Source organism: Mauremys mutica, chromosome 7, assembly GCF_020497125.1.
Source record: "Mauremys mutica isolate MM-2020 ecotype Southern chromosome 7, ASM2049712v1, whole genome shotgun sequence".
NCBI classification, from domain to species: Eukaryota; Metazoa; Chordata; order Testudines; family Geoemydidae; genus Mauremys; species Mauremys mutica.
Genome location: NC_059078.1, coordinates 52,709,974 through 52,849,297, shown reverse-complemented (window position 1 = coordinate 52,849,297; position 139,324 = coordinate 52,709,974). Strand labels below are relative to the sequence as shown.

The following is a 139,324-nucleotide window of genomic DNA, read 5'->3' as shown; positions in this document are numbered from 1 at the left end:
TTTGGAATTTTGTCTTCTGTCACCGAGCTCTGATAGAACAGATTTGTCTGCCCATACAGCGATCACATCCGTACGGTCCATGCTGGAGCTCTTTTTGGATTTGGGACTGATCAGAGCTCCACGCTGGGCAAACAGGAAATGATATTCAAAAGTTCGCGGGGCTTTTCCTGTCTACCTGGCCAGTGCATCCGAGTTCAGATTGCTGTCCAGAGTGGTCACAGTGGTGCACTGTGGGATACCGCCCGGAGGCCAATACCGTCGATTTGCAGCCACACTCACCCTAATCCGATATGGTAATACCGATATTAGCGCTACTCCTCTCGTTGGGGAGGAGTACAGAAACTGGTTTAAAGAGCCCTTCTCATATGGAGAAGTTCCAGAGCATCGCCCCAGTGACTCTGACACCAGCACTATGGCCCGAGCTTTGGAACAGTCTTTGGGAGGAACTTTTCAGTGTGTCAGACTCCTTAGTGGTCTCACTCTTACTCCTTGTTAGCCATGCAGCTTCACTGCCTTCTTAAACTGGACCTCTGGGCCTGCAGCCCCTCTGCTTCATCCTCTTAGCTCCAGTCAGCGAGTCTCCCTGAGACAGACTCTGATGGAGACTTGTCCACTTTGCAGGGATTGATGTACTGTGTTGTCCAAACAGTTAGCTTTATTAGTCACTGGATGCACAGCAGAGGCCAGCCCTCAGTTAGCACAGAGAACTGAAGGGTAAAACACAGTCTAGTCTGGGTAGCCAGAGCCCAGCCAAGCTGTAGTGAACCCCACTGTGCAAATTCTGTCTCCCCATCCTTCTGACTCCTTGATCAGATGCCAGCTGAGAGCCCTTTCTTCAGCTTCAGCCCCCTGTCACAGTGATATGTGCGATGCTCTGGAAAAAACAGTTACTTACCTCTCATAACGGTTGTTCTTCAAGATGTGTTGCTCATGTCCATTCCAATAGGTGTGTGCGGGATCGCTGGAAAGCTGGTGTGTGCGGGATCCATGATCGCTGGAAAGCTTTTCCCCTAGCAGTACCCGTCAGGTCGGCTGTGGAGACCCCTGGAGTGGCGCCTTTAGGGAGAGGTCTGTGCCACTCTCACACTTCATGTACTCACCACGCTGCTGGAGCCTCCTCGCGCGATTTCTCAGCATCTGACTGTGGAAGAGGTGGACGATAAGGTGCGAGGAGTTGACAACGGCCATAAGTGCAGCGATGATCGCAGTGGGCTCCATGCTCGCAGTGGAGTGCTGTGGCGTCCGCGCTATCACTCACCAGAAAAGTGCATGAACTGATTGCCCGCCGGCGGGAGTGACGGTTGAATGACGACAGTTACCCAAGACCACCCTCGACACATTTTTTTCCCCCAGCAGGCATTGGGGGCTCGCCCCAGAATTCCAATGGGCAGTGGGGACTGCGGGAACTGTGGGATAGCTGCCCACAGTGCACCGCTTCCAAAGTCGATGCTTGCCCCGTTAGTGTGGACTCACAAAGTCGAATTACTGTCCTTAGTGTGGATACACACATTCGACTTTTGTAAGGTCGATTCCACAAATTCGACTTAAGTTAAATCGAACTACTCTGGTAGTGTAGACATACCCTATGAGGCCTGGTCTACACTACGCGTTTAAACCGATTTTAGGAGCGTTAAACCGATTTAACGCTGCACCTGTCCACACTAAGAGGCCCATTATATCAATATAAAGGGCTCTTTAAACCAGTTTCTGTACTCCTCCCCAACGAGAGGAGTAGCGCTAATATCGGTATTACCATATCGGATTAGGGTGAGTGTGGCTGCAAATCGACGGTATTGGCCTCTGGGCGGTATCCCACAGTGCACCACTGTGACCACTCTGGACAGCAATCTGAACTCGGATGCACTGGCCAGGTAGACAGGAAAAGCCCCGCGAACTTTTGAATATCATTTCCTGTTTGCCCAGCGTGGAGCTCTGATCAGTCCCAAATCCAAAAAGAGCTCCAGCATGGACCGTACGGATGTGATCGCTGTATGGGCAGACAAATCTGTTCTATCAGAGCTCGGTGACAGAAGACAAAATTCCAAAGCATTTTTAAAAAATCTCCAGACAGAGGCCACAGCAGGGACTCAGCACATTGCTGCGTGACAAGTGTAACGGAAAGCCAAAGAATCAAATGGATGCTCATGGAGGGAGGGAGGGGGGACTGAGGACTCAAGCTATCCCACAGTTCCTGCAGTCTCCGAAAAGCATTTGCATTCTTGGCTGAGCTCCCAATGCCTGTAGGGTCAAACACATTGTCCGGGGTGGTTCAGGACTTAGCTCGTCAATTTACTCCCCACCGCCACCCCCCAGAACGAAAAGGGGAAAAAATTGTCTCTTGACTCTTTTAAATATCACCCTATGTGTACTGAATGCTGCTGGTAGATGCAATGCTGCGGCAGAGAACTGTAGCATCCTTGACCCCCCTCCTTGGTGGCTGATGGTACAATATGACTGATATCCATTGTCATCATCAGCCTTGTGGCAGATGTTGCAGTACAGAAGGACTGGTATCCGTCCTCATCATCAGCCCATGAGTGCTACTACTTCCCAGTAGATGGTACAGAATGGCTGGTAACCATCTTCATCATAGCAACAGGGGGCTGAGCTCCACCAGCCCCCAATCTTCATGTGTAAAGAAAAGATTCTGTTCTGCCTGGACTATAGTGCTGGTGCACCCCAACTCTGCAATCAGATGTGATTTTCAGCCAGCTGGTAAAACAGAAGCTTTATTAGTCTACAGGAACACAGCATAGAACAGAGCTTGCTAGCACAGAAATCAGTGACTTTCAGCCAAATCCATCTTGGAGGAGGGGAGCCCAGAGCCAGGGCTCTAACCCTCCCCCTGCACCCCAAGCCAGCCGAGACTGTTGCTCCTCCTCCAGCCTTTGTTTTGTTTCCTGGGCCAAGAGTCACCTGGTCTCATCCCCATGAAAATCCACATATCATTACACCCCCACCCAATGCTTCCCCAGGCTTTTGTCTCCTTTGCTGGTGAGAGGCAGGGAAGTCCATCTCCCTCTGGGGCAATGCTTGCTAAGTGTCAATGTCTGGGCAATTGGATCTGCCCTTGTATTCTCAAAATTGGCATTGATATGGGACCTAAGACCTAGATAGTCAAGTGACACCCAGATCTAGGTCTCTCCATCTGCCCTGAGAGCAAACAGCCCCTTTCCAGGCAGTAGGCGGTAATGCCACATAGAGGGGAAACTGAGGCACAACCAGGACTCAAAAAATATTACAGAAAATTCCCACTTCATCACAACCATCTCCTGGCCCTAAGCCTCTGGACTGAGGCCTTCCTGCTTCGCCCCATGACCTCTGCCCAACGAGTGCAGCTGAGACAAATGCCTGGGAGAGACTTGTCCCCTCTGCCGGGACTAAAGCAGCCAAGGAACCCCAGGAAGTGGTTTCAAACAGAGATGGGTTCTTAGTCAGATGCAGAGTACCTGGGCCATCCTTCAGCCAGCACCGAGCCAGCAGGCTTCAGCATCGCCCACGCTGGTCATGCCAGGGCAGCCCACCAGCCTCGTCTTGGGCTCTGCTGCTCTGATCCCTCCTTAGTCCAAAGAGAGAGCAACCAGCCTCTTCCAGAAGCCAGATCTTTCTCCTCTCCTGGGCACAGCTCAGCCTGTTGTGCTTGTGGCAGGGCTACGGTCCAGCCTGGCTCTGGAGCCCCACAGGGCCCTGCCTCACCCCAGCAGGGTGCTTGCTGCAGCTGATGGGGAAGAAGCCAAAGAACCAAGCATGAGCTGAACTGATCCAAAGGCCTAGCCTGGGGGAAGCTCCTTCTGGGCTGAGTGGAGTGGGCATGGTACTCCAAGCCCGCTATGGACCTCCCCACACGTGCAGGTGGGCACTGGTGCAGCCTAGCTAGGGGAGCAATGGGCCCCATAAGAGGGCTGCTTGGGATGGGCAGTCCCACAAAGGAGGCTTGCTTCGGGGCGAGGGCTGGGCAGAGCTTTCCTAGAGCTCTGGGCGTCAAAGATCAGTATGGGCCTGCCCCGCCCAAGCTTCCCCATCAACCTGCCACCCAGCAGTCTCTGCAGGGAGCTGGGTGGGCCTGGGGCACAGGCAGGGGGAGGAGAAGAAGGGCTCCTCACCCCAGTCTCAACCTGTGCTCATGGGCGAAGAGTCCTTGTTGTGGGGAGACAGACCCCAGGGCTGGGCTGGGGCAGGTCCCTGGGGTGGGTGGTGCAGACCTCAGGGCTGAGGAAAGCCCCTCGGGTGGGAGGCACAGACCCCAGGGCTCGGCTGGGCTGGGGGAGCCCCTGGGGAAGGTAGCACAGACCACTGAGCTTGGCTGGGTGTGGGGAGGCCCCTGGAGTGGGAGGTGCAGACCTCAGGGCTGTGCTGTGGGATCCCCTGGGGCAGGAGACACAGACCCAAGGGCTCAGCTAGCCTGGAGCGGACTCCTGGGGTGGGAGATGCAGACACCAGAGCTCGGCTGGGCTGGGGGAGGTCCCTGAGGTGGGGGCACAGACACCAGAGCTCAGCTGGGCTGGGGGAGGCTCATGGGGTGGGAGGTGCAGACCCCAGGTTGAGGGCGGGTGCCCTGGCTGGGGCTGTCTCTGTGTGGGCGGGCGGTGTGTTCCTGAGCGCAGCTAGGGCCCGGGTATATGGGTGCTGCACTGGGCGCTGCCCAGCATCCATAGCAACAGCCTGGCAACCTGCTCTGGCTTCCCAAACAAGGGCAGGCAGAGCTGAGCTGAGCTGCATCCAGTCTCTCAGAACTGCCTCTTGGGGATTCATGGGGCCGCATGGGCACCAGTCCTTCCTGCTGCTCCTGGCCCTCTGTGCCACAGGTAGGCAGCTTGGTACTGAGCGATGGGCCACCCACTTGGTAACAGGGGGAATCCACCTTCCAGCCTCCCTTACCCGGGTGCTGAGGGCAGGTGGAGGGCATGGCTCTGCCCCAGGGAGCCAGCACAGCCAAAACCCTGTGTCACCGGCATCCCTCCCACCCCAAGAAGCCAGCACTGCCTGAGCCCCATGGCAGCGGCAGTCCCGCGCCCCAGGGACCCAGCACCACATGAGCCCAATGGCACTGGCAGCCCTCACCCCATGAAGCCAACGCAGCCAATGTCCCATTGCACCGATAGGGTCCCCACAGGGTGCAGTCAGTGTTGAGGAGCTATCCATCCAGGGAGGGGTGCCAGAAGCTGGGAGAAGTTGCAAGTCTTGGCTGGACAGCAATGGGCATGAGCCATCCTGGATAACACTGTCTCCTTCTGCTTCCAGGGGCCTTCGTCAGCGCCACAGGTAAGAACTGAGTGGCCAGGAACTGCAACCAGCAGCCCTAGTGGCCCGCATGCCCGGATGTTTGCCCAGGTGTGTGTGGGGTGTGTGTGTGAACCCACCCAGGTGTGTGTGTGTGTGTGTGTGTGTGTGTGCGTGTGGGTGTGCCCATGCGTACGTGTGCCAGGTGTATGCTCCCCCTCCCTTGTCCACCCACTCGGACAGCACTCCCCTTCCGTCTCCACCCCCACAGTGGACAGCGTGTCCCCTCTCCCTCCTTCCCCCAGACAGTGCTCCCCATCTACCTCTATCCCCTGGGACAGTGCTCCCCTTCCACCTCTGCCCCCTCAGACATCTGCCCCCTCAGACAGCGCTCCCCCTCCCTCTGCCCCCTTGGACAGTGCTACCCCTCCCTGTCTGCCCCCTAGGACAGCATTCCCCACCCCCTCCATTCCCTTGGCCTACACTCCCCCATTCCCTCAGCCCCCGGGACAGAGCACCTTCTCCCTGTTCGCCCCCTCAGACAGCGCTCCCCCTCTCTCTCCCCCAACCTCAGACAGCCCTCCCCGTCTGTCACAGAGTCCTCGGGCGATGCTCTGGAACTACTCCATACGAAGCCAGTCAGGACTCTGGGGGAGCCTTCTCTCTCTGAGCATACTGTCTCCAGGGCAAGAAGCTCACACAGCTTCCACCTTCCTGGATCTGACCTCAGAGCATTCAGCATCCCCTTCCACACCGTGCGCTTCCTGCAGTGAGTCCGCCTGGGTGAGGCTCCTGGGGAAGCCAGAGGGCTCTGCACCCCACTCCACTGTCAGACGTGACTCTCAGCCAGCTGGTAAAACAGAAAGTTTATTAGTCAACAGGAACACAGCATAGAAGAGAACTTGTTAGCACAGAAATCAGTGACTTTCAGCCAAGTCCATCTTGTGAGGAGGGGAGCCCAGAGCCAGGGCTCTGGTCCTCCCCCTGTGCCCCAAGCCATCAGAGACTGACTTGCTGGAAGCTGCCTGGCCCCAGCTCTGCCCGTTGCTCCGCCTTTGTCTCGCTTCCCGGGCTAAGAGTCACCTGGTCGGATCCCCACCCTGGGTCTCAGGTTACGAAGGGCCTGACATAGCATTAGTGCAAGCAGCTGGAAAATCCCCTGCAAAAGTCATACCCCCCTTAGTCCCACCACCTAGACATTGACGCAATACACAGGGAAACTGAGGCACGCACAGCATTCATGAAAAACAGTAAGACTCACATAGGCTCACATACAACATAATAAGGGAGAATCCCCACTTCGTCACACCCTCTCCCTCCGCCACCTGGACTGTGCTCCCCCTACCCTCCGCCCGCTCAGACAGTGCTTCCTGTCTCCCTCCGCCCTGCTAGACAGCTCTCCCGCCCCCTCCGCCAGCCTAGACAGAGCTCTCCGTCCCTGCCTCTGGATAGCGCTCCCCTTCTCCATCCGCTCCCTTGGACAGCGGTCCCCCTCTCCCTCTGCCCCTCTGATACATAAATTCACAGCCCCTCTTAAATTCACAGCACCTCTTAAAATCATAGAGAAGGGACCTTACACCTATCGACTTTCTGATGGGCGGGTATGGAATGCTTCTTATCTTGCACCTGCCTATGCACCAAGAGGGGATTGTGCCAACACCCAGTCTGCATTGGATGACTTCACCATAGAACCAATACAACAAGACATTGGACTGGAACCGGGGCTTGAGAGACGGCCTGTCAGATCCAGACGACCACCTGCCTGGGCTAGAGACTATGTTATGTAGTATCTACAGTGTTTTCAGTGTAATATTTTTGCCAATAGTATAATGTCTTGTTTCCTATTTGAAATGTTTATTTTATTTGGGAAAGTTTCAAGCGAGGAGGGAATGTGGTATTTAGATGCTGCTTGTATTATTAAAACTGGGAGCACTGGCTGCTGGGAGTCTGAAAGGACAGGAAACAGGAAGGAATGGGGAGGCGCTGAGGAGGCTGAGTGAGAATTACAGAGGGTGCAGCAGTAGCATGGTAAAGAGGTTTTCACTGTAAAAATAAAGTCCTGTTGAAGTTTGTTAGTAACTTGCCTGGTTGATACAGCTGGCAGACATGGGAGGGAGCACGGGTTGGGGGCCAGGAGGGACCAGGGGCCAGAGGCTGGGAGGGAGCAGGGGATCAGAGGGAGCACGGATTGGGGCTGGGAGGGAGCAGGGGTTGGGGCCTGCGAGCTGTGAGTGAGTAGGGGTTGGGGGCCAGGGGATGGGAGGGAAGAGAGGTCAGGGGCCACGGGCTGGGTGGGAGCAGGGGTTGGGCGCCAGCAGCAGGGAGGGAGCAGAGGTTTGGGGCCAAGGGTTGGGAGGGAGCAGGGGGCCAGGCACTGGAAGGGAGCAGGGGTTGGGGGGAAAAGGCTTGGGGGGGATAAGTGGTTGCGGGGGGCCAGGGGCTGAGAGGGGCCAGGGGTTGGGAGGCAGCACAGGATGGGAGGTAACAGGGATTGGGAGTCAGGCACTGTGAGGGATCAGGGATGTGAGGGGCAGGGGCTGCGAGGGAGCAGGGTTTGGGGGAGCGGGGGCTGGGAAGGAACAGGGGTCAGGGGTGTGATGTTCCCCTCTGGTGTTATCTGGACCGGTGATCTGCTAGGTCACCCAAATCCTTGACTCTGGGAACCAGCCTTACCCTGCTCTGCTGTAAGAACCCCCCACTCCTGGGCTGTTCACGCACAGCCTCTGGCATATAAAGCTGCTCCTTGGATTGTGCAACCGAATGACACTAGCCAATAGCTCCGGTCCCAGACACAACCTTAGGAACCTCCGTCTTGCAGTGTCCAGTTATGTCTGCTGATACTGCAAGATTATATGAGTTCATTAATTTAAACAACTAAATTGATATTTACCAGGCTTGTTGTCCCAAGGGGAGTCTCTGGCACACTTCAAACTAAATGCACTGCTTCAGATAGAATCATAGAAGGTTAGGGTTGGGAAGTAGAAGTGGGTGGCAACCTTGGCAGCAGTGACTATGAGATAGTTGAGTTCAGGATCCTCACAAAAGGAGGAAATGAGAGTAGCAAAATACAGACCCTGGACTTCACAAAGCAGACACCTGGAGTATTGCATCCTGTTTTGGTCCCCCCCCCCACTACAGAAAAGGATGTGGATAAACTGGAGAGAGTCCAGCGGAGGGCAACGAAAACTATTGGGGGCTGCGGCACATGACTTACGAGGAGATGCTGAGGGAACTGGGGTTATTTAGTCTGCAGAAGAGAAGAGTGAGGGGATTTGATAGCAGCCTTGAACTACCTGAAGGGAGGTTCCAAAGAGGATGGAGCTCAGCTGTTCTCAGTGGTGACAGATGACAGAATAAGAAGCAATGGTCTCAAGTTGCAGTGGGGGAGGTTTAGGTTGGATATTAGGAAACACTGTTTCACTAGGAAGGTGGTGAAGCACTGGCATGGATTACCTAGGGAGGTGGTGGAATCTCCATCCTTAGAGGTTTTTTAAGTCCCGGCTTGACAAAGCCCTGGCTAGGATGATATAGTTGGTGTTGGTCCTGCTTTGAGCAAGGGATTGGACTAGATGACCTCCTGAGGTCTCTTCCAACCCTAATATTGTATGATTCTATGACTTTGTCCCCTTAGGGAACTGATGGGCAGAATCCTGGGAGGCTAATAGGAGGGGGAAAGGAGTCCAGGAGGGCTGGCTGTATTTTAAAGAAGCCTTATTGAGGGCGCAGGAACAAATCATCCTGATGTGCAGAAAGAATAGCAAATATGGCAAGCAACCAGCTTGGCTTAACAGTGAAATCTTTGGTGAGCTGAAACTCAAAAAGAAGCTTACAAAAAGTGGAAATTTGGACAGATGACTAGGGAGGAGTATAAAAATACTCCGCAATCATGCAGGAGTGTAATCAGGAAGGTCAAAACACAACTGGAGTTGCCTCTAGCAAGGGATGTGAAGAGCAACAAGAAGGATTTCTACAGGTATGTTAGCAACAAGAAAAAGGTCAGGGAAAGTATGGGACCCTTAATGAATGGGGGAGGCAACCTAGTGACAGATGATGTGGAAAAAGCTGAAGTACTCAATGCTTTTTTTGCCTTGGTCTTCACAGACAAGGGCAGCTCCCACACTGCTGTCCTGGGGAACACAGTATGGGGATGAGGTGAGCAGCCGTCAGTGGTAAAAGAACAGGTTAAGGACTATTAAGAAAAGCTGAACATGCACAAGTCCATGGGTCCAGATCTAATGCATCCAAGGGTGCTGAGGGAGTTGGCTGATGTGATTGCAAAGCCATTGGCCATTATCTTTGAAAATTTGTGGCAATCGGGGTGTGGGATAAGTAATGAGAAACGCTGAGGTTGTTTTGCTTCTGAGATAAATTAATTACGCTGGATCTGCGTGTGAAGACTTGGCTCTGGGTTTGTTTTCATTAGTTAATTAACTGTAATTAGGATAATGAGCTAGACAGGTGTGTCGGATGTTAATTATCCCAACTAGTTACAGTTGTTTCTGTTATCTTAATTAACCAATTGGTCATTACCTGATTGCTGAATGAAACTATGTATAAATGCATGCTGGGATAGAATAAACGGAAGCTCTGCTTACGATCGCATTTTGGCTGTCAGACTCCGTTCCTGCTCTGCGGTCCAACAAATGGTGACCCCGATGTGATTATTGAAGATAGTGTTGGTGGCCTGAGTTGATAAAAAAAAAAGCCGCAGGACGTCCGAAAAAGAGAAGCGCGCCTGAGTGTCAAGCGGCGGCTGCAGGGCGTCCAAAGAAGAAGGACGCATCTGAACAGAGTTGTACGGCTCGGAACCATAGAGCGTCCAAACGGAGAGAAGCACCTGAAGCCCAGTGCCGAGCGGTAAGCTGCAGGGCGTTTAAAAAAAAAAAAAAAAAAAAAGGCACACCTGAACCTAGAGGTGAGCAGTAAATATGGGAGCCGCTGCGTCTGCAGAGGAGAAAATGGTGCATGAAATTCTGACACGCATCGCGGAGCGACGGGGAGAAAAGTTCCCCTCTGATGCATTATCCCGCTTACTACAGTGGGGACGTTCAAGGGGACTTTCTGTTTCACCCAATACAATATTTGATAAAACTGTGTGGGAGCGGATGGGCTGTGAACTTTGGAAATCAGTGGCTCAGGGTGACAAGGAAGCCTTCTCCCTGAGTCCAATATGGAAGAAGACAACAGAGATAGTGGAAGCCTTTGCAGCCGAGGCAGGAGTACAGGCGGCTCTCTCTGACCTTTGTCACCCAACGCCCGGAATACCCTCCGTTTTGCCGGTTGGAGCCAGGGATTTTTTTGGTGGTGAGGACACAGTGATACCCTTGGCTTCCGACCCCTTCCCTATGGATGATGTTGCCTCTGCTACGATGCCATTACCCTCCAACATAGCTATTGGCCCTGATATAACTGATCCTGCTTCGGTCCCGCTACCGCCCGATACACCCGAGCCTATGGAGACAACTTTGCCATATGCACCCCTTTCAAAGCCGTGCCGTATCCACGGGACCCGGGGGTGTCATGAATGCGGGGAAGCAGAGGAGGCTCGGGTGGAACATGTGCCATCACAGCCATGTTCTGATTTTACTCAGTTTACCCGGTCTGATGCTCTTTATGAGGAACTGCAGCGCCAGGGTCGACAACTGCAGGCCATTTTTAACAAATTGGATCAAAAACAAGGTTTTCCAGCTGGATCATCACGGTCACGTCTTCACGAGTGTTTTCGTCCGACTTGCCCTTCTGCCCCACCTGACCCCGGGGACCCTCCGGACCCAGTACAGCGTTGGCACGGGGTCATAAAGGAAGCCATCCTTGAAGGGCTGACACCTGAGGCCTTTCCAGTAATTACGCCAGACCCTCAACATCCTAATCACCGACAATGGGCCCCTTTGGATTGGAAATTGATCCGTGAGGCACAGAAATCAATTATGGCTTATGGACTAGATAATCTATATGTACAGTCTCTTATCGAACAGGTATTTACGGGCCAGGCGATGTGTCCGTATGATGCAATTAAACTAGCTGATCTGCTTCTTACATCTACGCAAAAACTGTTGTGGAAAGATGATTGGGCCAAGAGAATCGACTTGGCCCTTGTCCACAATCTGGATCTGCCGGACGGTGATCCCCGGCACGTGGCCACTACTGAGATGCTTTTGGGAGCCGGCCGTTTTGCTGACCCGCATTTGCAAGCCCGTCTTGAACCCCGGATCCTGCAGCAATCACAAGAACTAGCTTTGGCTGCTTTTAAGGCAGTACCCCAGATGGGGAAGCCGAACCCTCCCTATGCTAAAATCACACAAGGCCTATCAGAACCATATTCCACCTTTCTGGATCGCCTCCGAGAGGCTATTGATAGATCACCTAACCTGACGCCAGAAGCCAGGACTGCAGTTGGACTTGATCTTGCCACCCAGAATGCAAATTCCACTTGCCGCCGTATCTTAGCCACCTTGCCCAAGACTGCGTCCCTGATGGAAATGATTGAAGCATGTAATAAGGCCACTATGTTTGAGGAGACGGATAAGGCAGCAATTCATGCTGAGGCACAGGCCTCTGCACTAGCCGTGGCGTTACGACCTCTGCTCGGGCGACGATGGGGGGCTAAAAGATCGACCCGGCCGGCCGGCCCTTGTTTTAGTTGTGGAAAACCCGGGCACCTCTGGCGGGACTGCCCAATGCAAAATGGGCAGCGAACCTTTGATATGTCATCTAGAGCTGCAACAGGCGCTTGTACACGACGTAATAGGTTTGGGCAGCGAACCTCTGATATGTCTCCTAACTCTGCAACTGGTGCTTGTGCACGATGTAATAAGTTTGGACATCATGCCAATGATTGCTGGGCGCGTTACAAGAAAGATGGAACACCGCTGCCGGGAAACGGATCACGGAGCGCCCCTCGGAGGAGCGCGACGATACAAGTACCTCCACCTACCAACCCGGCTGCCTGGAACACCTCACCGGAGCAACCCGTGGCAGTGCCGGAGTGGACCTGGCCACAGCATCAGATGTAGTTCTAGAGACTGATAAAGTTCACGTTCTTCCTTCTAACACTGATGGCCCATTAGGATTCGGACTAAGTGCTCTTTTGATTGGCCGTTCGTCAACATCAAAACAGGGTATTTTTGTTTTACCTGGCCTTATTGACGCCGATTATACCGGGAACATTGGGATAATGGTACGTGCCCTCTGCCCCCCTGTAACTATAATTGCTGGCACGCGCATTGCTCAACTAATACCCTTCAAGGGATGTGTACCCCGATCGACCCCGATTGATCGTGGGTCCCGAGGATTTGGATCCACTAGCCCTCCCCAAATCGCTTTTGCTATGGACATTAATTCGCGCAAGCCCACCCGTACTGTTCGGCTTCAAGGGTCCGATGGGCGGCAGATTATTCATGAAGCCTTGCTGGATACAGGGGCCGATGTGACTATAGTGCCCGCTCGGTTTTGGCCGGAATCTTGGCCCTTGCGGGATGCCGCCACACCGGTGACCGGCATTGGTGGGACTCAATTGACTCGCATTAGTGTGAATTTTATTACCATTTCTGATGTGGAAGATCCGGCCACAAGCGCAAAAGTTCGCCCCTATGTAATGCCGGCTCCGATATGGCTTTTAGGTCGGGACTGTTTAAGTCAATGGGGCGTTGTGTTGCAAAATTCACCTTTTGCTTAGCGGCCACTGAGGGGCGACCGATCCTACAGCTGGAATGGACAACCACCACGCCGGTCTGGGTCGCTCAGTGGCCGCTGCCCAAAGATAAGCTCGCCCGGGTGCATGAACTTGTGCAGGAACAATTGGCTATGGGCCACCTTGAACCTTCTGTTAGCCCTTGGAATACCCCTATTTTTACCATTCCCAAAAAGTCTGGGCATTGGCGTTTGTTACAAGATCTACGCGCTGTCAATGCAGTAATGAAGGATATGGGCGCCCTCCAGCCTGGGCTGCCCACACCTACTATGCTTCCGCACGGATGGCCTCTGCTTGTTGTTGATCTAAAGGACTGCTTTTTTACCATTGCCTTGCATCCCGCGGACCGCGAGAAATTTGCCTTTTCTGTGCCTTCTATAAATAAGGCTGCACCTGCCCGGCGGTATCAATGGACTGTTCTGCCACAAGGTATGAAAAATTCTCCTACCATTTGTCAATCTTATGTTGCTTGGGCTATAGCACCCCTGCGATTGGCGCACCCTGATTGGATTATTTATCATTATATGGATGATCTTTTGTTTACTGGCGCCCATTTTGCTGTGGATGCGGCGATTGCTGAAATTGACTCAGTTTTGCGAAAGGCTGGGCTGGTGATTGCTCCAGAAAAACTTCAGCGGCAAGCCCCATATCGGTATCTTGGTATGGAAATTACGGATTCGATTGTACGCCCACAGAATTTAACCTTTCGGATGGACATTCATAATTTACATGACGTTCAGCGCTTGGTGGGCGATTTGCAGTGGGTTCGCGGTCTTTGTGGTATAACTAATGAGGATCTTGCGCCCTTGGTTCAACTGCTTCAAGGCGGACATGCTCCGGATGAACCTCGCTCTCTGCAGAGTCAGCACCAGGTTGCCTTACAAAATATTGCAGATAAACTTGCAACACGTTATTCGGGGCGTATTTATCCGGACTTGCCCATTTTTTTGGCAATTTTTTCTAAAGATGCCTCTTTGGAAGCTTTACTTTTTCAATGGCATGAGGTCCTTTCCGATCCACTGGTGGGCATTGAATGGCTTTTTCCACCTTCGCACTATACCACGACTGTGACTACGCGGCTTGATGCGATTGCTCATCTCATTTACATGGCCCGATGCCGTTTGCTGGCCATTGCAGGTATTGACCCTCATACCATTTATTTGCCCTTTGATGATGTTACTGTGACTCAGTTGCTTGCTACTCACCTTTCTTTTGTACTTGCCACCATGGATTACGCCGGTTACTTCAGTAGCCATTTTCCCTCGCACCGAATTTTTGCTACCACGCTTCCTCTGGAAAAAGCCCTAATGTTGCAGTCTAGTCCAGTTGCTGGTCTCACCGTTTTCACCGATGCCAGCGGCAGTGCCCAGCGTGCAGGACTTCTTTGGTTTATTGACGGCCATTGGCATCACGAGTTTGTTCTTGCTGAAGGCTCCCTGCAGGTTCTAGAGCTTCGTGCTATTGTTCGCACCTTTGAAAAATGGCCCGATACCCCTTTGAATATTGTCAGTGACTCTCTGTATGCTGTAGGTGTGCTTCAACGTTTAGAACGCTCCCTGTTGGGCCGTGTTACGAATTCTGTTTTATGGACTGCTCTTCTTCAGTTATGGCATCTTTTAAATGCTCGACGGTGCCCTTATTTTGTTATGCATATTAGGAGCCACTCTGGATTACAAGATGGTCTTGCCGAGGGCAATGCACTGATTGATCAGTTAGTTGGCGTTGCCCATGTTCCGAATTCATTTGCCCAGGCACGGGTTTCCCATGAATTTTTTCATCAGTCTGCCCGTGCTTTAGCACGTCAGTTTGCGATTTCTATTACTGACGCTCGTGCTATCGTGGCCTCCTGCCCTGATTGTCAACAGCATGTGTTGCCCCTTGTCTCTGGTGTTAATCCCCGTGGCCTATTGTCACTTCAAGTTTGGCAGTCTGATGTTACCACGTTTGCTGAGTTTGGCACCTTGCGCAATATTCATGTTACCATTGATACCTTTTCTGGCTTTACTTGGGCGACAGCTATGGCCTCTACTAGCTCTCGTGATGTGATTAAGCATTGGCAAGCATGCTTTGCCGTGATGGGGGTTCCTGCCCTCATTAAGACTGATAATGGCGGGGGTTATGTTTCTCATCGCACTGCCCAGTTTCTTTCCCACTGGGGTGTGCAGCATTCTACGGGTGTACCTGGCAATTCTACTGGGCAAGCTATTATTGAGCGTGCTCACGCCTCTTTGAAGGCGCTCCTCTTAAGACAAAAAGGGGGGATTCGCAGTGAGCGGGCAGACGCTTTGGACAAGACGCCTGCCGTTCGTTTACTAAAATCTCTTTACGTACTTAACTGGTTACATGTTGGTAAAAACAACCAGGTGCCCCCTGCAATTAAACATATCAGCGGGATGACTGGGGAAGAACAGGGTACGGCCCCCCGACCCTTGGTCAAGTGGTTCGATTATCAGCAGCAAATATGGAAAGGACCAGTTGACTTGCTAACATGGGGCAGGGGTTATGCGTGTGTTGCCACTGATGCAGGTCCTAGGTGGATACCAGCAAAGTGGGTCCGGCCTTGGCTGCATCCTCCGGAGCGACGGCAGGCAGATGCGGAGGAGCCTCACGAGACGCGCTCAGACGTCGCGGACCCAGAGCCCCCGGAGGAGAGCTGTTTGTTAGCTCTGCCAGGACTTTTTCAGTCTGATCCTCCGTAAATGAGTTACTCGCTTGAAATGATTTTTGTGTCTGAAAGAAAATTTGTGTGGCTATATAGGTATTTAGTGTACCATGATGTTTTGTGTTCTCTGTTATGTTTTGTGTTGTCTGTTTTCTGGCCAGAATCGTTGTTGTGTTGTCATGTGGCTTGATGTGTCTTTCTTAAAGACCCCCCACCCTCAGTGTCAGCTTGATCACCTGACAACTGAGGGATATTTCAAAAAAAAAAAAAAAAAAAAAGGGGGGGGGGGTTGCAGAATTTTCCTCATCTTATGTTTATTGTGTTTTTGTTTTGTTCGTTTGATGTTTTTTGGAATTATGTTCAAGGATTGTATGGTCATACAGGTTGATTTTATTAATCCTTAATTTTTTGTTTGTGATAGGTTATAGCGTTATGTTATTATGAGTTGGGAATGTTTTCTCTCTCTCTTTCCCCTTTTTTGATTTTGAATATAGGGGGGAGGTGTGGGATAAATAATGAGAAACGCTGAGGTTGTTTTGCTTCTGAGATAAATTAATTACGCTGGATCTGCGTGTGAAGACTTGGCTCTGGGTTTGTTTTCATTAGTTAATTAACTGTAATTAGGATAATGAGCTAGACAGGTGTGTCGGATGTTAATTATCCCAACTAGTTACAGTTGTTTCTGTTATCTTAATTAACCAATTGGTCATTACCTGATTGCTGAATGAAACTATGTATAAATGCATGCTGGGATAGAATAAACGGAAGCTTTGCTTACGATCGCATTTTGGCTGTCAGACTCCGTTCCTGCTCTGCGGTCCAACATCGGGGGAGGTCCCAGACGATTGGAAAAAGGCAAATATAGTGCCCATCCTTAAAAACGGGAAGAAGGAGAACTCAGGGAACTACAGACCAATCAGCCTCACCTCAGTCCCTGGAAAAATCATGGAGCAGGTTCTCAAGGAAACCATTTTGAAGCACTTGGATCGGGTGATTCACCAAGGGCAAGTCATGCCTGACCAACCTGATTGCCTTCTATGATGAGATAACTGGTTCTGTTTATATGGGGAAAGCAGTGGACATGATACATCTTGACTTTAGCAAAGCTTTTCACACAGTCTCCCACAGTATTCTTGCCAGCAAGTTAAAGAAGTATGGATTGGATGAATGGACTATAACTTGGGTCTCAAACAGTCTCTTCTGTGATTCTGTGGAACAGACCTCATGAGTTCATCTAGTCCAACCCCCTGCTCAAAGCAGGACCACCCGCCAACTAAATCATCTCAGACTCCTGTCTTTGTCAAGTCTAGCCTTAAAAACCTCTAAGGATGGAGATTCCACCACCTCCCTAGGTAACCCATTCCAGTGCTTCACCACCCTCCTAGGTAGAATAAACAAACAGATTTATTAACTGTGTAACCCTTCTGCCCCTCTGAGTTGGCAGCAACAAGGGCTGGGTTCAGTATCCAGGGGTTCCGTTTCAATAACACAATGCTCGAGCCTCCACCCAGTGACCTGGGACAATTACATACCACCCCACCGGGCGCCTTTAGGAGGCAATACTTCCCCACTCGCAAGCACGGAGTCCGAGTGTAGCAAAATCCTTTTAATAAAGGAGAGAACCAATGCGGCATCACCATTGGAGAAACACCACAAACCAGATTATAACACAAACCATAAGCAAAAAAACAAAAACAAAAACAATCCACCTCCAAGTACGTTTGGCAATGTCCTTTCACCCTTAGGGTCTTAAGTCCAGTCACCCCAAAGTCCAACAACACAAAAGTCTCTGTCTCTGGTCAGTGCCACCCCAGAGTTCAACAGTTTAACTGCAGAGTTTTACTCCCCAGCCCGGGTGGAAATGGTGGGGGGCGCACACATGGTGTTAAGGGGCACCTTACGTGGGCCGGGGCCAACTGCTCCACCTCTCCGTGGAGTTCTGCTGCAGCCTTCACCATGACTGACTCCACTCCGCCAGCTGTGCCGCTCCTCCAGCCAACCCGTGAACCGCTTCAGCCATCCCCGCAAACCGCTCCACTCTGCTCACTGTTCCATGGGCTGCTCCAACATGCTGCAAACTGCTCCACTCTGCCAGCCGCTTAGCGATAGATCTTCAGGCTCCCCCACTAGTTAACACAGCACTCAGTGATCTCAGCTCAGTAAGCTTAGCTCTTTTAGTGATTTCAGCTTGTAGTAGGGGAGCCCCGGTACTGGTGCACCATTGGCCCAAAATGAATTCAGGTCAGCAGCCTCTAGATGGACTCCTAAAGGATTCAAAATTAGCTCTGCTCTTCAATAGTGGAGAGAGGAGGAAGTGCAATTGGTGTTCCAGGCCCATACCATCAGGTACACACACCAGTCCCCCAACCTCTCACAATTCACTGGGTTTTGGCACCAATGTCCCTTGTCTAGCAAGTGCTACTTAATGGATAGTGAGACATTTGTCCTAACGCAGTCTCATAGCTCCTCATTCACATAATCAGGGCGACAACACTTTATTCCTCCTGCCCCAATAACAAAGAAATTGGGGATCCCAGAGCTGCCAAAGTAACCATCCCAGGCTGCCGTGGTATATTCTAGGTGGAGTGGGTGCGCCAATGCAAATACCTGAAATTCCTTTCCACACTCCCCATACTTCCCCACCAGATTTCAGGTTAGAGCTCATCCTGACTGCTTACAACTGCAAAGATAAAATTCAAGTGATTATAAGTCAAAGCATAACAAGTCAGATTTGGTCAAATTAAATAAAAGCAAAACACATTCTAAGTTGATCTTAACACTTTTAATGCCCTTATAAACTTAGATGCTTCTCACCACAGGTTGGCTGGTTGCTCTTCAGCCAGGTTCTCCCCTTTGATCGGTGCTTCAGATGCTTGGTGTGGTACCTGTAGGTGTAGGTGGAAGAGGTAGGAAGACCATGGCAAACGTCTCTCCCTTTTATCATGTTCTTTCTTCCCTCTTGGCTTCCCCCCCCCAGCCCTCCCCGACTTCAGAGTCAGGTGAGCACTACCTCATTGCAGTTCCAAACTGACCAAAGGAAGGGGGGGGGGTGACTCACTTGAAAATCCAACAGATCCTTGTTCCTGCCTAGGCCAGCATCCTTTGTTCCTGTGAGGCTGGGCTGGCTTTGGCCCATACATGCCTTGATGAGGTGTGAACTGCCTCTCTGCTCTTAGAGAGTTTTTGCCTGGGCTTATTTTAAGCCATGAGGATACATTTTCAGCCTCATAACTATATACATGAAATTATAACATAACATTACTACTACAACAATTACTATAACATCACTATAACAACAATGCTCAGTGCATCATGAGCCTTCTGAAGACACCCAACATGACAAACTTTGCACTGGATACCACACAATCATTTTACAAGGATGAACATGGGGGTTCTGGGAGTTCTCCCGACGTACAGAGCGTCACACCTCCTCCCTTAGTTTACTGCAAGAGGGTTAGTCACTGAGTGGCTCAGGGGTGGGCAAACTATGGCCCGCAGGCCAGATCCAGCCCGCGAGCCATTTTAAGCCAGCCCACGATCTCCAGCCGGGGCACCAGATTCTGAGCTGCACCATGTGGCTCCCGGAAGCAGCCGCATGGCCCCACTCCGAGGGTCGGGGGCCGCTCCACACGTAGGAGCCAGAGAAGGGATGTGCTTCTGTGTCTGGGATCCTCTTGAGGTAAACACTGCTTGCAGCCTGCACTCCTGAGCTACACTCTCCCCATGCCCTAAACCTCTGCCCCAGCCCTGATCCCCCTCCCACTCTCCAAACCTCTCGATCCCAGTCTGAAGCACCCTTCTGCACTCCAAACCTGTCATCCCCTGCCACAACCCCAACCCCAATTTTGTGAGCATTTTGTCCGCATACAATTTCTATTCCCTAATGTGGCCCTCAGGCCAAAAAGTTTGCCCACCCTTGGACTAGCTCAAAGACAGTTTGTGTTATAGTTCTCTTGGCATCCAGCCATTAAGGCCATGAGACAGCATGCCTTAGTTTCCCCATTCACACACACACAGCAAACTAGGTTTTTTTATGGTTTCTCTGCTGTGATAAGCTTTAAACCTGTTTACAGGTATTAATTGAAAAGTAGCACTATCATAAGGTTTAACATCCATGTCAAAATTCTTATCCCCAAAACTTAACATTAGTACCAAAATTTGTCTCAGATGTGTTTACAAGTATCTTTATGATACCACTCCCTCTGTTCAGATATTCTAGTTTGAGGTTATGGTAGTTTGTTCTTTACCCTTAGAGTCCTTTGACTTTCTCCTGTGTAATCAGTCACTGGCTTTTCCTTCCCTCCAGTGTTCCCCTCTCTGTGGGCTCTTAATTTAATCATGTTTCTTGAATTTTGGTGCCCCGAGGTCTGGCAAGATCAGTGTTCAGGGGGCTCCTGCACATTGACTGGCCCTTTGGGGAGCGGTGTAGCCCTGAGGATTAATCTGTTGGTCTGTATAAAATGTCTTTTTGATAAAAGTGTGTAGGCTGCATAGATTAATAGAATTTGCAATAGTTGAAATGCAAGATACCTAGAAGCTTCTAGGCCAGACATCCTGGCCTATTTCCTCTGTGTTGCTGAAAGCAACCTTTAAGACCCTTACTCAGAAAAGTAATAATAGGATACAAACCTACGCAAATTGTCTAGGGACTTTTTGAATGTCTGCTAACCTTTCACCTAGATAGGGTGAAAAGTGGGGTTTTTCTGCCCACAAATTTCACACATACACCCGCAGATGCGTACATAATGTCATTAGTACGCACATAAAAGGTCAACCTATGAAAACAGGTACCCTCACCTTTCCATGGGGGAAAGACAAATTTGGGCATAGGAGGAAGGATTTCTCCCTATAAAAAGGGTGACAATCCTCCATTAGGTAGGCGATACCATCTTTCTACTCTCCATCGTCTCAACTTGCTTCGAAGCCTCTTTCTCCTATGAAAGCTGTCAATACTAAGTCGTAGTATTATTTCTTTTCAAAGTTGTAAGTATGAACTCTAGTACTACTATTGCAGAATGCATTAAGAACTGTGATATTTTGTAACTTTGTAATCTCAAACTGCTTTTAACATTTTACATTTACTTCTTGTTTCATTGATTTTAAATAAAAGGTCTTGTTTGACTAATTCTGTCTCAGTGTAGTTTTCTGTCATATATATACCCCAATCTCCTTGTATAAATTCTGTGAAGCCTGATTCAAGACGAACTTTATCTTCTGATCACACATATTGGAGAGCCATACCCATACTAATAATATCTATCAATTATTATTAACATTACTAATTAATTAGAAAATTAATTATTAAATAAATCTAAATTAAGTGGATAAATTCCACTGTCCCTACTAACCCTCCCCAGCCAGCCAGGAAGAGATTTAAGGAGTGTGTGACAGGAATTTCAGGTATCCAGATATTCCTGGACCCTTTAGAGAATTTTTCTTTGAAACGTAGGTACTTAAGTAACTAATTTTAAGTGCTCTGAAAACGCTGAAATCTTTCTCTTAAAGCTAGTCAGAGTCAACTTCTTGTGGTTATTGCTGCTGGCAGCACGCCCAGTATTTCCGTTTTGTATTGTGGTTAAACATCCTAAGGTTTTTACTTTCACTTTTGCCTAATGGTTTTAACTGTATTGATAACTGAATATTAAAGTGATATTGTTTAAAAGTAATACGCGCGCAGAAAGGGGTTTTTATAAGTTGAAGAAATAAATGAATGGTACCGAATAAAATAATAGCAGCCGCACCTGGATCTGGTGACCCACACTAGTTGTGGCGGGGAGTTAATAAAGCAAGGTATTCATAGCCGCCAGAAAGGCCGCAATCAGTCAGAACTTGAACAGTTCAAAGATACCTTATCTTAGTCCCATTAACTCTTCCGGACTGCACCTCTGATCCGTCTGCCTCAGTATTCCCCCAATATTTGGCAGGTCCCGACAGAGGGAAAAGACCTCTCGATCTGCTATAAGCCATAGAGAGAAGAGAGTATCCCCACTCCCTCTATTTACTTGGGACTTTTATGATATAGTGTTAAAACCGGTGTACAAGTGGTATTATTCCTGTTGTTTTCTGTAAAAGGGACGCCTTTTTGGATCAGAAATAAAGCGACAGAGGCTTGAGTCTAGTGAATATACTAGACTATACTAGATTCTAGTGAATATACTAGAAAAAGAAAGAGATTAATTCTCTATTTCGTATTAAGAGTGTTAAAAGTGAAGATAGAACAGGAATGGAGTCTATCGGAGTTGCTAGCAGTTTGGCTTTGGAAAACTTTGCTAGGAAATATATTCAGGAACATGGTGGTGGTTTGGAGCAGCTGAGAAATAGTGGAATGATTTCTGAGCAGAGAAACCCGTGGGGTTTTGAGAGTAATGTATTTGAGGAAGAAACAGAGCAGAAAAAGAAAAGAGCTAAGGTAGTGAAGGGAATAGCTGTTGAATGCTTGCTTGTAGCTTGTAGTTCATTGGGTAAGAAATTGGATAAAAAGATGGAGTTACTCAGGGAAGTTCAGCAGATGCTGGTAACCTACAGAGTAGACCGTGGTCGGTTGTTGGAAAAGATTAAAGAACTAGAAAAGGAAGAAAATATAGCAGAGGAGGTTGAAGAACCGATTCCCATCCCTATTGGTATGGTGGAACCGACAGAGGTAGAAAAATCTATTGGACCAGTGACTAGAAGTAAAACAAGAGAATTAGCTCAAGCAGACACAGTACCTTCAGAAGCGGAGTTGCAGATTGAATCTGTAGAGTCAGAAAAGGAAATTGGCAGTGCAGAAGACACTGAGAGTCTGCTCATAGAAGTCGGAAGTTCTGATCTGGCAGTTCAGGAGGCGGAGACAAGTGTCACAGTCAGTGAAGCAGTTAGTGACACAGAGAAGCAGGAAAAGAGAAAAAAATCTCTACTTCTGTAGAGACTGTTTCTGTGAGTGAAGAAACAGTGCCTTTAGAATCGGTTATTATTCAGGGATTAGAAGAGGCCGTATCACAGGTAACACTTGTAGCTAATGCATGTGATGTAGTGATCTCTAAGTTACAAAGAGAGCTACAACAACAAGCAGGGAATAGAATTCCTACTCCTCCACCCAATTTTACATTAGCACCATATAGAGTAGAAGATCCAGTCCCTTTGGGTGGACATTTATTGGCATTCGGGCAACTAACATTGCCTAGACCCCAGGAATTTCGTGGGTCCTCTACAACCCCGTGGTATATGCTGGTATCACCTAGTGTATCGGGAGAACGCCCTACCACATCAGATTTTAGTGGACTAAGGGATGTCCTGCGTCAGTGTGGAGACGCTTTGAATGTAAGCCATAGACATTTCATGGAAAGTTATCCTAGATACCCAGGATTATCTCTAGTGCAAAGTTTTGATGGTTCAGATGAGGAAAATGTGAATCCAGGTAGAAGGAGTCAAGGAATAGAAATTGTAGATTTAAGTTCAGATGAAAGCTCAGATTCAGATCCAGAAGAAGGAACTGCAGGTTCCAATTATGATTGTCCAGTAGCAGTTGTTACAGATATTAAAACCTTAGACCTGGTAGCTAAGCAAGTAGGAATGATGGCGGATTCTTCAGTTGCTATGCATGCACAACGTGTGCAGGAGACCTCAAAAGTGTTTGGCTTACCAAGGGAAGATTGGGTTAAGATCTTACAACTCACAGTGAATCGAGCATTGTGGAGTACTTTGCAACTTAAGTTCAGGGTAGGAGAAAAAACTTTTGAAGAGACAGTAGCCCTATTGAAAATAACCAGCAGCTAGGGCAAGCTGGAGTAGCAATTCTGTCTAACTTAAAGCAGAAACCTAATGAAACTCCACATCAGTTTCATTTGCGGTTAAGTGCAGCTTGGCGGAGTCATATCAAAGAAGAAACAGATGAACTGCCATATATTAGTCTGTTAGTTAATAATTCTCTTCCTCAGTTAAGAGAAATGGTTAATATGCATATCACTGATGATATTTCTTTAAAAAGAACATTAGCCTTATTGGCTAAAGCATATGCTCAGGGAGGCTCTAAATTAGGTCGGCGTGGAGCCCCGGTTGCAGTACTTCAGGAACCACAAACTAATCCTACGGTGAGGATTGAGGGACCTCGACCTCAGCCAGGATTAGGACGAGGAGTTCCTAAATTCCCTAAGTATCAACGTTGGCAAAAAGACCCTAACCCACGTAATAACCCTGGACCTTCGAGTGGCCAGGCCCCTCGACAGGGTTATGCGTTTGGATCCTATGCAGGAGCCCGGGATCGTGTTCCTTTCTTTTCAGATGCTGCACAGAACAGTTCACGTCTGCAGAGACCTAAATCACCGCCTTTGCACAAAACTGAGGACTCAGTTGTGAAAATGTTTAGAACAGTGCAACAGACGCTTGAAGCTCAACGACGGGCTATCCGAGAACTTCATGCCCGTGTGAATGAGCTGATGATGATGGAAGGCCAAGGCTCAGCAACCTTGAACCGTCCAGTGGCCTCCGTCGATCCATCCCCTTTTCCCCAGTGGACAGCCACTCCTCCAGAATTGGCTGCCTCTGAGGAGATAGAGGAGGAACCCCTTGATTATCTGACAGCATATGCTGCATGACTACAAACAACCCCGAGTGTAGTCATAACCCCTTTAGGCAGAGATTCAAGTGGAAGACCCACAATATCTGCAGTGATAGAAGGACTAGACAGAAATCTCATTATAGATACTGGAGCAGCAATCAGTATTCTCCATGTCGAGGATCCTAGATCCTCTCCTCTATCATCAGGATGTACCAAGACACTTGCAACTTTTGCAAGTAATCAGGTTACTACCACACTTTCTACACCCCTTGAAGTACAAATAGGTCACCTAAGAAAGAATCATACTTTTGCATTAATGAAGTTAGCAGAACCAAAGAATTCCTTATTGGGAACTGATTTCTTATACAAACAGGGATGTGTTCTTGATTTGTGTAACCAATTATTGTGTCTTTCAGTAGAACAGGAAAAGGATGACTCTCCAGTAGTCATACCTGAGTGTGGCATGGTATCTCCAGTGGAGGACTTTGAACCTGAAGGGTATGATTTGGACAAAATAGTGGCTAAACATGCAGACCAACCTGAGTTACAGGCATTACTGTACAAACATGCAGATGCCTTTGCTAAACACAAACATGACTGTGGATGCATGGCCGTCACTATTGTTGTGGAAGGAGGAGAAATTTCAGCCCAAAAACAGTATCCTTACCCAGAACAAGCAAATCCATACATAGAAAAGACTAAGTCTTTGCTGACACAGGGAGTACTACGAAAATGTACTTCCACTGCAAATTCACCTATTTGGCCTGTTAAGAAACCGGATGGTTCCTGGCGTCTCACAATAGACTACAGACGCCTAAACCAGGTCACACCAACTTGTGCCCCCACAGTGGCCAAAATGCCAGATTTAATCAAATCCTTTGATCCAGAGGCTGTATGGTTTACTGTATTAGACATCAGTAACAGCTTTTGGACATTGCCATTGGCACACATTTCACAGTACCGTTTTGCATTTAGTTTTCAGGGAGTGCAATATTCTTGGACACGTTTGCCCCAGGGATATAAAAACTCTCCAGCTTTATTCCATGCACAAATGAGACGGATACTGTCACCATTTTCTAAACCAAATGTTCTATTTCAATATGTAGATGATCTGTGTTTAGCAACACAGACGAAAAAGGAGCATTTAGAAAGACTTGACGAGCTCCTGCAAATTCTAAAAGAAGCAGGGTTAAAGTGCAATCCAGCCAAGGCTCAGCTAATGGCTAATTGTGTCTCTTTCTTGGGCCTCACCCTGACAAAATGGGGTAGAACCCCAGCGCAACAGAAGGTGGATGCAATCCAAACATTGCCTTTACCACAGGAACCTACGGCTTTAAGAGCTTTCCTAGGTCCCACAGGGATTTCATCCCTAATTTTGCTTCTATTGCAGGTCCTTTGTACCAACTACTAAAGAAAGGTGTACAGTGGGAATGGTCTGAGCTACACACGGAGGCAGTATCCCAACTATAACAGGCCATTATCAAGGCTCCAGCGTTGATCACACCAAATCCTGAAATACCCTATCATCTGGAGGTAGCGGTGAGTGTTAATGCGTTGGCGGCTGTGGCCTCACAAGAAAGGCATGGGAAAATCAGACCTGTGGCCTATGCCTCACGTTTAATGTCATCAATTGAACTCAAATATGACAATTGTGAAAAGTATCTATTGGCAACCAGTTGGGCCATACAACACTTTTCTTTTCTAATTGGCCTCAGCCCGATCATATTACACTCATCGCACACTGCTCTTCAGTTTTTACTGTCCAACAGGGTAAAAGATGGGCAAGTTTCAAATGCTCGCCTTGCTCACTGGGCATTATTACTGCAAGGGAAAGATATCGCAGTCAAACCTATTAGAACACCATCCTTGTGACCAACAGCTCTATTGTATCAGGGAGAGCCACACAAGTGTCCCAACTTTGCTCAATTGGATCTAAGGGGGGGAGGAAAAACAAAAGCTCTTTCAACCTTTAATCCAGGAGACAGATTCCATTAATAGGTATAAATTCTTTGTTGATGGTTCTAGTTATTACCATCAAGGCAAACCCCATACTGGGTTCGGAATCTATGCAGTTCCCCCTGAGGGGAAAGGAGAGCCTTGGGAAAAGGCATATTCATGCACTCCACATTCGGCTCAATATGCAGAATTAGCTGCAGTGGCTTGTGTGTTGGAGTACTGTGTACAGTTCTCCATCACCACCACATACCAAGATATCTGACTGTTTTCAGACTCTGCATGGGTATGCAATTCTCTCACAGAGTTCCTACCATATTGGGAAGCAAATGGTTTTACATCTTCTGATAGCACACCTATTAGGTATGCAGCACTGATGAGATATATCCATTGGTTAACAGTAATAGTTACTGTTTCAGAGCGGCCAATCAAAATTAAAAAAGTAAAAGCTCACTGGAAATTAGACCCTTATGCTATGGAAAATGAGAAAGCTGATAAATTGGCCCGTGAAGGAGCCCGATCAGGAGAATTTTGTGAAGGTAAGGATAAGGAGTATTCTGTTATTACCCCTAATCCTAAATGTCCTATAGCTGCAACTAAATTGGTACACCCCAATATACCAGATCTAAAAGATATGCAAAAATTGGATAAGGACATAATAAAAGTAATTCTAGAGCTTTCCAAAATAGACAAAGAGGGATCACTAACAATAGACCCTTTGTACAAACGACATGAACAGCAGTTACAAGTCATGGATGGAGTTCTCATGTATACAGGAGGTCCTTTCCCTGTGTGGGTAGTTCCAGCTCACCTACGGAGGGAAATGATGTATATGGTCCATGACATTCCTACAGGAGGACATCAGGGAGTGGACAAAACTGTCCAACGTCTTGCATCTGTAGGATGGTGGCCACTTCTTAGGATGGATGTGCAACAATATTGTGAAAATTTTCTGGCATGTTCCCAAGCTAATCCTACTCCATCCAAAAGAAATGCGCCACTAAGATCCCAGGTGTATGCAGGTCCGTGGATGGTTTTGCAGATTGACTTTGTAGGTCCTTTGCCAAGGACCCAAAGAGGTAACCAATATTTATTGGTGATTATCGATCCTTTCTCAAAGTGGATAGATGCATTCCCTCTTAAAGCCAGTACTGCAAAAGCTACTGCCAAGGTCTTGGTAGAACAAGTCTTCTCTCGCTGGGGGATCCCTGCAAAGGTAGAATCAGACCAGGGATCACATTTTACAGAACAGTTCTTTAGGGATTGTCTTAAATTGATGGGAGTCCCGCAGAGACTACACATCCCATACAGACCACAGTCATCTGGGATGGTGGAACGAACCAATCGGACTATAAAAGTGACGTTGAGGAAACTGGTTGATGCCAATGGACGTAACTGGGACACACTCATGCCTTTAATTTTAATGGCATTGAGGGCGACACCGGCTGCATCTACTGATAAAACACCTTTTGACGTGATGACAGGCCGAACAATGAGATTACCAGAACATTTAATTTGGCAAGCTAGTGGCATTCAATTAGAGGGAATAAAAATGGATACCTACCTGCAAAATCTGCAAAAACATTTAAATCACATTCACTTGCAGGTAGCTGCTAAATTGGGAAAATCCAGACGTAAGGCAAAGGCTTACTTTAACAAAAACCAGAGAGAGAATACTTGGGAGGTAGGAGATCAAGGATTGTTATTGTCATATAAGTCACCAGAACATGGGTTGTGTAATCGATGGATTGGACCTTTCCAAATCATTGATAAACTCAGTTCAGCAGTATATAAGATCAGAATAACAGGAGGAAAGCATAATAGAGACAAGATTTATCATGCTAACCAGTTAAAGCTGTATCGATCGTCCAGGTCGCAGGAGCAACTTCCTCCTCAGGACTTAAGTGATCAAACGAAATCGCAACAACTGGAGCCCAGCAGTTTGCAACCATGAAATTGACATTGACATTTTTGACTTATTACACCCTTATTGTTGCTCTAAGGGTAGGACTATGCCAAAATCTTAAGTCTGAAACTGAACTATTGCAACCCCAGGAAACCAGACGACCGGATCATATTCAGTTGTCTGAGCCCAAGCAACAGAACATACCAACAAAGAAGGAACGGACTATTATACTTAATCCAGAACTGGTCAACAACCCGATTCAACAGGTTAAGGGAATTCGGGGGGAGGATGTTACTTTTGAATATCAATTGGTGGAAGTAACTGCACTACGCTCTAGTGGTTGGAAAAAGATGTGGCCCTTCTGCATATGGGGAATATGTTGTAAGCACAATTACTGATGCATTACGATCCTTAAAACTAGGAGGTCCCTGACTTAATTAAGGATGAACAACTAATGAGTTGGTATTGTCCTAAATGTTTTCAAAAGCTGGAAAAGGAAAGATCCACTTGTTTGGATGCATGCCAGCATTTGTCAGTGGGTGCTATGAGAGAGATAGGATCTGTGACACCTCACCCCAACTGAGACAGTTGTTCTCTTACAAAAGATTGTATAATGGCACGATCTTTGTATGTTTCATTCACGGTCTCGTTACCAGTGTTTGACCCAGACAGAGATGTGTACAAGCAATTGGCTGCTATCCATTCTATAGGTCACCTCGAAGATGACATCTACAAGGAACGCGTTAATGCACCTCCCCTGGTAGTCTATCACACTCCAACTCAGACTTGGAAGGTACCACAGATGGCCTGTTGTTCTGAAAAAGGACCCCAGTATATCTGTAGGTGTAATGTGTTTGAAATAGACACTGTTTTGTGTGGACTACAGGGAGAGAAAGCACAGAATTCATCATCGTCATGCCTGGTGAGGCTGACCACATGGAAGACTCCGATGGAGAGGGTGACCTATGCTGGAAGGAACCAATTTTGTGTGATTACCAACCAAAAGAGGTACCAGTATGGTCCCTTGGAGTGTCCTGTCACAGAGCCAAATTTCTGTTTTACCCCAAAGCAACCCACGGTAATAGGAAATCAAGTTATTTCCCCTATTCCTATTTTTGAGAACATTACCATTATTCAGTCTAACCCTGATTACCAGAATTTAACTATTCAAAGCACACCTACTTTTCTGGCTTTTATTCCACCATTAGGATTGCAATTGAAATCCTTAATGACTCGTAAGGAGACTCACCTCATTCAAATTACTAATAATATGGATGAAGCCCAACAAGTTATTACCCAATTAATGAGCCTGTAACAACTTCTAGAGAAAATTTCAGATTAGAAGTATGGATGATTATCCAAGGAATTGGGATTGGGATTAATTTCCTTATTTTAAGTTATATGCTGTATAAACGCAACAAACCCAAGCCAAAAACTAGGCAGAGACCTAGACAGACACCCAGACAATCACCTAAACAAATGCACAGACGAGCACCATCTGGGGATAAAGATGAATATATATACATGGTGCCCATTCCTGATACATACCAAAATTTGCCCAGGTATGAAACTAAGGAGGGCCCCACAGATAAGTCCTAGGTGACGGGGTTTCTTTAGGTAAACCACCCCGTCAAAGGGGGGGCGTGTAGCCCTGAGGATTAATCTGTTGGTCTGTATAAAATGTCTTTTTGATAAAAGTGTGTAGGCTGCATAGATTAATAGAATTTACAATAGTTGTAATGCAAGATACCTAGAAGCTTCTAGGCCAGACATCCTGGCCTATTTCCTCTGTGTTGCTGAAAGCAACCTTTAAGACCCTTACTCAGAAAAGTAATAATAGGATACAAACCTACGCAAATTGTCTAGGGACTTTTTGAATGTCTGCTAACCTTTCACCTAGATAGGGTGAAAAGTGGGGTTTTTCTGCCCACAAATTTCACACATACACCCGCAGATGCGTACATAATGTAATTAGTACGCACATAAAAGGTCAACCTATGAAAACAGGTACCCTCACCTTTCCATGGGGGAAAGACAAATTTGGGCATAGGAGGAAGGATTTCTCCCTATAAAAAGGGTGACAATCCTCCATTAGGTAGGCGATACCATCTTTCTACTCTCCATCGTCTCAACTTGCTTCGAAGCCTCTTTCTCCTATGAAAGCTGTCAATACTAAGTCGTAGTATTATTTCTTTTCAAAGTTGTAAGTATGAACTCTAGTACTACTATTGCAGAATGCATTAAGAACTGTGATATTTTGTAACTTTGTAATCTCAAACTGCTTTTAACATTTTACATTTACTTCTTGTTTCATTGATTTTAAATAAAAGGTCTTGTTTGACTAATTCTGTCTCAGTGTAGTTTTCTGTCATATATATACCCCAATCTCCTTGTATAGATTCTGTGAAGCCTGATTCAAGACGAACTTTATCTTCTGATCACACATATTGGCGAGCCATACCCATATTATTAATATCTATCAATTATTATTAACATTACTAATTAATTAGAAAATTAATTATTAAATAAATCTAAATTAAGCGGATAAATTCCACTGTCCCTACTAACCCTCCCCAAATCAGGCTACAGCGGTCTCCCAACCCCAGGACTGTACATATACAAAAAAATCCAGCTCCCCTTTTCAGGTTACCCAGTGTTTCCCCTCCCAGCACTGAGTCCTTCCCTATCCCCTTGAGGGCTGTGATATGTGCTCTCTGGGCTAGGTGTGTTTACCCTTTGATCAGATTCACCTTTTCACAGCAGCTTTCCCATAACTGCTCCATGTTTCACCAGCCTGGGGGAAAACACCCCCTTTTCTGTCAGTTGGGTCATTTGTATTTTGGCAAACTACCACCTAGCAATTTCCTGGTGTCACGGAGTGTAGGGGAGTCAGGCCCTGCACCCCCGGGCTCCCTGCCGATTCACCAGGACTCTTAGCCAGCCAGTCAAGCAGAAGGTTTAGTTAGACGACAGGAATACAGTCCAACACAGGTCTTGCAGGCACAGATAACAGGATCCCCCCTGTTAGGTCCATCTTGGGGCCCCATAACCCCCATCGGGGATCAGAGCCCTCTCTCTCTGCTTCCCCTCTTTTCCCAGCCAGCTCCAGTCTGCCCAACCCCCTCCGGCCCCTCCTCTCTGCCCAGCTTCTTTCCCGGGCCAGGAGGTCACCTGACCCCTTTGTCTCCAACACCTTTAGATGCACCTTTGCAGGGAGGTGCCCGGCCATCAGTTGCTAGGAGACAGAGTGTCAGGCATTCGGCCTAGCATTCCCAGCCCCCAGTACGAACAGTCCCACTTCGTCACACCTGGTCCCAACTCCTCTATTATCATAGGCATTGGAGCTGCATCTTGATTTAAAAAGAGACACAGTTACTTTCCAAAAACTTATCAGAAATAGCATCCTGAAAAATTGTGACCTGGATTGGGGTACCCTCCACCACCCCTTTGTCTGTCCCTGAGAAGTCAGCTGTGCAACTGCTCCCCTCTAGGTCACCTGACACAGCTTCTTCTCAAAACCTGGGTCACAGGCTGAGTGCCTGGGTGCACAGATGCTGCCCCAGACATCCTCCTGGGCATTCTGCTCTAAGTGACTAGTGAGGAGACATCCCTGTACCCCCACTATTCCTTCCCTAGTTTCCTCCTCTGGGCTCTGTCACAGAGTCACTGGGACGATGCACTGGAACTACTCCATACCAAGCCAGCCAGGACTCTGGGGGAGCCTTCTCTCTCTGAGCATACTATCTCCAGGGCAAGAAGCTCACACAGCTTCTACCTTCCTGGGTCTGACCTCAAAGCATTCAGCATCCCCTTCCACACCATGCACTTTACATCTTTGTCCCATAGACACTGCTTTACATCAGCCTTACATATGCTTAGGAAATGTTCTTAAGCAACAAGATCCAACATTCCCTCAAAACTTGCCACCTCTTTACCCCTCACCCATTTTCCCAACAAATCTTTCATTTTGTTTACCTATTCCCCATTACTCATACCAATATCCCTCTTAAGGTTCCTAAATTTAACTCTATATGTTTCAGGGGTGTAGACAGGCCGAACTCACCCCTGCAGCGTCTCCTGCTGGTGACTCCGGGGAATTAGCTCAGTTTCCAGCCCGGAGCGCCCTCTGCAGGCCAGTGATCCACCTGTTCTCTGGCCCCAAGTCCCTCCCTGGACCCTAGTGCCCTTTTACATGGGCGCTGCCCCCCAGCAGTAACCCCTTTCTCTCAGGGTCTCCCCTCTCAGGCAACCCCCACCCTCTATCCCCACCTTGCCTCAATGTATGGCCACTGCCAGCCATTGTCTAGCCCCACATCCTGGGGCAGACTGCAGTATCAGCCTATTCATCACTGGCAAGGAGGGTTTGGACCTGCTGCTTTGGCCTACCCCTGGGCTGCCTCTGCAACCCCCAGTACCTGTTAGCCCTCTGCTAGGCCGCAGCCTGGGGCTTTCCAGGCTGGAGCTCCCCAGCTCCTCTGCCTTTCCCCAGCCCTGCTCCACTCAGGTACACAGTCTAGCTCCCTGCAGACAGGCCCTTCTCCCTCAACAGACAGAGAGAGACTGTCTTTCTTCTGGCTTCCCTGGCCTTCTTATAAGGCCCTGTGGCTCAGGTTGGTGCGTGGCCCCAGCTGCAGCCACTTCCCCAATCAGTCCAGCCTAAAGGCTGCTTTCTCCAGCCCCAGCCCCTTCCCAGGGCTGTTTCAAGTCCTTCAGGGCAGGAGCAGGGTAAGCACCCCGCTACCGGGAGCACTCTGTCGGCTTGGGCTGCCCTGCTGGCTGGAGTGCTCCCCCTTCTCTGGCTGCCTTGCTGGCTGGAGCTCCTTCTCCCTTCCTGGACTGCTGCTGCTGGCTGGAGTGCTCCTTCCCTGGACTGCTGCTGCCACTGCTGCTGAGTGAGTGAGCGAGAGGTGGGGGGGGGGCCTTGCTGGCCAGCCCCCACTCCCCCGCCCCCCTGGAGGGAGAAGCCAGGACCCTACCACCACCACTACAGCTACCACCTGTGGGGGGGTCCTTGCTGCCTGGCCACCAGGGCTGCTGGAGGAGGAGCTGCTGCTGCTGGAGCTGTGTTTGTCCTGGGGAGCTGCTGGAGCCTGGAGAAGGAAGAGGAGGACTAAGGGTATGTCTACACTACCAGAGTAGTTCGATTCTACTTAAATCAAATTTGTGGAACCGATATTACAAAGTCGAACGTGTGTATCCACACTAAGGACAGTAATTCGACTTTGTGAGTCCACACTAACGGGGCAAGCGTCGACATTGGAAGTGGTGCACTGTGGGCAGCGATCCCACAGTTCTCGCAGTCCCCGCTGCCCATTGGAATTCTGGGTCGAGCCCCCAATGCCTGCTGGGGGAAAAATGTGTCGAGGGTGGTTTTGGGTAACTGTCGTCATTCAACCGTCACTCCCGCCCTCCCTCCCTGAAAGTGCCAGCAGGCAATCAGTTCGCGCACTTTTCTGGTGGGTGACAGCGCGGACGCCACAGCACTGCGAGCATGGAGCCCGCTGCGATCATCGCTGCAGTTATGGCCGTTGTCAACTCCTCGCACCTTATTGTCCACCTTTTTCACAGTCAGATGCTGAGAAATCAGGCGAGGAGGCTATGGCAGCGCGGTGAGGACATGAAGTCTGAGAGTGGCACAGACATCTCACAAAGCACGGGGCCCCGCGCCGTGGAGATCATGGTGGCAATGGGTCATGTTCATGCTGTGGAACGGTGATTCTGGGCCTGGGAAACAAGCACGGACTGGTGGGACTGCATAGTGTTGCAGGTCTGGGATGAATCACAGTGGCTGTGAAACTTTAGGATGCGTAAGGGAACTTTCCTTGAACTGTGTGAGTTGCTGTCCCCTGCCCTGAAGCGCAAGGACACCTGGATGCGAGCAGCCCTGAGTGTGCAGAAGCGAGTGGCCATAGCCCTCTGGAAACTTGCAACGCCAGACAGCTACCGGTCAGTAGCGAACCACTTTGGCGTGGGCAAATCTATCGTGGGGGTTGCTGTGATGCAAGTAGCCAATGCAATCGTTGAGCTCCTGCTCTCAAAGGTAGTGACCCTGGGAAACGTTCAGGTCATCATAGATGGCTTCGCCGCGATGGGATTCCCAAACTGCGGTGGGGCTATAGATGGAACTCACATCCCTATCCTGGGACCGGACCACCAGGCCAGCCAGTATATTAACCGAAAGGGCTACTTTTCAATGGTGCTGCAAGCACTGGTGGACCATAGGGGACGTTTTACCAACATCAACGTCGGATGGCCGGGCAAGGTTCATGACGCGCGTGTTTTCAGGAACTCTGGTCTGTTTAGACGCCTGCAGGAAGGTATTTTCTTCCTGGACCACAAAATAACTGTTGGGGATGTGGAGATGCCTATAGTGATCCTCGGGGACCCAGCCTACCTGCTAATGCCCTGGCTCATGAAGCCCTATACAGGCGCCATGGACAGTGACAAAGAACTCTTCAACTACCGGCTGAGCAAGTGCAGAATGGTGGTGGAGTGTGCTTTTGGACGTCTCAAGGGGAGATGGAGAAGCTTACTGACTCGCTCGGATCTCAGCGAAACCAATATCCCCATTGTTATTGCAGCTTGCTGTGTGCTCCACAATCTCTGTGAGAGCAAGGGGGAGACCTTTATGGCGGGATGGGAGGTTGAGGCAAATAGCCTGGCTGCTGATTACGCCCAGCCAGACAGCCGTGCGATTAGAAGAGCCCAGCGGGAAGCGCTGTGCATCCGGGAGGCTTCGAAAGCTAGGTTCCTCAGGGAGCAGGGTAACCTGTGACTATTAAGTTTGTTTACAGAGAAGCTGAACCTGCCCCCGTTTCTTTACCCAGTTACTGTTGACTATCCTCTGCAGTTACATACCCCGTTCACCCCGTTCCCCCCCTTCCAACGCACGTTTAAAAATAAAATACATGGAACTTTGTTAATTAACACCGTTTTCTTTATTACTGATTTTGCGGTAAAGGGTTGAAACTGGGACGCAGACTGTAGTGGATAGGGTGTGTAGTGATGGAAAGACCGCTTCTAAACTCGAGGAATGACAGGCTCCTGCTCCTAGAGCGGTCCGCAGTGGTGGACTGGTTGTTTCAACGGAGCCTGCCACCCCTCCTTTTCGGGACTCTGTGTGTGGGGGCTATGTGACTTTGTGGCGGGGGAGGACGGTTACAGATCCCCTGCTGCGTGGCTCTGTGATCCAGGATAAGGACCGCTGCATAAGATCTCTAATCGCCCTCCCCCGCCACAAAGTCACATAGCCCCCCCCCCACACAGAACATGAAAACCACCTCCCAGACTGACCAGGGTGCCTAGTGACTGCACTGTGTGTGTGACCTGCTGCTGAACCTGCCCCCGTGTCTGTACCCTGGTAAAGGTTACTGTCCTGTCCAATTACCAACCCCCTTCCCCCCCTTCAAACACAGTCCCCTCTAAAAACATGACAGAAACAGTAATTAACAGAAAAGTATTTTTTATTATCAACTAGACAGTTAGGGGATGAAATTGGGACGGGGGCTTGGGTGAGGCGGGAAGGAAAGGACTTATCAAAATTTTGGGAATGAGAACCTTCTTGTAATGGAGCACTCTGCAGGGGTGGAGTGACAGTTTTCACGGTCAAAGCAATGCTCCTAGCGTTGGCCAGTTCCTGCTGCCGGCAATCCGGAAAGCTTGATAAGTTTATGGAGGGAATGGTTTGATAGGATAACGTGATTTAGTCAATAGGTCAATAACGTGCGACCACTGGTAATTAGTACCGAGGGTCAATGTTGGGATATTGAAAGTCTTTTTCCTGAGTGTCTGGCTGGAGAGTCTTGCCTGCATGCTCGGGGTTCAGCTGATCACCATATTTGGGGTCGGGAAGGAATTTTCCTCCAGGGTAGATTGGCAGTGGCCCTGGAGGTTTTTCGCCTTCCTCTGCAGCATGGGGCAGGGGTCGCTTGCTGGAGGATTATCTGCTACTTGAAGTCTTTAAATCAGGATTTGGGGACTTCAACAGCTGAGTCAAGGGAGAGAATTATTTCAGGAGTGGGTGGGTCAGCTTTTGTGGCCTGCATCTTGCGGGAGGTTAGACTAGATGATCATAATGGTCCCTTCTGATCTTAAGTTCTATGATTCTATGATTCTATGAACTCTGCCCCTGTCCCACCCCCTCGCGGCTGTCCCCGGGAAAGATCCCTGTATGCTGCCCCTATCCCGCCTCCACTGCGTGGCTGTAAACCGCCGGTTACAGTTATGTAAAGGAACAGGCAAACAGTCCCAATACTAACATTCCCCTAATTCAAAGAAGGTCACCATGAGCGACATCACCCTGATGCGGATCAGTGACACAGATAAAGACCGCATGCTGCGTGAAAGCCAGCAAAAACCAGGGCCCTATGCCGCCATGCTCTGCGAGGCAATGATACCCGAGTACCTGATGATAGCCTGGCACGGAAAAGTGTGCTACCACGGAGGACGCAATAAGGCCGCTCTCCCCAGGAACCTCATGCAGAGGCTTTCCAATTACCTCCAGGAGAGCTTCGTGGAGATCTCCCATGAGGATTTCTGTTCTATCCCCGCACATATTGACCTTCTTTTCCCATTGTTAATATTCCTGTTCTGTTAAAAATAAATGTTTACAAGTTTAAAGCACTTACCGACTGATCCTTCCCCTGATTCAGGGTCCGGGTTAACAGCTGGGGAGGGTGGGTAGGGGATCTCCGTGAGGGTGATGAAGAGATCCTGGCTGTCGGGGAAATCAGCGTTGTAAGCGCTGTCAACTGCCTCGTCCTCCTCATCTCCTTCCTCATCTTCCCCGTCCGCGAACATCTCCGAGGAACCGGCCGTCGACACTATCCCATCCTCAGAGTCCACGATCAGTGGTGGGGTAGTGGTGGCGGACACACCTAGAGTGGAATGCAGTGCCTCATAGAAACGGCATGTCTGGGGCTGGGATCCGGAGCGTCCATTTGCTGCTTTGGTCTTCTGGTAGCCTTGTCTTAGGTCCTTGATTTTCACGCGGCACTGCGTTGCATCCCGGCTGTATCCTCTCTCTGTCATGGCTTTGGAGATCTTCTCGGAGATCTTCGCATTCCATTTTTTGGAGCGCAGCTCCGAAAGCACAGACTCATCGCCCCACACAGCGATCAGATCCAAGACTTCCCGATCAGTCCATGCTGGGGTCCTCTTTCTATTCTGAGATTGCATGGACACCTCTGCTGGAGAGCTCTGCATCGTTGCCAGTGCTGCTGAGCTCGCCACGATGTCCAAATAGGAAATGAGATTCAAACTGGCCAGACAGGAAAAGGAATTCAAATTTTCCCGGGGCTTTTCCTGTGTGGCTGGTCAGAGCATCCGAGCTCGGACTGCTGTCCAGAGCGTCAACAGAGTGGTGCACTGTGGGATAGCTCCCGGAGCTATTGGCGTCGAATTCCATCCACACCTACCCTAATTCGACATGGCCATGTCGAATTTAGCGCTACTCCCCTCGTCAGGGAGGAGTACAGAAATCGAACTAAAGAGACCTGTATGTCGAACTAAATAGTTTCGTTGTGTGGACGGGTGCAGGGTTAATTCAATTTAACGCTGCTAAATTCGACATAACCTCCTAGTGTAGACCAGGCCTGAGAAAACCACTGGCTGCTGGGGAGCGCACAGGACTCTAGAGACCACCGTGGAGGGGGCCATCAAAAACTGAGTAACTCTCTAACTGTGCTCTAGTGGTGGGGGTTTAGACTGTGTTTGTGGGGACACGGGGGGTGTGGCGTCGAGCCTGCCCCCTGGTCCATCTGTGTCCCCCCCCCAACCCCCACCACCACCGCTGCCCCCTCCACCACCCCCGCGGGCCACTTACCATCTGCCTCAGTTCCTGCCTCTGGGACTCAGCTGCTCGCCTGGCCTGCCACGCACCTATTGCCACTGTTTGGGCCTCCAGCGGCAGCCAGCCCCATATTGACTTTGCACAAGTGCTCGTGGGTGCAGGCGCCCTTCCCCCTTCCTCGGACTGACCCCTTCCCCTCTGCAAAAGGCCCCCTAGCTTTGCCCCTTGTTGCCTGCCCCGTTCGTCCCTCGTAGCCTTCCCCCACCACCACCTGCCCAGCTTCAGTTTGTTTGCCTGCCCAGCCCGTCTCCCTTTGCAGCTTGGTTTGTCCCGCCCCAGCCCTGAAGCCAGCCCCTTGGTCCCTCTGCCCCACTCCCAGCCTGGTTGCTCCCCTCCCTCCGCGGCCCCTCACCCTGCTTAGCCCCTCCCCTCATACGCCCATGCGCTTGTGCTTCTCCCCTGTTTAAGTTTGCCCCTATTGCACTGCACCCCCCCCATTGCTCTTGTTTCCCCTCCCCTCCCCTAGTGCAGCTAGAGGTGCCGGATTTCAATCCTGTGTCGGTGACTGACCCCCCCCCCAAGTCCTTGATAGTCCCCTTACCTGCCCCCCCCATCTTGGCACCCTCCTCCCCTGCCCACAGCCTAGCAAGGAGGAGTGGTTGACCTGCTTCCCCCCTCCTCCCTTTCTCTGGTGTTTTCCCTCCCTCCCTCACTACCCATCATGGCGGGAGTCGCAGTGGGTGGGACCCCTGGGACAACGCCTGTCCCCCCTCCCCCACCTGCTCCCCCCCAAAACCTCCTAGTCTCGACCTCAACCGCCGCTGCCGGACCACCTGCCACCGCTCCCACTGAGGCGCCGGCAGCGGCGGGCGATGGGGTGCCCTCTGCTGCTGCCACGTCCCTCGCCCCCTCCGACTCTGGGGGAGCCCCCCCAGCCGACAGAAAGGGCCAGGGCAAAAAGAAGGGAAAGGGCCCCGCTAGGAAGACTAAGCCCTCCATGGCAGAGCCTGCCACCGCTGCCGCGGCCCCGCCACTGGCCACGGAGCCCCTCCCCACTGTTCCCTCCACCAGCTCTGCCGGTGCCCCTCCTCCAGCCCCCAGAGCGTATCCCCAGGTGGCGGCGGCCCCCTCGCCTGCCGCTACGTCATCTCCCCCGACCGCCGCCTCCGCTACCATCTACAGCGGCCGGGGCCCCTTCCCCACCTTGACCAGGAAGCACGGCGTCCGTTGCCTCCTGGTGCCCGCCTCGCCCCACGTGGAGACCTACGTGTGGGTGTTGGCGAGGGTGGTGGGGCCCACGGCCATCATGGCGGCCTCCAAAATGTATGGCAAGGTGGTCTTCTTCCTTGCCTTGGAGGCCGCCGCCCAGGAGGCGGTGGAGAAGGGCCTGGCGGTGGGGGGCGTGTTCGTCCCCCTGGAGCCGCTGGAGGACCTGGGAGTCCGTGTGGTTCTGACCTCCGTCCCTCCCTTCCTGCCCAATGTTGCCCTGTTACCCGCCCTCTCTACTCTGGGGAAGCCCATTTCCGTGGTGAGCCCTCTCCCCTTGGGCTGCAAAGACCCCGCCCTCCGTCACGTCCTCCCATTCCGCCGGTAGGTGCAGCTTCAACTGCCGCCGGCGGTGCGTGGCGGAGAGGCACTCGAGGGGTCTTTCCTGGTCCCCTATCAGGGGGCCCATTACCGGGTGCATTACACCATAGGGGAGGCCCGGTGCTACCTCTGCCAGGCGACGGGGCATGTTCAGAGGGACTGCCCCTTGGCCCGGCACAGAGGAGCGCCTGGGACCCCCGAGCCCCGGCAGGGCGCCGGCCCTGTCATCGCCGGCGCCCCTGGCTGCCCGGTACCCAGAGCCACCCCTCCTCCTCCTCAGCCCATCACTGCTCCCGCTCGGGCCTCAGGGGTACGTCCTCCTGTGCGCCCAGACGAGCGGGAGAGCCCTGCCTCTGCTGCCTGCACTCTGGCAGGGCCTGTGGCGGAGGGTGTGGCAGGGGTACTGCTGGGCATGGGAGGGGGCTCTCCCCAGGGGGACTCTTCCCTCCCTCCTGCTGTCCCACCTGTGCCTCTCCAAGCCCCCAAACTGTCTTCCCTTCCCCAACCCCTGTCGACCAGCCCGAGGGCAATGCCATGGAGGGCTGGACCCGGGTACAGGGTAAGCGGGGCAAGCGGAAGGCTCGGGCTCCGCTCGTGCCACCTGAGGCGGAAGCCCCCTGTAAGACCAGAGAGGGGGCCGCAGACACCGAGCCTTCTGCCATGCCCATGGGGTCAGCCCATCTGCCAGTGCCGGCTAGGGAAGACGTGGCAGCACCGGAAGGTACCACCATCCCTCCTCCACAGACCCTCCCTGCGGAGGCCTCCGATGAGGCCCCTCCTGTTCCCTTGCTGCCTGTGGCCCCTGCAATATCCGAGGTGAACGTCGCTTCGGGTGCAAGTGGGGAGGACCCTGGGGTGGTGGGAGGTGAGCTCCCTTCTATCTTTGTGGAGATCGAGGCCCTGGGTCTGACCCCGGTCACCCCGGGGGAGGACGACCTCCTGCCAGCGGGCCTCGACCTAGCCGACCTCACCCCAGCTTCCCCTTACCTGTGTTCCATCATCCCGACTGCCGTGTCCGCTCCTGCCTCTGAGGGTTCCCTGGACCCCTCGAACTGCCCGGCTGCGGACGGCACCCTGCTGCTGGCCGCCGAGCCTGTTGTGGCGACGGCCGGTGCCTCGTGGCCGGGAGATGGGCCACCAGGGGTGCCCCTCGGTGGTGCGGGGCAACTGAGTACCTTCCCGGGTGGGGGGCCCCCCTGAGGGTTCTGCATTTCTCCACGCCGAGGCTGATCTACCTGCCGTTGAGCCCGAGCCCGGTGTCACTGGGGACCCCCTCCCTACCCCGTGCCTGGCTGCGAGGAGCCACCTACTGCTGGTCCAGCTCCTGCGGCCCAGGGTCCCATCTCTGTCTCTCCCCCCACCCCTGCTCCTGACCCCAGCCCTGCCCTTACTCCTGGCCCTGTCCCTACCCGCTCCACCTCCCATGATGTTATTGCCGCCCCTGGGGCTGTCTCCTTCCCTTTCCCAGAGGATGACTCCCAGGGAGCGGCCTTTGAGTTTCACAGTCCCAACCCACTAGGGGCTGCACTCTTCCCTCCGCCGCCCCCCACTGAGCCAGGGTCCGGGGCGGACCAGGTGGCGCCAGCCCATCGGGTGCCACGTCGCGGGTCCGCCCCTTGCTTGCCCGTCCCAGTAGGCCACGGGGCTGCGCCAGAGGCCCCACCGGTGGATCACCGGAGGCCAGTGACCCCACCCCCCCATACGCTGAGAGAGGAGTTGCAGGAGTTCCTAGAGGACGTCCAGGGCTCCCGCAACAAGGTCCTGCTTGCTCTCCAGCGCTGGGGGGACTTCCACCAGATCCTCTGGGCCGCGAGGGCCCTCATGGGGGAGGGCAAGTGGACCGGGAAGCAGGGTGCCGCGGCTTACCATTGGGTCCGCAGCTTCCGTGACTCCTTGCTCACCTTCAGGGTGGGCCTCGGTTTGCTGCACGGCCCACCGGGGGCCGTGAGCGCCCCTGCCGGCGAGGATCCCCCTCAGCCCTCCTCATGGCACTCATCACCTTTGCCACACTGAACACCTGGAGCTGTAGGGTGGGTTTCCGCAGGAGCCAGGTGCTCTCCTTCCTTCGGGAGGGGGGGTACTCTGTGGTTTTCCTGCAGGAGACCCACACGGATCCAGCCACCGAAGCTAGCTGGCGGCTGGAGTGGGGGGACGGGGTCTACTTCAGCCATCTCACAACCCGTCGGGCTGGAGTGGCTACCCTATTCTCCCCTGACCTACGGCCCGAGGTGCTGGGGGTCGCCGAGGCTGTGCCGGGCCGCCTGCTGCACTCCGGGTCCGCATGGAGGGGCTCATGGTCAACCTCGTGAACGTCTATGCACCGACATCGGCCCCGGAGCGGCTGCGGTTCTATCAGCAGGCATCCGCCTTCCTCGGATCCTTGGATCCTCGTGAGTGCCTGGTCCTGGGCGGGGACTTTAACACCATCCTAGAGGAGTGGGACCGCTCGGGAACCGAGCAGAGCCCGGCCGCCGTGGACGTCCTCCGGGAGATTGTCACCCATCACTCCCTGGTGGACGTCTGGCGCGACCACCACCCGGACGATGTCTCCACGTTCACCTATGTCCAGGTGGAAGCCCATCTGTCGTGCCACTCTCGGTTGGACCGCATCTATTTGTCACGTTTCCATCTCTCATGGGCCCAGTCCTCCAGCATCCGGCTGGCCCCTTTTTCGGACCACCTCGTCACCGTGACGGCCTCTCTCTGTGCGGAGAGGCCAGGGCCAGCCTATTGGCACTTTAACAACAGCTTGCTGGAGGATGGGGGCTTCGTGGTGTCCTTCCGGGAGTTCTGGCTGGCCTGGCAAGGGCAGCAGCGTGCCTTTCCCTTGGCGCGGCGGTGGTGGGATGTGGGGAAGGTGCGCGCCCGGCTCTTCTGCCGTGACTACACCCGGGGCACCAGCCGACGGAGGGATGCGGCGATAGGGCAGTTGGAGCGGGAGGTCTTAGAGCTGGAGGCATCTGGCCGCCAGCCCCGAGGATCCATCCCTTTGCGGAGCGTGCCGGGAGAAGCGGGAGGAGCTCTCGAAGACCATCGGGCCCGGGGCGCCTTTGTCCATCCGCCTCCTTCGGGAGATGGATCGCGGCTCCCGCTTCTTCTACGCCCTGGAGAAATGGAGTGGGGCCAAGAAGCACGTCACCTGCCTTCTGGCAGAGGACGGCACCCCCCTCACGGATCCGGCAGATGCGTGCCTTTTCTCCCCAGATCCGACCAATCCAGCCGCTTGCAGAGCGCTCTGGGATGGGCTCCCGACGGTCAGCGAGGGCGACCGGGACCGGCTAGAGCTGCCTCTCTCTCTGGCCGAGTTCTCAGAAGCCCTCCGCCGCATGCCCACCAACAAGTCTCCAGGCATGGACGGGCTGACCGTGGAGTTCTACCGTGTGTTCTGGGACATCCTCGGCCCAGACCTGGTCGCCGTCTGGGCCGAGTCCCTGCAGAGTGGGGTCCTCCCTCTCTCGTGCAGGCGAGCCGTGCTCACCTAACTGCCGAAGAAGGGGGACCTCCGTGACTTACGGAATTGGCGTCCCGTCTCGCTCCTCAGCACGGACTACAAGATCATAGCCAAGGCCATCTCGCTGCGGCTGGGGGGCCGTGCTGGAGGACGTGATCCACCCAGACCAGACCTACACCGTCCCGGGCCGTAGCATCTTCGATAACCTGTATCTGGTCCAGGATCTCTTGGAGCTTGGGTGCAGGGATGGTCTGTCTTTCGCCCTCCTGTCCCTGGATCAGGAGAAGGCATTCGACAGGGTGGACCACGGGTATCTCCTGGGCACTCTGCGAGCGTTAGGCTTCGGGTCCCAGTTTGTGGGTTTTCTCCAGGTGCTGTACGCTTCCGCAGAGTGTCTGGTCAGGCTCAACTGGACCCTGACCGAGCCGGTCAGCTTCAGGCGGGGAGTGCGGCAGGGGTGCCCCCTCTTGGGCCAGCTGTACACCCTGGCGATCGAGCCCTTCCTCTGTCTCCTCTGCAGGAGGTTGACGGGGTTGGTGCTTCGGGAGCCGGAGATGCGGCTGGTCCTGTTGGCGTACGCCGACGATGTGCTCCTCGTGGTCCAGGACCCGGGCGACTTGGTGCGGGTGGAGGCCTGCCAGGCTGTGTACTCAGCGGCCTCCTCCGCCCGGGTCAACTGGGTCAAGAGCTCTGGCCTCGTGGTCGGGGACGGGTGGCAGGTGAGCTCCCTCCCACCTGCACTTCAGGCCATCCGGTGGAGTGCGGGTCCGCTGCTCTATCTTGGCGTTTACCTTTCTGCCATGCATCTGTCTCCACCGGAGAACTGGCAAGGTTTGCAGGGCAGGGTGGCGGAGCGGCTCCGGAAATGGACAGGACTCCTCCGGTGCCTTTCCCTCCAAGGGAGGGCCCTGGTGCTCAATCAACTGGTCCTGTCCATGCTCTGGTACCGGCTCAACACCCTGGTCCTGGCCCCGGTGTTCCTGGCCGACCTCCGGAAGGTGGTTCTGGAGTTCTTTTGGCCAGGACTGCACTGGGTCCCTGCAGGGGTGCTCCACCTGCCCCTGGAGGAGGGAGGGCCTCCGCACTCAGGTCCACGTCTTCCGCCTCCAGGCACTGCAGAGGCTCCTTTATGGTGCGGGTAGTCTGGCGTGGAGAGCCCTGGCGCATGCCTTCCTGCGCTGCTTCCGAGGGCTCCGGTACGACCGGCAGCTCCTTTATCTCGATCCGAGGGGTCTTCCGCGAGACCTCTCCGGGCTGCCGGTCTTCTACCAGGACCTCCTCCGGACCTGGAAGCTGTTTTCCGCGACCAGGTCCGTGGCAGCCACCGAGGGGGCTGATCTCCTCGCGGAGCCCCTGCTACACAACCCCCCAGCTCCGTGTGCAGGTGGCAGAGTCCCCCGCGGTGCGCCAGAGGCTGGTCCTGGAGGAAGCCACCAGGGTCGGAGACCTCCTGGACTACGACCGGGGAGACTGGCTGGATCCCCTGACGCTCGCTTGGCGTATGGGGCTCTCCAGACCTTGTACTCCCCGGTGCGTACTACAGGAGGTGAAGGCCGCTTTGCCGCCCGCTGCTCGGGCCTACCTCGACCGGGTCCTGCGTGAGGGCACGCCCCGCCCCCCCCGAGTCCTCCAGACCTTTTCATTGGGCCCCTGCCCTGTGGACCCGACCGACCCCCCCGCCCCTCATCCACAAGCCAGCTGCACGATCTGCAGCCGGTCCGTTTCCAAACCGCGCCAGGGAAGCATCGCTACACGCTCGTGCTCCACACCCTTCATTTCCTCACCCTCGTGTCCCGCCCCGACACCAAGTGGCGGGACCTCCTGCCCCCTCTGGAGGGTGAGGAGCCCCGGTGGACCAGCCTGTACTCCACCCTGGTCCCGAGGCCCGCTGGGGATATCAGTTGGCGGCTCCTCCATGGGGCCGTGAGCACGGGTGTGTACTTGGCGCGGTTTACCCGTGTCCCAGACACCTGCCCCTTCTGCGGCGTGAGAGAGACCCTGGCGCACGTTTACTTAGAGTGCGCCGGGTTGCAGCCCCTAAGCTCCTCACCAATATCCTATTGCGTTTCTGGCTGCACTTTTCCCCCCACCTCCTTCTCCATGCACTCCCTATCCGTGGCCCCATGAAGTCACGGGACCTCCTGGTCAACCTCCTCCTCGCCCTGGCTAAAATGGCCATCAACGCGACCAGGGAGAGGCGGTTGGCCAACGGGGACTCCTGCGACTGTGGGGCTTGTTTCCGATCCTTAGTCCGTTCACGTCTCCGGGCGGAGTTCCTCTGGGCGGCGTCTGCTGGTTCCCTTGACGCCTTCGAGGAGCAGTGGGCGCTGTCCGGGGTCCTCTGCTCGGTGTCCCCATCAGGATCCCTTCTTATGACCCTTTGACTGCACTCCTGTCCCTGTTCTTTTATTAGTTGTCCCCTGCAATTAGTGGGTTTCTGAGGCCCTGTGGATCCTCCCCTTAGGCTGAGGGGGGGATCCGTTAGCATGGGGCGGGCTTCCGCCCGCCCGGTTTCCCAGAAACCCAATAGATACAAGGGGTAATCTGAAAACTTCACAAAACAGTATCTTTAAATTTACAATAGTCTAAAGCATCTCCAATAGGCTTTCCATTGAATACATTTCAAGCTTTACCAGTTAATCTTGCAATCAGGGTAGGAACCCTCTTATCATCGGGGATTTCATGTATTACACACAGCCTTTCGAAAGTAGTCAGATATTCTGCAATATCATAATCTTCTCTGTATGCAGGACATAAGTGTTCCCATTTGTGGATTTTTGGATTGATGGGAGTTTTTGTGGTTGGGTGTGTGGGGGGTGGTTCTGGTTCTGCTTCTCTAGCAGGTCCAGTTGGTGTTTTTTCTCTCTTTCTTTTTCTTTTTTCTCTCGCTCTCTTTTTCTTCCATGGCCCTTCTGTATGCAGCCTCCTCTCTGGCTGCCTCTTTTCCTTTTCCTTTTATCTCCAGTTCTTTCAGTTGCAATAATGTCTGGTGCTCCCTCTTCTTTTCTGCAGACTTCAGTCCAAAAAGCTCCAACTTTGCAATTGCTTCACTGCTTTCACTCATTTTCCTGCTTTTCTGTTCCTACTTCCCTTTCTCGAAATAGGCAAACAGAAAATAACAAAACTGTGACCTCCTCCTGACTGTTCTTAGCCACTGCACTTAAGACTCACTTAAAATCACAAATGTCAGTGCTTAAAATGTAAACTCTACTTGGAGTAACAAGCTGCACATATACCCTGCTCACTGCATCACTGTGATGTTCCCCTCTGGTGTTATCCAGATGGGTGATCTGCTAGGTCACTCCAATCCTTGACTCTGGGAGCCAGCCTTACCCTGCTATGCTGTGAGAACCCCCACTCCTGGGCTGTTCACGCACAGCCTCTGGCATATAAAACTGCTCCTTGGATTGTGCAACTGAATGACACTAGCCAATATCTCTGGTCCCAGGCACAACCCTAGGAACCTCCATCTTGCAGTGTCCAGTTATGCCCACTGGACACTGCAAGCTTATATGAGTTTGTCAATTTAACAAAGAAATTGGTATGTATCAGACTTGTCATCCTAAGGGGAGTCTCTGACACGCTTCAAACCAAACACACTGCTTCAGGTAGAATAAACAAACAGATTTATTAACTGCAAAGATAAATTTTAAGTGATTATAAGTCAAAGCATAACAAGTCAGATTTGGTCAAATGAAATAAAAGCAAAACGCATTCTAAGCTGATCTTAACACTTTCAGTGCCCTTATAAACTTAGATGCTTCTCACCGCAGGCTGGCTGGTTGCTCTTCAGCCAGGTTCTCCCCTTTGATCGGTGCTTCAGATGCTTGGTGTGGTACCTGTAGGTGTAGGTGGAAGAGGTAGGAAGACCATGGCAAATGTCTCTCCCTTTTATCATGTTCTTTCTTCCCTCTTGGTTCCCCCCCCCACTTCAGAGTCAGGTGAGCACTACCTCATCGCAGTCCCAAACTGACCAAAAGAAGGGGGATGACTCACTTAACAGTCCAACAGATCCTTTGTTGCTGCCTAGGCCAGCATCCTTTGTTCCTGTGAGGCCAGGCTGGGTTTGTCCCATACATGCCTTGATGAGGTGTGAACTGCCCCTCTGCTCTTAGAGAGTTTATGCCTGGGCTTATTTTAAGCCATGAGGATACATTTTCAGCCTCATAACTATATATATGAAATTATAACCTATAACATCACTATAACAATGCTCAGTGCATCATGAGCTTTCCGAAGACACCCGATATGACAAACTTTGCATTGGATAGCACACAATCATTTTACAAGAATGAACATGGGGGTTCTGGGGGTTCCCCTGAGGTACAGAGCATCACAGGGGGGCCAGGAGCTGAGTGGGAACAGGGGTCAGGGGCCAGGGATTGGGAGGAAGCAGGGGTCGGGGGCCAGGGGTTGGGAGGGAGCATGGGTCAGGGGCCACAGGCTGGGAAGGAGCAGCAGTCGGGGGCTGGGAGGGAGAAGGGTTTGGCATTCACACAATGGGAGGGAGCTGGAACTGAGGGCTGAGCCAGGGACCCCTAAGCCAGGGAATTGTTGCAGGCAGAAGGCCACTGGCACCTTAGGCCAGAAGGACTGGACGCAGGAAACACATCAGGAAAATGCCTCGCCCCCAACCAATGCCCCCGCTTCGGCTTCCGTCCCTGACCTCGACCCCCAACTGTGGCTGGGCTCCTGGCTCCCAGCCCCTGGGGGGGGCAGAGACAGATTACAGTACAACTAAAGGGAGGGGGATTTGCAACAAATTAAGTTTGGGGGCCACTGCTTTAAATCTTGCTGTGTAAACATCTATCGGGGGAGGGGGCAGTAGCTCCATGGGGCTGCCCCAGAGCAGCACGGGGCCTGGGCTCTAAGCAGGGGCCTCTGGCTGATGGGCTGTAACACGTGCTGCTGCCATGCCAGGGCACCCCAGGACATAGGCATGGCGAGCTCAGGGAGTGGCATGGAGCAGGACAGCCCAGTGTGAGCCTGCAAACAGCCCTCCAGGGCAGGGTCAGCCCCAACCAGCTCCACAGCTCTGCCCTGTGGCCTTGCTGCCTTGCCGATGAGGGTGCCACGTCTACGGGCTATGCTATGCTGCTTGAACCACTGTTCTGGTCACAAGATCCCCACTCCCTGCCCAAAGCCAGAGATGAACCCAGGAATCCTGGCTCCCAACCACCCCCCCAACCCACTAGAACACCCTCCCTCCACTCCCATCCCAGGGCAGGGACAGAACCCAGGAGTCCTGGTTCCAACATTCTAGCAAACATTTGTGTTTGCAGAAGGCAGGTTGTGCACTCTCCTGCTCGGCACACAGGACAACAGTCTACTGCTGCCGCAGGTGTGGGGAGCTCTGTGCTGTGTCTGTGAAGGGCCTTGCAGTCCCCTCAGCTCAGGGATCCCAGGCTGGCAACCAGATGGCAGGAGGGGCTTGTCAGAACTAAACCAACAGATTTTAAACGGAATTTAGGGTTATATACAAATATGCAAATTATTTGCCAAAATGCAAACTAGTTTATTGAGCGATTTGCATACACAGTGCCCCTCTTTTCCCCCAAAGGGGGCAGCCTGGTCCTCTGCCACCAGCTGGCCCTGCAATCTCAGCACACCCAGAGTGGGCATCCTCTGTGGGGACTGCCCAGAGATTCCATCCGAGCACAGACCACCACCCATCAACTGCCTGTCCCCTCCGCATAGGGTGACCAGATGTCCTGATTTTATAGGGACAGTCCTGATTTCTGGGTCTTTTTCTTATATAGGCTCCTATTACCCCCACCCCGTCCCAATTTTTCACACTTGCTGTCTGGTCACCCTACCTCCGCACCCCCGCCCCGCATCCACACCCAGCCTCCACAGCCCCTGCCCACCCAGAGCTCTGCAAATGCCTTTCCCCTCGCACACGCAGCACCCCCACGTGCCCACCCTAGCCCACACCCACAGCTCTGCAACTGTCTGTCCCCCCAGGCTCCTCCCCCACACCCCATGCTCACCCCAAGCCCCCACCCACCCAGAGCTCTGTAACTGACTGTCCCCCACGTGCCCACCCACGCAAAGCTCTGCAACTACCTGTCCCCCCGCACACACCCCCGCACACACACACAGCCTCCGCCCACTCAGAATTCTGCAACTGCCTGCCCCCTTGGGCCCTCCTGCACCCCCCCACCCAAACCTCTGCAACTGCCTGTCCCCTGTGCCCACCCCCCCAGTGCTCTGCAACGGGGCTGGGGGGGCTGGTGCCCATGGTGCTCTGGCTTGGGGGAGTCGATGCCCGTGGTGCCTGGGTTGCCCAGAGATGGAAGGACCGGCCCCCCGCCGGGGCCCCTCGCGCCGTCTGGCCCCGGCCAGTCCCGGGGATGCCCCTAGCGGGCTCAGGCCCCCGCCGCCCCGGGAGTCACGTTACTCCGGCCTCTCATTGGCCCGGCCCGGCCCCTGGGTCGGGGGGGGGAGACCGGGGCTCATTGGCTGCTCCGGGGCGGGGGCCGGGCCTGGGACAGCGAGCGCCTGGGATCCAGCTCGCAGCTCCGGGCCAGCGCCGAGCGCCGGGCTGGCGGGGCGCCCTGGGCTTCCTGCGCGCACCAGGGCTGCCCGCCTAGCGCCCCCCCCGCCCGACATGCGCCGCGCCCGGCTGGACGCCTCCCTCGGCCGCCTCCGGGCAGAAGTGGTGAGTGGCCAGACTCGGGGCGCGCTGGGCCCGGGAGGGCAGCGGGTCCGGCCGGGCAGCCTGGCTCCCCCTGGCAGCGGCGGGGCAGGGTGGGGCTAGCCCGGGGAAGGGCGCTGAGGATGCAGGGCAGAGGCCAGGGACGTGCCTGGAGTACTGGGGCTCAGCTCTGCCCGGACCACGTGTGGCACCGCTGGGCTCGGTCGCCTGCCCGCGCTGGGCACATGCCAGCCCTGCCCGCTCCTGTGCCCAGAGCGGCACGCGGGGCCGAGCAACCCCAAGCGGGGCGTCACCAGGGTCAGGCCACAGTGTCGAGCCAGCCTCTGTGCTGGCCCAGAGCTACCCCCAGCCCCTGCGATTGGGTCTGCCCGGCTCTGGGACCTCCGGGACCCTAGCAGGGCCCAGATTGCCCCAGCCCCCCTTATGCTCTGCTGGCTTCAGGAGCTCCATGCCCGGGGACTCAGCCCGGCTCCAACCTTGCCCTCTCTGCATGGGGTGAGGAAGGGGCTGGCTGCCCACAGGGAGGTGGGCGCTGGGCTGCCCTGCCATGGGGTGGGGGGGCTGGGGACGTTGGCGGAGGGCAAAGTGTGACCCGGTCGCAGTTACTGGCGGCTGGAGGAATCTCCGGCCATAACTTCAAAACGTGACCAGGGACTTGGGGACTGACATGAGAAGCCACAGGGGCCTGATTGCCCCCCACCCCCCGCCTGCCTCAGGGACCTGATCTCCTGTGTGACCCGGGCACAGGCCCCCTCCCCTCCCCCGCTGGCCTCAGGGGCCTGATCCCATGTGGCCTGGGCACTGCCCGCTGCTGGTCTCAGCCAGTGCTCTTCTGAAAATCTGGTTTTTGGCCCCAGGGTGGGTGGGCGGTGCTGGTTCAGGGCAGGGTCCCTGGGCAGGGTTGTGCACACACACATCTCCGGGCACCCACATGCACTTTTACCCGCGCAGGGCAGCAGGCACGTGTGTTTTGTGTCCAGGGTTGGGTGGTCCCTGCAGGCAGGGGAGGAGCAGCAGGATTCCTCCTCTCACAGGCGGCTGACACAGGAAGCCATTTTTGTTGGTTTACATCTGATGTCAAGAAAGTGCTGATTGCCGAACAACTGGTTGCTGGGTGACAGGATAGTGATGTCAGAGCTGGGGGAGCCAATCCGCTCAAGGGGATAGTGACATCAAAGCTGGGGGAGCCAATCCGCCCGAGGGGATAGTGACGTCAGAGCTGGGGGAGCCATTCCGCCCAAGGGAATAGTGACATCAGAGCTGGGGGAGCCAATCCGCCCAAGGGGAAAGTGACATCAGAGCTGGGGGAGCCAATCCGCCCAAGCTGGCCTCAGTTCAGCCCTGACTAGCAGTGGCAGAGGTGCTGTTGGGCCCTGTCACTTGGGCCCATGTCTCCCTCCTGTAGGGACTGCCCTGGGCTGGGGCTGGGGCTGGGGCTAGGGCTGAACAGGCAGATCCTGTGGCTGTTCTGGAGCCCTGGGCATGGCCTCTGCTATGGGCGTGGGCCCGTGGCACTAGCCCTGCTGTCTCGGCCCGTGTGGGTCTGCACACTTGGCAGGGCAATTTCCCTGGCCCCTGGGGAGCATGTGGCCCTGATGCCCTCAATGCCACAGTTCAGGTTGGAGCTTTGACAGAGCCAGATGATAGATGGTTTCCATGGCATGTTGGATGCCAGGCTGCCAGGACCAGCTGCCCAAGCAACCCCCTGCAGGGCTGCGCTTGTCCGGGGCCTTAGCTGGTGTGGCCCAGAAGAGCTGGGAGCAAATGAGAAAGGACCCGGCACTGCCTGCAGGGATCCTGGAGCTGGACATGCCCTGGGTCCATCCAGCCCCCCAGGACCCAGGGCAGTCTGCACACCCCATGCCTTGCAGCCCAGCTGCCCTCAGCCAGCAAGTGGGAGTCACCGACTCATTTCTAGGACAAAGGGACTGAGCCCGAGCCGTGGTGCTGTCGCTCACAGTCGGGGACACAAGGGAGGAGCCGTGGGGCGACTGGGTGAGCAGCCCCTTGTGGTGCAGTAGTGCAGGAGGTTTCCAGGGCTTGGGGCTGCAGCAGGCAGAGTGGCCGGGCTGCAAAATCCTGGAATTGCCAGTGTTTCCCTGCAGGAAGTGCAGCAACGCCCTCAGTCGGGGCGCGGAGGGGGAGGCGTGGTGGCTGGCAGGCACGGTGGGATGTGGGGGTGGCTGGAAGCAGGAGAAGCCCCACCCCAAAGCACAGAGCTGGCAGCACTAGGGAGCCTCTCAGGCTGGGCTCGCCTTGTTAAGGCCCCAAATGCTTCTGCTCCCATGGCCTCCCCTTGGCAAGGCTCCTGGCACTCCAGCCCTGACATGTCCCTGCTGGTCACCTGCCACACAGTGCACTACTCTGTGTACCTGGCGGGGCTGGGAGTCAGGACTCCAGGGTTTGCTTCCCTGTTGTGGGCGGGAGTGGGGGCCAGTGGTTAGAGTCAGGCCAGGGAGTCCAGACTCGTGGGTTCAGTTCCCAGCTCTGGCACACTTGTGTGCGTCCGTGGGGCAACCCCAGCCCGATGTTTGCCCAGCCGTCTGGGTGTGACTGCAGGGGTTGGTACTGACAAGGGGACCTGAGCAGGTCTCATCAGAGGGTGCCTGTTGGCGTGGCTGGTGCCCCATGTGTGCCTGGCCCTGGTGAGCAGTTCAGCTCCCTCCTCCCCGGGCCTGATGCCTGCCCTGGCTGTGTGGGAGAGCTCCGATGGGCCCCAGAGCACACGTCGCCCCGTGCTGTTGGCACGTCCCGGTGGAGTGTGGCCCACGGCTGCCCAGGCCCTGGCTCATGGCCCTTCGCCAGTGGTACATGCCTGCCCCGAGGAATTCCCAGGGGTCGGTGGGAGCCAGGGTCCTTCCACACCACTCCGGGCCAGGCCCATGTGGTGCCCCTTCCCTCTGTCCCCCAGTGCTGGGCTCTCCTGGGCACCCAGCATCTCTGCCCAGGCCCAGCTTGTGTAACTCCAGCTGCTGTCTCTATTTGTCATGTCCCAGCGGCTGGGCTGGGGCTGGAGCTGGAGCTGCAGCTGCCGATGCGGCGGGGCGGCTGCTTGCTCACCCCGACATGCCGCAGCACGCGGAAGGGATGGGCCCACTCGGTGCAGGAGCAGCAGGAAAGTGGTGCCCTGGGGCTGGGTGCACGTCCGGGCAGCGGGGCCCTGCGTGTGCGGCTCCCCCTTGCAGCTCCACACCTAACCTGGGCAGACACTGCTGCAACCGCAGAGACCACTGCTTGAGTGCCCAGCCGGACCCCAGCATCTCCCAGGGCAGCTCCTGTAGCTACCCAGAGAGAGGACAAGGACTCAGCCCCAGCTCTGGGGGCCCTGGGCCCAGCTGGGCTTGCTGCCCAGGAGCCCAGAGCCTGGTGAGTCGTCTGAGGGCTCCCCTGGGGGCTGAGTGACATGGGGATCAGAGGGGGGCTCCTTGCAGTCGGTGCTTGGTGAGCACGGGTGGTGGGGGACAGCATTTGTGTGGAGGTAGGGTGTTTCTGGGGGAGGGTGTGGGGATGGGGGAGGGTGTGGGGTAGGGTATATAGGTGGTGGTGGGGTGTTTATGGGAGGTGTGGAGAAAGGCCAGAGGCTGGTGTATGGGGGAAGGACATGGAGAGGGTGTATACAGGAAGGGGATGTGGGGCATGGTGTATATGAGGTTGTGGTTGCATATGGGGTATGTGGGGACAGTAAGGGGGGTGGATGGGCGTGTGTGGATGGAGGGTGTGGGGTGGCAGGGGGTGTATAGGGGCGTGTGGATGGGGGGCATGGGGTGGCAGGGAGTCAATGGGGGTGTGTGGAGATGGAGCGGGGATGGATGGGGAGCAGAGGGTGGATGGGGGCATGGGGATGGGGTGAGGGATGGATGGGGGCATGGGGTGGATGGGGAGTGTGAGGACAGGGCATGGGATGGATGGGGGCATGGGGGACGAGGGGATTGGGCAGAAGGTGAATGGGGGAAGGGGACAGGATGGGGTGGATGGGGGTGTGGGGTGGTAAAGGGTGGATGGGGGCATGAGTATGGGGCAGGGAGGTGGATGGTGGGCGTGGGGACAGGGCAGGGGGTATGTGGGGTGGCATGTGGTGGATGGGGTGGGCACTCTGGTGTTCCATAGCCGGTCACTGGGGACAGGGTTGCTGCCATGGAACGACCTGGCCCGTGGGGCTGGGCCCTGCCCTTGTGCCCAGCTGATAAACCCTGAATGTCCATCCCATCCTGGCTCCTGCGGGGCTTGTTGCCATTGGGCCGGCAACAAGCCCCGCAGGAGCCAGGATGGGATGGACATTCAGGGACAGGGCTGTTGGGACGGTGACGGGGCTGAGGGGATGGGGGAGACAGTGATGGGGCTGTTTGAGGCAGGGAATGGTAATGGGGCTTTTTGAGGGGACAGGGCTGTTGGAGGTGTTGGGATGGTCAAGGAGCTGATGGAGGCAGGGGACGGGGCTGTTGGAGCTGTTGGGACAGGTGATGGGGGACGTCGCTGCTGGAGGCGGGGTTGGGGCTGTTGGAGGTGTCAGGCCCAGTGATAGGGTTGTTGGAGGCGGGGGACAAGGCAGTTGGAGGTGTTGGGAGAAGTGATGGGAGACAGGGCTGATGGAGGTGGGGGATGGGGCTGTCGGGATGGGGGACAGGGCTGTTGGGAGGTGTTGGGATTGGTGATGGGTGACAGGGCTGTTGGGACATTGATGGGGCTGATGGAGGTGGGGGACGGGGCTGTCAGGATGGGACGGGGCTGATGGAGGTGGGGGATGGGGCTGTTGGAGGTGTCAGAACGTGATGGGTGGCAGGGCTGTTGGGAGGACAGGGCTGTTGGAGATGAGGGATGGAGCTGTTAGGGGGATGGGGCTGATGGAGGTGTCGGGATGGCTGGGGGGGTGGGGCTGTTGGAACGTTGATGGGGCTGTTGGAGTTGGGAGAAGGGGTTGTTGGAGGTGTTGGGATGGGTGACAGGGCTGATGGAGCTGTTGGGATGAGTGATGGGTAATAGGGCTGTTGGGACGACAGGGCTTTTGAGATGGGGCCGGGGCTAATGGATGTGGCGGATGGGGCTGTTGAAGGTGTTGGGACGGGTGATGGGTGACAGGGGTGTTGGGACATTGATGGGGCTGTTGGAGGGGTTGATGGAGGTGGGGGATGGGGCTGTTGGAGGGGTTGGGACGAGTGATGGGGTTGTTAGGGAGATGGGGCTGTTGGGACGGTGACAGGGCTAATGGAGGTGGGGGACTGGGCTGTTGGAGGTGTCGGGATAGGTGACGGGACACAAGGCTCCTGGGGAGACGGGGTTGTTGGAGGTGTCAGGATGGATGATGGGTGAAAGGGCTGTTGGGGGGATGGGACTGTTGGAGGTGTTGAGATGGGTGATGGGGACAGGGCTGTTGGGTGGACAGGGGTGTTGGGACGGTGATGGGGCTGATGGAGGTGGGGGATGGGGCTGTTAGGGGGATGGGCCGGCCATGCTGCCCGGGGGCTGTTAGGGGGATGGGCCGGCCATGCTGTGTGGGAGGGCAGCGATGACGTCACCATGTTCCTCTCCCCACAGTTGTGCCTGCGGGCAGCGGGGGACACGCTGCGGGACCAGATGCAGGGCATGATGCGGACTGTGCATGAGCTGAAGCGGGTGCCAGGCCCAGCTCCACAGCTGGGCCTCCCCAAGCCGGTGCCAGCTCTCCCCGGGCCCTGCTGGGAGAGGCCTGCAGAGAACCGGGCATCGGCTGTCTCAGAGGCAGACTCTGCCTGCTGCCTGGAGCTGGCGGAGGAGGAGGAGTGCGCGCCGCCTGCTAGCGAGAGGAGCCTGGAGTTTGACTCGGGCTACTCAGAGGTGTCAGGGGGCACGTGGCGGGAGGAGGGGCCAGTGCTGCGCAGGAACCCCCCGCCCTCCTGCCAGCGGGCACACAGGCTCTCCACAGGGGGCTTCCTCCGCAGCAGCCCTAACCAGGTCCCTGGCCGGCGGGTCCGGCCCAAGTCCACCTCAGATGCCTGCCTGGAGCAGTGGCGGATGCTGGAGCCGACGGAGACGCAGGACTGGACTGTGGCACTGCTCTCACAGAGCCGCAACCGGCAGCCACTCGTGCTGGGTGATAACTGCTTTGCTGACCTGGTGGAGAACTGGATGGACCTGCCTGAGGAGAGTACGCTGCCCCGCCGGCTGGCCAAGCCCCACAGCTTCTTGCTCAACCTCTCGGGCAATGTGCGGCGCAAGCTGGCCAGCCTGGCGCGCCCCAAGGGCCCAACCGCCCCCCAGCCTAGCCCCAAGCACCTTGGTGGGCGGGCGCAGGGACCCCTCTTCCACCAGTCACATGGCGACATTGCCAAGCTCACCATGGACTGCACCCGCTTCGCTGCCCTCCTGAACAGCCGCAGCCGGCAGCCAATCATCTGCAACGATATAATCGGCTACATTTAGCCCAGCCCTCAGCACATTCCTGTCCCAGCTCTGCATTTTTACCCAGCTATGTAAATAAACAAACAGCTTTTGTATGGAATGTGCGACCAGAGCCCATCGCTTGGGGGAGAGGGGGCAGCACTGGGCACGGCCGGAGCCCGTCACTGGCCCAGTGTGCTCTTGTCCTCACCAGGGACTTTGTGCCAGCTTCACCTGGGTGGCTGCAGCCTGCACTGGGGCAGGGGAGGGAGCCTGGCTCACCTAGATGGTGCACACGCAGTGCACGCACCCACACACAGAGAATGATCAATGCACGCACACGTACTCCCCCACAGTGCACATGCATGCACTGCGTGCTGCACAATCATGCTGTACGCACAGGGCACACCCATTTAAATGCTGATTTTTCCCCCCTTTTCCCTCGCCAGCTGCCAGGGAGCCGCCAGTGCGGGGGTGCCAAGCTGTCCTGCCCCTGCCCACCTGAGGCTGCCATGCCCAGCTCCCATGGTTGAGGTGGCACCAGGCTGGGCCCCGATCTATGGCACAGAGTTGGTGCTGGTGCCAGACTGTCCTGAGACTAGGGGGTCCTTGAAACACCTCCAGCCAGGCCCCTCGCTGTCCCAGAGGCTGCCCAGGGAGTGGGGCTATTGAACCTGTTATGCCCCTCCCTATTTCAGCAGGATAATTGCAGCAGGTGAGTTAACGGATGGAGGTACTGCCCAACCCCCCCAGAATGAGCAGTCCTCTGGTCCTACTGACAGGGGCAGGAGTTTATTAGCTGTAGGGGGGGGCGGGGGCAGGCCTCACTCCTAGGGCGCCCATCTACATCCTGGGCTCTCCACTGCAAGGCTGGTGAGAAGGGGGCCAGCGTCCCGCTGAGTATCTCAGGGGCCCTATAGCGTACAGCCGAACTCTCGCTGCCTGTCTGTGCCCAGGGAGGCACCCGGCAGCAGGCTTCACTCAGCCACAGGGCAGCCAAACATGCACGGGCGGTAAGACGTCATCGTCCTGTTGGTCCTCACAGACCAGGTCCAGCACCAGGATCCGGGGGGGCGGCCAGGCTGCTCCAGGGGGGCCGCCCACCAGCTGCGTCAGTCTAGGGAAGGGGAAGGATGAATAAGCCATGGGACATTCAGCGGGAGCCAGGCCCAGTGTATGTGCCCAGAGGCTGTGCCAGTCAAACCCCCGGTGACCCTGCATCAGTGGAGACCTGGCAGTGCCACTGGGCACAGCCCTGGCTGGGGAGGGGGCTGGGGTCCAAGCACCCAAAGCCAGGTTTGAAGAGCCCCTCTGTGTGGGTGTCCAGCTGGCCTGCCCAGGGCAGCAGCCCAACCTCTGAGTGACTCCCCATGCCAGGCCTGCGGGGGTCGGTCCCTGCCCCTCGCCAGGCTCCCCTAGCCCCATCCACCCCGTGCTGAGCCTGGCCCCAGTCCTGCTCCTCACCGAGCCCGGGGCGCTGGCAGGGGTCTTTGGCTGGAGGAGCTCCCATGGCCAGGCCTGAGGGCAATGCCACCTGGCCCTCGGGGCCTCCCTGCTGAGCACAGCCAGCAAGGGGCCAGGCGGGGGTCCCGATGCAGGAAGCAGGATGTTTACCCAGTGGTCAGACTGGCTGGGAGCCAGTGATGCAGCTGTAGGAGGAGGGGGGAGCTGGAGTCCTGGTGAGTGGGGGAGGGGCAGTAGGGGGGAGAGCTGGAACCCTGGATGGGGGGAGGGGTAGGGGGGAGCTGGAGTCCTGGCGACTGGCAGGGGAGGGGCAGTGGGTTATGCAGGAGCTGGTAGCAGGGGGGAACTGGTGCTGGTCCCCAGGACCTCACTGGGGATGGGGGCTCATGGGAGGCCCATCAGTCCCCTGCAGAGGGAGGGCAGCCAGCCCAGGGCCAGAGGGGAGCTGGCTGCCAGCCCAGATGCCCAGGACAATGCCTACCTGCGGGCGAGCTGTGCCTCACGTTTCTGCTTGGTCCAGAAGCTGGCATAGAGAATGGTCACCCCACACAGCACTGTGCGCACTGGCAGGCCGTGCACCCCCTGTAAGGTAGGAGGGGCGACAGGAATGGAGCAGGTCAGTGCCAGGCCCAGCACTGGGCGCTGCCTTCCCATAGGATTTTGTGGAATAGGAAAAAAGGTGTAAGTGGGGGGTCTCCCCACCCCCACCCCCGGGTCTCTCCCAAGCCCCAGATGAGGCTGTTTCCCCAGCCATTGGGTAGCAGCAGTGGCTCCCCCCAGCACAAGTCCCGGACTGGATGTGCCTGGACTAGGCCAGCACGCAGGGGGCTGTCTGGAGAAAGTGGGCCAGCCAAGACCTTCCCAAGCAGCCATGTCTGGCAGTGGCCACCCCAGAGAGACCTGGGTAAGGGGTGGGTGAGAGCTGCGGGGGAGGTGAGTGCCTGCCCGGGGTGGGGGCAGACTGCCCAAGGCCCAGCCACTGCCTTTAGGCAGTGGGGACAGGGCTCAGGTCCCAGAGGGAAAGGGGGGGTCCAGCAGGATCTGGGGGGACACAGGCCTGTTCCCACAGCCCCACCCAGCCCAGGCTCTGGTGAGGGGGAGGAGGGGAGGGTCACCTGCAGCTGGTCCAGGAGCTCCTGCAGGGTCAACTCCTCCCCGTGGGCACCAATCCCGGGCACCTCGACCCGATGCCAGCAGCTCCATGTCTCCTGGCCATACTGATAGGGACACAAGGGCAGGCTGATGTCAGCATGTGGTGGCACCCCCCTCCCCCACCTCTCTGTAGCCACCACAGGGCCAGGGAGCCAGATCTCCCCATCTTCTTTTCCACCCCCTGAGCACCAGCTCTGTGCATGGCCATGTACACTGGCACTGCCCCTCAACAATGACACACAGATCTCTCCCTGCTCTGCCCATTAATACAGGGCCCCCATCCATCGTGAGGGGCATTGCCAGAGCTGGCAGGAGCTCGGGGCTGGGCTAGCAGGGGCTGTGGGTCGGGAGTGAGGGGCATTGCCAGAGCTGTGGGGGGAGCCTAGGGCTGGGCCAACAGGGGCTGCGGGTCGGAGATGAGGGGCACCCAGGGGGGTGGGTTGCCTGGCCGGTCTCTTTTGCAATTCCCTCCTTTTCAGAATAATCAAAATCACCCCAGAACGTGAATTAGAAAATCCACATCCTGACAGTGGGGCCCAGAGCCTCCCTGGCCGATCCAGCACCCAGCCCACTTCCCCAATGCCTGTCCCAGTCCTGGCCTCTGGCTGGTGAGGGCGAGTGCAAATAGGACCCTGCATCCGAGGGGAAGCAGTGTTAGGGCATGGGGGCCATGCCCAGCCCTTCTACCCCCTCACATGGGGACGGGCAGGATGCAGAGGTCAGGGCAGGACATACGGCCTGGGGGTGGGAGTGGGGACACTGGAGGGGGAGGCACTGGAGCCCCTGGCTGGCCGGGCTGGGACAGGGGACAACCCCCATCCCCTGTGAGCATTGCCAAGGTGGGGGACTGGCGGCCCCTGCTGCCATCTGTGCCGCCAGCACTGCCAGCGCCAGGGGGGTCTGGGCTGCTGAGCTCTGGAGAGGCTGGGCTGGGCAGCCCTGCACAAAGCCCCATTGAGGCAGTGCTTCCCCCGCACACACACCATCAGTCATTTCTTCTGCCAAGCCCTGCGGATCTCTGCCCTGCACAGGACCCAGACAGCTGGGGCTGGGGGCAGCTTTGACTGCCAAGAAGCCAGGCCTTTCTGGGCAGCCCGGATGTGAGGAGAGCACACATGGCACACAAGGTCATCAAAAGGGAGATATGTGGAGTGCCTGGGGGGTGGGGTCAGGAGTTCTCACTGGCTCGGCCCTGGCATGGCTCATCCCCCCAAACCAGGGCCAGCATCGCCCCAGCTGGCCCCACCCTGGGCTGCAGAGATCTAGGGGGGCAGCATGGTCACCCCAGCCACCTCCTGCACCACAACTGGCCAGCCCACAGCACTTCCCCCAGCCTCACAGCTTCGCTCCCAGGCCTAGTGCCCATGCTGCTCAGCGCCAGCCCCAGGGCAAGCCAGACCTCTGCCCCTCCCCTGCTGGTCTCTCTGCTCAGCCTTCCAGCAGGGCCCCACTGTGCCAAGTCCCAGCGCCCTGCTCCTGGCCACTCTGCTGCCCTTCAGGCAGTGAGCTCATGGTAAGGAAACTGAGGCGCAGAGGCTGCAGGACCTGAGAAAACCCTTGCAGCAAGCCTGGCAGAGCTGAGCATGGCCCCTGGCTGGGCAGCTGGGGCTGGGGTGGGTGTGCTGGGAGCAGAACAGCCTGGCCATTTGCTGCAGCTGGCCCTGACCATTTGCTCTTGCCAAGTGCTGCGGTGGCTCCATGGGGCAGCGGGACTCCACCCCTTCTCACCTGGGTGGGACAAGGCATTAGCACCTGGCCACTCCCCCCGTCCATCCCCTTCGCCACCTGCAGCCTGAGAGCATGGCAGAGTTAACACTGTGCCTGCCATGGCACAGCTCCTCCTCTGGCCCCCACACGGAGCTGGGGGCCCTGCCTATGTGGGCACTGCCCCACATCCCCTCAGCCCAGCCTGAGAGATGCCAGCTGTGCCCCAGGAGCTCAGAGCACAGGCCTGGTCCCAGGACTCCTGGGTTCAAGTCCTGCCTGATGCTGCCCCGTTGGATGAACCTGGAGCAGCCCATCCGCTCCCAGCACCTCAGGTCCCCTCTGGGAAAGGGGCTGATGATCCCATTGGGGCTGGCAGGAGACTGTTCTACTCTTGCCAGCCTGCGCCCCCCCTTCCTGCCCCCAAGGGCAGCAGGGCGCTGACCCGGACGTCTCCGCCTCCTCCGCACATTGAGCCAGAGCTGGAAGCCAGCCTCTGCCCCTGCTGCCCTTGGCCTGCTCTCCTGCCAGCCCCTGTGTGCTGGAGCCGTGGCCCCACTGGTCTCCCAGCCAGGGAAGGGCTTCCCCAAGGCATCCAGGCCTTAAGAGGGGCTCTGGACCGCCTTGGGCTGCAGCTTGGAGTGCTCAGCAGGGGGTGAGTGTCAGGGATTGGGCCAGCATGGGCGGGGTGCTCTGCAGCAGGGTGTGGGGAAGGGGGTTCTCCCTGGCCCACAGGGCCAGCCCCCTTGCCCCTGTAGGGGGTGCTCTCCTTGCCCACGCTGGGACCAGCCCACAACCCCATTGCACCCCAGGCCCAGGAGCTGCGGTGTTGCTGTTGCCAGGGTCCTGGCCAGGCTGTGGGGTGCCCTGCTCCTTGCGGGGGGGGGGGGGTGAGGGCTGTGGGGTGCACTGCTAGGGGAGGGCTGCAGGAGGGCAAGTGCAGGCCGGGAGCTGAGCTAGCTGCGTTAGTGGAGATACATTGAGAGACACATGCCTGGCGCCTCCTCTTCCCTGTCGCCCCAGCCAGCCTGGCTCCCCTTCCCCCGCCCCCACAGGCAGCCTGGCTCCGTCCACGCTTCCTGTGCAGCAGGAAACTTGCCTCCTCCCCCTGACACATGGTCCCAATTTAGGGCCCTGCCTTCCCCTCCCCCCGCTCCCCATCTGCTGCTCAAGCGGAGTGTCAGGCCTGCAGAGGGGAGCAGAGCGGGGGTGCCCATCCCAGATGGGGAAGAAGAATGTGGGGGGTGTCCATCACAGGCTGGTGGGGCGAAGAGCTGGGAGGGTACCTGTCCCAGGCCGGGGAGGAGCCAGGCATTGGCACACAGCCGGGATGGGAGCAGATGCTGGGTGGCGCTGGCAGGGGGACAGCTAGAGATGGCCAGGGGCTCCATGCTGAGCACCCAAACTTGGGATGGGATGGCCCCTGTTCCCCTGGCTCCACAGATGGCCTCTCCCCACCATGCCCCACAGACAGATGGCTCCTGCCCCCCACCCCATAGTAACAGGTCCCGTGCTCAGCCCTTGCTCTGCACACAGGCCCCTGCTGCCCCATTGCTCCCCACACCTCTGCTGCATCCCCTGCTGCCCTACAGCCCCCCGCTGCCCCACAGTTCTGCCTGCTCCCCCAACTGCCCCACTGCCCAACAGCTCTGCCTGTTCTCCCCACTGACCTACAGACCCCCACTGATCCCCTTGCTTTGCCTATCCCCCCACTGCCCCACAGCTCTGCCTGCTCCCCCCGCTGCCCTACAGCCCCCCCACTGCTCCCCACAGCTGTCTGCTTCACCCGCTGCCCCACAGCTCCATCTGCTCCACCCCCTGCCTTACAGCCTCCCACTGCCCTACAGCTCTGCTTGCTCCCCCCCACTGCCCTACAGCCCACCACTGCCCCACAGCTAAGCCTGCTCCCCCCACTGCCCCACAGCTCTACCTGCTCCCTGCACTGCCCCACAGCCCCTCCACTGATCCCCTCAGCTCTTCCTGCCCCCCCCACTGCCCTACAACCCCTTGCTGTCCCACAGCTCTGCCTGCTCCCCCCACTGCCTCAGAGCCCCCCAGTGACCCACAGCTCTGCTTGCTCCCCACACTTCCCCACAGCCCACTGCTCTGCCTGCTCCACCCGATGCCCTACAGCCCCCACTGTCCCACAGCTCAGCCTGCTCCCCCCACTGCCCCACAGCCCCTCCAATGATCCCCACAGCTCTTCCTGCTCCTCTCCCTGCCCTACAGCCCCTCGCTGCTCCACAGCTCTGTCTGCTCCCCACACAGCCCCCCGCTGATCTCCACAGCTCTGCCTGCTCCCCCCTCTGCCATACAGCCCCCCACTGCCCCATATCTCTGCCTGCTCCCACTGCTTCCCTATAGACCCGCTGCCCCACATATCTGATGCTCCCCCCACTGCCCCAAAGCCCCCCACTGATCCCCACAGCTCTACCTGCTCCCCTCACTGCCCTACAGCCTCTGACTGATTCCCACAGCTGTCTCCTCCCCACGCTGCCACACAGCCCCCCGCTGATCCCCAAACCTCAGCTTGCTCCCCCCTCTGCCCTACAGCCCACCGCTACCTGACAGCTCTGCCTGCTCCCCCCTCTGCCCTATAGCCCCTGCTGCCCCACAGCTCAGCCTGCTCCCCTGTCTGCCCTACAACTCCACACTGATCTCCACAGTTCTGCCTGCTCCCACCGCTACTCCACAGCCCTTCATTGCCACCGAGCTCTGATGCTCCCCCCTCTGGACTACAAAACCCCGCTGCCCCACTGATCAGCCTGTTCCCTGCTGCCATACAGCACCCTGTATGGGCACTGATCCCCAAAGTTCAGCCTGCTCCCCCGTCTGCCCTACAGCCCCCGCTGCCCGATATCTCTGCCTGTACCCACTGCTTCCCTATAGACCCCGCTGCCCCACATATCTGATGCTCCCAACACTACCCTAAAGCCCCCCACTGATCCTCACAACTCTGCCTGTCCCACCTCTGCACTACAGCCCCTGCTGCCCCACAGCTCTGCCTGCTCCTCCCTCTGCCCCACAGCCCCCCACTGCCCCACAGCTGTCTGCTCCCCCCACTGACCTATAGCCCCCAGCTCCCCCACAGCTCTGCCTGCTCCACCATCCACTGTACAGCCCCACACTGTCCCACAGCTCTGCCTGCTCCCCCCACTGCCCCAGAGCCTCCCGCTGCCACACAGTTCAGACTGCTGCCCCACATATCCACCTGGTCCCCTCACAGCCCCCACCCCTTGCTGCTCCCCCCACTGCCCCACAGCCCCCCCACTGCCTCACAGCTCTCCCTGCTCCCCCCACTACCCCATAGCCCCCCACTGCCCCACAGCTCTTCCTGCTCCCCCCACTGCCCCACAGCCTCCCATAGTCCCCTACAGCTCTGCCTGCTCCCCCTCTGCCCTACAGCCCCCCCACTGCCCCACAGCTCTGCCTTCCCCCTAATGCCCTACAGCCCCCCAACTGTTCCCCACCACTCATCCTGCTCCCTCCGCTGCCCCACAGACCCCCAGTGCCCCACAACTCTGCCTGCTCCCTGCTGCCCTACAGCCCCCAACTAATTCCCACAGCTCTGTCTGCGCCCCCCGATGCCCCACAGCTCTGTCTGCTCCCCCTGCTGCCCCACAGTGCTCTCGTGCAACAAGGCCTGGCCAGGGGCAGGACAGGGTAGCTCCATGTGGTAGAGAGAAGGGCAGTTACCCAGCATGGTCCAGGCGTCAGGGGCTGGACAGCTCCCCACTGTGCGCACAGGATCTCGGCCCCCCACGCATGCTGGGCCCTGTGCCCAGGCAGAGGGCACAGCATAGGCCAGGCTCACTCACGTGCACGGCGCCCCTGAAATGCCCCGGCTGTGGCTCCCCTTGCTCTAGCACCACCCAGAGTGGGGGATCCCTAGCTACAGCTGCAGCCCCTTGCCCAGAGCCATGCTTCCCTCCACCACCACTGAGATGCAGCCTGTGCTGGTGAGGAACGCGGAGCAGCCAGGCAGCCACCCCAGAGCCGATAGCATACAGGAGATGTGAGTGTAACAGTGAGCCAGGACTCTGGGCGCACCTTCCCTGTGCCAACCTCCCCACGGCCACAGGCTGGGACCATTCCCACACTGTACTTCCAGGACACAGTCAGGGCGGGTGCAAGGATGTTTTGCGCCCTAGGCGAAACTTCCACCTTGCGCCCACCCCCCCGAGACTTGTGGCAGCTCTCCACCCCCCCCTCCACCCTAAGGCGCCCCACGGAAGCTCCCCATCCCACTCTGTCCTGCGGTGCCCCCCCCCGCAGCAGCTCCCCACCTCCGCTCTGTGGCGGCCACCCTCCCCCTGCGGCAGCTCCCCCCAGCCCAGGAGCCGTGCAACAGCTCCCCTCCCCAGCTCACCTCTGCTCCGCCTCCTCCCCGAGCACGGCGTCGCCGCTCCACTTTTCCCGCCTCCCAAGCTTGCGGCGCCAATCAGCTGTTTGGCGCCGCAAGCCTGGGAGGGAGAGAAGCAGAGCGGGGATGGAGGCGGAGCAGAGGTGAGCTGGGGCAGGAAGCAATTCCCCTGTGTGCTGGCTCCCCCCCTTTACTAGCTGCAGGCGGCCCTCCCCATGCCCCATTGCCCCAGCTCCGTCCGTTTAAATGTCACCGCCAACCGGGGCGGCCGAAGATCCAGCCGCCACAGTCATCAACGAAGAACCCGAAATGCCGCCCCCCAAATGCTAGTGCCGTAGGCGACCGCCTAGGCCTAGGTCGCCTAATGGGTTGCACCAGCCCTGGGCACAGTCCCCATAGGGCCACGCTGGGGCATCGGGCCAGCCGCAACTGCCAGGGGAGACTCTGTATGAGTCTCTGCAGCACAGTGCCCCTTGTGCTGTACTGGGGCATAGGTGCCAGTCCGGACTGCCAGGGAGACTCCCGCCCTGCTCCCTGCAGCACAGCGGCCCCTAGTGCTGCACTGGGGCATTGGGCCAGCCCTCACTGCCAGGATGCGGGCACCAGGGTCCAGCATCCCCCCAGCCACTGACTTTGCTGCCCTTGAGGAGGGTCTATCCCCCCCTCCCTGCCACTCAGCCCCTGCCCAGGTGCGGGGGAGGTCATTGGCAAGGCCGGGCATGGGGTCTCACCTTGTAAGTGGCTAGGGGCGACAGGGGATGGAAGCGGGCGAGCAGCGGCTCCGCAAGCTGCAGGAAACTGTTGCAGTAGGAGCTGAGGTCCTGGTGACCCCACACCAGCTTGTAGAGCTCTAGGCATGCCAATCCGGCCACTGCTGCCGTCGTGGTGGCAATGGCGGGCACAATCCTGCCCGCCACCTGCTTGCTCTGCCAGGCAACAGGAAACTATGTCAGCAGTGGCTGTCAGGGGAGGGCGCAGGGCCCCAAACCTCGCAGCTATCCTGGGGAGGCCTTCACCCCACCTCCACCCCCACCCCCACACTGTGTCTGTCCCCGGGGGGCCCATAGTCCCACCCCCATCCCACATCTGTGCCCAGGGGGGCTGTCATCCCACCCCCATCCCACATCTGTGCCCGGGGGGGCCGTCGTCCCACTCCTGCCACACATCTGTGCCCAGGGGGGCCCATTGCCCCGCGTCTGTCCCTGGGAGGCGCATGGTCCCGGCCCCACCCTTCATCTGTCCCCAGGGAGGCCATCGCCCCACCCCCGCCCCATGTCTGTCCCTGGGAGGCGCATGGCCCTGGCCCCACCCTTCGTCTGTCCCTGGGGGTGCATGGCCCTGCCCCCACCCCACCTCTCTCCCTGGGGGGACTGTCCCCCTGCACCTTGTGCCAGTCAGCAGGGGCGATGCCGTAGTTCGCAGCCCGCAGGTTCGACGCGGCCATGATGAAATCCACGTGGCCATTGCTGTCGTCGTCCTGCAAGGCCAGTGCGAGAGAAGTGTGATGAGAACTGGGGGAGATGGGAGGGCACATGGGTGCCCAGCACGTCTCTGACATGAACCCCTGTTCTGAGTGACACGGACAGCCAGCTGCCTGGCAACTCTGGCCACTTCCTGAGCTGTGGCCCCTGCCTGACCCCATGTGGCCATGCCAGCCCCTGTTTGACCCACGTGACTTCAATAGCCCCTGCCCAACTGCTGCCTGACCCCACGTGGCCATGCCAGCCTCTGCCTGACCCTGCATGGCCACCCTGGCCCCTGCCCGACCCTGCATGGCTTCACTGGCTCTTGCCCAACCTCATGTGGCAGTAATAGACAGTCCCTGCCCAGACAGCACCCACAGGGCAAAGGCCAGCCAGCTGGTGGGGCCGTGTGCTCCACCCTAGCCCCTCATGCTGCCCCCGGGCACGTTAGAATCTCCTGCAGCCCCAGCCCCTGGGCGATGCCAATCAGGCCGGCCACCCACCCCAGCCATGGCTCACAATGCCACCACCTGCCCACCAGCACCTGGGGGAGAGTGACCCCGGCCGGCAGAGCACCCACTACCTTCTCAAAATGAATAGGCTCCATGAGGTGGGTGCTGCCACACCCCACCTCCAGCAGTGCCTGTCTGCGCTCTGCCAGCTCCTGCCTCAGCGCTGCCAGCTGCTCCTCGTCTGCAGAGGACACAGAGAACAGTGGGGCTGCAGCTGGGGGCGGGTTCCCCGGGCCCATCTGTGGTACTCAGGAAACCCCCGAGCCAGCAGCAGGGTGGGGCAGCTCTGGCAGGGAGACTGGTGCTGAGCACTGTCCCAGGGTGAAGCCACAGACAGCAATATCCCCAGCAGGCACTGGCCCGAGCTGTTCTGGGATGGTGCCAGGAGCACTGCCAGGCCAGAAGAGCAGGAGCAGGGCCTGCGAGGTGCCCATTTGGGAGCGGGGCCAGTACACACCTCAGAGGGGCCCAGGGGCAGCATGGGGCCTGCAGCCGAGCCTCAGGCAAGGAATGGGCCAGGCTCAAGTCCTGCCTGTGCCAAGGCCCTCTGAGCCCCAGCGAGGGCGGTGGTGAAGTCAGGGCACCCCTTTCCCCGGGGAGCCAGGCTAGGACAGGATTCCTCTGGCCCAGGTGGGGGGCACCCATCCGCCCTGGGCAGCAGGTACAAATGGAGATGCAGGCTGATGGGCAGGGGGTGCCCAAGGCGGCGCCTGCGAGGGAAATGTCAACTCCAGAAGGGCCCGAGCCAGGCCAGTGAGCCTGCAGGTGTCTGCAGAGGGCGATGGGCTGCTCTGCGCTGGGCCCTGGGGTGCCTGGCCACCAACTCCCACAGGACAGAGCAGAGCCCCTCTCCCCCGCGTCAAGCAGAGCTCCCTGCCCGCCGGCACCAGGCAGAGCCCCTCCCACCCGACTGGCACCAGGCTGAGCTCCCTGCCCCGGCCGGCGCCTACTTCCCCTCCCCACTGCGCAGCCCCTGGCACTGCGGCCCAAGCATGGCCCTTACCGACCCCGGCGGGCACCTCCTCCATTTCCTCCTCCGTGACAGGGATCCGCACCGCCACCTCCAGCTGGAAGGGAGGCATGGCCATGGCCCGTAGTGTCTCCCTGGCAGCTGCCCGGTCCCGGGGCACCTGCAGCCTGTGCGTCTGGGCAAAGAGGCTGGCAGCTGCCATGATATACTCCATGTGGGTGCTCTGTGAATACAGTCTGGCTCAGCGGTGGGGAGGGGCAGTCCCTGCTCCCCCTGTCCCACCCCTCCCTGTCCGACCCCTCCCCCTACTTTCCCTGCTCCACCCCTCCATCTCCCACCTCTCCTGACCACCTATACCTTGCACCGTCAACTGCCCACGCCCAAAATGATTGCCCAGTGCCCTTGCCCATCCATACCCTGAACCATCACCCACCCATGTCCAGTGCCCTTGCCCACCTGCTGACCTGTGCTCTGTACCGTCACCCGCCCCACCCACCATTGCCCTGCACCATCATTCACCCACCAACCTGTACCCTGCACCGTCACCCGCCCATACCTGGCGCCATTGCCCTGTGACATCATCCACACACCCATCTGTCCCTGCACCCACCCGCTTCTACCCTGCACTGTAACCTGCCCACGCCCGGAATCCTCACCCACGCACCCACCCATACCCTGCACCATCACCCGACCATGCCCAGCACCCTTGCCCACCTGCCTGTGTGTATTCTGCACCCAGGTCCAGCACCATCATACGGTCGCCCATCTGTACCCTGCCCCACCCACCATTGCCCTGTTCCATCATCCACACACCTACTTGTACCCTGCACCATCCCATGCCCGGTGCCCTTGCTCATCATTGCCCTGTGCCATCATCCACACATCCGTCTGTACTGTGTACGCGCCTGCCTGTACCCTGCACCATTACCCATGCCCAGCACCATCATGAACCCGCCTGCCTGTACCTTGCTTCATCACCTGCCCCACCCACCATCACCCTGTGCCATCATCCACCCGCCCTCCTGTACCCTGCACAGTCACTCGCCCACACCCAGCGCCCTTGCCCACCCGACTGCCGGTACCTTGCACCATCACCCACACACACCTGGCACACTCGCCCACCTACCGCCTGTACCCTTTACTGTCACCTGTGCCCACCCACCCTTACCATCACCTGTGCCCACCTGCCCATCGCCCACCCGCCCGTACCCTGCACTGTCACGCACCCATGCCCAATGCCCTCGCCCCCCACCATCACCTGTTGCTTTTGTCTGCCCACCTGCCTTTACTCTGCACTGTCATGCATGCTCACCTGCCCACACCCGGCACCATCACCCACTCACCCCTACCCTGCACCATCACCTGCCCGGTGCCCGTGCCCACCCACCTGCCTGTGCCCTGCACTGTCACCCGCGCCCAGCATCATCACCCTGTGCCATGATCCACCCTCCTGTCTGTACCCTGCACCGTTACCCGCACCGTTACCCGCCTATACCCAGCACCATTGCCCTGGCCATCATCCAGCCGCCCGTACCCTGCACCATCTGTGATAGAGTAGGGAGTATTAACCTGGTAATGTTGCATGGGGGTTTTACTAGTTTACTGTCTTCTGCTAACACGGGGCGTGCCTCCGTTTCCCTGAGGTACTGCACCAATACTAGATGGTGATGGGAAATAAGGGTCTGACTTCACTGAGGGATGATACTTCAGGGTCAGCGGCTGCCCTTCGTAACCTGAGCCCAGGATGGGGTTGGGGCCAGGTCAGGGGTGAGCTGGAGCCAGTTCGCACCGGTTCGCGCGAACCCGTTGTTAAATTTAGAAGCAGTTTTAGAACCGCTTGTTAACTAGCTTCCCTGCGAGGGAAGCTTTGATGGGCTCTGCCTGGGAAGCCTGTAATTCCTCCTCCCGGCCGCTGGGGGCGCTGCGCTGTGCTGCGAGAGCCATGTGAACTGCCTCCTGGCCATGTTGCTGCTCCTGCTCTTTGGACCTCTGGCCCTGGGGCTCCTGCTGCTGCCTGGTGAGTCCCCGGCTGCGTCCTGCTGCTCCCAGCCCCCCCCCTCCCCCGTGTGAGTATCTGCGCCCCTTCCCTGCCCGCAGCCAGCCCCTGCCCCCAGCCAGCCGCAGCCAGCCCCTGCCCCCAGCCAGCCCCCTGCCCGCAGCTACCCGCAGCCGCCCCTGCCCCCAGCCACAGCCACCCCCCTGCCCGCAGCCAGCCCCTGCCCCCAGCCAGCCCCTGCCCCCAGCCACAGCCACCCCCCTGCCCGCAGCCAGCCCCTGCCCCCAGCCAGCCCCAGCCACCCCCTGCCTCACCCCCTGCCCCCAGCCCCTGCCCCCAGCCACCCCCTGCCCCTGCCCGCAGCCACCCCCTGCCCCCAGCCAGCCCCAGCCAGCCCCTGCCCGCAGCCGCCCCCTGCCCCCAGCCAGCTCCTGCCCACAGCCGCCCCCCTGCCTGCAGCCAGCCCCTGCCCACAGCCGCCCCCCTGCCTGCAGCCAGCCCCTGCCCACAGCCGCCCCCCTGCCTGCAGCCAGCCTCTGCCCACAGCTGCCCCCTGCCCCACCCCCTGCCCACAGCCACCCGCAGCCGCCCCCTGCCCCGCAGCCAGCCCCTGCCCCACAGCCAGCCCCTGCCCACAGCCGCCCTCTGCCCGCAGCCAGCCCTTGCCGCAGCCACCCTCTGCCCGCAGCCACCCTCTGCCTGCAGCCCCTGCCACAGCCACCCCCTGCCTGCAGCCAGCCTCTGCCCACAGCCGCCCACAGCCACCCGCAGCCCGCCCGTCTGCATCACCTGCCCACAGCCAGCCCGTGTCACTCCCTGCCTCCAGCTAGCCCTGCCCCACGCCCCTATCTGCAGCCAGCCCCACATCCACTGGTGCCCTGCAGTTCCCAGGGCAGTAACCCTGCACACCTGCTTTAATGAGGGGGGGGCAGGGAGCAGCTGGGACCCACACATGTGCACACCCTAGAGTGACCAGACAGCAAGTGTGAAAAATCGGGACGGGGGTAAGGGGTAATAGGAGCCTATATAAGAAAAAGACCCAAAAATTGAGACTGTCCCTGATCACCACCCACACATGTGAAACGGAGCTCATTTCTAGTTCAGCCCCATCTTTTTAAAAAAGAACTTTAGGTAGGGTTAAAATACATCTGTATTTTCCTGGACATCTCAGGCTTTTCGGTTCTTAATCACCTCCTGGGAAAATATGGACGTATGGTAACCCTATTGGTACAAAAAATACATGCTGTCGCACATCCCTTAAATCAGAACTTTTTATAGGGAACCAGTTGTTAAATCAGAACTTTTTATAGGGAACCCGTTGTTAAGATTTTGGCAGCTCATCACTGGGCCAGGTGACACCTTAGAATCATAGAATCTCAGGGTTGGAAGGGACCTCAGGAGGTCATCTAGTCCAACCCCCTGCTCAAAGCAGGACCAAACCCAGCTAAATCATCCCAGCCAGGGCTTTGTCAAGCCTGACCTTAAAAACCTCTAAGGAAGGAGATTCCACTACCTCCCTAGGTAACCCATTCCAGTTCTTCACCACCCTACTAGTGAAAAAGTTTTTCCTAATATCCAGCCTAAACCTCCCCCTCTGCAACTTGAGACCATTACTCCTTGTTCTGTCATCTTCTACCACTGAGAACAGTCTAGATCCATCCTCTTTGGAACCCCCTTTCAGGTAGTTGAAAGCAGCTATCAAATCCCCCCTCATTCTTCTCTTCTGCAGACTAAACAATCCCAGTTCCCTCAGCCTCTCCTCATAAGTCATGTGCTCCAGCCCCCTAATCATTTTTGTTGCCCTCCGCTGGACTCTCTCCAATTTATCCACATCCTTCTTGTAGTGTGGGGCCCAAAACTGGACACAGTACTCCAAATGAGGCCTCACCAGTGCTGAGTAGAGGGGAATGATCACATCCCTCGATCTGCTGGAAATGCCCCTACTTATACAACCCAAAATGCCATTAGCCTTCTTGGCAACAAGGGCACACTGTTGACTCGTATTCAGCTTTTCGTCCACCGTAACCCCTAGGTCCTTTTCTGCAGAACTGCTGCCCAGCCATTCGGTCCCTAGTCTGTAGCAGTGCATGGGATTCTTCCGTCCTAAGTGCAGGACTCTGCACTTGTCCTTGTTGAACCTCATCATATTTCTTTTGGCCCAATCCTCTAATTTGTCTAGGTCCCTCTGTATCCTAGCCCTACCCTCCAGCGTATCAACCACTCCTCCCAGTTTAGTGTCATCTGCAAACTTGCTAAGGGTGCAGTCCACACCATCCTCCAGATCGTTAATGAAGATATTGAATAAAACCGGCCCCAGCACCGACCCTTGGGGCACTCCACTTGATACCTTCTGCCAGGGAAACTGGACAGAGGCTAGAGGAGGAGCTGAGGGTGTGGCTGGGTGAGACTGATGGAGGGAGGTTCAGTTTGGAGCTGGCTGGGGAGATGGGGGAAGCCCAGAACCTGGATCTGGGCTCCCCACCTCCCAGGATGGACCTGACTGAGGGGTCCTGTTTTCTGTACCTACAAGCTCTGTTTTAGACTGTGTTCCTGTCCTCTAATAAACCTTCTGTTTTACTGGCTGGCTGAGTCACAGTGAATTGCAGGAAGTGGGAGGTGCAGGGCCCTGACTCCACTACACTTCATGACACCATCACACGCCCACGCCTGGTGCCCTTGTCCACCCACCCGCACTCTGCACTGTCACATGTGCCCAGCACCATCGCCCTGCGTCATCATACACCCACCCGCCTGTACCCTGCACCATCACCCACCCCACCCACCATCACCCTGCGCCATCATCCACCCACCACCTGTACCCTGTACTGTCCCATGCCCAGCGCCCTCACCCACCCCCATACCCTTTACCATCATCCGTGCCCACCCACCTACCAACGCCCAGTGCCCTCGCCCACCCACCCATACCCTGAACTGTCACCCGCCCATGCCCAGCACCATCACCCACCCACCATCGCCCTGTGCCATCATCCACCCACCCACCTATATTCTGCACCATCACTCACATCCAACCGCCCATGCCTGGTGCCCTCGCCCACTCCTGGTGCCATCACCCGATCACATGCACTCACCTGCCCCCAGGCTCCCCAGCCTCTGCCCCAAGCACAGATCCTGCCCCTCACAGTCTCACCCCCAACATGAGCCCTGCCCCTAGCATGGGTCCCACCCCATGGGCCTTGGTCACCATAACCCGAATTCTAACACAGGCACCACCCCAAGAGGGGCCACGCCTCATCCACTAGCCCCAGCATAGAGCTCCCCGCAGGATGGGTCCTGGCTCCACTACTGGCCCCGCCCCCATAGCCACACCCCCCACCCACAGGCACCCTCACCGGCTCCCCACTTACATTGTCGCAGTCAAACTCGAGGGGCCGGGGGCATCTCTTGGGTCCTGCCCAGAAGGGGACCCCTGGGCTGGTCTCCTGGTGACAGGGGAAGCCAGGAGTCAGGCCAGGGCAGGGAGGGGCCCAGCCAATGGAGGTTCCCCTCCCTGTGTGCAGCTCCAGGGCAGGTCACACGAACCAGGGGGCTGAAGCTCCATTGTGGGAAATGCAGCAGGGACTTGTGGGCTCAGGGGGCCCTGCGGGAGGGTTCACTGGGGACTTGGGGGGGCCAGGAGGCAAGGGCCAAAGGGTTAGGAGGGCGTCAAGAGGTGGATTGATAGAGGCCTGGGGGGAATGAGAGCCCAGGAGTTCAGGTGGGGACCAGATCCATGTGAAGTACAGGGGGCAGAGCCCGGTATACTGAGCCTGGAGGCCCTTGGAGTGATTGGAGCCCAGAGGGATCAGAGCCCAGAGTATGAGCCAGGGGGATTGGAGCCTGGGATACCAAGCCGAGGGCTACTGGGGAGTGGGGATTGGTGCCTGGGGTACACAACAAGAGGGATCGGAGACCCAGGGCACTGAGCCGGGGGGATCGGAGCCAGGGGCATTGATCCGAGGGGATGGGAGCCCAGGGCACAGAGCCATGGGGATGGGAGCCGAGGGCACTGAACCGGGGGGATGCGAGCCTGGGACACTTTAGCCGGGGGGATGGGAGCCCGGGGCACTGAGCCGGGGGGGTGGGAGCCCGCAGTACTGAGCCAAGGGGATGGGAGCCCGGAGTACTGAGCTGGGGGGATCGGAGTCCGAGGTACAGAGCCAGGGGGGATCGGAGCCAGGGGCATTGTGCCAGGGGATGGGAGCCCGAGGCACTAAGCTGGGGGGATGGGACCCCAGAGTACTGAGCTGGGATGGGATCCTGAGGCAATGAGACGTGGGTATCAGAGCCTGAGGGATCGGGGCCTGGGGCACTGAGCAGGGAGGATCGAAGCCCAAGGCACTGAGCCAGGGGGTGTGACATTATTGACATGAACTGTGACCGTATAGATCATTGCTGCAACAAGGTCCTATGGTTGCACCAAAACTTGTACAAAGGAGGTTCAGTAAGGTGTCTATGGAAAGGTTATGATTTGCTGGTTATGATTATGCTGTCTGTATGTGTGTATCATTTTTGTAGTTGAAGTTATGAATATTGGTTATGTACTTGTATATCAATGTGTTTTGATTCTAAGTAGCCTCAGTGAATCATGTGGTCAGCTTCTTGAGAAAGGACTAGTCTCAGGCCTGGTCTACACTGGGGGTGGTGTTCGAACTAAGGTACGCGCTGAACTCGAACTACCTTAGTTTGAACTACTTACCCGTCCTGATGGCGCGGGATCGAAGTCCGCGGCTCCCCCGTCGACTCCGCCACCGCCGTTCGCGGTGGTGGAGTTCCGGAGTCGACGGGAGCGCGTTCGGAGTTCGATATATCGCGTCTAGATGAGACGCGATATATCGAACTCCGAGAAGTCAATCGCTACCCGCCGACCCAGGCGGGTAGTATGGACGTACCCTCAGTAAGTGCCCAATCAAGAAACACTTAAGTGACCATGGACTTTCGGAGATGCCAATCCACATCTGAGCTTTCCTGGGAACGTTCAAACTAACATGTGAACAATGGCATGGGCCTGTAAAGAACTGAGTCATGCCTGGACATGTGACTTGCCCATGTGGCTCCAAATTCCATCTTGCTACTGTGATTTTCCAGTCAGAACAAGGTGTGACGAAGTGGGAATGGTCTTGCTGTGTTATGTGAATGCTGAGTGGGGAGTATTGACCTGGGAAGGTTGCAGGGAAGTTGTGCTGGGACGGCCTGCCTTGGGGAAGGGAGCATACCTGAGCATGTAACCTGAGAACCAGGAGGGGGTTGGAGGCCAGGTGACACCTCTGTCCGGGGAAACTGGACAAAGGCTGGAGGAGGAGCTAGGGGGAAGCTGAGTGAGAGGCTGGAGGGTTTTTTTGTTTTGGAGCTGGCTGGGAAATGGACGGGGCTTGGGCTTCCCAATGGGGCTGTGGCCTCCCTGGGAGCCCCAGATGGACCTAACTAAAGGGGGTCCTGTTGTATGTACCAGCAAGACCTGTTTTGGACTGTGTTCCTGTCATCTAAATAAACCTCTGTTTTACTGGCTGCCTAAGTGTCACGTCTGACTGCGAAGTGGGGGTGCAGGACCCTCTGGCTTCCCCAGGACCCCGCTTGGGCAGACTCACCATGGGAAGCACATGGAGGGGCATACGCTGAATGCTCCAAGGAGAGACCCAGGAGGTGAAGATGTGTGAGTTTCTTGCCCTGAAGACAGTCTGCTCCAAGGGAGAGGAGGCTCCCCAAAGTCCTGACTGGCTTTGTGGGGAGCAGTTCCAGAGCATCGCCCAGGGACTCCGTGACAACTTGTGGTAGTGGTGGGATCTACTGCACCCTGTAAATGGCACTTCTTGCAGTAAGTGACAGGGGAGCAGTAAAACAAAGGAGGGATAATGAGGACCAGGCGTGCTGAAGACTCAGAGAGGGATGGTTTCAGGGGGCAGTTAACCTCTGGGAGTGGGTGTCCAGTGAGAAGGACTGTTGGAGTAACGGGGTCCCCCTGAGGACTGTAGCGAGCAGTCTCAGGGGCAGAGGAGTCTGCCGCTCGACCCTGGCAGAGAGGTGGTGACCTCGAGAAGGGCTGGCACACTAGGGGTTCTTCCTGGAAACTGTGGGGAGCAGTGAGCACCCAGGCCTGTGAGTGGCCATCAGGAAGATGTATACCAAGCACCTTAAGAGCGACCTGGTGGAGCTGTGCAAGCAGAGGGGGCTGTGCACTGGGAGGCTCACCAAAGACCAGCTCATTGCCCAGCTGGAGGAGGGAGATTGCTCGAATGAACTGATTCCTGTCTCTGAGGGAAGCAGCCTGGCATATGCAGCGCAGGCACCAGTGTCTGTCCCAGCTGGGAGTGGTCAGCCAGCTGCTGAGGGCTTCCTGAGACCCCTCCTGCCTATGCCTAGGGGAAGGGTGGGGAGGAGCCCAGCGAATACCGAGGGCACCATGACTCCCCAGCCCAGCAGGGGATCCTCCTGGTGAAGCTCACCAGCCAGCAGGGGATCCTCCCAGCGATGCTCTCCGTGGAGCGGAAGTGGCTGGAATGGGAGAAAGAGCTAAAACTGAGAGAGCTGGAGGATCGTGAAAAACAGAGGCAGCATGAAGAGAGACAAAGGCAGCGTGAACTGGAGCAGAAAGAGAGACAGAGGCAGCATGAACTGGAGCTGGCCAGGCTGAGGAGCAGCGAGCCCCCAGCTGCCGTGAGTGAGAGGGGACTCAGGACTGCATGGAGCTTTGATAAGTGCATCCTGGCCCAGCGTAAGGAGGGGGAGGACATGGATGACTTCCTGGATGCCTTTGAGACGGCCTGCAAGCTGCACCAGGTTGATGCTGCGGACAGGCTCTGGGTTCTCACCCCCTTACTGGACCCCAAAGCCGTGGCATTGTACCGCCAACTGGAAGGGGCAGAGAAAGGGGACTATGAACTATTCAAAAAGGCCTTGCTACATGAGTTTGGGCTGACTCCTGAGCTGTACCGGGGTCAGGATAAAACCCCTGAGGTCTCATATCTGCAACTAGCCGCCCGCATGGAGGGATACGCCAGTAAGTGGGCAGATGGGGCCCAGACGAAGAGGGACCTGGTTAAACTGCTGGTACTGGAGCAACTGTATGAGCCGTGCCCGTCCGACCTGAGGCTGTGGTTGAGGGACCAAAAGCCAGAGAACCCGCAACATGCAGGGCAGCTGGCCGATGAGTTCGTGAAGAGCCGGTCAGGGGGTGGCAGGGAGGAGTCCCAAAAGAACAGGCCCTCCATGATGCAGAAAGAGAGTGATCCTGAGACCTCCCTTAAGGAAAACGTGGACAACCCCTTCCCAAGGGGAATATCCGGCATCAGGGCCAACCGACCAGCTCGAGGGGACCAATGGAACATGAAGTGCTATTACTGTGGCCAAAGAGGCCACATACGGACCCAGTGCCCCAGTCTTAGGTACAGACCGAGCAGACCGGACCCACAGAGGGTTAACTGGGTAGCGGCCCAGCTTGATGAGGGGCAGGCTTCCCAGGCAAGGGGGGCTGGCAGCTTATCAACTGTTCAGGAGGGAGGAGGGCCCCAAGCCAACTCCTCCACAGAGCTGGATGCTCCGGACACCAGGTTCTCCGTTTACAGGGTGGGCGCAGGGCTGTCCCTGCAGAGCAAGTGCCTTGTTCCCCTGGAGGTGGATGGGAGGAAAGTCAATGGTACTGCCGATCCTGTGACCCCTGCCAGAGGGTAAGGAAGGCCCGGGACAAGGGGAAAATAGCTTTAGGACCATTACCCAACACAGAGGAGCCTTTCCAGAGGATGGCCAAGGTCAAAAGGGGGGCTCTTAACCAAGAGAGCCCGAATCACAGCCCTCCAGACTGGACCGCTGGGAAAAGACCCCATCCCAGTTTGAACACCGGGAGTATTGGGGTGGGAAAAGGGCACGGGCCACATAAGCCTTCCCACCTGCAGACTACGAGTGCCCTCAAGCACACCCAACCTAAAGGGGGGCGTGAAACTGGAAGGGCCTGGTGTAATTCTCCCCCAGGAAGGGGGGGAATGCTGGGGCATCCATGGGAGTGTAGGTAGGTTCGAACTTCCCCAGGTCACTGGCTGAAGTGACCCTGCTCAGTTTGGTCTCGAAGGGGGGAGAGACCAGGTCAATACTCCCCACTCAGCATTCACATAACACAGCAAGACCATTCCCACTTCGTCACACTGGGGTATTGGTTTTCATAACCATTCATCCCCATAACGAGTGGCACTGGTGGCGATACTAGGAAACTGGAGTTTCTAAGGGAATTGCTTGTATGACTTACGGTTAGCCAGCGGGGTAAAACCAAAGCCCTCTCTGTCTGTCTGATTTGGTTTGCCTTAGAAGTGGAGGGACCCCAGCCTTGGGCTGTGACTGCCCTGCTCTAAGCACTTTGTCCTGAATTGATACTCTCAGAAGTGTCCCACCAAAGGCAGCATCGTTACAGTGGGATGGGAGCCCAGGACACTGAGCTGGGGGCATCGGAGCCCACAGGTACTGAGCTGGGGGCATCGGAGCACAGGGTACTGAGTCGGGGGGAGCCTGGAACATTGAGCTGAGGGGATTGGAGCCCAAAGTACTGAGTTGGGGGGATGGGAGCTCAAGGTACTGAGCCGGGGGGGATGGGAGCAGTGCCGGGGGCATCGGAGTCCGGGGCACTGAGACGGGGGGATTGAAGCCTGGGGTACTGAGCTGGGGGGATCGGAGCCAGGAATATTTAGCCAGGAGGATCGAAGCCTGACGTACTGAGACGGGGGACCATAGCCAGGGGTGCTCAACAAGAGGGACAGGAGATCCAGGGGATGGTAGCCCGGGGCATTGTGTCACAGGGATGGGAGGCTGGGGCACTGAGCCAGGGGGATGGGAGGCTGGGGCACTGAGCTGGGGGAGGGATCAGAGCCCAGGGCACTGAGCCAGGGGGATGGGAGCCTGGGGTGCCCGCAGTGTTGCTCACGTGGCCGGGCGGGAAAGCATGCAGCAGGTTCAGGATTGTGTGGCGATAGAGGCTCTCCCAGCGCTGCCTGGCCCAGCGCACACAGTCCTGCCAGCTGCACGGCTTCTCCTGCAGGCTGCTTCGCACCCCCTCCAGATCCTGTGTCGTCCGCTGTACCTCCAGGAAGGCCGGGTCCCTGTGGGTACAGGGCAGTGTCAGGCCGAGCCCCAGCCCCACACACACATGGTACAGTACAGTGCCAGAGACAGGGCCCAGCAGGGAAGGGTCACCCACCCAGAAAGAACCCAGGCATCCTGGACCCTTCCAGGCTGGCCCCTGAGCCCTGGTACGTGTGAGCCGCTGGGCCACGGAGACCATGGACAGGCCCCAATGTCAGAGCCCCACTCTGGTCCCCCAAATCCTCAGTGGCCCCCTCAACTGCCCAACCCCTGCCCCCCAGAGTCCCCCTCTAGTCTCCAACCCTCACACCTCCCATCAGCCATCCAACCCCCCAGAACCTCCCTCAGCCCCCCACCCCCCAGAGGCCCCTTCAGCTGCCCAATCCCTGCCCCCCAGCACCCTCCTCAGCCCCCCAACCCCCACAGCTCCCTTCAGCCACACAACCCCCGCCCCCCAGAGCTACCCTATAGCCCCCTCCAGCCCACACTCACTCCAGGAATTTGTTGACATTCTCCGCAGGCACCTTGAAGAGCCCGTCAAACTCATCCCGGGCCCACTGTGCAGGAGGGGGTGAGTTACACAGAGGCTGGGGTCACCCCACTCCCACCCAATCCTATCAGGATGTGAGCAGGACCCCCATGCTGCCCCCTGGCGCGGCCCATGCTGAGGGCCAAATGCCTCAGCTGTGGGGCAGGAGCAGGGGCAGGCGGCCAGGGCAGGGGGTTTCTAGGAGGGGGCCCGGCGACAGCCCCTGCAGCCCCCAAGGCCTAGTGCTAGGCCCCAAGACAGGGAGACAGGCAGGGCCTGGGCCGTGCACACGGTGTGTGCAGGGGCTGCATGTCCAAGGGTCTGTGTCGGTGGGGGGCAGCATTTGGGCAGGAGGGGCAGTGTGTGGGCTGGGAAGCAGGAAGGCCCTGGCAGCAGCCCTGGCAGCCCCTTCCTCTGCCAAATAAGCAGGCCAGAGGCCGGGGGCCCAGTGCAGGGATGGGAATGGCTGTTCCCGGAGAGCCACCTGGCAGGTCAGAGTGTTCCCCTGCCCCAGGCACAGTCGCCCCTGCCCTCGCTGGGCCCCAGACAACCTGGGCCTGCATCAGACAGTGAGAGAAGGGCTATGGCGCAGCCTGGTCACTGGCTCCAGGACTTCGGCATGGGGCGGGCAACTGGGGTCGAGGAAGGCACTGGCTGGGGACAGGGCACAGATTGGAGGGGGTTCAGGTCTGGGGCAGGGAGGAAAGGCCTGGCCTAACCTCAGGATGCAGGGAGGGGCCAGGCCCAAGCCAGGGGTGGGGAGGGCCCGATCTCTGGCCAGGAGTGGGCCAGGCCAGGGGTGGGGAGGGGCCAGGCCCAGGCCCAGGATGGAGAGGGCCCAGGTTCCGGAAGTGAGGAGAGACGGCCACCTGCAGGGTATGTTCGATGGTGCTGGGAAAGTGGCGCAAGGTGCACAGGGGCACAGCAGACTCTGTGAGGTCCAGGGGGCTTCCAAACGGCTGTGTCAGATGGGGCACAACGACCTGCACGTGGCCCTTGGTGCCCTCGGTGCCTGAGTCCAGCAGGGGCTTGAGGTAGCGGATGCAGAGGCTGTCCACATAGGCCCCTATGGGAAACGAGTGGCCAGGTCATGGGGATGCCACACTTCTGCCCCTCCCCCTGCCCAGGCAGCCTCTGGGGCAGCTAGAGAGCAGGGCCCTGTATGAGATCTCAGGAAGCTCCACCCAGCAGCGACCCCCAGGAAACGCCCCTGCCAAGGGAGGAAGAGCAGAAACTGAGCCAAGGCCAGGGAAGGAAGCAGCAGCCTCTTCCCAGCGCCTGTCCCAGGTCAGTCCCTGTGCCAGGCGGGGCCTGTGGCATGCTGGCACAAGCTGGTGATGTGGGTGGATGTGGCAGGGGCGTGGGAATGTGGCAGTGGTGTGGGGGCATAGGAATGTGGTGTGGCGGGCTGTTGGGCATGGGCAGTATGTGGCAGGGGCGTAGGAATGTGGCAGTTGGCGTGGGGGCACAGGCATGTGGCATGGTGGGGTGTGGGCAGTGATGAGCTGCCAAAATCTTAACAACGGGTTCCCTATAAAAAGTTCTGATTTAACAACGGGTTCCCTATAAAAAGTTCTGATTTAAGGGATGTGCGACAGCATGTATTTTTTGTACCAATAGGGTTACCATACGTCCATATTTTCCCAGGAGGTGATTAAGAACCGAAAAGCCTGAGATGTCCAGGAAAATACAGATGTATTTTAACCCTACCTAAAGTTCTTTTTTAAAAAGATGGGGCTGAACTAGAAATGAGCTCCGTTTCACATGTGTGGGTGGTGATCAGGGACAGTCTCAATTTTTGGGTCTTTTTCTTATATAGGCTCCTATTACCCCTCACCCCCGTCCTGATTTTTCACACTTGCTGTCTGGTCACTCTAGGGTGTGCACATGTGTGGGTCCCAGCTGCTCCCTGCCCCCCCCCCTCATTAAAGCAGGTGTGCAGGGTTACTGCCCTGGGAACTGCAGGTCGAGGAAGTCGAGGATGTGGATGTGGGGCTGGCTGCAGATAGGGGCGTGGGGCAGGGCTAGCTGGAGGCAGGGAGTGACACGGGCTGGCTGTGGGCAGGTGATGCAGACGGGCGGGCTGCGGGTGGCTGTGGGCAGGGGGTGGCTGCAGGCGGCTGTGGGTAGAGGCTGGCTGCAGGCAGGGGGTGGCTGTGGCAAGGGCTGGCTGCGGGCAGAGGGCGGCTGTGGGCAGGGGCTGGCTGCGGGTGGCTGTGGGCAGGGGGTGGGGCAGAGGGCGGCTGTGGGCAGGGGGTGGGGCAGAGGGCGGCTGTGGGCAGGGGCTGGCTGCGTGTGGCTGTGGGCAGGGGCTGGCTGCGGGTGGCTGCGGGCAGAGGGCGGCTGTGGGCAGGGGCTGGCTGCGGGTAGCTGTGGGCAGGGGGTGGGGCAGGGGGGCGGCTGTGGGAAGGGGCTGGCTGGGGGCAGGGGGTGGCTGTGGGTGGCTGGGGGCAGGGGCTGGCTGCTGGCTGCGGGCAGAGGGCGGCTGTGGGCAGGGGCTGGCTGCGGCTGGCTGTGGGCAGGGGCTGGTTGTGGGCAGGGGCTGGCTGCGGGTGGCTGTGGGCAGGGGCTGCCTGTGGGCAGGGTCTGGCTGCGGGTGGCTGTGGGCAGGGGCTGGCTGTGGGCAGGGTCTGGTTGTGGGCAGGGGCTGGCTGCCGGTGGCTGTGGGCAGGGGGCGGCTGTGGGCAGGGGGCGGCTGCGGCTGGCTGCAGGCAGGGGGGTGGCTGTGGCAGGGGGTGGCTGCAGGCAGGGAAGGCGGGGGAGGGGTGCAGATACTCACACGGGGGGGGGGGGGGCTGGGAGCAGCAGGACGCAGCCGGGGACTCACCAGGCAGCAGCAGGAGCCCCAGGGCCAGAGGTCCAAAGAGCAGGAGCAGCAACAGGGCCAGGAGGCAGCTCACATGACTCTCGCAGCACAGCGCAGCGCCCCCCGGCGGCCGGGAGGAGGAATTACAGGCTTCCCAGGCAGAGCCCATCAAAGCTTTCCTCGCAGGGAAGCTAGTTAACAAGCGGTTCTAAAACCGCTTCTAAATTTAACAACGGGTTCGCGCGAACCCATGTGAACCGGCTCCAGCTCACCCCTGGGTGTGGGGCGTGGACAGTGACAGTATGCGGCAGGGGAGTGGGAATGTGGCAGTGGGTATGGGGGTACAGGCATGTGGCATAGCGGGCTGTTGGGCATGGGCAGTGGCAGTATGTGGCAGGGGCGTAGGAACGTGGCAGTTGGCGTGGGGGCACAGGCATGTGGCATGGTGGGGTGTGGGGCGTGGACAGTGACAGTATGCGGCAGGGGCGTGGGAATGTGGCAGTGGGTGTGGGGGCACAGGCATGTGGCGTAGCGGGCTGTTGGGCATGGGCAGTGGCAGTATGTGGCAGGGGCGTAGGAATGTGGCAGTTGGTGTGGGGGCACAGGCATGTGGCATGGTGGGGTGTGGGGCGTGGGCAATGGCAGTATGGGGAGGGACGTGGGAATGTGGCAGTGGGCATTGGAGCACAGGCATGTGGCATGGTGGGGTGTGGAGTGTGAGCAATGGCAGTATGTGGCAGGGACGTGGGAATGTGGAAGTGGGTGTGGGGGCACAGGCATGTGGCGTGGCAGGATGTGGGGTGTGGGCAGTGGCAATATGTGGCGGGGCCTGGGAATGTGGCAGTGGGCATAGGGGCACAGGCATGTGGCATAGCAGGGTGTGGGGCATGGGCAGCAGCAATATGTGACAGGGGTATGGCCCCAGGTGCTCAGGGCCAGGCTGCCTGTGGCAGTGCCCGGGCACTCACGGGCCTGCATGCTGTCCAGTGCGTTGGTCACACCGTCCAGGGCCATGAAGAAGTCGTCTCCATAGAACGTCTCCGTGTCGGGCCCCACATGGTGTGGCTGGGCAGTCACCCTGGTCGTGGGGTTCATGCGCCGTACAGCCGCTGCTGCCGTCTCTGACTTCAGCTTCTGCAAGGGCCACGGGAGCTGTGAGCAGAGGGGGGACCAGGGAGACCCACCTCCATTGGTGCTGCACCCCCCAGAGAGACCCCTTCTCAGGTACTGGGCCAGGCTGGACTGCTCCCTTGTTCTCTGCCAGCTCCACGGACCCCTTCCGGGTCCAGAGCCAGTGGCAGGGAGGATAACGGTCCAGGCTATGGAAAGTCAGTGCCCCTGACTGGCGCCCGACCCCTCACCAGGGACCCCTTGAGTTCAGCCATGGGGCAAAGGGCACGAGTCAGAGCCAGGCAGGAGGCTGCACTCCCTCTCCCCCACCCTCAAACGCACCCATCCTCATCCCCCATGCAGAACCGCTCAGGTAGGGGCTGTGGGTCTGGAGTCAGGGGCAATGGCAGAGCTAGGGGACGGCGGAGCCCAGGGCTGGGGCAGCAGGGGGCTGCGGTTTGGGAGTGAGGGGCACCGGCAAAGCTGGGGGATGGGAGAGCCCAGGGCTGGGCTAGCAGGAGGCTGCAGGTTGGGGAATGAGGGGCACTGGCAGAGCTGGGGGGAGCCCAGGCCTGGGGCAGCAGGGGGCTGCAGGTTGGGGAATGAGGGGCACTGGCAGAGCTGGGAGGAGCCCAGGGCTAGGGCAGCAGGGGGCTGCAGGTCAGGAATGTGGGGTGTCAAGGGCTAGGGCTGCCAATCCTCTCAATTTTGAAGGGAGTCTCCCAGAATCGGGCTCAATCTCCCGGAGGCTACTGAAGCCAAGACGGGAGATTTTAGGTGCTGAAAATCTGGCACTGCAGCAGGGTGAAGGCAGGCTCCCTGCCTGCCCTGGCTCTGCGCCGTTCCCGGAAGTGGACAGCACATCCCTGCAGCCCCTGGAGTGGGGGCAGGGGGTCTTCATGTGCTGCCACCGCCCCAAGAGCCAACTCCGCACCTCTTTCTGCACCCCAACCCCCTGCCCCAGTCTCAGAGCCCCCTCCCACACTCCGAACCCCTCGACCCCAGCCCAGAGCCCACACGCCCCCCTGTCCCAGCCTGGTGAAAGTGAGTGCGGGTGGAGGACAGTGAGTGATAGAGGGGATGGATGGAGTGAGTGGGGAGGGGCCTTGGAGAAGGGACGGGGCAGGGGTGGGGCCTCAGGGAAAGGGGCGGGGTGGGGCAGGGCTTTTGGATTTGTGTGATTAGACAGTTGGAAACCATAGTCAAGGCCTTGCCTGGCCCTCGCCCCACTCACACCCACATCCCGAAGGCGGAAGAGCAGCTGCCGGCTGAGGTTGGAGCGCTCGATGGTGTCCATGTCCGTCACGGTGACGCTCCCGCCCTCGCCAGCCGCCAGCCCAATCATTGCAAAGTTCTTCAGCAGCTCACAGCCAATAGCTCCGGCTCCCACCTAGCAAGAGGAGGTGGGGTCAGCATGGTCTCGCCCTGAGCACCCTGCCTCACCCACTCCGCCCCCTGGCCCTCCACCCCACCTCCTGGCCCCTCTCCCGGCCTGCTCACCACGAAGTACTTCTGCCGGCCCAGCCTCTCCTGGAAGTCAGCCCCGAACACAGCGATCTGCCCATCGTAGCGGCTGCCACGCTGTTGGAGCAGAGGGACAGACTGACATCAGCTCCCTCACAGCACCCCTTCCCCAACCAACTTCCCTCACAGCGCCCCTCCCCCAGCTGGCTCCCCACACTGACCCCCTTCAGCAGGGCCCACCCTGCTCCTCCCCCAGCTGGCTCCCCACATAGGGTTGCCAACTTTCTGATTGCAGAAAACCGAACACCCTTGCCATGCCCTGAGGCCCCACCTCTGGCCTGCTCCTTCTCCGAGGCCTCGCCCCCCCTCCCTCTATCCCCCCTCCCTCTGTCACTCGCTCTCCCCCACCCTCACTCACTTGCTCATTTTCCCCAGGCTGGAGAAGGGTGCGGAGCGGGTGAGGGCTCCAGCTGGGGGTGTGGGCTCTGGGGTGGGGCCAAGAATGAGGGGTTTGGGGTGCAGGAGGGGGCTCCAGGCCGTGGCCGAGGAGTTTGGAGTGTGGGAAGAGGCTGAGGGCTGGGGCAGAGGGTTGGGGTGCGGGAGGGGGGTGCCAACTGGACTTTTAGCGGCCCGGTCAGCTGTGCTGACCAGAACCGCCAGGGTCCCTTTTCGACTGGGCGTCCCAGTCAAAAACCGGACACCTAGCAACCCTATCCCTGCACAGGGCTGGGTAGGGGCCCGGCCCCAGAGCCAGTGGCTCCCAGGCTGTGTCCATCAGCGGGCGGCAGCGGGCACAGCACTCACCGGGGCACAGGACTCCTCCGTCAGCAGCGTGGTGCCCTGCTCGGGCAGGCACTCCAGCGCGTCAAAGTAAAGCCATTGCGCCAGCGGCAAGAACTTCCCCGAGGCAGCCTGGGCACAGCGAGACGGGCAATGTCAGTTCTCCTGGGGCCCTGAGTGCCTGGCCAGTGCCTGCCTGTACAGCAGGACTAGCTGCGCTGGGTAGCAGAGACTGGCAGCACCATGGGCTGGCTGCCGCAGGAGGACACAGCACACTGTGCCAGGCCCAGCAGTATCACTAGGTACCCAGCAGAGCAGAGCTGCCTGGCACAGGAACAGGCACCTGAGAACCCCCAGACCTTCCCATCCCATCCCGCTGTGAGCTGCTGCACCCCCAGACCCCTGACCCCGCTGCAATGGCACTGCATTGGGTAGCGCCACCTGCTGGCCATTTGTACAGATGTCGCTCAGAGACAACAGGATCCTGCCACTGGCTCCCTGTGAGTACACAGGCCAGTCCCCAAGACGAGGGAGTCAGGGATCCTGCCCAACCCCAGCACTACACACACAACATGAGCTGCGGGGCTCGGCTGAGCCCTGCTTGTCACATCCCAGCAACCTACTTTGCAGCAACTAGCTCCTCTTCACTAGGGCACCCTGAGCTAGGGGGAGGGATAGCTCAGTGGTTTGAGCATTAGCCTGTTAAACCCAGGGTTGTGAGTACAATCCTTGAGGAGCCACTTAAGGATCTGGGGCAAAAATTGGTCCTGCTAGTGAAGGCAGGGGGCTGGACTCGATGACCTTTCGAGGTCCCTTCCAGTTCTAGGAGATTGGTATATCTCCAATTATTACCTATTACCTAGCTGGAGGCTATGGGTCAGGAGTGAGGGGCACCAACAGAACTGGGTGTGGATCTCAGGACTGGGCAAGCAGGGGGCTGTGAGGTGGGAGTGAGGGGCACCAGCAGAACTGGGGAGGAGCCCAGGGCTGGGCTAGCAAGGTGCTGCGGGTCAGCAGTGAGGGGCACTAGCAGAGCTGAGGGGAGCCCAGGACTGGGCTAGCAGGGGGCTGTGGGGCGGGAGTGTGACAAAGTGGGGATTTCCCCTTGTTATGTTATGAGTCTTACTGTTGAGCCTGTGTCAGTTTTACTGTTTTGCATGAATACTGTGTGTGCCTCAGTTTCCCTGTGTGCTGCACCAACACATCGGTGGTGGGAATAAGAGTGTGTGACTTTGGCTGAGACCTCTGAGGCAGGTCAAGCTGATCCAGCTGCCTGTACATATGCTATGACAGGTGCCCTTCATAACCTGAGTCCCAGGAGGGAGATGCGACCAGGTGATGACCAGGTGACTCTTGGCCCTGAGAGTTAAAGACAAGGAGGAGCAACTGGGGTATCTGAGGTTGGGTCACTGGAAGCTGTCAGTCTGCTTGGGGGGGCTGAAAGAGGGGGTATCCAGGGCTTCTGGCCCAGGACTCCCCAAGATGGACTTGGCTGAAAGTCACTGATTTCTGTGCTAACAAGTTCTGTCCTGTCAACTAAGCTGTGTTCCTGTCAACTAATAAACCTGCTGTTTTACTGGCTAGCTGAGAGTCACATCTGACTGCAGAGTTGGGGTGAAGGGCCCTCTGATTTTCCCAGGAACCCTGCCGGGGCGGACTCACTGAGGGAAGCGCACGGTGTGGAAGGGGATGCTGAATGCTCTGAGGTCAGATCCAGGAAGGTGGAAGCAGTGTGAGCTGCTTGCCCTGGAGACAGTATGCTCAGAGAGAGGAGGCTCCCCCAGAGTCCTGACTGGCTTCGTATGGAGTAGTTCCAGAGCATCGCCCGGTGACTCCGTGACAGGGAGTGAGGGGCACCGGCAGATCCTGGAGGAGCCCAGGGCTCGGCTAGCTGAAGGCTGTGGGTCAGGAGTGAGAAGCACCGGCAGAGTTGGGGAGAGCCCACAACTGTGCTAGCAGGGGCTGCAGGGCAGTAGTGAGGGGCACCAGCAAAGCTGGGGAGGAGCCCAGGGCTGGCCTAGCCCAGGGCTGTGGGACAAAAGTGAGGGGCACTGGCAGATCTGGGGGGAGCCCAGGGCTGCTCTAGCAGGAGGCTGTGGGGCAGGAGTGAGGGGCGTTGCAGATGTAAGAGGACTGTTAGCCCCTTACTAAAACTGAGTGAGGTATTGTGGTTGGCTAGCTCCCAGCACCAAAAGGAAGGGGAAGGGTCGATGGGAAATCAGGACCCTGAGACTGACAGTCCCCAGGGGCAATGGGGAGAAGCCAATGCTCCAGGTCAGCCTGATTGACAGGGCGAGCAGGCTAATGAGGGAGTCATGAGTGCAGAGGGGTCCCATTCTCCAGTGAACTGGGGCTGCCTGGAACAGGGTGGGGCTGAGCTAAGGAGAGAGCCGAGGACCAGGCTGAGCTGGGAGCCAGCCGAAGCCAGAGGGGCCAGAGGAGCAGCCCGGGGGGCTGGAGGCAAAGCAGCAGCAGTGCTGGGGCTGAAGCTGGGGCAGTTCGGAGCCGCGTGCAGAGAGAAGCTGGGGAGAGCGAAGCAGGGATCCTGGGCAGAAGACCCAGTGCAGGGAAGAGTTGGGAGGGGGATCATAACCCTGATGGGAGGCTGACACTGGGAAGGCAACCTAAAGCCTGAGGGCATGTGGCCACTGCCAGAGCAAGTGTCCAACCCGCAGCATCCCTGCAGCACAGCCAGGTCCTGGGCAGGAGGTCTAGGCCATATGAGGAACAGACTGTGAACTTCCCTTACCCTCCGGAGATGGCTGGTTGTGGTGGCCCCATGCCACAAAGTGGGGTGACGGATTTTCCTTTCATCTTTCCTGTTTTTTCCTTATTTTTAATTGATTGCTGTTTAATAAATTGTATTTGCTTTGAATTTTATGTAATGATCAGTAGGTCAGGGAAGCATCCAGTGCAGAGAGAGCACCCCAGAGTGGGAACACCCTAGCCCCTGCCCTAAGTGACCACAACAAGGTTGGGGGTTGAGCCCCCCCAGGAATCCTGAGCCCAGCCTTGTTGGGGTTATGAGGACTCTGCCACACATGAGAGCAGAAGGGGTGTCTCGAGGTTCAGGCAGGCCTCTGGGTAAAGGGAGTGAGAGGGAGGACCCACTCCACTGTGGTGGTGTATAAGCAAGGAAAGTTCCCCACAATAGCAGGGTCAATCCCCCGCTTACACACAGCTGGGGGGAGACCAGGACTGGAGTAGAAGGCAGCTGCCAGGGAGCCAGCTCCTCCCAGACATGAGTCCCAGCCTAACCCAGCTTCCTCCTGCCCCAGCTGCAACCCCCATCCCCTAGGAGACCCACTCTAGGGCACTCCTTGAATTTGCCCACAAAGGTGAGCTGCAGCTGGAGTCTGGCTTGGATGGGGGCGCCACCTGGTGGCTGTGTCAGGAACCCAGTGGTTTTGGTCCACGCTGGCATGTGGCAACACCCAAGGGCATCAGGAGCAAGGTCTGAGTGTCTGGAAACCCCCCTCCCACCCTTTCCCCACTCCCCAGGCACTTGTTGTGGTCCTGCCCCACCCCAAGCCAGCAGCCAGGCCTCAGGCTCCCCCCACGGGCGCCAAACCTGGTCACGCACCTTCAGCACCTCCTGGGCAGCCAGGCCTCCAAGGAGGGCGGCCATGGGGCTCAGCTCCCCTGCGCTCACATGGGCAAACGTCCGTACCAGCCCCTCATCCAGTTGCTCCTGGTGCGTGGTCAGGCCTTGTGCCAGCTCCAGCAGCCTCTCCGCATCCGCCTGCAGGGACAGGCACAGGTCAGATGGGGGCGAGGCAGGACCCAGGCAGGGGCGGAGCACAGGCAGGGCACAGGTGCAAGTTGGGTCAGGGCTTGGGTGGGATGCAGGTGGGAGTGGGGCACAGGTGCAAGTTGGGTGCAGGCAGGGATGGGGTGCAGGTGGGAGCAGGATGCAGGAGGGGGGCATGAGGCCGGAAGGTGGCTGACTTCCAGGCAAGGGCCCTCCTCACCTGGACTCTGGGCCGGGGCAGCCGTCCCATCTCGGCAGTGAAGGTGTGCAGTGCCCGGAAGGCCAGGTGCAAGCTGCGCCTTCGGTCATCCATGGCTTTGATCTTTGGCTTGGCCAGGGAGGCTCTCAGGGGCTCCTGCAGGCAGAGATCAGAGTCTGGGGTGGTGCTGCCCAGGGAGCTGGGTACAGGCTGGGATGCACCCCCCACAGAGCAAGGCAGCTGGGCACAGGCAGGGCTAGGCTACTCTGCCCCATGACAGGCTCTTGGCATGGTGCTGCCAGGCTCTGAGAGCCATGCCAGGGCCTGGAGTAGGACATGGTGCCAGGCCCACACACCCATGCCCCAAAGAGCTGTTGGGTCAAGACCTGGCACAGAATGGTCCCCCCACCTCCGCCAGGGACCCCGGGTGCAGATAGATGATGGGCCTGGCTGGGGGCTGTGTTACAAATGGCTACCGTTCAAGCTACTGATGGCAGGGGCTCATCTGCTGCCTCTGCCAGGTGTGTATGTGTGAGACTGGGCAAGGCCGATATAGAGCACAGGGCAAGCATCTGGCAGAGCTGACAGGTCTCGGTTTGTCTGTTTGTCTCTTGCCATCGCAGATTATACCCTGGCCCATATAACCACTGTTCACTGCCCTGGAGTTATGTGAAGCGGCAGGAACAGGTTGGGGAATGCTCAGGCTGGGGAACGCTAGGCAGAAAACTGGCCTTGGTCCTTATGCAGCCCCTCCCCCCCGTCACTTCTACACACACTGGTCAAGTTTTCAAATTTGCTCTTCCACCTTTGGGGCCTGTGGGCACCTGCTGGCTGCTATGCCAGCTTCCCGCTGTGCCCACTCCCCACTGCACCCACTGAGCCTGCTGCCCAATGAACCCACTGTGCCCGCTCCCCATGCACCCTCTGGGCCCACTGCCCACTGAGCCTGCTGTGCCCACTCCCTGCTGTGCCCACTGCCCACTGAGCCTGCTGTGCTCACTCACCGCTGCGCCCGCTACCTGTGAGTCCACTGCCCAGTGTCTCCTCAGGCCTCATCCTCCCTGGAGTTCTACTGCAGAACAGCCCCCACGCCTCAGTTCCCCATGTTAACACCACAGCAATCCCGGTTTCTAGCCATGGGGAACAGGGCTGATTTCCAGAGGTCCTGGGGCACTGCCCACTCACTGTCTCAGCACCCAGCCTCAGGAACACCCCATGGTGAACACAGCCTGAGTGGGGCACCTAGACTCTCTGTGCCAAGAATGGGGGGACTCAGAGTGGGATCCCCAAAAGCCAGTATGCTGGGTGGGGTCTTCCCCCCCAGAGTGGGGCATGCTAAGCCCCACCCCTCAGAGTTCAGCACCTAACTCCCCAGGGCAGGGAGACATTAGGTTCGGCCTGGTGATCCATGAACAGGGACTCCTCTGGAGTCAGGCAGCTCCATACACAGCGGCGGGTGAGACCCACCTTTTAGCCCTGGGGTTAGTGCCAGTGATGAGCTGCCAAAATATTAACAACCGGTTCCCTCCTCCTCACCCCAGGAGGGGGGTCGTGACCCCCCCGTCCCCCGGGACTCCTGCCCCACCCCCCAGGACCCCTGCCCTATCCACCCCCCTTCCCTGTCCCTTAACTGCCCCCTGCCACCCCATCCAACCCCTCCTCTTATTCCTGATGGCCCCCCGGCACCCCTGCCCCATCCTACCACCCCTTCTCTCTGTCCCGACTGCCCCTGGAACCCCTGCCCCTGACTGCCTCCCACTGCCCCATCCAACCCCTGGTCCTTCCTGACTGCCCCACCAGGACCCTTGCCCCCATTCAATTCCCCTGTTCCCTGCCCTCTGACTGCCCCCAGTCTCGACCCTAATCCACCCCCGCCCTCTATCCAACACCCTCTCCCTGCTCCCTGTCCCCCTTACCGTGCTGCCTGAAGATGGGGGTCGTGCCACCCAGAGTCGGGGCTGGGAGCCACGGGTGCTGGGCTGCAGTCGGGGTCCGGGTCGGCGTCAGGGTCCGGCCTGGAGCCGCGCCGCCCAGCCGGAGCCGAGGTCCGGTTCGGCGTTGGGGTCCGGCCCGGAGCCGCGCCGCCCGGCCGGAGCCGGGGTCCGGGTCAGCATCGGGAGCCGCGCCACCCGGCCGGAGCTGGGATCCAGGTCAGAGCCGGGTCCGGGTCAGAGCCGGCCCAGAGCCGCGCCACCTGGCCGGAGCCGGGGGCCGGGTCAGAGCCGGGGGCTGGTCCAGAGCCGCGCCGCCCAGAGTCGGGGCCGGGAGCCGGCCCGGAGCTGCGCCGCCCGCCTGGCCAGAGTCGGGGCCGGGGTCAGAGCCGGGGGCCGGCCGGAGCCATGCCGCCCGCCCGGCCAGAGTCGGGGCCGGGGTCAGAGCCGGGGGCCAGCTCGAAGCTGCACCGCCCGGCCGGAGTCGGGGTTGGGGGCCTGCCTGTAGGGGGCCGGGGATGCCTGGCGCCTAGAGCCCTCCTTGTGCCTCCCCTCTCCAGCTCACCTGCAGGAAGCTGCTGCTTCATTCTCAGCCCTCCCAGGCTTCCCGCGCTAACAGCTGATTGGCGGGAAGCCCGGAGTGGGAGACTTCAGAGGAGGAGGCAGAGCTGGAGCCAGGTGAGCTGGGGCCGGGGGCAGGGCAGGGCAGGGAGCTGCTGCAGGCAGAGCCTTTGTTAAATTTAAAAGCCCTTTACAACCGGTTCTAAAAGGGTTTCTAAATTTAACAACCAGTTCGCACGAACCGGTGCGAACCGGTTGCAGCTCACCACTGGTTAGTGCCCTGTTCAAACCCTTCTGATGTGGGGGAGGGGGCTGGGATCTCCCCACCCTGGGTCCGTGCTCTAGCCATTGGGCAAGCAGTTGCAAGGTGGATGGTGCCCCATCTCCTCTCCTCCAGGCAGCCTCTGGTGGGGCCCGATCTAGTGCACAGCCTCTGAGCACACTGACCGGATCAGGCCCATATGCCCCATGAGCATTGCCCCCATCTGCCTGGTTCGCAAATTGTTCTGGTGCATTGGTGGGATGCTGACACCCAGATGCTGGAGCATGGCAGCAGTGCGCTGGTGCTGTGGGGAACCGGGGGCACTGCGGGAGCATTGACCTGACAATGTGGTGGCAACTGAGCTCAGGTGCCTGCAGCGTTTGGTGGGAGTTTGGGGAACTGCAGTGGAGCCTAAAATTGGGATGTCAGCACTGAGCCCTTTGCGAATCAAGCCTTAAGTCTCCATAAAGAGGAACAAAGAGGATGAGAGAATTACAGACCAGTCAGCCTCACTTTGCTCCTTGAGCAAATGAACAAACCAGCCGGTTGTGAGCACCCTCAGGATGATCAGGGCTAAGGCATCACCAGCAGGCATTGGTCAAATCACAGCAAACCAGCCTTCCTGCTTCATCAGGGTTCCTGGCTCGGTGGACAGGAGAGGAGCAGTAGTACTGATGTACAGTAACTCCTCACTTAAAGTTGTCCCAGTTAACATTGTTATGTTGCTGATCAATTAGGGAACATGCTCGTTTCAAGTTGTGCAATGCTTCCTTCTAACGTTGTTTGGCAGCTGCCTGCTTTGTCCACTGCTTGCAGGAAGAGCAGCCTGTTGCAGCTAGCTGGTTGGGGCTTGTAACCAGGGTGGACCGGCAGCCCCTCTATCAGCTCCCCATTCCCCTAAGTTTCCTGTGCTGCAGCCGCCCAGCAGACTATCAATCGGCAGTTCAGTTGTCCCTCCCCACACTGCCATGTCCTGCTCCTGCCCTCTGCCTTGGAGCTGCTCCCAGAGACTCCTGCTTGCTGTGCAAGGGGGGGGGGCTAATGTCAGGCTGTCCCCCCCTGCTCCTGCACCCCGCTTACCCCTTCTCCATATAGAGCAGGGAGGGGACAGAGAGAGAGAGAGAGAGAGAGAGCCAGCTTAGGGCAGCAACTGCTGTCTCAGCTTCCTGATCCACTTAAAAAGACAATGCACTTTAAGAGTGGGTCAGCTTACTTAAAGGGGCAGTGTGCATTTCTCTCTCTCACACACAAGGTGTGTGTCTATCTCTGTCTGCTATGCTGTCTCCCCTCCCTCCTGTTCGTGCTGCCTTGATGAGAGCCTATATTAACAACGTGTTAACCCTTGAGGGCTCAGCTGAGTGCTAGTTCATCATTTAGCAGCAAGGCATTCCCTGGGAAATATCCCTCCCTCTTCCACCCTCTAACTTCACCTCCTCAACCAAGCTTCACAATCATCATAGCTGTGAACAGTATTAAATTGTTTAAAACGTATACTGTGTGTATATCTATATAATATATAGTTTTTTGTCCGGTGAAAAAATTTCCCTGGAACCTAACCCCCCCACACCCCCCATTTACATTAATTCTTATGGGAAATTGGATTCGCTTAACATCGTTTCGCTTAAAGTTGCATTTTTCAGGAACATAACTACAACGTTAAGCGAGGAGTTACTGTATCTTAACTTTAGTAAGACTTTCGACCCAGTCCCCCATGACATTCTCATAAGCAAACTAGGAGAAAGTGGTCTAGATCAGGGGTAGGCAAACTTTTTGGCCCGAGGGCCACATCTGGGTGGGGAAATTGCATGCAGGGCCATGAATGTAGGGCTGGGGCGCGGGATGGAGTGCGGGGTGTGAGAGGCGGTGTGGTGTGCAGGAAAGGGCTCAGGGCAAGGGACTGGGGTGCAGGAGAGATGTGGGGTATACGAGGGGGCTCAGGGCAGGGATTTGGGGTGCAGGAAGGGTTTGGGCTGCAGATTCCAGCCTGGCGCCGCTTACCTTGAGCGGCTCCAGGATGGCAGCGGCGCGCACTGGGGCTAAGGCAGGCTCCCTGCCTGCCCTGGCCCCGCACCACTCCCAGAAGCACTACCCCGTCACATATAGTTACCTAAATCTGTCCTGCGCATGGGCCAACAGCATGAGCAGAATATACACTTGTGTCTGCAGCGCCAGAATTCACATAGCTTGGTACCCATCCATGGGAACAAATTCGAGTTTTGTGGACAAAACTTAGGCACCTATTTTTGAAAACCTGACTCACTGTGGCCACTACCTAAGATCAGTCTTACTGGGTCAGTCCAATGGTCCATCTATATACCACTCCCAGAAGCAGTTGTCACCACGTCCCTGCGGCCCCTGGGGGAGGAGGAGCAGAGGGCTCCATGTGCTGCCCTCGCCTGTGGGTACCTCCTTCGAAGCTCCCATTAGCAGCGGTTCCCCGTTCCTGACCAATGGGAGCTATGGAGGGCAGTACCCGCAGGTGAGGGCAGTGCGCCGAGCCCTCTGCCTCCTGCTCCCCCAAGGGCCACAGGGACATAGTGCCAGCCGCTTCCGGGAGCGGCACGGGGCCAGGCAGGCAGGGAGCCTGCCTTACCCTTGCAGCACCATGTGAGTGTCAATCCTGCGGGCAGGATCCAAAGCCCTGATGGGCCAAATCCAGCCCGTAGTTTGCCCACCCTTGCTCTAGATGAAACTACTATAAGGTGGGTGCACAATTGGCTGAAAAGCCATTCTTGAAGAGTAATTATAGTGGGAGGGTACATCTAATGGGGTCCTGCAAAGATCAGTCCTGCGGCTGGTACTATTCAATGTTTTCATTAATAATGGATAATGGAGTTATGACATTATTAATATGAACTTGGGAACATATAGATCATTGTTGCCACCACTGTTATATATTTGCAGCAAATGTACAAAAGTTGTCATGCAAGGTGACTATGGAAAGGTTATAATTTGCTGGGTATGATTATACTATCTGAATGCATGTATCATTTTTGTAGTTGAAGTTATGGATATTGGCTATGTACTTGTATATCAATGTGTTTTGATTCTAAGTAGCCTCAGTGAATCATTTGGTCAGCTTCTTGAGAAAGGACTATTCTCAGTAAGTGCCCAATCAAGAAACACTTAACTGACAGTGGACTTTGGGAGATGCCAATCCACATCTGAGCTTTCCTGGGAATGTTCAAACTAACATGTAAACAATGGCGTCGGCCTGCAAATTGAGTCATGTCTGGACATGTGACTTGCCCATGTGACTCCAGACTCCATCTTGCTACTGTGATTTTCTACAGTCAGAACAAATGGGTGTCCTTCCAAGGGAAGAGACTATAAAAGGCTGTCGCATCTCCTCCATCTTGTCTTCAATCCTGCTTCTTACTTCTGGAGGGACTTTGCTACAAACTGAAGCTCTGAACAAAGGACTGAATGACCCATCCCAGCTGTGGATGTACTCCAGAGACTTGATTTGAACCTGCAGCTTATTCCATCACAAGCTAAATATGACTCAACAATGTAACACTTGCAAAAAAAAGTGAACATCATTCTGGGATGTATTAGCAGGAGTGTTGCAAGCAAGACACGAGAAATAATTCTTCTGCTCTACTCTGCGCTGACTAGGCCTCAGCTGGAGTATTGTGTCGAGTTCTGGCGCCACATTTCAGGAAAGATGTGGACAAATTGGAGAAGGCCAGAGAAGAACAACAAAAATGATTAAAGATCTAGAAAACATGACTTATGAGGGAAGATTGAAAAAAAATGGTTTTTTTTTTAGTCTAGAAAAGAGAAGACTGAGAGGGGACATGATAACAGTTTTCAAGTACATAAAAGGTTGTTAAAAAGAGGAGGGAGAAAAACTGTTCTCCTTAACCTCTGAGGGTAGGACAAGAAGCAATGGGCTTAAGGATGGACAACAGGAAAAACTTCCTGCCGGGGTGGTTAAGCATTGGAATAAATTGCCCAGAGAGGTTGCGGAGTCTCCATCACTGGAGACTTTTAAGAGCAGGTTGGACACACACCTGTCAGGGACGGTCCAGATAATACATAGCAGGTGCTAGGACTAGATGACCTCATGAGGTCCCTTCCAGACCTGCATTTCCAGGAGTCTGAGTGCTTGTGTGCACCCCACACAAGGCCTGGAGGGATGAAGCTAGTAAAGGGGCCAATCAGCTGTCCACAGAGAAGGAGCCAGGGAGCAGGGAGCTGGGCAGGAGCAGGTGGGCCCATACAAGCAGGAAGCTGGCACCCGTGGGGACTGCAGTCAGGGCCGCTGAGAGTGGGTTTGGGCCCCGGTGAAAACATTTTTTCGGGCCCCCCAGCAAGGGCGGACTGGCTAAACAGGGCCGACGGTAATTTGTACTGGCTTCCCGCACACCTCGTCGGTCCCGGCTGCAGTCCCTCCCTGGGAGGGGTGTTAGGGCTGGAGCAAGCAGCCTACTCCTGGGAGGAGGGTTTGAAGCTGGTACATCCAGGGGTAAATGGGGATGTGGGGGAACCAGATGCTGTAGGAAGGAATCCAGGGAAGGAGCAAGGGCTGCAGGGAGCAGCCAGAGTTTGATTAGACTCATAGACTTTAAGGTCAGAAGGGACCATTATGATCATCTAGACTGACCTCCTGCACAATGCAGGCCACAGAATCTCACCCACCCACTCCTGTAATAAACCCCTAACCTATGTCTGAGTTACTGAAGTCCTCAAATCATGGTTTGAAGACCCCAAGCTGCAGAGAATCCTCCAGCAAGTGACCCGTGCCCCATGCTGCAGAGGAAGGCAAAAAACCTCCAGGGCCTCTGCCAATCTGCCCTGGAGGAAAATTCCTTCCCGACCCCAAATATGGCGATCAGTTAAACCCTGAGCATGTGGGCAAGACTCACCAGCCAGCACCCAGGAAAGAATTCTCTGTAGTAACTCAGATCCCACCCCATCTAACATCCCATCACAGACCACTGGGCATACTTACCTGCTGATAATCAAAGATAAATTGCCAAATTAATTGCCAAAATTAGGCTATCCCATCATACCATCCCCTCCATAAACTTATCAAGCTTAGTCTTGAAGCCAGATATGTCTTTTGCCCCCCACTACTCCCCTTGGAAGGCTGTTCCAGAACTTCACTCCTCTAATGGTTAGAAACCTTCATCTAATTTCAAGTCTAAACTTCCTAGTGTCCAGTTCATATCTATTTGTTCTTGTGTCCACATTGGTACTAAGCTTAAATAATTCTTCTCTTTCCCTAATATTTATCCCTCTGATATATTTATAAAGAGCAATTATATCCCCCCTCAACCTTCTTTTGCAGGTATGGGGCCCCAGACTGGACCCTCAAGTAGCAGGTGGGCTGGGTTCCTCTGCCAGCCCCTGCAGATGTGGCGCCAGAAGACTGCCTGAGGCTGTTTGTGTGGAAGGGCTTTGGGTAACCCCAGAAGGGGAATCCCGTAGGGAGTCAGCCGGAGGCAAAAGAGGCTGCAGGGCAAGCCAGGACAAGGGAAGACACTGCCAGAGGAGGCTGCAAGCCTGACAGAGCTAATCCCCAAGAGGCCCTTACAGAGGGGAAGCAGGGGGCTGTAGGAGGGAGCCCAAGGAACCAGCTGGACTGGACCTATGAAGACAGAGGCTGCTGGGGAAGGCCGCAGTCCCTGCTGGGCAGGGGGAGGAGGGTTGGGAGGCTACAGGACCAGGTAGCCCACAGTCCCTCCGGGGGGGGGGGGGAGACGGACAGTGTTGGGGGGCTGGCAAACCCCAGGGAGGGGCAGGGCCAGGTGGCAGGAGAGGGCTCAAAGGGAACAGGCCTTGGTGGCTGAGCAGAGGGGCCCTGAGTCAGAACCTGGAGCAGAGAGTAGGCCTGGGGCCCTGCCAGCCACTGAGGAGTGGCACTGGGGCAGTGAAAGGGAGTCTGCCAGGGAGGGAGGCTGGTGCCTGGAAGGGAAAAGGCTGGTAGTGGCCTGGCCAGAGGCTGAGTCACCAAGAGGCAGCAGCAACTTGGGGCGCCACAGACCCGGCAACAGAGACGGAGGGAGGGAGGGCCTGTGACTGCAGAAAGAGGCTCCACTGGGCAAGCTATTCCCCAGTGACCAGGGGAGGAGCCAGCCCAGAGGAGCCCCCAATCATGGGAACGAGACTTTTACCAATGTTCAACACACTTACAGGCCTGATGATTAACAGTGGGTTGGGATGGATGCCAACCTCCTGGGGCTACCCTGACTGATGCTGGGCACTTCACCCCTGAACAAGAGCATCAACATAGGGGTTCGGGGCAGTGCATCCCCAGGGCATGGCCTGGTTTCACACCTTTAGTGTCACACCTTGGAGACATGCCCTTACTAAGACAAGCCTCAGGTTCCTTTAGTTTCACAGGCTTTCCCTGGGGTTCCATGGCACACCCACAGCAGGGCCTGCAGCCAGTCTGACACAAAGCCCTGTGCTGGCAAAGAAGCAATGCAAGGGCTCATCTGCACTAGAGAAATAGGTTGGTTTAACTACCTCAGTCAGGCATGTGAAAAATCCACGCCCTTCCCCCCTGCGGCGGAGTTAAGCTGTCCCAAGGTAGACAGCACAAGAATTCTTCCATTGACCTAGTTGGTGCCGCTGAGGGAGGTGGATTGCCCACACTGACCAGAGAGCCCCCCCACCATTGGCACAGGTAGTGTCTACACTGAACACTATAGCAGCATGCTCTAGTGTTTTAAGTGTAGACAAGCCCTTAGCCACACAATCAGTATCTGAGTTGTCAAGCTCTAGATAATAATGGTTAATTTAGCATTATAGTCTGTGTCCTCACTGTTAAGAAAATGTGTTTACTGTGGGAGATCTATATGCATTAGCACAGGTATGGGCAAACGTTTTGGCCCCAGGGGCACATCTGGGTATGGAAATTGTATGGCGGACCATGAATGTTCTTGAAACTGGGGGTTGGGGTACGAGAGGGGGTGAGAGCTCTGGCTGGGGGTGCAGGCTCTGGAATGGGGCCAGAAATGAGCTCAGGGTGTGGGAGGGGGCTCTGGGCTGGGGCAGGGGGTTGGGGTGTGGAGGGGAGGGAGGAGGGCTCTGGCTGGGGGTGCAGGCTCTAGGGTGGGGCTGGGGATAAGGGGTTGGGGGTGCAGGAGGTTGCTCCAGGCTGGGATGGAGAGGTTTGGAGGGTGGGGGGGAAATCAGGGCTGGGGAAGGGGGTTGGGGTGCGGGAGGGGGTCGGGGTGCAGGCTCTGGGTGGCGCTTTCCTCAAGCAGCTCCCAGAAACAGCGGTATGTCCCCCTTGCAGCTCCTACATGGAGGTGCAGCCAGGCAACTCTGCACACTGCTCTGTCCGCAGACACCACCCCTGCATCTCCCATTGGCCACATTTCCTGGTCAATGGGAGCTGCGGGGGCAATGCTTGGGGTGGGAGCAGTGTGCAGAGCCCACTGGCTGCCTCTACGTGTAGGAGCTGGAAGGGGGACATACTGCTGCTTCTGGGAGCCCCATGGAGTGACGCAAGCCCCCGACCCCACTCCCCAGCTGGAGCGCCAGATTGGGGCAAGCCCCAGACCCTGCTGCCCGACGGGAGCTTGAGGGCCGGGTTAAAACATGGAAGGCTGGATGCAGCCCCTGGGTCTTGGTTTGCCCACCCCTGCATTAGCATCACCCTGTGACGATCCAGTGCTCTACATGTCCCACTAACAGCTATACGGGTGAAATCAGACAATCTCTATGGAATGAACTCGCACAGGAAAAAGAGAAAGGACAAAAACATGCCATCTGCCACTGGTGGGTGAACACTTTTCACACAGCAATCACTCCATGACTGACCTCTCAGTCCTCGTCCACACAGGAAATCTGCACAACTCCTTCTAAAGACGAGCCTGTGAGTTTACATTAATAACTTTGCTAGACACTAAAAATTGTCTTAATAAAAGACACTGGATTTATAGCTTATTACAACAATCTGTAGCCACTAACCCCCTTTCCCTTTGTGTCCTGTGACTACAGGGGTGTTAATAGGCCACTCTACATTAAATGGTTCCTTACAATATGTGTAACTACTTACGCTAAAACTATCTGTTCAATCTTATATTTAGCCAGGACACTCTCAGTAGGTTTCCAGAGCTGAAGAAGAGCTCTGTGTGGCTCGAAAGCTTGTCTCTTTCCCCAGCAGAAGTTGGTCCACTCAAAGCTATTCCCTCACCCACCTCATGTCTCTAATATGCTGGCACTGACACAGCTAAAACACCACTGCAAACATAGTGGAGACACAGCATTTTAGTTACTCCTTTGCATTGGCTGCCTTTTGGAGAAACAGCATAATTCACCTTAAAAATCCTTGCTTTCGGCAGTAGAGAGCAGTAAACTTGTCAGAATGATACTGAAATGTATCATAACACGATATGTAGAATATATCAAAAGCTATTAAATTAAAATATGCAGGGAAAAGTATAAACAATTCAGCAGAAAAAAATCAACATTTAGGCATGCAGCAAATGAAATAACATGTGTCTGCAGGAGGGGGGGATTACTTACAGAAATAAGGATTTTAATCAATTTTCAGTGATGACAGGAGAGGGAACACGTGTTCCTGGAAGTCCCAAACGGGATTGGATGTCATAGGAATTTATGCCTATTTTAGGTCTATGGTGTCTTTGGGAGAGGGAACAGAGAAAGTACAAAGCTAGTGCAACTGAAAGGCTCAGGAACAAAAAGGTAAAATACAAGTCCCTCAAACCGATGCATTTAGTTCCTTTAATTCCATGACTTTCAGGTGAAAAACTCATGATTTTTTAACACTTGTGGCTGCCAATCGCATACCTCTCTCTAGTAACAATGGCAGTAGCAATTTGCCTTTTCAGAAGGGCTTCATATACGATAGTATAATGCCCTTTGGGCCAGATTTTTAAAGGCATTTAGGCAGCTAGTGGGATTTTCAAAAGCACCGAGATGCTCTCACCCTTCAAAGATCTGTCCTGGGGTGAATATTTGGAAGCCAAGTGCTACACACCAGTGGAGAGGTGAAGAAGCCCCAGGGGGCTGGCTAGAGAAGCAAAGGAACAGTTGACAAGGCAATTCCCATTGGTGGATCAAAGGAAAGGGAAGAGGTTTGACACCCAAGCAGGAAATCACCCAGCCTTGATGTCCTGAGCCCAAAGAATTAACGCGTGGATTAAAACAAAACGAGAAAAGGATGAAATTTAGAATTAAAACCTAATGTCGCCAGACAGACAGGAAGTGCTGTTCCAGAAACACCGTGAGCTGTGACTGCTGATGGTAATAGTGACACATAGTCACTAATTTGCTCTCAAGTGGCAGTGCCACCCACCAGCCTTCCCTGGTAAGGACGGCCCACGATGAAGTGCCAAGGGAAATCAGGGTAACATTTTCAAATAAAGAATGGCCAGGAGTGATACTGGCCTGGCAGCAGCATGCTGGAACAAGAACAGCAGCCAAGACAAATTTGTGACGGGCGTTCAGTAGAAAGAGAAGCTGAGCCAGGATGCCATATACACTAAACCATGGCTGACAACTGTCACTTTTGGGGGGCAAAATACAGCACTGAATGGAGTCTCCTTCAGCCACCCAGCACATCCCAGCGGCTGAGGCAGAGCTGCCTTGGCTAGGCAGCATGGCCCTGGGACACAGGAGCTGAGCTCCACTGTCCTGGCACAGGAAACAAAAAGCCCCTCTGCTCCCCTGTGATACATGAAGGGGGGAGGGGGAGGGAGCTCCCTTTAATGGACACCCAGCCAGCCAGTTAGCTGTAAAATCCCTCTTGGTCTGTTCTCTACTTGCTTTACCTGTAAAGGGTTAACAAGCCCACAGGTCAAAGAAAAGGAAGTGGGCACCTGACCAAAAGAGCCAATGGGAAGGTAGAACTTTTTAAAATTGGGGAAGAAACTTTCCCTTTGTCTGTTGTTCTCTGGGCTGCAGGGACAGAGCAACAATGTTGTAAGCAGCTTAAGCCAGGTATGATTAGATTATCAATTCATACCTCAAACCTACTTATCTGAAGCCTCAGATATGTAAGTACAATTAGGGAATGTCTAAAAAGACGTGATTAGGGTTATTTCTTATTGGCTTGTGGACTCCTCTATGTCCACCTCAGATGCTTTGTTTGCTTGTAACCTTTAAGCTGAACCCCCAAGAAAGCTATTTTGGGCATTTGATTTTTTGGAATTGCTCTTTTAAAATCTAGCAAAACCCCAAGTTCCATATGTATTTTCTTTCTTTTTGTTTTTAAATAAAAAATTACCTTTTTTAAGAAGAGAATTGGATTTTTGGTGTCCTAAGAGATTTGTGCATACATTGTTTGACTAGCTGGTGGCAACAGCTAATTTCCTTTGTTTTCATTCTCAACTCTTCCTTGGAGGGGGGTGGGATGAGATGAAAGAGCTTCAGGGTACCCCACAGGGAAGAATTCCTAAGTGCTCCTTCCTGGGTCCAAGGGGTTTTTTTGCATTTGGGCGGTGGCAGCGTTTACCAAGCCAAAGTTAGAGAAAAGCTGTAACCTTGGGAGTTTAATACAAGCCTGGAGATGCCAGTATTAATTTTTAGAATCCTTGCAGGCCCCCACTTCCTGCACTCAGAGTGACAGAGTGGGGATTCAGCCTTGACACCCCCACACTCCAAACGCCCCCCCCCAGGTAACTGTTACTCCTTCTGCCCCAAGCTGGCAGTGCCCCGGCTCCTAACCCCAGCCCTGATTTGGCCCCTCTCCCACCTCTGCCTCCAGCAGTTTGCCCCTCCTGTGCAGTCAGTTTGGCCACAGCCTGGCCCTCCCCCTCCAGACCCAGGGAACAGGAGGTCCCCCCCAGGGAGGCAGTGTGAGGCCAGCAACTCCAGCACACGTTACTGAGCATCCGCAAGGACACGTTTGGTCCCAGCAAAGCAGCAAATTCTCATGGGCAGCAGTTTGTAACACTGCACCCATTTGCGGGGAAGGGGCCTGGACAGCCGTGGGAGGGGGAGAGCAAGGAGCAAGTGGGGGGGGGGGCTGGCCATCTGTGAGGGGTGGGAGTTGGGCGGCCCAGCCAGCCATAGGGCAGCCCAGCCAGCCCCGGGGCAGGCAGAGTGGGGGGCCCAGCCATGGGGGATAAAACTGGGGGCTGAGTCGGGGGCCCAGCCAGCCATGGGAGCTCCGGGGGAGGAGGGGGCACAGAGTTGTGGGGCCCAGCCAGCTGCAAAGGGGACCATGGGGGGGCTGGCCAGCCATGGGGGGCCCTGCGGGGGGGGGGGTCAGCTGGGGGCATACTCACGTAGGAGTGCAGCTGTGGCACCTTCACCTGGGTGATGACTCCACCACGCTGGTATGGGGCAAAGGAGCCGGTGTCCCCAATCTCCAGTGTGAATTCATCTGGGGGAGGCAGTGCCCGGGTGAGGGGGGCCCTGAGTCCCCACAACTCCTCCCCGGCTCTGTAAGCCTGGGGCCCCGCCCCTGGGGCCCCACAGTCTGTGGCAACTGGGCAAGGCCTGTGTGTAAAGGCGTCTCTGCCATCTTGGTTTGGCCCAGACCTGCCCAGGGCCCAACCCAGACCCAGGAGCCCAAGGCCAGCCTAGCCTTGGCACTAGGGAACTCACACGGGCCCAGGGTTGGTCGGAGCCCAGCAACCCCCCACACGGGGCTGGGCTGAAAGCAGGGAGCCAGCAGGGAAGCCCTCATCCCTCTCTGCCCCCCCCCCGCCCCCGGAGAGGTGGGGCTAGTGACTTTCAGTGAAAAACTACATCCCAGCCCCCATTGCAGTGGCCTCCCCCCAGAGCAGGGTCCCCCCCCCAATGCTACCCTGCCCTCAGAGCGGGATCCCCCAATGCTCCCTGGTCCTCAGAGAGGGGTCTGTCAATGAGTGTGGGGGAGTCAGGGCTCTGCACTCCCCACTTTCTGCAATTCACTGTGACCCTCAGCCAGCCAGTAAAACAGAAGGTTTATTAGACGACAGGAACACAGTCGCAAGCAGGGCTTGTAGGTACAAACCAGGACCCCTCAGCCAGGGCCCTCTGGGGTGCAAGGCTGCCTCTACCCAGCCATCCCAAAACTGAAACCAAAACCCACTCCAGCAGGCTCTCTCTGCCCCCCCTCCCCCGCCCCTTCTTGGCTCAGGTTACAGGCTCAGATACTGTCCCTCACCTAAAGTCATCCCCTGCTCTCCCATTCCCCATGCAGACAGTCTCAGTAAAACTAAACGACATTCCCAGGTCAATCCACCCCATTCCCTACTGCATCACAGGGTCCCCCCAATGCTCCCCAGCCCTGGGATCCCCGACCCTGTACTCTCCTGGCCCCAGCCAGCGGGGGCTCACCCAGAACATGGATGGCACGGGGCTTGCAGCCATTCAGCTGGCTCATGCCCTCCACGTCCGAGAATGTCACAAAGTCGCCATCTGCAAAGCCATGGCCATGGCCCTGCCCGTCCCTGCAGGTCACCACCCCAGGCGTGCCCTGGGGAGAGAGAAGGGGTCAGCAACCCCACTTGGGCCACATGGCAAGGGAGTTACAGGAGGAAGGGTGACCCTGGGGCAACCCACATAGAGAAAGGGCTACGGGGTGGGGGAGGATGTGACAAGGTGGGAATTTTTGTAATATTTTTACAAAGCCCATGTGTGCCTCAGTTTCCCCATATGTTGCACTGTTCCCTAGGGTGGAAAAGGCCTGTGTGCTCTCAGGGGTGGAGGGGGGACACGGACATGTGGACGTTGCCTGGGAGGGGGACATGTGGGCATCACCAGGGAGTCTCATGGGTGTGTGGGCATCGCCCAAGGTGGGCGTGTGTGGGCATCGCCCAGGGGTCTGAGCCGGGGGGGGGGGGCAGTCACTGAGGACTGGCCAAGGCCGACTTGTAAGATGGAGACGCTGAGGAAACAGTGGCAGAGCCAGTCACCAGGACAGGGACCCACAGCCCAGAGGGAGCCGGATCACACGGCTCCGCAGGGTTGCTGGGCACAGAGCCTGCCCAAGAGCGAAGGCCTGAGGGGTTGCCCTGGCAGAAGCTGGGGCTCTCACCTGAGAATAGCTCAGCAGAAAGGACGAGGGGAGCCAGGGTGGGCAAGGGATGAACACCTGCCTCTTGGGATTCCCTCTGTGGTACCAGGGTGACTCCTGGCTGGGTGCCCGGGCCCTGAGTGGGGAGACAGGCTTCCCCAGGTGCCCGGCCGAGGCCCCAACGAAGGTGCTCAGCCTGGCTGTACCTGCAAGATGTGCTGGACGTAGGCGCAGACAGGGTCAGCCTCCGAGGGTTCGTCGACCACAAAGTTCTCCCCAAAGTCACAGAACAACTGCCTAGAGGCAGGAGCAGGGGCTGAGTCAGCACCCCTAGCCAGTGCACCTCCCTCCCCACAGCACCCCCTGCTGGGAAAGGCTGGGACTGGGCTAGTCGGGGGCTCCCCACACAGCCACTGCCCCTACCCGCCCCCCACAGCACCCCCTGCTGCAGATCACCTGGCATGCGTGTGTCTCAGCAGTGCAGGTAGCATCTTATGCTTACCCGGCCAGCCCCTTGGTGTCAGCCAGGACGAAGCGGATGCTGCGGGCATGGCAGATGTCGCTGATGCGGAGCTGTTCCTCCAGTGGCGAGTTGCTCAGAACCACAACCTGAGCCAAGACCCAGCATTAGTGCAACCGAGATCTGGCTCGGGGGTGGCTGTGCCCCCCAGGAAGAGTCCTCCAAGCCCAGTGCTACATCCCCTGGGCCAGCATGTCTCCCTGATGCCGCTTCACAGCCACTCAACTGGCTTTGGCATTAGCTAGATGGGAACTTCACTCCTCCTGCCAGCCGCTGGGCAGTGCCAGCCAGATGGGTCAGTGTGCTGCAGGCCCACAAGGGGGCACTTACATGGCCGTTTGTGCAAGCCCTACGTAAATACCTGGATTGTTCTTTGCAGGGAGAAGCAATCCCAAAATTGTTTGTTTAGGAACTCAGAAAGCTACAGCCAGCCCTCAGCTGGGACCTGACACAAGACTCCCTGCCACCCCAGCCTCAGATGGGATCACTCCCCAGATTCCCCACCCCCTGGGCTCAGCTTAGGGTTTCCAACATTCTAATCACACAAAACTGAACACCCTTGCCCTGCCCACCCCTTCTTCGAGGCCCCGCCTTCTTCTCACTCCATCCCACCTCCCTCCATTGCTCGCTCTCCCCAACCCTCACTTCCTTTCACGGGACTGGGGCAGGAAGTTGAGGTGTGAGAGGGGGTGAGGCCTCCAGCTGGGGGGTGCCGACTCTGAGGTGGGGCCAGGGATGAGGGGTTTGGGGTGCTGGAGGATGCTGAGGCCTGGGGCAAGGGGTTGAGACACAGGAGAGGGTTCAGGGTGCAGGCTCCAGGAGGCACAGACCTCAGGCAGCTCCCGGAAACAGTTGGCATGTCCCTCAGCTCCCAGGTGCAGGAGCAGCCACAGGGGGCTCCGCATGCTGCCTCTGCCCACAGGCGCTGTCCCTGCAGCTCCCATTAGCCGCAGTTCCTGGCCAATGGGAGCTGCAGAGCCAGTGCTCAGGGTGCGGGCAGAGTGCGGAGCCCCCGTGGCCATGTGCCTAAGAGCTGAACATGCTGGCCTCTTCCAAGAGCCATGCAGAGCCAGGTAGGGAGCCTGCCAGCCCTGCGCCAACCGGACTTTTAATGACCTGATCAGCGGTGCTGACCAGAATCACCAGGGTCTCTTTTCAACCGGGCGTTCCAGTCAAAAAACGGATGCCTGGCAACCCTAACTCAGCTGGGACCCCATCCCAGACTGCCCTGCCAGGCTCAGCTGGGACCGCACCCCAGACTGCCCCTTAGACCCCCCCCGCCCCCAGCTCCCGCTACCCTCGGACTCAGCTGTGAATCCTCCCCACCCCAAGACTCAGGCTGGTTATTCTGGCTGTTTCCAGAAGCTGAGTGACACCTGCCAAGCCTCAGCTCCCGGCTGCCCCACGCCGGCAGCCTGGACCCAGCTCCTGCCTGCTTGAGGCCCCTGCAAGCCCACAGATGCGAATGCCCGAGCCACGGCCCCTCCTCACCTGGAAGGCTGCCAGGAAGCTCTCGGACAGCTCCCTGGTGTAGGCTGTCACAGGCACATAGCTGTTGAGCTCTGCCAGGCGCTGCTGGGAGGCCACGGCTCGGTTCCGGCCCACGTCGCTCTCAGACAGAAAGAACTGCAGAGATAGCCCCAAATGAGGAGGCTGTAACGGGACACGGCCGCAACCTCCGTACCGATGGGCTGAGCTTTGGCCATGTGGCACACAGCCCCCTCGTGCCTCCCCAGTCACAGTGCTCACCTGGGCACCACCCATTGCTTTGGGGGACATTAGCAGCCGGCCTTGAGCATCAGGGCTGCACAGGCTGCCCATGGCACTGCAGCCTCAGCTCCTCACACCCACAGCAAGCACTCTGGAAAGCGGGGCATGTGCAGGGGGAGCCCTTACAAAGAAGAGATATGGGGATTTAGGGAGAGGGCTCCCCACATCCAGATCTCCCCTTTGCACAGCACCCGCCCTCCCCCAACCCAGGCTGTTTGAAAAGCCAGAGAAATTCCCAGCAGAAACTGACCCTGAGCTGCACGGTGCTATGGCCGAGAGCCCCAAGCATGGACTGAAGGGAAAATCCAGCCTGGCTGGGGTGAGGATCCCCAAAGTAAGCGCTTGAACCTGGTCAGTAGGTTAAACTGAATGATACCCGAGAGCTGGGGCTGAGCCAGCCTGCACCCACCCCAGCCAGGAGAGAGAGTAATAATCACATTGGTTGTTAAAAATCTCCTTCTTTGGAGCTGACCCACCCCAGTCTGTGGCCAGGTCAAAGCGGGCTGGCAGTGCGGGGCCAGGAGGGGATGGGGCCAAACTGTGGCCCCACACCTGTGCAGGGCTGGATCTTCTTGGCGTTCCACTGTACTTGGGAGAGCCAGGCACTGGGGACAGGACTGACGGAAGCACTCAGGCTTAATGCGGCTTCCGTCGGGTTTTGGGGACAGCTGCAGGGAATCAGCAGGTGAAGCTGTCACTGAGCACTCCAGTAATCACTGCCGCCAATTGCAGAGGCAGGACAGAGCTACTGTGGAGAAATGCCTGTCGCTAGTCGTGGTGCAATTCTCATCAGAAGCGGAGTCCCTCTCAGTGCCCTGGTCTCCACCAGAGCAGTTCTTGAGTGGCAGCTGCTGCTGACAGGTTGGCACCAGGCAAGTAGATGGGTGTGCTTGGGCCCTGGTGGCATCCCAACCCCAGAACACAGGATGAACACAGGCCAGTCAAGGCTGGGAGGTACATGCCCCCAGAAAGGAGGGACCCCAAGCCCTGCCCCCCCACCTCGGGTACCTGCGAGGAGAGGTCACTCCATTGGGTGTTGCCTGGGTCGTGCACAGTGACGGATTTGACCCCAGCCAGGATGATGTTCTTGGCAATCTCCACACCCAGGCCCTTCATCCCCGACACCAGCACAGCAGTTTTTGCCAGCCTCCGCATGGCTTCATGGCCCAACACATAGCTATGGGGCAAGCACAGTGGGCATATGGGGGAAGAGAACATACAGCTGGCACAGCCCCTACTCCACCATGTCCCCACCACACCAGTGCCCCTGGCCCCTCCCCCGCCACGGCCCTGTCATACTAGCCCCACCCCATCACACCCACACTGGGGCACTGCACCTGGCACGCTCCTTGGCTGACCCCAAGTGCCCCCTGATCTCCAGGCCCAGCACTCACAGCTGCCGTGAGTACAGGCCCTCGTCGATCTCACCCAGGCTCTCGGAGCGCCTCATGCTGCTTCTGCCCAGTGCAGACATGGGTGAGGTAGGTGCAGCTGTGCCCAGCCCTGCATAAGAAAAGAAGCAGGCTGGGAGCCAGGACTCCTGGATCCTGCTCCTAGTCCTCCACTGGGGCTAGTGGCTCCACGTCAGCTCCGTTCCTGGCTGCAAAGGGCAGTGGGATGCTCCACTAGAGCCGTCCAGCTCCAGCCCTGCCCAGCCCCCAGCTGTGGGTGGGCAGCTCCTCTCTCTGGGTCCCAAAGCTGGCAGCTAACACAGGGCTGTGGGCAGCAGAGCCTGTTCAGAGGGATGGGGGAGATTGGCAGGGCCTGGCAGGAGGCTGGCACCCAAGCTGGGCTAGAGCCATGGTGCAGAGCACCCAAAGGGATCACAGATGTCACTCAGGGCTGCAGCCAGAAGGGGCCAGCCCATTGGCCATAACAGGGCAGCGGGCACTCAGGATGCTGGAACGCACCCCATGAGATGGTGGATGCTCCCTGCCACAGGTTGGCAGGCTCAGGGGCTCCAACCCCATCTCCAGCATCTCCCGGCAGAACGCAGCCAGGGGCTTGGCCATGAGGAGGGAAAGGCAGCTCCATTCGCCCCGCCCCAGCAGACCCAGCCCTGTGACTGTCAGGAAAGTGAAAGTGAAAGGCCAACAATGGGAGGGGGGAGGGTAGCTGCTGCCAATGACAAAGTGGGCTGCATTCCATGACAGGGCTGCCCGGGGGGTGGGGGGGGGAAGTGGGGCAATTTGCCCCAGGCCCCGCAGGGGTCCCCACGAGAGTTTTTCAGGGCCCCTGGAGCGGGGTCCTTCACTCACTCCAGGGGCCCCAGAAAACTCTCGCGGGGCCTGGGCCCCCGGAGCTTCTTCTGCTCCGGGTCTTCGGCAGCGGGGGGTCCTTCCGCTCCCGGCATTTCGGCAGCAGGTCCTCGGTGGTAATTCAGCGGCGGGGGGACCCCAGCAGCCAGTCTTCAGGGCACTTCGGCGACGGGTCCCGGAGCAGAAGGGCCCCCCGCCGCCAAAGACCCCAGGCCCCCTGCATCCTCTGGACGGCCCTGTTCCATAAGCCCCCCCCGGGGCAGCAGCCTCAGATGGCACTGCTGGGCAGGTCCCCGTGCCACACCCCATGCCATCCAGGAAGCCCGCCTACCACACAGGGACAGATGGGAGCAAAGACTGTAGCTGAGGGAAGGGAGCTGGCGCCAATCCCTTCCTAGCCCCCAAGGCTAGCTTGGCAGCACCCTCATCCCAGCACGTCACTGCAGCCTGATGGAGCTACAGGCACAGCACTGCCCTGCCATGGGACAGCAAAGACCAACCCACCCCTGCAGAAGTTGGGCACATGGCACAAGATGCTGCTGGCATGAAGGCCACTGGAGCAGGGACAGCACACCTGCTGGGTCAGGGGGGCTTGGCACCATGCAGCAGGAAGGGGACTCCTCTAGACATCCACCCGGCACGGGCAGGGGTCTGCCACACACCCCACTACACATCGCCTCATGGGGGCCTGCAGGGCACAGAGCTAGTCAGAGCACAGCACAGCAGCAAGGCCCTGGGGACACCAGGGCAGGGGCCTTGCAGAGTGATGCCAGTAGGAGGAGGGGGCAGGTGCCAGAAGCCCACACATATGGGGGCAAAAACATCCCCGCCCCATGCCTGGGTCTTGTCCCCATGGGCAGAGGGAAACCAAGGCAAGGCCCCGCACAACCAGGCCACGCTCAGCCCCTCTAGGGCCCGGAACAGAACCTGCCTCCCAGCCCTCTGCTCCAGCCACCACTCCCTGCCCAGAACCAGCCCTGAGGTAGGGAATAACACGGCTGCTTGGGTTCACGCCCGGGGGGGAGGCTGGTGAACCTGCCTGGCCCAGCGGGGCGCTGGGGCAGCACTTACCCAGCCAACCGGTGCCCACACAATCGCCTGAGAAGCAGCGCAAGGAGAGCAGGAAACGGCAAGTCCTTGAACAGCTGCCTCCAGGCTCAGCCTCTTAAAGGCACAGACACGCCTGAGCCACGGGCAGTGGAGTCACCGTCACCAGAGCTCCGCTTGGACAGACAACGGGGATACCGGAGCTCTGCCAGGACGCAGGTGGGCAGCGGAAACGCCAGAGCGTCGCCAGGACAGGGGCTGGTGCAGGAGCAGCAGGGACACTGGAGTGTGTAGGGAGGGCATGGTCTGGACACAGCCTGGACTTTCCCCTCAGCAAAGACACATCCCCTTCCACCCTGTCCGAGTGCCCAGCCCAGGGCCTGGTGCAGTGCGCTAGGGACTGTGTACAGCTGAAGGGGAAGTCTGGTAACCCGCAGCAATGGCATCTATGGACTGTGTCCTGGCAGAGGGGACCACCTGGCATCATGCAGCTCCCACTGTCCCTCCCCCGCTGTGATATCTGGGGCTGACTGTGCCAGTGTGTGGGTTTGATGCTTCTCAGAGCACCCAGGGCTGTCAGCACCTTATAGCCAGCAGTAGGGAGTCTTGCCTGCACCAGTCGGGTGCAAGCTCCCCAACCCCACCAGCCTGTCAGCTGCTCATGCCTCCAGGCTGTTCCAGTGCTGCCTGTGCCCTGCAGGTCAATAATGGACCCTCAAGTGCCTTGAAAACATGTCCCCCTGTGCTGTGCAGCCTCTGGTCACTGGATCCCCATTGAAATCCCAGACCCTCTGGTCGCAGAGGAGCAGCTGCCTCAGTTTACCAGCTGTCCTTAGCCTAGCACTCTGGTGTCCTCCAGGCCTGAGGGTAGTTATAGTGAGACAGGAGATTGGGTTAACAAAACCCAGAGACTCCCTGAGATGTGGAGTGGGGCGACTGATGGAAACCACTGGCAGGGGTGCAGTCAGTGTGGAGGTGGAGCCAGACTGTAGGGGAGGGAGGGGCGGGGTCAGGGCAGAAAGCAGGGGATGGGGCTGGGCTGTGAGCGGAGGGGCACAGGCAGGGCCAGTGTGGGGGTGTGAACTATGAGAGGAGGGGTGGGAGTCAGTCGGCATGGGGCAGATTGGGGGAGGAGGTGGGGGGGTCAGTGCAGGTGGGGTCTGAGCTGTGGGAGGAGGGGCCAGGCCAGTGGCGGGGGGGCTGGGCTGGGCTGGGCTGTGAGAGGAGGGGCGGGGCCGGGGCAGGGTGGGCTGTGAAGGAAGGGGCAGACTCAGTGTGGGGCAGGCTCAGTGGGGGGGGGGCAATAGGGCCATCCTTAAGATTTATGGGGCCCTATGCATAGGGTTACCAGATAGCAACTGTGAAAAAACAGGACACGGGGTGGGGAGTAATAGGCGCCTATACAAGAAAAAATCCCCCAAAACAGGACTGTCCCTTTAAAAATGGGACATCCGGTCACCCTACCTATGCGATATTATTAAACTGGTACCCCCTATGCCCGATGGCCACCCGGGCTCGCAGCCCAGGGCGGGGAGGGATGAGGCAGCAAAGGATACCGAGACGTCACGGTGGCAGAGAGTCACAGTTCCCCACAGAGATTCCCGTACCCTCTCCCTCACGCAGAATGCACGGCTCCAGTGCATTTGGCTCTGTGAATACGGCCCCTGCCTAAGGACACTGCAGCAAGCGCTAGGTGTGCGGGAACCAACCTGCTCTTACCTGCTGTCATGGGCAGTGGGTGAAGCTGCCACTTGGGGAGGCTAGCTAACTCCCCAGTCCACCTCTTCTGCCTGGGGCCCCACCCATACTCCACTCCTGCTCCACCCCAGGCCCTGCCCTCTCCCCACTGTCTCCCTCCTCTCTTCCCTCCCACTCCCTGATCACCCCCTTCCAGCCAAATCCCTGAGCCCAAATGAAGCAAATGATATTTGGGGGAAAAAAAATCTTCTGCAATTTCTTTCTAAAGAAAATGAAGCATGTTTTCCACTGCATGCCAGATGGGGAAGACTGGACATGCAGAAGGCACCTAATTAAAAGCACTACATTTGGGAATAAAAAATGTCAGTCACAGGTTTTTTGATATACCCTTAAGTTTGTCAGAGATTTATTTGCAAAAACTTTGTAGTAAGGACAAGTCAACTGTTTTGCTGAATACAACATTAAATATTATGGAATACATGATACAGCTCTTCTCTGTTTTACATTTTCTTAATCAGTATTTCTAAGCTGATTTTATATTTTAAATGTACTCTTAAGCCTTCATAAAGTAATCATTCCAGATTACTACATATTTAACTCACTCCACATCTCTGACGCATCTGACGAAGTGGATATTCACCCACGAAAGCTTATGCTCCAATACGTCTGTTAGTCTATAAGGTGCCACAGGACTCTTTGTTGCTTGAAACAAAGACATTATTTTAAATTAATCAGTCACAGAGGTTTACTGTGTTCATAACAATCATAGAATCATAGAATATTAGGGTTTGAAGGGATCTCAGGAGGTCACCTAATCCAACCTCCTGCTCAAAGCAGGACCAATCTCCAGACAGATTTTTTGCCCCAGATCCCTAAATGGCCCCCTCAAGGATTGAACTCACAACCCTAGGTTTATCATTGCTTTTAGAAAAAGGGAATACTAATGTACGTTGTGTGATCTCCATAACAATAGACATGTTTATGAAATTTCACCAACTTTAAAAAATATGTTTCCAAAGATTTTAGGCATAACAAAGGATTACATATCTCACTTGGTACTGATTTTGCTGGAGTGTTCTCTTAAAACTAATTCATCAGATAGTCAGAAGTAAAGAAAGGGAAACTCTTTGGGCAGGTCTACACTAAGGGCGAGGGTCAAACTAGGGTACGCAAGTTCAGCTACGTGAATAGCGTAGCTGAACTCGAAGTACCCTAATTCGAACTACTTACCCGTCCAGATGCCGCGGGATCGAAGTCCGCGGCTCCAAGGTCGACTCTGCCACCGCCGTTTGCAGTGTGGAGTACCGGAGTCGACCGGAGCGCGCGGGGAGTTCGAACTATCACGTCCAGATTAGACGCGATAGTTCGAACTCCGAGAAGTCGAACTCACCGACCCGGCAGGTAAGTGTAGACTAGCCCTTTGTCCAGCTATCTGGAAGGAAAGGGGTGTTTGTTGTCTCTTTAAGAGCTCTCTTCAAGGAGCTGGGGTGGGGGGAGTGGAAGGGATGGACAGAAAGGGATGGACAGAAAGACTTTGGAAGCAATTTTTTTTTACTTTAGTAATCAAAATTTAAATGTGTATTTTAGATAAGGGTGGTCTTTTGAAGGATTTATTTAAAAATCTATATGTCTGAAGATCCAAGCATTTAAGGCTAAAGATGATTGTGCATCTAAAATATATGCAAGGATTTTTTTAGAGATGTGATTTTATAATCTTCACCAACTCACTAATGAAATATTTTAAAGCAAATTTTAAACTAAGTTTCTGTACACTAACATATTCTGAGTAAGAGGCAAAAGATTTATATGAGTTGAAGAGAAACCAGAGTATATTACAGTAATGCACAACTGTTTTTGTCAGTAAATTCAGAAACTGACAATATATACCTGGGGGTTAGCAAATGCCTATTCAATGGCTTAATTACCACTTGAATGGCTCTTTAACAGTTTCAATGTTGTGCTAATAGGTCTGGCAGGCTGGAAGGCTTTTTCACTATTAAGTTACTAGATCCCCTCCAGAATAAGAGTCACGAAGCTGCAGCAGCTAGCTGTGGGAGCCTTCAGAAAAGGTCAGAACCGGAATAGGAAGAGTTGGGCGGGTGGTGCCCCAAATTTTCAGGTGTATTCTGAGTATGCCTAAGGACGCCCATGGGGGGAAGGGCCGGGCTGTGGGAGGAAGGGCGGTGCCAGAGCAGGGCATGGACTATGAGGGGACGGGTGGGGGGTCAGAAGGAGGTGGTTGGGGGAGGAGGGACAGGGCCCAGGAGCTAGGGGCGGGGCAGGGGGAGGAGGGGTGGGACCACTGGGGATGCCGGGAGGGGCGGGGCCAGTGCAGGGGAGGGCGAGTTGTGGGAGGAGGGGGGCGAGCTGTGCGGGGAGGCGGTGCAGGGCCACTGCAGGAGGGGGCCGGGTGATGAGGGGAGGGGCGGAGCTAGGGAGCGGGCTGTGGGGAAAGGGGCTGGGCTGCGGCGGCTCCGCTCATTGTCTGGGGGCAGGTTCACGGGATGCTCCCATTCCAGGGAGGAGGGGGTTCTCGGCGCCTGCGCAGTGCAGTGCTCCGTTGGCGCCTGCGCAGGGTGATGGCGGCACCGTGGCTGGGCTGGGAGGCGCCGGGTCGGGCGCTGCGGGGCCTGGCCTGGCTGGGGCAGGAGTTCGCGGCCGACTGGGCGGCTCAAGACCTGCGGGCCGCGCTCTTCCAGCTGCTGCTGCTCTGGCTGGGCCTCAGCCTGCTGGGCATCCACCTAGCTTGGCGGCTCCATGGAGGCCGCGTCAGCCGCCTCTGCTGCCGTCCAGGTACGGGCCGAACTGAACCGGATGGGCTGGGCTGGGCTACCGCCCAGGTACCGAACGGAGCCGGGTCCCGAGCCCCCCACCCCGCCGGCCCGGCTGTGCTGCTGCGCAGGTACGGGCCCCCATCTCCCGGGCTGAACCGAGCCCCCGGGCTGGGCCCCGAACCCGCCCCGGGCTAGGCTGTGCTGAATCAACCCCCCGGTCGGGTCAAACCGAACACCTGGGCTGGGCCGCTAGACAGGTACCGACCCGAAATCCCTGGGCTGAGCTCTGCTGCTGCCCTGGTACCGAATCGGACCCCTGGGCTGGGCCGCCGACCAGGTACCGACCTGAACCAAAGACTTGGCCAGACACCGAACCCCAAAGCCCTGGGCCAGACTGCCGCCCAGGTGCTGACCCGAACTGAATCCCCCCGCTGGGCTGGAGTGCTGGCCAAGTACCGACCGAACTGAACCTCCTGCCCCGGGCAGGGCTGACGTTCAGGTCCTGATTGGGCTGTGCTATGGGGAATCTGGAGAACCCGGCCCCCAGAGTGGCAGTACTTTGCGGGTCTGGGGTTGGAGCCAGCCCTGTCCCTGGCGCCCAGATCCCAGCAGCATACCTGGGCAGAGCAGCCTAGGCACCTTGTGCCAGGCCCTGCCCCAGCAGCTCCCCGCCCCACAGGTTGAGTGGGCCTGGCTCTAGCTGTCAGGGAGACCTGGGGCTCTGAGCTATGTAAGGCATAGCCCAGGGGTTGCTGCTGGGCCTGGGGTGGGGAGACGGGCCATAGGTGAATTATAACACTGCTGGGGAGTAGCGCTCAGGCTCTCCTGGGCTTGTCTGGGCAGCTAGCCTGTTCAGATTGGCTTCCCGCCCTCTCCCAATGGCCTGTTGTGCACAGGTTCGTCCCATAGTGCCACCGCTTCAGAACCATTCCTTGTGGAACGTGGACAGGGGATGCTGTGTCCATGTCTCTGTGTGTCTTGCCCTGGTGCACATGGGGCTGAGTGATCCTGGGGAGCGGGTGAGGCCGCCAGGGGCAGGGCACGGTGCTCTTCTTCATGCTGTCTCACCTACAGGCTGGAGGGTGGCAGCGAGGACTAGGGCACACACACCTGCATGTTCCTGGCTGCTTGTGGGCTCCCACCCCGCCCGGAGGAGAATCCAGGAGCACTGCACCATTGCCCAGGCAGAGGTCCTCCCCCAGGCAGCATGGAAAGGGCTGGCTTGTGCCCAGCAGCTCCCTGGTATTGAGGGGGGGCGGGGGGAACCAGATGCTGGCCTGGCTGTGGCATGTGGAGCAACTGCTAGGCATCTCCCAAGTATCCCTCAGCAAGGTGCCTGTTGCCTGCCCCCTCCTGAGCCCTGCCTGGCCCCACCCTGACTGCTCCTTCGCCTTGTTTCCAGGCAGAGGCGGCCAGAACGGAGGGACCCCCGCTGGTGCCTCATATTTCCCCACCTGGTGAGTGCTTCCCGCTGCTCAGTTCTGCGCCGCTCAGCAGGGGGCTTACAGGCCTGGAGTCTGGCCCTCCCCAGTTCATAAGGCTCCTTCTCCAAGGGCACCCTCAGGCCTCAGAAACAGCTGATCCTGGCCTGTGCACTGCCAGAATGCAGGGCTCTGAGCTGCTTCCCTGCCCTCAGGGGGAGCCCTGCCATGCCTGCCCTGGGTGGGGGTCACCCCAGTGGTGGTTCTTGTGCCCAGACACTGCAGTGGGGCATATGGGTTGGTGTGCCCACTGGCAGTGTCCATCCCCACAGAGTCTGTGTGCATGTGTGGAGCCTGCCAGAGGCTTTCCCACTCTGACCCTGGTCTGTCCACTGCTCTCTAGGCCTCTGAGCTGCAGGAGCCAAGCCTCAGGTGGCTGGGGCTCGCCCCAAAGCTCTGTCTATGGCACCTGCTCTCTTCTCACCCTCCTGTAGGGACAGCTCAAGCAATGAGGCTGTGAAGACGCACCGAGAGTGAGGCGCGGACGGATACGCTGGTGGGCAGGGGCATACCTGGGACAGCTCCACCCATGGACTCCAGCGCTTCCAGCCAGGAAAACTGGCTTTGCACCTTCGCTGTGTTGGAGATTGCAGCCATGTCACCTGTGGGCTAGCTCCTGGCCAGCAGGGAGCTGTACAGCCAGCTGGCCTGTGCCCATCCCAGCTGGACTCTGCCATGTCACCCCTGTGGTCACTTCTGGGGGCATCTGCACTGCCCCATCAGCCCTTCCCCATACCTGCCCCAGACAAAACAGGCCCCTCCAGCGGCCATAGGCCTGTGTACATGGGGGGTGGTGTATAGTCAGTGCTTCAGTGGTCCTCGTGCCCAGCTTAAATCCTCCCCAAGCACATGCCTCTGAGCCCCTCCCTCCAACTCTTGTCCACTGCTACCCCCACCACTGATGAGCCAAAAGCCTTCCCATCCCCCAGCCCCTTCCAGGGAAAATTGCCTGAACCCCACCGTTTCCCTGCTGCCAAGCCCCCTCCTCTGCCCTCAGGGACTATGAGACTCATGCACCTGTACCACTTTCTGCCCCAGCGGGCAAGGTTGGAGATCCTGCTCCTTGCTGCTAGAATTCCTGTGCTCCCTGTGACCCTGGCCCCTGGGGCAACTACAGCTGCTCTTCAGAGGGGCGGGATTCTGCTCCTGGGCACAGGGGAGATGCAGGGCAGGATGGCAGCGCTGTCCCACTGGTTACATGGTGTGGGAGCAGAGAGCTGAGCTGCCCATCTGGCTGGGATTTGGTGGTGTGGGGGGCCTTTGGGCAGCACCAGGCTGCTCTTGCCCTGTGCTGTGTCTCATAGCAGTGTTGGAGTGATAGCCCACTAGCACCTGGGCAGCAACGCTGTCAGCTTCCACACAGCACCGCATGTGCCATCTGCCTGGGCCAGGTGAGGCCTTCCTAGGCCAGTGCCCTCTGCCAAGGTGCCAGTCCTTGGGATCAGAGCAGGAACAGCATGCCCATGGCAAACCCAGCATAGGGGCCAGGGTGCCCCTTAGAGCAGTAGGAATAGCTGGCCCCAGGTACTTCCAGCCCCACCTGCAGTGAGCGAGGGTATCTCCAAGCCCAGGAGGGGGCAGGGCTCAGAGGCAGCACCTGGCTAATGGCCTGGCAGGCACAGGGTGGCACAACTGGGCTTGGAGCCTGGTACCTGTATCCCAGGCCAGGCCCTTAGCCCCAGGGACACCTACCGTCCTTCTGCACTGTGCCAGGCCCTGGCTGAGGGCTCCTGTGACCTGCTGGCTGGATTAAATCCCTCTGCTGTGACCATGCTGCCATTCCATTACTTGCGGGGGGGAGAGGAACTGTGTCCATTCTGGCTCTCTCTGACCCTGTTGCTGGAGGAGGGGACCCCTGCTCCTCAGGGAGATGCTGTCCTAGCTGGCGGATGCTGTTGCTCTTCAGGCACTTGGAGCAGCTGCCTTGAACCACTTACCCTCTTCCAGGCAGGGATGGGGGCTCCTTGGCCTCATCCCCTGCTGGGGGCAAGGGCAGGAGCATGAAGCATACAATATCAGGGTTGGACAGGACCTCATCTAGTCCAGCCCCCTGCTCAAAGCAGGACCAATCCCCAGACAGATTTTTTTTTTCCCCAGATCCCTAAACCCTGGGTTTAGCAGGCCAGTGCTCAAACCACTGAGATATCCCTCCCCCCAAGCAGATGCATGCCCTACCATGCCAGGGGGAGGAGCATGCCCCCACAACTGTTTTCAAACAGGCCTGTGGCTGGGCCCTGCTGGCACAGGGCTGGCCCTAGGCACCCTGGTTCACCCACAGCCCCAGTGTGCCCAGTCTCTCCCCCTTTCTCATGGGAGGGGGAAGTGTGCTGGCCCTGCCACCTGCAGGGCCAGGTGGCATGTGCCACCCCAGTGCAAGGGCTAGGTCTCCAGTGGGCTGAGCTGTTCTCCCCAGCTCTGCCACTGCCCCTGGCAGGCCCCACTGGGGGTTATGGGCTCAAGGCCAGCAGGGGACCCTAGCGTGAGTAAAGACAAGCGGCAGAGCACGAGTGGAGTCGGGGTGGGGTCTTTAATGGACAATCACAGCCCAATTACAAAAATGGGGGGATGCCCAGGCGGGTTAGGGCAGCAGAGGGGCTCTCACCTTGCTAGCCCATTGCCTGGCAGCATTTGGCTTACATGCAGCAGGCCATAGCATGTCTGGACACTGGGGGCACAGCTCAGAGGCTGCCCCCCCCCCCCCCCGGCCCCAGAAAACCAACAGACTGGCCTGGTTTGGCATCGGCCTCAGATGGGGCTGGAAGGCACCTGGCACATGCCCTTGGCATTGGCTGGGCAGCACATGGCTGGACTTTGGCTCTCTGGCCCCAGTGGGGCCCAGCCTTGCTTGGATGGGTGGCACTGTGGGGCCAGGCTGTCCCGATTGGGGACATGGCTTCTCATGTGGGGCAGAGAGCTGCATGCTGATTGGTTGGGGTGGAGGGGAGGCGTGGCTGCCAGTGACATCTCACTTGAGCGTGTGGTAGCGGGTGGGCACAAAGGGCATCCTGGTGACCAGGGCAGGGCAGCTCTTCTTCCGCACCTCCACTGCCAGTACCGTGCCCACCCGGCTCTGCTCGCCCTCCACATAGCCCATGGCCACGTTCTTCTTCAGGCAGGGAGAGGGGCAGCCGCTGGTCACTTCGCCTGGGCACAGCAAGCACAAGTGGTGGGTTAGCGTGGGCACAGCCGTGCCAGCCAGCCCCCCACCACTGCTAGGGCCCAGGTGGGCAGACCCCACACATGCAGCTGTTCCATCCTCCTTGACATGGGGCCCAGTTTGTGAGCTTTGCAGGTTGGAGCTTGTCACACAGGGAGATGGCCACGCCAAGCGTGCCAGTGTCAGGGTCCTGCCCCCTGGGCTGTGGCACAGCAACGGGAAGGGAGGCCAGTGCAAGTGGGCTAATGAAGGGGTAGCCAAGCCCAAGCACCCCCCCAAGGGCCACTCTTCTGCACACCCCACCTACCAATGGGCCTGCCCTCCGGGCTCAGGATGGGCATGTGTGGCCGGATGGGGGGGCCTGTGGAAATCAGCCCCACGCGCTTGCGCTTAACCTTCTCTTTGATCTGGGGCACAATGACCCGGGCACCAGGGAAATCCATGGCCACCCGGCGCCGCTTCCCTGCAGGCAGCAAGACAGGCCAAGTTAGGGGGTGGGGCACCCCTCCCCCACATCAGCAGCGCTCCAAACCCTGACCCACCCACCATGCTCCAGTCCCCCACACACCAAGTGCCCCACAACCTGTCCCCCCCCCCCCCCCCAGCCACAAGGGCTCTCACTTGTCCCCATGTCTCCATTCCCCAAGGCAGCTGGCACCCCTGTACCAGCCTCCAGTCCCCATGCCAGGCTCACCCACCCCCCAAGGTGTGTGCAGTGCTCCTCACTGCTGTTGCTAAGGTGCCCAGGCCCCACCAAGCCAGCCCTGCTCCTTGCCCCTTCCTACCCAGTGTCCACACCAGAGCTGCCTCCACAGGTGTGGTCGTCTCATCAATGTCGTTGCCATAGAGACAGAGTCCCGCCTCCAGGCGCAGGCTGTCCCTGGCCGCCAGCCCTGCCAACTGCACTTGTGGATCCCTGAGCAGCAGCTCCACCAGCTCCACCGCGCGCCCCACGGGCACCGAGATCTGAGCCAAGTAATGGCAGGCATGGTAAGTTCCAGCTTCCTGCACCCCACCAGGCAGTTCCTGAGCCAGCACTGTGCCACCCATGGGACACCTCGCTCCCTCCCTGCCCCCCAGGGCTGCTCCTGCTTTGGTACCTCCGCCCCCCCCCCTTCCCGGGCCCAGCAACATGGTACCTCCACGCCATCCTCTCCGGTGTAGCCGCAGCGCGTCACCCTACAGCCTGGCACCCCAAACACACCCATCACCGCACTACTCATGAAGGGCAGCTTGGCCAGGTCGTCCAACACGCCTGTCTGCAGCACCTGTACCGCTGAAGGACCTGGGCATAGAGAGTGTGGGAGGAGCTCAGCGTGAACCTCAGCATCCCCGGGAGGGGGGCAGGTGGAGCATGGACTGGGCAGTGCCCACCTGTGACATTGCACCCCATAATGCTTTATGGGAATATGCTTATAGATTCATAGATTGTAGGGCTGGAAGGGAGGTCATCAAGTCCAGTCCCCTGCCTTCATGGCAGGACCAAATACTGTCTAGACTATCCCTGATAGCCATTTATCTAACCTACTCTTAAATATCTCCAGAGATGGAGATTCCGCAACCTCCCTAGGCAGTTTATTCCAGTGTTTATGAATGTATATATGGCATAACTGGAATACGGTATGTTTTATGCTACATATGCCATGTAACATTTCTGTAAAGGTTATGATCTACTGAATATATTCATCCTATTTGTATGCATGTATCATTTTTGTATTTGAAGTTATGAATATTGGCTTTGTACTTGTTTAATCTTAACTAGCCTCAGTGAAGCAGTTGGTCAGCTTCCTGAGAAAAGACTATTCTCAGTAAGTGCCCAATCAAGAAACACTTAAACTAACAATGAACTTGGAGATGCCAATCCACAGCTGAGCTTTCCCAGGAATGTGGCTTGGCTGGTAAGGAACTCAGTCATGCACGGACATGAGAGGGGGGGGGGGGGGGGGTGGTGAGGTGAGGTGAGGTGAGGTGTGTCCACCCACAAGAGAAAGTCTATTTAAACCCCTGGGAGACCCCTCCATTTGGTCTTCAGCTGGCTCAAGAGATGGCCTCTCCATCGCAAAGGATACCTGAAAGAAACTGGGACAAGGGACAGTAACTGCAGGGGGTGTGAGTGATTGCTGGACCCAGACTAGAAGGAGGCTAGTCTATAAAAGAGGCGTATTGGAACATATCTGAGGGTGAGATTTTATCTGTATTCAGCTTCTTACTGTATTAGGTTTAGACTTGAGTGTTTTATTTTATTTTGCTTTAATTCATTTTGTTCTGTCTGCTATTACTTGGAACCACTTAAATCCTACTTTTTGTATTTAATACAATCACTTTTTACTTATTATTTAACCCACCGTATGTATTAACACCTGGGGGGTACAGCTGTGCATCTCTATCAGTGTTATAAAGGGAGGACAATTTATGAGTTTACCCCATATAAGCTTTATACAGGGTAAAACGGATTTATTTGGGGTTTGGATCCCATTGGAAGCTGGGCATCTGAGTGTTAGAGACAGGAACACTTCTTAAGCCGCTTTCAGTTAAGCCTGCAGCTGTTAGGAGACATGGTGTCTGGGTTTGCAGCCGGCTAGCATGTCTAGCTCAAACCAAGCAGGGCACTGAAGTCCCAAGCTGCCAGGGAAAAGAGACTTAGAAGTAGTCTCAGCACATCAGTTGGCAGTTCCCAAGGGGTTTTCTGTTATTCAACCCATCACACCACCCTGGCAGCGACAAAGGACTTGGGGTGGAGCCGGCAGGGGAAGTTTCAGTATGGCTGACTCACAACAAATGGAGTCCCCGCCGTGGGCCAGCGAGCGGAGAGCTTGGGGCATTTCCTGCCAGCACCCCACTACTAGAACATAAGAACGGCTGTACCGGGTCAGACCAAAGGTCCATCTAGCCCAGTATCTGTCTACTGACAATGGCCAATGCCAGGTGCCCCAGAGGGAGTGAACCTAACAGGCAATGATCAAGTGATCTCTCTCCTGCCATCCATCTCCATCCTCTGGCAAACAGAGGCCAGGGACACCATTCTTTACCCATCCTGGCTAATAGCCATTTATGGACTTAACCACCATGAATTTATCCAGTTTTCTTTTAAACACCGTTATAGTCCTAGCCTTCACAACCTCCTCAGGTAAGGAGTTCCACAAGTTGACTGTGCGCTGCGTGAAGAAGAACTTCCTTTTATTTGTTTTAAACCTGCTGCCTATTAATTTCATTTGGTGACCCCTAGTTCTTGTATTATGAGAATAAGTAAATAACTTTTCCTTATCCACTTTCTCAACATCACTCATGATTTTATATACCTCTATCATATCCCCCCTTAGTCTCCTCTTTTCCAAGCTGAAGAGTCCTAGCCTCTTTAATCTTTCCTCATATGGGACCCTTTCCAAACCCCTAATCATTTTAGTTGCCCTTTTCTGAACCTTTTCCAGTGCTAGAATATCTTTTTTGAGGTGAGGAGACCACATCTGTACACAGTATTCAAGATGTGGGCGTACCATGGATTTATATAAGGGCAATAATATATTCTCAGTCTTATTCTCTATCTCTTTTTTAATGATTCCTAACATCCTGTTTGCTTTTTTGACCGCCTCTGCACACTGTGTGGACATCTTCAGAGAACTATCCACGATGACTCCAAGATCTTTTTCCTGACTCGTTGTAGCTAAATTAGCCCCCATCATATTGTATGTATAGTTGGGGTTATTTTTTCCAATGTGCATTACTTTACATTTATCCACATTGAATTTCATTTGCCATTTTGATGCCCAATCACTTAGTTTTGTGAGATCTTTTTGAAGTTCTTCACAATCTACTTTGGTCTTAACTATCTTGAGCAGTTTAGTATCATCTGCAAACTTTGCCACCTCACTGGTTACCCCTTTCTCCAGATCATTTATGAATAAATTGAATAGGATTGGTCCTAGGACTGATCCTTGGGGAACACCATTAGTTACCCCTCTCCATTCTGAGAATTTACCATTAATGCCTACCCTTTGGTTCCGTGTCTTTTAACCAGTTCTCAGTCCATGAAAGGACCTTCCCTTTTATCCCATGACAGCTTAATTTATGTAAGAGCCTTTGGTGAGGGACCTTGTCAAAGGCTTTCTGGAAATCTAAGTACACTATGTCCACTGGATCCCCCTTGTCCATATGTTTGTTGACCCCTTCAAAGAACTCTAATAGATTAGTAAGACATGATTTCCCTTTACAGAAACCATGTTGACTGTTGCTCAACAGTTTATGTTTTTCTATGTGTCTGACAATTTTATTCTTAACTATTGTTTCAACTAATTTGCCCGGTACCAACGTTAGACTTACCGGTCTGTAATTGCCAGGATCACCTCTAGAGCCCTTTTTAAATATTGGCGTTACATTAGCTAACTTCCAGTCATTGGGTACCGAAGCCGATTTAAAGGACAGGTTATAAACCTTAGTTAATAGTTCCGCAACTTCACATTTGAGTTCTTTCAGAACTCTTGGGTGAATGCCATCGGGTCCTGGTGACTTGTTAATGTTGAGTTTATCAATTAATTCCAAAACATCCTCTAGTGACACTTTTGTAGGTGACAAATCTGAGGAACTGTCACAGATTAAAGCCAGCTCAGGTTTGGGAATCTCCCTAACATCTTCAGCCGTGAAGACTGAAGCAAAGAATCCATTTAGTTTCTCCGCAATGACTTTATCGTCTTTAAGCGCTCCTTTTGTATTTCGATCGTCAAGGGGCCCCACTGGTTGTTTAGCAGGCTTCCTGCTTCTGATGTACTTAAAGAAAATTTTGTTATTACCTTTGGAGTTTTTGGTTAGCCGTTCTTCAAACTCCTCTTTGGCTTTTCTTATTATGCTCTTGCACTTAATTTGGCAGTGTTTATGCTCCTTTCTATTTGCCTCACTATTTGACTTCCACTTTTTAAAGGAAGTCTTTTTATCTCTCACCGCTTCTTTTACATGATTGTTAAGCCACAGTGGCTCTTTTTTAGTTCTTTTACTGTGTTTCTTAATTTGGGGTATACATTGAACTTGGGCCTCTATTATGGTGTCTTTAAAAAGTGCCCATGCTGTTTGCAGGGATTTCACTGTACCTTTTAACTTTTGTTTAACTAACCCCCTCATTTTTGTATAATTCCCCCTTTTGAAATTAAATGCCACAGTGTTGGGCTGTTGAGATGTTCTTCCCACCACAGGGATGTTAAATGTTATTATATTATGGTCACTATTTGCAAGCGGTCCTGCTATAGTTACCTCTTGAACCAGCTCCTGCGCTCCACTCAGGATTAAATCTAGAGTTGCCTCTCCCCTTGTGGGTTCCCGTACCAGCTGCTCCATGAAGCAGTCATTTAAAGTATCGAGAAATTTTATCTCTACATTTCATCCTGAAGTGAAATGTTCCCAGTCAATATGGGGATAATTGAAATCCCCCACTATTATTGGGTTCTTAATTTTGATAGCCTCGCTAATTTCCCTTAGCATTTCATCATCACTATTACTGTCCTGCTCAGATGGTTGATGATAGATCCCTAATGTTATATTTTTATTAGAGCATGAAATTTCTATCCATAGAGATTCTATGGACAATGTGGATTCGCTTAAGATTTTTACTTCATTTGAATCTACATTTTCTTTCACATATAGTGCCACTCCTCCCCCTGCACGACCTGTTCTGTCCTTCCGATATATTTTTTACCTCGGAATGATTGTGTCCTGTTGATTGCTCTCAGTCCACCAGGTTTCTGTGATGCCTATTATATCAATATCCTCCTTTATCACAAGGCACTCTAGTTCACCCATCTTATTATTTAGACTTCTAGCATTTGTGTACAAGCACTTTAAAAACTTGTCCCTGTTTATTTGTCTGCCCTTTTCTGATGTGCCAGATTCTTTTTTATGTGACTGTTTATCATCTAATCTGGCCCTTACATTATCCTCTTCCATCCTCTACTCCTGACTATAACCTGGAGATTCTCTATCATCAGACTCTCCCCTAAGAGAAGTCTGTGTCCGATCCACATGCTCCTCTGCAGCAGTCAGCTTTCTCCCATCTCCTAGTTTAAAAACTGCTTTACAACCTTTTGCTCTCTCAACACTGCCCCACACAGCCAATCTGCCTGGGCCTGCCATGCACTGGGCCACAGGGCTGCCCAACCCCCATCAGGCAGGTTTCATTCCAAGTTTCATCAGCCCTGCAAGAGATTGAGCAAGTCAGCATTTCTGACCCACCCCCACCTCTCGGACAGCTCTGCCCAGGAATGATGGGCCTTGACCCTCGCCTGGCAACCCCCAATACCAGGGCAGTGCTGCCTGTGTTTACCAACTCCCCCCTGCAGTGGGGGGAGGGGGCAGGGAGCACAGCAGGGCTGAGGGGTCTGTGCCATCAGCTTCTCTCTACAGGATGTCCTGCCCTGTTCCCGTGCACTTGGGGAGTCCCACCTTGGCTTGGCTCGGGGGGTGGCAGGAACTCCGAACCAGGGTGACCCCAATGAGGAAGGGGCTGTCAGTGCAGGGCCCTGGTGCAGGGACATGCTGGCCGCCCCAGGGTGTGTGGCTCATTACCTTGCAGAGCCAGCAGCGCGTTCTCAGAGACCTCCAGGTGCACATCGCCGCCCGCAGCTCGCAGCTCCTCTGCTCGGCCCTGGAATGGAGACAAGCGCAGGTGGGAACGGGGCCAGCAGAGCAGGGACAGAGCCCAGCTCCTGAGGGCCAGGTCAGCAGCTGGACCCTGGACCTGCCTCCAGCCCTGCACAGGGGATGGATTCTTCCGCCTCTGCCCCCTGGCAGCCAGCGCTGCAGCCCTGTGGGGAGGGGCACCAACAGGGCAGCACCAGTACAGCGGGGAGAGAGCAGGTGCCCAGCAATGATCCCATTCTTGGGGTCACTGCAGGGTCCAGGCACGGGGGGCCCAGCTGCACACGTACCTGCATCAGGGCCCAGTCCTTCTCCCTACAGCCTGCGTTGGACACCACATAGAGGTGCTGCTCCGACGTGCTGGTCACGATCAGGTCGTCGAGGATGCCTCCCTCCTCGTTAGTGAAGAGAGACAGGGTGCCCTGCAAGCAGGGCCATGCTGAGCCTGGGCAGCCACAGGCCACAAAGCAGACCTGCACCTGCCTGCCCACCCCCACATCGGAAACTCCAGGCAAGGCCACGGATTACCAGCATGCCATGCAGCGTCTCCTAATGGCCCTTCAGTGAAAGACTCCTGCAAGCCCAGGCCTGGGCTCCCCCATCTGCCAGTGCCCCTCACTCCCGACCGCAGCCCCCTGCTAGCCCAGCCCTGGGTCTCTCTCTCACTGACAGAGGATGGGGTTGGTTTCGTGGTGGATTTGTGCTATGGGATCCCCCAGCTCTCTGACCCCATGGCCTGAGCAGGACGGGTGGGCAGCTGAGGTGGGCACGTCTCCTGTGATGAATAGGGCAATTTTCTGAACTTGGTATGAACCATCTGACTTGGGACCTATCCACATGGCGTCACTACCCCAGAGGGGAGAAGTGATTTGCTCCCTGGGACACAGAAGGTGTTGGAGTCACAGAGCCACCAGGGCTGGCTGGGCCCAGATCAACACATTGGCTCCTAGGTGAGTGCCTCCCCCCACTCAGGAGGGAGCTGAGCGCCCCACTGGGCACATGGCAGGAGCTGCCAGCCTGCTGCTGCTGCACACAGAGCAGGGGCAGAAGAGGTCTAGAGCCAGGGCTCCCCCCAACGGTGGCTCTGCCCATGCCCGGGCTGCCCTAGGACCCACTGCTGTTGTCACCAGGGCACTATAAAGACTCCTGGCCATGCATGGGGGAGGGCATCTCACACCCACCGTACCTGGTCCGGCTTCAGCTCCGCGATGTCCCCAACCACCAGGCTCTCCATGAACTTCACTCGGTCCTGGCCAAACACCTTGGTCTGGGGAGGAGACATTGCTGAGGGTCTATCTCCGCTGGCTGGCCAGGCAGCTGGCTCAGGCTGCAGGGCAGTTTCATTGCCATACAGACGTTCTGGCTCCAGCTGCAGCCCAGCTCTGGGACCCTCCCACCTCGCAGGATCCTAGATCCTGGCTCCAGCCTAAACCTGGACTTCTACACCGCAATTTAGCAGTCCCTCGTGCCAGTCCCGTGACCCATGTCAAATGGCAGGGACCAGTTGCAGGCATCTGCAGCATGGGCACAGCTTGAGACCAGCTTGCCAGCCCTGCCATCAAGACATGCCCAGCCCCCATCACAGAGAGCCGTCCTTCCCCGCCCACCCTGTAGCAGAGAGCCCTGTGCCACCCATCGCAGAGAGCCCCACGCTGGCCCTGCCCACAACCCCATCGCAGGGAGCCCCGCGCTGGCTCAGCTCCCCCACCCCCATCGCAGAGAGCCCTGCGCCAGCCCAGCCCCCTCCACTCCCATCACAGGAAGCCCTGTGTCAGCCCTTCCCCATCCATCCCCATAGCAGGGAGTCCCACGCTGGCCCTGCCCCCTCCACCCCCATCACAGAGAGCGCAGCGGTGGCCCTGCCCTCTCCACCCTCATCACAGAGAGCCCAGCGGCAGCCCAGCCCCCTGCATTGCAGAGTCCACCTCCTGGCCCCACCGCATAGCAGAGAGCCCAGGGCTGGCCCTGGCCCTCCCCCTCCCCCGTCAGAGAGAGCCCTGGCACTGCCCCTCCCCATATTGCAGAAAGCTCCATGCCATCCCTGGCCCCCATCCCCCAGCGTCACAGAGAGCTCTGCACCAGTCCAGCGCCCCCCCCCCCCAAGCCATTGCAGAGAGCCCTGCGCCGGTCCAGCCCACAGCCCACCTATTGCAGAGAGCCCTGTGCCGGTCCAGCCCACCCGCCATTGCACAGAGTCCTGCCCTGTCCCCTGGTGGCAGGGTTGGGTACTTGTGTATTAAGATATTTTTAAGGTGCCCGAAGCAAGCAGAGGGGCGAGTGAGCTAGGATTCCTGGGTTCCATTCTCTGCTCTGCCCTAACTCACTGTGCAGCCTGGCTGAGTCCCTGCCTGTTTCAGGAGGGCCACAGCTCCAGTCACTCCCCTGGGGTCTGACTCTGGGCAGTGCTGGCTGGCCCTCAGTTTCCTCATCTCGGGGTGTCTTAGAGCTAGGCCACAAGGTGAGCGGGTGGGCAGTAAACGGGACATACAGCTTCCTGGCCTGCGTGCGGCCAGGCTGTGAGCATAGGGGACCCTTGGCTGGCAGTGGCTGGGGTGCGCGATGCTACCTGCAGCATGTGGGAGACATCAAAGAGGGAGCAGTGCTGGCGCGTGTGCAGGTGGGACTCCAGGTGGCTCAGCGCGTACTGCACGGGCATGCTCCAGCCAGCGAAGTTCACCATCCTGCCACCCTGCTGCCGGTGGAAGGCATGGAGGGGCGTCTGCTTCAGGCTGTCCTGCAGGGTGAGAGGGGGCCAGATCAGGCCAGCCCTGCCACTAGAACCCCCCACCAAGAGGGGCTGGGCTCAGCGCCTGGCACAGGGGCTGGGCTCGGCGCCTGGCACAGAGCCATGTGTCCAAGGCACAGAGCCATGTGTCCAAGGCACAGCATGGCTTCCTGCCAGGAAAGGGTGATGGGCACTGCCCCAAGGCAATGTTCCTGTCACGGGGCAGATTACCATCTGAGGGCCGCGCTGGCAGTCAGAGCTTGGGCACCCTCCCGTGAGACAGAGCTGAACCTGCAGCTGACCCCAAGCAGCGCCCCTGTGGGCAGGACGGGGAGAGGATGGCTCAGATCAGCTGGTACTCCAGCCACACTTGCGCAGCGGCAGCCCCTCCCTGAGTAGCTCTGGGACTAGCTCGCAGGGTCTCCCCGCACTGCCCCCAGGCTAGGTCCGCGTCCAGGGCTGCAGGCTCTCTCCTCCCACCCACCCTGCTACGCCTCCCTGCCCAACGCCAGTCTCAGTGCACAGGGCTGTGCCCCAGACCCAGGGACACCTGCTGGCACCACTGCCCCAGAGTAACCCCAGTGCCAGGTATGTCTTGGGCCCAGGGATGTAGGCTCCTGGGGAGACCGCCTTGGACTTGCTGGCGAACCCCCAGGCTTTCCCCTTTAGTCTCTGAGGGCATGGCTACAGCCCCCTGGGGGCTGGGCAGCGTGAGCCCCTCCCCCTGGACCTGCTCTAGATGGGGGAGGCCTGGGGGATACTCTGCCCCCAGCTCTGGGCTCCCATTCCAGAAGTTTTAACAGCGTGTGTCTGTGCCAGCTGAGGCCTTGGGCTGCAGCGCTGGCTTGGACACTCATCTTGAGGTATAGGAGAGGGCTCCCCCAGGCACCCCAGAAGGGAGAGGAGACCCCAGGCTGGCTGCCAGGGCCCCAGCTCGGAACCAGGCTGCAGGTCTGAGCCCATGTGGCTGTTCCAAGAAGCTCAAGAAAGGGCACCTGCCCCAGTACCAGAGCCAGAGATCTGGACTAACAGGAATGTTCAGCCACCAGGTTTCTGTCTCCTCCCACCTCTCCCTGTAGTGCTGCCTCCCACACTGTAGGAGTCCCAGGACCCCCAGGATTGGGCCATGTTCCCCAGGCTGGCACAGAACAGGGGGCAGGGGACACAGCGCCCCCTGCCACCTCCACTGCAGCCATGCCCAGCAAGAGAGAGATGGCTTTGAGGGGGAACTGAGGGGCCCCCTTGGTGCCAGTCTGGCAGCACAGTGCCGCAGCAGCATCCCCTTCCCCACATGCCAAGAGCTGCCAACGCTCGGCACAAGACTGGACTTCCCCTTACAGCTATGTTGGCTCCCCAGGGCATGATGGACATGGCCCTTGCAACCCACCGAGACAAAGCCAGAGCCCTAGGCTGGGGTCCATGGTGCCTCCCTGCTGGATGGAAGGAAGGGGGGCATCCTTGCTCAGGGAGGGATGGGGACAACGAGGGCTGTATTTACTGATGGGGGAGCATTCGGGGTGCCCAGGCAGACAGCCCAGGGTTGTGTGTGCACAGATCAAGGGGAGCTCCTGCCCTTTGCCCAGCACATGCCCTTCATTATCTGTAATTGACATGTCCAAGGTCACTATGGGGGAGGCATCCTGCTGTCCCTGCCTCTCACTTCGCTCCCCCCTCTGCCAGGTCTCTCTGGCTCCTGCTCTTTGCCAATCTCCCACCCATACCCTGCCTGCAGAGAGATCAGTAGGGAGAGTCCACATTCATCATTAGGTTCAGAGTTGGCACCAGCATAGGCTCACCCCAATCCCCGGGGCAGCCACCACCACAGCAGGGGCAAAAGGAGAGGTGCAGGGGGCAGCTGGAGGGGCAAAAGGAGAGCAGTTGGGAGGTGTAGGGATGGGGCATTCAGGGGTATGGGGAGCACACCAATCAGGGGGTCAGGGAGTACAAAGAACAGTCCGGAGACATATGGGAGGCAGGGAGGTGGACACAGGGGGCATAGTCCTGAAGGCTAATGGGGCAGTAGGGGGACAAAGGAGGGCACATGTAGGAGGGGGCAGTTGGGGGGCCCATGTAGGGGGACAGGTTGGGGGCACATGTAGGGGGGGGCAGTTGGGGGGGCATGTAGGGGGACAGGCAGGGGGGTTCTCTACAGCAGCCCAGGCTACAAATTAAATTTGTTTTTACCCCAAAGCCAGGATGTGTGTGGGGGGGGAGTGCAAAGTCAGGGGCCTGCAGGAGGTGCTCACGGGCACTTGGGGAGGTTGTGTATTGGGGGGTGCTAGTGGGCAGTGGGAGGTCAGGGATGGGATTTGGGGGGCCATTGGGGATCAGGGATGAGCAGGGGGAGTTCAGGGGCAATTAGGGGATTGGAGTTTGGGGGTGTTTGGTATCAGAGGAAGGGAGTAGGGGCTGGAATCGGGGAAAACGGGTCAGGGAGTACCAGGGCAGTTGGGAGCTGTGGAGGGTAAGTCAAGGGGTGTCGGGTATCAGCGGCGGGGGGGGGGGGGTCAGAGTTGGGAGTGGGGTGGCGGGCTCCGGGCAGAAGTTGGGGGCTGTGGAGGGGCATTCGGGGAGAATGCCCTGGGGGAAGGATTCAGGGGTGTCCGAGGGCAGGGAATCATGGGGCAGGAATTGGGGAGTATCAGGGCAGCGGGGGGTCAGAAGTTGGAGGGGTGTCGGGGGCAGAAGAGTTAGGAGTGGAGGGCGTGGGAGGAGGGTCAGGGCGGAAGTGAGGGTCCTGGGTTATAAGTTGGGGGCCAGGGAGGGGTAGTCGGGGGGTGTCGGGTATCTGGGGGCGGAAGTTGGGGGCCGTGGAGGGGTATCGGGGCAGTGGGGACCGGAGCCCGGGACAGTCCCTGCGCAGGACACAGGCCGGACTGTGGGGGTCACACCCGGACGCCGGGGCCCCCCCGCCCCCGCCCCCGCTCACCGGCCCGGAGCTGCAGCAGCACCGCCGCCGCCCGCCGGGCCCGACACGCAGCGCAGCCCGGCCGCCCGCCCGCAGCATCCCGCAGCCTCTGAGCTCCGGCCCGCTCCCAGCACGCTAGGTTGGGAAGTGCGGCCGCCAGGGGACTAGAGGTTTAACGCCGAGGCGGAGAGGGAATTAACGCGGGGGAGCTGCTGGGGGAGGGGTTTAAAGCGGGGGAGGGGATTAACGCGGGGGAGCTGCTGGGGGAGGGGTTTAACGTGGGGGGGGGGAGCTGCGGGGGAAAGGGATTAGCAGAGGGGGAGGGGTTTAACGCGGGGGGGGAACTCGGGAGGGAATTAAAGCGAGGGAGCTGTGGGGGGGGGGGGAGTGGATTAAGGTGAGGGAGTGCTGTGGGGGGAGGAGTTTAACACAGGGGAGAGGAGCAACGGGGGCGGGGCGGGACCTGCCTCATGGGATCTCTGTGCCATCCGTGCTCCTCTGGAGGCGGGGTGCTTTGGGTGCTTTGCTCCTGTATCCTCCACCCCCAGCTGGGGCACCAGGGAGAGCCTGGCCTGCACGGGACCTGGGGGCTCCAGGGGTGGCAGCGAGGGTGTGTGGGACCTGGGCCCACCTCCTCCATTCTACCCCCAGCCCCAATCCCCAGCCAGACACACGTGAGTCTCTCTGAACTAGGTGCTCATATCCCAGCAGAGGCCCCTGGTGCTGCTCGTACAGGTGTCAGCCGCAGGGTGCCATTGGGCTGCTTGCTGGGATGTGCCCATTGCAGGGCCTGCCCCTGCTATACTCATGGCAGCATGGCTGCAGTGCCTGCCCAGCTCCCCAGGATTTTGGGCTGTGGAGCACAGCTCCAAGTGTGGGGTGCTCACAGCCTGGGGCTCCCAGTCCCTGCGGCAGCATTCCTGGGCTCGGGGTGGCCATATGTCCACCTGTGCACACACCTCATCTTTGGCTTGTCATGGAGCCCCAGGAGCGGCACTACACCCCATCCTTGGAGGGTCCCCTCAGTGTGCCAGAGCCCAGGGCAGGGCACCTCTGAGACTGAGCCCCAGCCTGCCTACTTCACCCAGTTGCTCTGCCCAGCGAGTCCTGCTTAGGCCTGGTCTACGTTGCAAAGCGAGGTGTGGGTGAATCTATGCTCTAGGTGTCTACGCTCACACCTTTCTCCCGCCGCCCAGGACAGCAACACTAACACCACCGCAAGTGAGCCATTACAGGACTTGTGACTGTGATGGAATAGGGACTGTCTGTGTGCTTAGTAGGCAGAGACAGGTATGCAGCTGTAACATGAGCCTGGCCTGGGGGAGGGGAGGTCTCACCTCTGGCTGGGGCTAGACAAAAGGGAAGTGGGGAGTGGAGTCAGTTGGTTTTTTTTGGAAGCTGGGTGGTGGGTTTCAGGGGATCCTAGGCTGGGATCCAAGCATCCTGAACCCCCCAGAAAGGCCAGATTGAGGGGTCCTGGCTCTGAACACAAGCTGGGCTGTATCCTGTGTTCCTGTTGTTCAATAAACCTTCTGTTTTACTGGCTGGCTGAGAGTCACCGTGAGTTCAGGAAGAGGGGTGCAGGGCCGGACTCCCCCACACTCTGTGACAGTGACCCTAGGAGTTCTCCTGCACCCATCCCACAGTGCCCCTGTCCCCATGACAGCACCAGCCCTGGTTCTGACCTCCACTGCCCAGGGGGCACAGAGACCGGAAGCCCTTCTCCCACCTTTTAACCTCCTGCATGGTTCTGAAATGCCTTTTTCTGATTGCTCACCCTAGTGAGCACAGCTGACAGCTCGCCTTTGTTGTGTGTACCTGCCCAACCACCCAGGCCAGCTCCACGCACCCAGAACTGCTTAGATGCGCTCCTGCCTGGAGCTACTGGAGTTCCTGGGCCGTGGGGAGAAGATGCTGTGCAGGCCCAGCTATGGCCCATCACGGTGCACATTGCACAGGGGCCGCAGGAGAAGGGGCATGCAGTGCCATGCAATGTATGGCAATCAGACATTTGGTAGTGCCTCACAGACCTGCTGCTTATACGAGCTGCATGCCCACCCACAGACCACTGGGGACACCTTGGAGGAGACCCCAGCTATGAACAGCGAGACAGGAGAGGAGGAGGGAGACATGGCAGGGGGCCAAGCTCTGATTGAAACTGCAGAGTTTAGCCAGTCCTGCCAAGCCAACATGGATGAGGCTGCTGAGCACAGGAAAGGGAGCACAGGGAAGTATCTACATACATTTGTGATTAAATGGGATTTTAAAAAATGTTTTGTGTGAATAATGTGTGTGCCTCAATTTTTCCTATGTGTTGCACAAGTATCTAGGTGGTGGGACAAGGGTGTGTGATCTGTGATCAAGCAGAGGCCACTAAAGCAGTGGCTCTCAGTCAGGGGTACACAGAAGTCTTCCAAGCGGTACATCAACTCATCTAGATATTTGCCTAGTTTTACCACAGACTACATAAAAAACTAGTGAAATCAGTACAAGCTAAAATTTCATACCGACAAAATGAGAACGTCAGCAGTGTTCTAGTAATAGAGTGGCTGTGACATTTTTGTATTTTTATGTCTGATTTTGTAAGCAAATAGTTTCTAAGTGAGGTGAAACTTGGGGTACCCAAGAGAAATCAGACTCCTGAAGGGGGACAGCCAGGGCCGGTGCAACCATTTAGGCGACCTAGGCGGTCGCCTAGGGCACTGGCATTTGGGGGGCGCCATTTTCTTCGGCAGCGACCATGGTGGCCAGATCTTCAGCTGCCCTAGTCACCGCTGGCATTTAGGCAGAGGGCGCTGGGGCAGGGGAGGACAGGGAGAGCCGCCTGCAGCAAGTAAGGGGGGTGGCACGCAGGGGAACTCTCTGCCCCGCCTCCTCCCCGAGCATGCCGTGGCTGTTTCACTTCTCCCGCCTCCCAGGCTTGTGGCGCCTAAGCTGATTGGCACCGCAAGCCTGGGAGGTGGGAGAAGTGAAGCAGCCACGGTGTGCTCGGGGTGCTCGTGCGCGGAGCAGGGGTGAGCTGGGGCGGGGGGGGGTGTGTGCCTCAGGGTGGAGGGTGGAGGGCTGCCGCAAGGGGGGCGCCTCAGGGTGGAGGGGGGGAGCTGCTGCGGGGGGGGCGCCTCAGGGCAGAGGCGCGGGGGCGGGAGGGCGCAAGGTGGAAGTTTCGCCTAGGGCGCAAAACATCCTTGCACCGGCCCTGGGGACAGCAGTCTGGAAAGGCTGAGAGCCACTGGACTAGTGGGGAGGTGTGACTGCTGACTGGCTGCCTGGGCACAGACAATAGCTGACACTCTTGCAACTGATGGGCAGGGTCCATCCGCTGGAGGTGAGAACAAAGCAAGAGGTGGAGGCCAGGAGACCGGTTTTCTTGGGAAAAAGACAAAGGCTGATGAGGGGGCACTAGGTGTGACTGAGGGGAGGCTGCTGGAAGCCAGTCAGTCTCCTGGTTTGGGACTGGGTGGGGGGATTCCCCAAGATGGATTTTGCTGTAACTTCCTGCTTTTGGTGCTAAAAAGCTCTGTTCTACACTGTGTTCCACACATCTAATAAATGTTCTGTTTTACACATGCTGCGAGTCACGGCTAACTGCGGAGTAGGATGCAGGGCCCTTCTGGGGGTGTGTGAGGCTTCCCCAGGTGGCCCATCCAGGGGAACTCACTGCAAGGAGTTCATGATGAGAACAGGGGGCTGCATGCTCTGAGGTCAGACCCAGGAGGCACTGAAGGTGAGCAGGCTGCCCTGGTGAGAGTGGCCCTGAGAGAAGACGTGCCCCAGAGTCCTGCCTGGCTTCATTCAGAGCAGTTCCAGAGCCCCCAGCCTGGGACCCCATGACATTATTCCATCTTTTTCTCCTGTTTTTTTTTGCTTTCCTTGAACCTCCCCCACTCACCATCCCCTACTGGCCTTTGTTCCCCATTGAAAACCGGCGCGCAGTCCATTCATGGATTAAGGCAGGTGTCACCTTTGCATGGCTCCACTGGGCCAATGGGAGAGAGGGACAGTCAGGGAACACACTCTAACCAGGTGTCCTGGCCGTCCGGTCACACAGGCCACAGCAGACCAGTGTCCGGGGTTTGGGCAGAGGTAGAATGAACAGGAAGAATCGGCATTGGCTTCTCATGTCTTTGGCTTGTTGGGCAGTGGGGCCGTCCAGAGTTCTCCGGTATCAGAAGGGGATCTCGCTTTTCTCCCCGTGAGAGACTTCAGGGAGTTCACCATTTTGTTACTAATAATGAACCCTGTTTTCCATACCTTCAGAGAATTTGAAGGGTTAACATCAGTGGGTCTGGTACGTATAGTTCTGTGAAAGCTCTGGTTGTAACTCTTTATAAAGTCAGGTAACCCGTGCCACTGAAAATGGCTACACAGCTGTACGAAGACAGCTTTAACTCCCAGCGCTGCACACCTGCAAGTGTAGCCAAACCCTCAGCTCGTGTGCCGCATTTGGTTGCATGCCGTAGGTTGCCTACCCCTGCCCAATACCAATCCCTGACAAAGTTGCCTTGATCTATTAAGCTGTTTTGGATTTATTAAGTTAGTAGTAATTTGTCTTATGAATTAAAATAGTAAATGATTGGATTTGTTTCAAAATCATGATGTTCTGCTACAAGTCTGCTTGTGAGAAAATTGTTTTACAGTCCCTGTGCTGTTTCCTCTAATTGCTTAGTAGATGGATGTATAGTTGTTCTTTGTATGAGTGAGGTATGCAAGGATGTGAGTAGATAAGAAGAGACACCAGCTGAGCAGATGGGCCTCATCACAAGAAGAAGGAAGTAAGAAAATAAGGGTATGTCTTCACCACCAAAGTTAAAGTGTTTAACATGGCTTTGTAGAGCTCTCCCAACGCCGTAAAAAACCCACTCCCATAAGGGGAATAGCTACCAGTACTGGGAGCGCGGCTTCTATTGCTGGTGCACTGTCTACACTGCCACTTTACAGTGCTGAAACTTGCATCGCTCAGGGGTGTGTTTTTTCACACTCCTGAGTGAGAAAGTTTCAGCGCTGTAATGTGGCAGTGTAGACAAGGTCTAGGTGTCTGTCCTGTCCTGATGGCCAAAAAGGTGCAAATTAATGACCCTGAAGTGCAAGGCATCTGCCCCAAACTAAGAACAAAGTATAAGATAAGGGAGCAGCTGTGTAAACACCTAGCACCCAGTTTGTGATTGAGAATCCAAATATCACCCATGAAAGATGACTATGAGAAGGGCAGATTTGCAATTAATGGATCCCAGTTGACACAGCAAAATCCATAGACTGACATGAAAGACAACTACTATAAAGGTGAGAGCCCAGGAAGCTTTGGGTCATTCTGCAACAACAATGGAGCATCAGATGTGTCTAATGGAGGCCCAGCTCCCCTTACTCGTGTTCAGTGTAGCTGGCCACTAGGCTGACTTGAGCAACAATAAGGACTGGGTAACTATAAACTGTCGGAGAAAAACTCAGTTCTCGCTTTTTCTTTGGGTGCAGCAAAATCAAATACTTTATTATTTCTCCAGTAATTACAATGGAGGGAGGGAGTGCCTTAGGACACAGGGTCGCCCCAGTCCCGGACAGGTCTCTCAACTGGTAAACAATTACAGCAAGCCTTTAAACCTTTGTTACAGACAATTACTAGCAATAATACAGACGGTAAAAAGCAACAAATACATTTTGTTTATACATAAGCCTTTCTGCTATCTTATTTGTCTCACTCCTAAAAGACGCCAGCCTGCATATTTGGTTATCAAGTTGCAAGGTCGTAATAACTTTTTACAGTTATTTCCCTCTGCCTCACACTATCCTTGCTTCTACAAGTCTCACGTCATTAGGGTTACAGCTAGCCTAACTCTTGCTAACTGACTGACATGCATTAAAATCCCCTTCAAATCCTTGTTAATTCTTTCCCTGCTTCCACAAAACACTAGCTCCAGACCCTCTGTGTGTGTGTGTGTGTTTGAATATATGCATATACTTGTTGATTTTAATATCTGTTGACATTTTAAATAAACGTGGCATATTGCCTTGTCCCCTGAAAAAGATTCTGTGAGTTTTTATAAGAATAACATTTTTGGTGCAGAATTGTGGAAGGGGGAACGTGGCCGTACACCACATTTATTGTAAAGTTGAAAGATTGATTATTTATGCAAAATGGATTGATTATTTTAAAATTGGTGTGCACAGCCTTGGTCGTAGAGAGCTGAGCAGTAGAAGGAGAACTTAAGAGTGTCTGTTTTGCCATCAGAACAAACTCTTGAGGAGTTTTAGGTGGTATTTTCTGTTTAAGACCCAACTCTGAAGGATATAGGAGTTTGGGCAAATAGTATTTATGGGTTAAAATAATCTGAGTAGCATTGCGTGATTTTATATCTCTGGGAAAAATGTTTAAGAAATGACAATCTAAAGATGCCCCTAAGAAAAGTCAGGAGAGTTACCTTTTGTTCAAGAAGTCACCCCTTTTAAACAAATTTTACAAAAGTTTGGGCATAGCCCATGGGCTGAACAGGTATTGACAGATGTACATACCATTTCGGATTTAGAAGATAGGCTGGCACAATATATATACTTCTGTACAAACCTTCCACCCCAACAAAAAGAGATTCGGCAGCAATTTGGTTACTATGGGAAGCCTGCAATGAGTCATTCACTCGCCTGGCAGCTTGCCGGGAGGAGAGTGTCTCTCTGCACAAGAAACTTTCCCAAGCAGAAAAAGAAGCAGAGAAGTGGAAGGTATTGGCAACAGGAATACAAAGCCAGTTAGATCCCCTTTGGGAAGCACTCAGAGAAAGGAATCAAAAAGAGAGACTATTAGAGGAATAAGATGGGGAAAAGGATAAAATAGAGAATGAAAATCAGGTGTTACAAGGAATGATTAAAAAGTTAACTCTAGAGCAAGGCAGAGCCCCTGCCAATTATAACCATTGCAAATCACTCATTAAACCCTTCAGGCAAAAGCTTGGGTTCACAACATGCCAAATAGTGGCAGTAACAGCAGGAGAATGGGATAGTAACCCCCAAGATAATATCCCTGTCACGGACTCACAGATCGTGCCCACTCATGGCCCTGTGCGGTCCGTGGGGGGTGCCCCTTTCAGTGAGACAGCCCTTCTCGGGGGTCCACTGTCTTGGGGTCAGACCCCTCCACCTCCTGGAGCTGCACCTCTCTGAGCGTTAGCACGTCTGTCTCTCACCATGGGCCCCCTCAGGGAGTCCACGCGCTCTGGACCCCCCGGGCCTCCTCACCCCCAAAGGGGTTGATGTAAGGTGACCATTTTTTTCAAATTTAAAACCAGGACATTTAAAATTGGTCGATTTTGGCGGGCTCTGTGTGATGACATCATCATCGAGTTCCCACAGTCGGGCTGTACGTAATGCGCGGGAGTATTATCGAAGAGTCGCCGCGGCCACAATATAGTGAGAGTGCGTGTGCTGAATGCCGAGTATTGCCGAGATCCAGCGACGAGAACCGTAGTGTAAAATAAAATTAAACTAGGATAAATTAATAAAATTGATTTAGGCTGGTTTATCAAGGATTGATTTGATGTACTCAATCTTTCGATAAATTAATAATTTTT

At 56.7% G+C, this 139,324-nt stretch overlaps 4 protein-coding genes across 13 annotated transcripts; 2 read left to right on the top strand and 2 right to left on the bottom strand.

Annotated features, from left to right (window-relative positions):
- The first annotated feature begins 49,304 nt into the window (after positions 1 to 49,304).
- Positions 49,305 to 56,653, top strand: INKA1 (inka box actin regulator 1). 3 transcript variants are annotated; one of them, XM_045025104.1, is made up of 3 exons: positions 49,535 to 51,448; positions 52,450 to 52,819; positions 54,986 to 56,653. In XM_045025104.1, the coding sequence occupies exons 2-3, from the start codon at positions 52,520 to 52,522 to the stop codon at positions 55,847 to 55,849; spliced, it is 1,164 nt and encodes a 387-aa protein (XP_044881039.1). In that variant the 5' UTR covers positions 49,535 to 51,448; positions 52,450 to 52,519; the 3' UTR covers positions 55,850 to 56,653. The 3 variants fall into 3 exon arrangements, with proteins under 3 accessions (XP_044881040.1, XP_044881039.1, XP_044881038.1); XM_045025105.1 differs by lacking the exons at positions 49,535 to 51,448; positions 52,450 to 52,819 and adding an exon at positions 49,305 to 49,456; XM_045025103.1 differs by having other exon boundaries at positions 49,535 to 52,819.
- On the bottom strand, positions 56,578 to 110,639 carry UBA7 (ubiquitin like modifier activating enzyme 7). Of its 7 annotated transcripts, XM_045025101.1 has the most exons (26): positions 110,435 to 110,624; positions 108,500 to 108,608; positions 108,114 to 108,282; positions 107,085 to 107,226; positions 106,827 to 106,961; positions 105,318 to 105,424; positions 105,022 to 105,112; positions 104,137 to 104,275; positions 103,098 to 103,195; positions 89,152 to 89,286; positions 88,764 to 88,922; positions 85,205 to 85,312; positions 84,437 to 84,517; positions 84,171 to 84,326; positions 82,795 to 82,960; positions 79,890 to 80,086; positions 78,984 to 79,048; positions 78,334 to 78,508; positions 72,797 to 72,871; positions 67,469 to 67,658; positions 66,537 to 66,646; positions 65,875 to 65,967; positions 65,222 to 65,416; positions 58,387 to 58,488; positions 57,753 to 57,853; positions 56,578 to 56,924 (listed from the first exon to the last, which is right to left on the bottom strand). In XM_045025101.1, the coding sequence occupies exons 4-26, from the start codon at positions 107,154 to 107,156 to the stop codon at positions 56,789 to 56,791; spliced, it is 2,886 nt and encodes a 961-aa protein (XP_044881036.1). In that variant the 5' UTR covers positions 107,157 to 107,226; positions 108,114 to 108,282; positions 108,500 to 108,608; positions 110,435 to 110,624; the 3' UTR covers positions 56,578 to 56,788. The 7 variants fall into 7 exon arrangements, with proteins under 7 accessions (XP_044881036.1, XP_044881033.1, XP_044881030.1 ...); XM_045025098.1 differs by lacking the exon at positions 107,085 to 107,226 and having other exon boundaries at positions 84,177 to 84,326; positions 110,435 to 110,629; XM_045025095.1 differs by lacking the exon at positions 107,085 to 107,226 and having other exon boundaries at positions 110,435 to 110,626.
- Positions 110,640 to 114,608: 3,969 nt separating this feature from the next.
- Positions 114,609 to 117,086, top strand: TCTA (T cell leukemia translocation altered). Its single transcript, XM_045023778.1, is given in 4 exon segments — positions 114,609 to 114,964; positions 114,967 to 115,010; positions 116,285 to 116,339; positions 116,798 to 117,086. Coding segments are annotated over 4 exon segments (477 nt in total). The 5' UTR covers positions 114,609 to 114,612; the 3' UTR covers positions 116,824 to 117,086.
- A 1,785-nt stretch (positions 117,087 to 118,871) lies between these two features.
- AMT (aminomethyltransferase) lies at positions 118,872 to 131,956 on the bottom strand. 2 transcript variants are annotated; one of them, XM_045023776.1, is made up of 9 exons: positions 131,793 to 131,956; positions 128,705 to 128,872; positions 127,325 to 127,405; positions 126,429 to 126,560; positions 126,067 to 126,145; positions 120,660 to 120,805; positions 120,306 to 120,486; positions 119,828 to 119,983; positions 118,872 to 119,507 (listed from the first exon to the last, which is right to left on the bottom strand). In XM_045023776.1, exons 1-9 carry the CDS (start codon positions 131,868 to 131,870, stop codon positions 119,329 to 119,331), a joined length of 1,200 nt encoding a protein of 399 aa, XP_044879711.1. In that variant the 5' UTR covers positions 131,871 to 131,956; the 3' UTR covers positions 118,872 to 119,328. The 2 variants fall into 2 exon arrangements, with proteins under 2 accessions (XP_044879711.1, XP_044879712.1); XM_045023777.1 differs by lacking the exon at positions 128,705 to 128,872 and having other exon boundaries at positions 131,793 to 131,955.
- Positions 131,957 to 139,324: the final 7,368 nt, after the last annotated feature.

Coding starts and splice junctions, on each gene's coding strand:
- INKA1 (XM_045025103.1), top strand. CDS start 52,163: ATGGGCCCCAGAGCACACGTCGCCCCGTGCTGTTGGCACGTCCCGGTG. Junction 52,820..54,985: donor GCCCAGGAGCCCAGAGCCTG/GTGAGTCGTCTG, acceptor CTCTCCCCACAG/TTGTGCCTGCGGGCAGCGGG.
- UBA7 (XM_045025095.1), bottom strand. CDS start 108,579: ATGTCTGCACTGGGCAGAAGCAGCATGAGGCGCTCCGAGAGCCTGGGT. Junction 105,113..105,317: donor GACACCAAGGGGCTGGCCGG/GTAAGCATAAGA, acceptor TCCTGCCTCTAG/GCAGTTGTTCTGTGACTTTG. Junction 80,087..82,794: donor ACTGGACAGCATGCAGGCCC/GTGAGTGCCCGG, acceptor CGTTTCCCATAG/GGGCCTATGTGGACAGCCTC.
- AMT (XM_045023776.1), bottom strand. CDS start 131,870: ATGCTGCGGGCGGGCGGCCGGGCTGCGCTGCGTGTCGGGCCCGGCGGG. Junction 128,873..131,792: donor GCTGCTGCAGCTCCGGGCCG/GTGAGCGGGGGC, acceptor CTCACCCTGCAG/GACAGCCTGAAGCAGACGCC. Junction 119,508..119,827: donor CCCGGAGGGCAGGCCCATTG/GTAGGTGGGGTG, acceptor TGCTGTGCCCAG/GCGAAGTGACCAGCGGCTGC.